At 42.6% G+C, this 129,673-nt stretch overlaps 1 protein-coding gene and 1 non-coding gene across 2 annotated transcripts; one reads left to right on the forward strand and one right to left on the reverse strand.

Annotated features, from left to right (window-relative positions):
* The first annotated feature begins 63,000 nt into the window (after positions 1-63,000).
* LOC149281669 (lysocardiolipin acyltransferase 1-like) lies at positions 63,001-100,169 on the forward strand. The gene is made up of 5 exons (XM_089499101.1): positions 63,001-63,165; positions 63,800-63,998; positions 69,658-69,804; positions 81,932-82,048; positions 99,664-100,169. Exons 1-5 carry the CDS (start codon positions 63,001-63,003, stop codon positions 100,167-100,169), a joined length of 1,134 nt encoding a protein of 377 aa, XP_089355227.1.
* Positions 98,381-98,562, reverse strand: LOC149281670 (U2 spliceosomal RNA). The gene has a single exon (XR_016278032.1). It is a non-coding gene; the product is annotated as a U2 spliceosomal RNA (small nuclear RNA).
* Positions 100,170-129,673: the final 29,504 nt, after the last annotated feature.

Genomic DNA, 129,673 nt, shown 5'->3' on the forward strand with positions numbered 1-129,673 from the left:
GGTTCATAATCCCCACTGCCTGCAAAAAGAAGAACAGTTGGGCAGCTAAGCGGGATAACAGGGCAGCTCCTGAAAACCGGCACAGTGAAGACCGGGACTGTTGGGAGGTATGCCAGTGTAATCCACTAACATCCACCTGATTTGGTTTGCTGGTCGTTGTATTCACATCCTCCGTCATCCCTAAATGATTAATTGTCTGCTGTCTCTGGAATCCAATTGAAGATCTATAAATAATATGTTAAATTCATGGAGCCAAGCGCAAAAAAAGTTACATTACTGGCCATTCCTTGCTAGATAATAAAGCCGGCGGTACCGCCGACACAGCGGACTGGGTGATAAATCTAGCATATCAAAAATCTCTTTGTATGCAACATTTGGGGTATAAACAGTTTTATTTGGGGGTACCGAGCGACTTCCTTTTCCAGCTGTAGCTCTAGAAAAACATACAATTGCCCCGGACTAAATACATTCTGTGAATTGCTTTCTTTTTAACATGAAAGTTAAATCTTTATCTGACCGGCTAAATCGACATGGTATCCGTGCTTCTGCAAAGAGCAATGTCGCCGGCCACAGGTTCTGTACCATTTAGATTAGACTTGTGCATTCGTATTTTTTCGCGTTTTTGTTGTTGAAACCGAATAAACAAATATGGCGGCGGATAAATATACACGAAGATGCGCAAGACCAAGAATCTTTCTTTCTTCGTGTTTATCTTTATAAATATCTCCTAGCTAATCTCCCCCCCCCCTGTCCAATTCACTCTCTAGCCCACCTTAAGTCTTCCTATGACAGGGGTAGCCTCGACTCTCGGGCTATGTCATCCTAGATACCCACCCCCCAATAAAACACAGACACCAAATGTGGGATGAATAAAGGCCACAGCCAATTTATTAACGTCATTGCCACGCAACCTGTAAACATAAAAAGGTGCATTAACACGGCGATGACCCAAATACCATAAAACACCCGTAAGCTTGCCAGGACCAACCGGGGCCGAACCGTAAGCATAACCTTATGGGAGGGCATACCATGATGCCCCTCCCCCACCTGAGGTTCCAGCAACCGCCCAGCCAGGAACCTCCAACCGACACTTGAACACCAGTGGCAATAACCACATAACACCCCCCCCCGGCAACCTGGCAAGCTACCGCCCCCCGGCTGTGACAAAAACCTGAAACAAAACAAAGAAAATTAGTAACAAGGTCACATAACCACAGGACACATCATAAAATAAAGGGGGGGGGAGGGGGGGACAAACACACCGGGTATGCTGGCACAACAAAAAGCCCCGAACCCCCTTATGCCCCATCCTTATATACCCCCTTCACTTCCTCCCCCTCCCCACTGAACTTTCTATGACCCCCTGACCTAGCCCTGCTCTGCATCCCTGTCAAGGACCCTTTCCGTTCCATTCTGACTACACGGGCATCAATATAGCAGAGGTTAACATGAATTTGTAGGATCACGCCAGGATTTAAAGGCCTGTAAGAGCAAATCCATTGGTCGCCGGCAGGGGTTCCTTCAATGGTTGATACCAAAGTAGCCCCCTGCTGACAACCAATAGAGTTGCTTGTACTGACCTTCGAAATCCTGGTGCCAAAGCCAAGCCAAGGTGCCAAGTGTCCCCAGGCAAAGCTGCTCTGAGGTTTACTTTGCCTTGCCCTTTGCCCAGGCCAAGTTTCTCAGAGCGATTGTCTCAGACTCAAACTATCACTCCCATCACTCCTGTGTTCCAATGGCCTTTTATCACTCCCATCACTCCTGTGCTCCAATGGTCCTTTATCACTCCCATCACTCCCGTGTTCCAATGGTACGCTGAGTTGCGCTGATCCAAGTTTAAGGTTAAAAGGCTAACTGATGGTTAGAAAACCCTTTTGCAATTATATTACAGATAGAAATTTCCTTTTTTCCCCCCCTGAAAACAGCCGAGTGGCCCTAAACTTTTGAATGGTAGTAAAAAGAAAGACCTTCTTTCAAATCCAATTAAAATGAAATTCAAATTAAAAAAATTATCTTTCTTTTAAATGTTTCCCCTGTACATAGATTGCTATCAATAGTCCACTGAAGCAAAACGTATAAAAACGGACTCGAAGGACATCAGTAATGAAGCCATTGGAGCAAGCGCAGCTTAGCGGAGGAGGCCCTGACAGTGCTAGGAGGTGGGCCTTAGGGGTTTTGTTTTAATTTTATTGGTCAGTTAAGGTTAGGGGCTGGGTTATATAAATAGGTAGAATCCATTTTGTTTTTCACAATTTTAATCTGCTTGTCCCTCCCTCCCTCCCTATTTATGGTTTTGGGGGGGGGTCCGTTTTGTCACAGCGGCGGGGTGGAGAGGCAAGTTTGGAGAGTTTTGAATGGGGGTTTTCGTGGAAAAAAGTTAATGGAAGGTTGTTGGTTGTTGTTTTTTGTAGGTTTCGAGCTGGTCTGTGGCTCAGAACCTGGGGGTGTAGGGGTATCTGGGTATACCCCTATTTAGGAGTTGGAAATGTAAATTATTGGCACTTTATTATGTTTTTGGTCACTGTTAATTTATTGTTTGGGTCATTGTCATGGTGTGGGTGGTGTCGGGCTATTTGTATTTTATTGTTTTTGTATGACAATGATTTTTGTTCGATGTTTTCATGCTGTGGACTTATAAATAATTTTCCACTACATTTCTGGTGTCTGTGTTTTATTTGGGGATGGGTATTATGGTGGGGTTTTTACAGGGGACCCACATTTCGACTATGCGCCTGTCATAACGGTTGATTGCGTTGATTGAGTAGCGGGTGTTATTTCAAAATCCATCATTTTCTTATTATGGAAAAATAGAAACCTTTAGAAATTATAGGGTATACTATCACATGAATGAAGTTACATTGGGGCCACATAAAGTAGATTACTTAAAATCCATTTTTTGGGACATTTCTGTCTCCATTAATTACAATACACAATCTGTGTGTATAGCCATGTAGAGCGATCTGTGAACAATGGTACCTGTAGTTATACAACATGAAGGAAACAATAACAAAAAAAATTTAGGTGTTTCTCAAATTTATTCTGATTTTATGATGTTAATTGGAAACCACCGATCTTGATGCACTTGGCCAGGGCTCCGTCCATCCTTCAGACCATCCAGTCTGGGGTGACAAAGGAAAAGCCAGAGAGACTCTGGCTGCCCGATGAAGAGGACGTGCAAGATGCAGAGGACATGTCGCATGAAGAGGACATGTAAGATGAAGAGTCCTCTGTGGTGTCCAAAACTAATGGAATCTCCTGGAATGTCTGCAAGTGGAGATTTGGTGTTGGTGGCTGGTACGGTGGAGTTGAACGGCGGCTCTCTATATCCTCCCACCCAATGTTCTGGAAGAATAGATGCCGCCTAATACATCCTGCGATCCAGAGCCGATCCTGAGGATCTTTCCTCAAAAGATGCTTCAAGATGTCACCAGCTTCTTCAGAGAGCTGATTGACATACCGAGGTCTTTCATGTAGAATGGAATAGATTATAAAGAATGGTAAAGACCCGTTAAGCATCTGGAATAGAATTACCCCAAAGGACCACCAGTCCACAGCAACACCGTATGCTTTGTTCTCATGTATTTCCGGGGCCATGTACAGGAATGTTCCACATTCTCCTTCTGCTGTTCCAAAAATACCTTCTGCAACAAGGCCGAAATCGCAGATCTTCGCATGGCCCTCTCCGTCAAGCAAGATGTTGTCCGGCTTCAGGTCTCGATGTATAACGCCCCGATCGTGGAGGAACTGGATGCCACAGATGATTTCAGCTGAATAAAATGCAGCTGTGGCCTCGGCGAGGCAGCCCACCCTCTTCAAATATGACTGGAGGCTTCCACCAGCCATATACTCCATCACAAATGATACGCAGGTCTCGGTTTGGAAGGCTGCATATCCGTGACACAGGAACGGGCTGTCTCGAGCCATCTCCAGGATCCTCCCCTCTTTAAGTAAGTCTTGGGGGTTTATGGCTTTCTTGCGGATGGCTTTGACCGCTACCATGGAATCTCTTCTAGGTACAGAAGCCAGCATGACCTTCCCAAACGCTCCTTCTCCCAGCACTGAATGGAAGGTGAAGCCGGAGAGCGTCATGGGGAGAAGGCTCCGAAATCTTTTCGCAGTAAGACTGCGTTCCTCCATACTCCTGCGTCTTTTCATGGGAACCTTTCCCCTCCTGCGCTCCTCCAGATGTTCCTCTGCTCTTTCTTTCTCCTGCTGCCTCAGATTCTGGCTGCTTTTCTCGCTGTATCTACGCCGCTTCTTCTCATGTTCGGAGCTGCCTGTGCTGGTTCTGGGGCGTTTTGTTGTGTCCTTTGCCCTCACACACAGGCTGCTCTCCTCCCTCTCTTTAGGAGTACGTTTGGTCCTCTTCCTCGCTCTCCCTCTTTCTTCCTGAGTATTGCTACTCTCCTTCTTTTTGAGGACAGGGACTCTACTGGCCAAGTGCTCCTTGTTCTGATCCGTACTCCTTTTTGCGGTGTTTGTTAGTAAAAGCTGTTTTCAGTCTTTTGAAAAACTTCCTCAGTTTTCTGGGGCAGCATCTCCCTACAATCCACCTCAGTCCATGGAGTAGACAGCAGTCCTCCATAGCTCTCCTTTTAAAAGGTTCTCCTTTTAAATCTCAACAATCTCTGATGTTGTTGGTAACAACACTTCAAGTTTGCTACAAATAGCTGGTTACAAGTGTCGGGCGCCCAACTACACTGAGGAAGCAGGTGAACGTTCTCCAACTTTACAGTGATGATTGATGTCACAATTCACTGCTCACATAGTGAGGTCACAATGATGACTCTTCCGCTTTACTGCTTTATGGATGTATTGACGGGGCACTTTTGTATCATATGAAACTATAGGGTTTTAATGTTTTTGGAAATCCCATTCGTCTGTCCAGGTTGCCATGGAAATGAGAAATAAACACGTAGAAGTGGAAAGTTAAAGGACAACTGTAGTGGGGGAAATAAACGTTTCTTTAAATCCTTGAAACTCTAATAACATCCGAGCTGCTGTAAAGCTCATCTGCTCAGCTATTCACATGTAACAAAGTAATTTTAACAGAATTACCATAAAGCAGCAGCACCCGGGGAATATGCATGTGTGTATAACATGTTTAACAGAGAAATATTCCTGCACATATGTATAATATTACATTAATAAAACAAGTACTTTAGGTGCAGGTGCAATTTATGGAGATGCAAAGTGGGTGGATTGTTGGCGCTATATAAATAAAAGATAATAATAATAAATAATAAGCAGACTTGTGTATTCGTATTCGGGCAAACATGGAAACGAACATGAATGGTTTTCTTCATGTTGTCTTCGTTAATATCTCCTAACTAATCTCCCCGGTCCCTTCCCTCTCTAGCCTACCTTGTCTACACAGCATCGCAGGGGTTAACGGGAGCGGGATCCGTAGGATCACTCACTGAGTTAAAGGTCCGTGCGAGCGACTCTATTGGTCGCCCGCTGGGGCCTCCTCTGGCATCAACCAACTGACGAATTTCTGAAGCTGAAACTTGGCCTGGGAAGGGAACAGACGTTAGAGGTCCATAAGGGCGACTCTATTGGTCGCTGCCAGGGGCCTCCTCCAGCATCAACCTGCTGGCGACCAATAGAGTCGCTCGCACGGACCTTTAACTCCTTGAGCTCCCGTTAACCCCTGTGATGCTGTGTAGAAAAGGTAGGCTAGAGACTTGTATGGGGGGGGGACCAGGTAGATAGGAGGTAGGAGATATTAACGAAGACGAACATGAAGATTCTTCGTGTTGTGTGTCTTCGTGTTCATTTCTTCGGTATTCGGGCTGGACAACGAAAACGCACCTTTCCTGTTTCTTTTTTATGTTCGCCGAATACGAATGCACAAGTTTACTAAAACCTGAACTTGAACGCATATAATACACAAGGCATTCCAGCAATGGGATTCACCACGGGGCCCCTAGAACATTAGCTTCCCTATATGGAGGGGGCGAGCGGCGCGGCAAGTTCCTAGGTATGCTTAAACTGGAATAATAATAACAAAAAGACAATATTTGTAATATTAACACAGTATTGTCATTTATATATCAAGTTGGTAATTTGATGTAACTCATGTTATCTCTCCTGCTGTATACATTATTAACCCCAGTGCTGTTTACAGCAATAACCCCCCAGCGCTGTATACAGTAATAACCCCCAGCACTGTATACAATAATATAACCCCCAGCACTGTATACAGTAACCCCCCAGTGCTGTATACAGTAATATAACCCCCCGGCGCTGTATACAGTAATATAACCCCCAGCGCTGTATACAGTAATATAACCCCCAGCGCTGTATACAGTAATATACCCCCAGCACTGTATACAGTAACCCCCCAGCGCTGTATACAGTAATATAACCCCCAGCGCTGTATACAGTAATATAACCCCCAGCACTGTATACAATAATATAACCCCCAGCATTGTATACAGTAATAACCCCCCAGCGCTGTATACAGTAATATAACCCCCAGCGCTGTATACAATAATATAACCCCCAGCATTGTATACAGTAATAACCCCCCAGCGCTGTATACAGTAATATAACCCCCAGCGCTGTATACAGTAATATAACCCCCAGCACTGTATACAGTAATATAACCCCCAGCACTGTATACAGTAATAACCCCCCAGGACTGTATACAGTAATATAACCCCCCAGCACTGTATACAGTATTAAGACTGAGCCGTTCTATTGTTCCCCACAGGCAGTATGATAAGGAGTCGCGGTGTTTAGTAGATCGGGGATCAGATAACAGAGCGAGAATCATACAGATGGCTAATATGCAGCGGCCTGAAAACCAGAGCAATGTTTTTGAAAACGTATTTTAATCCATCACTAGTAAAAAAAAATGTTGGGAGATCTCCTTTAAAGAGGATCTGACACTTTTTCTGAGTATCACAGTTCAACGTTCTAAATAAACGTTATAACGGTGTTTATAGATTGAAATAGGCAAAAATGGTAAAAAGCATCTTCTTTATTATGAAACTTCGGTCCGTGCATCATTATACAGTTGTGCAGAGTATACGTGCCCTCAGGGTTATAACAATCCCATGATCCTTTAAAAAAATAACCTATATAAAAACAAAAAGCGATGTACTAATAAAGTAAGAAAGAGTAGGCTTGGTCGGGTCTTGGCATCTACCGACTTTTTTTTTTTTACTTGTGCTAGATTATTCTAGATTACACAATAAACATCTTTTTCTTGGCAAAGTATAAAAATCCACTTGAGGCGTTTCCAGGGAAAGCTATTGCTGAAAATAAAGATGCTGAAAGTATTTTCTATCATAATATTTTGGTTTATATTTAGAGGTTTTTTTTTAAAAAAAAAACACGGGAATTGAGAATATTAGAAGGTTCTCCGTTCTCAGCTATTAAATTATTGCTATTTATAGTAAAGTATACAATCTGCTATAATTAGGAAGTCAGTAAAATGTTTTTTTTTTGTTGTTTTTTTTCCTAATAAGTCTGAGTCTTAACGGAAAATCCGACATACCCCGCTAATAAAATATATGGTATTTTTGGAAGAAATCGGTGAGATTTATAGAACGGGGTGATTATAATTTAATGTGCGAAGACATTAAGGTTAGGGGGGGGGAATAAGAGCGCAGATAAGAACCAGTTGGGCCACACACTTCGGTTCCTTAGACAGAATAACAACCTACAAATAGTCTGCTGTATAAAATAATAATAAAAAAAATGATTTAGTGCCTCTGTCTGTAGTTAGAGTGGAAAATGAATCAGTCGCGGTTTAGCGGTAATTGTTTTGGCTCCCTTATTGTGAGATCTGGAACGCGGAATATTCCGACGGAGAAGTCAAGAGGAAAAGGTGTTATTCGTTTCCTAAGGGGTGCCGCCATGAAACATAGAATTTGACGTCACTCGTCCCATCTAGTCTGCCTATTATTTTTCCTTCCCGTGAAAGAAAAAGGTTGGGTATGCCACAGGTCGCCAGCTCTTCAATGACATGAGTGTTCCAAACAGGTCTATTCACTAAAGGGAGAGTTGGCTGGAGAGGTTCCTGGAGAGTTGTGGTTTCAGCTCTCTCACACTACTATTCTTTGTGAAGGGCCAACACTACCAAGTTTCTACAGCACGAAGGGTTGAGCTGGCCCTGTATAATGCACAACATGATAGCCAGGGGCGGACTGGGCCGGGGGGCAGGGGGGCAATTGCCCCCCAGGCCGCCCTAAATCCGGGCCGGTGGGCCGGACGGACGAGCATTCAATGCGGCTGCGGCCGCAAAGTTAAAAACTAAGCGGCCGCGAGCAGGATTGAATGCGGCCGTCATGCGTACCTGGCGTGGGGGGGAGGGGGGCGGTCCGCCCCGGCTGCCGCTCATCTGAGGGGTGCCACCAGGCCGGCACGCCTTCAGAAACGATGCGCGCGGCACAACATTGAAGCCACGCCCACCGTCTTCCGCGCTCAGTGCACCGGAAGGACAGGAAGAAGAAGAAGAGGAGGAGGAGGAAAAGTGAGAGTGAAAGAAGAAAAGGTAGGAAAGAGTGGATTAGTAAGTGTGTGAGAGTGATGGGTGTTATGCTGAATGTAAGTGTGTGAGAGTGATGGGTGTTATGCTGAATGTAAGTGTGTGAGAGTGATGGGTGTTATGCTGAATGTAAGTGTGTGAGAGTGATGGGTGTTATGCTGAATGTAAGTGTGTGAGAGTGATGGGTGTTATGCTGAATGTAAGTGTGTGAGAGTGATGGGTGTTATGCTGAATGTAAGTGTGTGAGAGTTATGGGTGTTATGCTGAATGTAAGTGTGTGAGAGTGATGGGTGTTATGCTGAATGTAAGTGTGTGAGAGTGATGGGTGTTATGCTGAATGTAAGTGTGTGAGAGTGATGGGTGTTATGCTGAATGTTTGTGAATGAGGGTTTCAGATAGCATGGATGTGTAAGTGTTGGGGGATAGCTTGGCATAGAGTCCGTAATCACATTCCTTTCATGCCCAGATTCCAGCATGTAGTGGCTGCCTAGGCATGATAGGAGTGTGATTGCTGTTATAAATTATTTTTTGGTCCAACTTCGGTGTGTTAACACTTTTATTGGACAGAATAATTCAATGACAGTATTAATATATATATATATATATATATATAATTGCAAACAGCAATCACACTCCTATCATGCTAAGTCAGCCAGCACATGCTAGAACCTGGGCATGATAGGATTGTGATTGTTGTTATATATGTGTGTTTGTGTGTATATATATGTTAATATTGTTGTTGATTTTTTTGTCTAATTTTGGTGTTACTTTTAATAAAGTATTTTAAAGGTTTTTTTTGTTTTTTTTTTCAGTTTTGGCCAAGTGAATGCTGAATTTTTAGTTTCAGTCCAGAATTTTCATTTCGGTGCATCCCTACTATATACTATGCCAGTCACTAAAGTGGTAAGCCTACACCACATCAATGTTTGGCTTAGTATATAGTGATAGGGGTTGTCAGTGTCTGGCTCAATGTATAGGCACACATTGACGGTGGTACCGCATAATCCCTAAGCATATAATGATAACAAATATGCTGTACCCCTGTCAATGTTTGCCTAACCATAGAAACTATGCAGTTTTAAAGTGTGTGTGGGGGGGGGTGCCACATACAGGGTCTGCCACAGGTGCCAAATACTCTCGGTACCCCCCTGCATCATGCGGCTGTCAGACCCAATGGCCATGCCTCAGCTCCTCTTCCCACGTCTTAAAAGGGGTGAGATGAAGAGCAGAGGCATGCGGTGCGTGCACGCCGGCCACTTTAATTTCATTAGGCGCTGGTGGAGTGACTGCCGCACGACGGCTGCTTTCAATGTCGCTCGCAGCCGCTTTGATGGTGCAACGGGCCAGTTGACTAGACTTGCCCCCCAGGCCTTAGGCTGCCAGCCCTCCCCTGATGATAGCCGAGGAGACTACTCACTGATCCAGCGCCAGCCAAGCTCTTCCAGCAGCAGATGCTCACTGGAGAAGTATAGAGAAGCTCAACTCTCCTCAGCTCTCCCCTTAGTGAGTAGACCCAATAGACGTGGTTACTCCTCCCATGCTTAGGAGTACGATCAATACTCACATTGTCTGGGTTGGTAAGAGTATCAAGCATCACTTTTGGACCCTTTATTCACTTTTTTTTTGTATCTCTCACTGCTCTAGTCTATGGATTGTGATCGAAACTTTCAAGAACCATCCATGGGCTGCGGCCTGGGGTGGCGCTAGTGTTTTTTTAGCATGTTTTTCATTGCTTTTTTGTGCACACACGATATGGGTTGGACTGGAAATGCCGCAACGGAGCAGGGTCCCAAAGACCCATTTTTTGGTATGAGGGTGAGCTGCGCCCTTTGGCCACCAGGACCTCTAGAAGACCTCAGTGGGTTCCGCTCTTGGTGGGGGGACGACCTAGACTATCCAGTCATTCCTTAGGCTACGTCCAGGCTGGAAAGGAAGGCATTTCCTGATGTTGCAAGTTCAGCCCAAGAAGAGAAAGCTTCTACTGTGGCAACCAGGTGTTTGGTGACACATCAGATGTCCTCCATCCCAAGACGTTCATTGAAAAGGAAATCCTCACATTAACAGCTAAACATGAAGCCTTTCTCTGGGGAGAACAGAATGGAGCAGACCGGTCACAGACCAAATCACAACGTTTCTAAGAATGAAAAAAAGGAACCATTAAAGATTTTTAGATAAACGGTTACTTTTGGTAATTAAAAAAAACCCAAAAGGTTCTCAAGCAACTGGGTGGGGGGGAACCTCGCTTGAATACACCAATAATCAAATCAGCTTAAAGGATCAGGGAGAAGGAGTCTCTTCCAGCCATAAACGTATTCCATTCAAGGTTCATCAAACGTTATTCGTCTATCAGCATTAGGTACGACGTTGGTCAGGAAGCCAAAAACACTACGGCCAACGTGCTTCATGCCACCAAGGCTTTGGAAACGTAGACGTGGTCCACACGGCTGGTTCTCGGCCAAGTGCTTTTCGTGCTTAAAATGATCTCTACAGCACAGTGTGACTCTAACACAACATACAAAAAATGAAATACCGAATACCGTATTCTGTTATCCTGAACCCCCCCCCTTTAAAGCTTTTTATTATATATGGTCTCCGGCGCACGTCTTCTTTAAACCTCTCTGCCTTTTTTATTTCCCTCTCAATTTTGTTCCATTTACCACTTCAGTAGACTTCGTTGATGGATGTACTCTGAGCCTCCATTTGCGGATTCAGGATAAAAGGTGAAAAACGTTTCTTTATTATTATTGCTGGTTCTCAGGCTATTTGTGGCTGTTGCAATCATGCGATAGGAACGGTCAGGTTTGATAGCCAAGTGTTTTTCCTTTCCATGGTGGAGGACAGCGTATAAAGTTGATGCTTGGCTTTCATCCAAGGCTGGAGAAATATTTTAACACATTAAAAAAAGTTGCTAATTTAACGAGGGATCTATCACCAATAATCATACCTGCAAACTGTCAGGGTTTGAGCCCCGGTCTCAGGGGTTTTTGCGCCAATCTCAGGGTGAAGGGGCAGATTCTCGGGGTCACGCAGTGTGGAGCTGATTCTTTCCTATTTTGCCCCCGCTGTGATCATTTATAAGCATACCTGGCAACAGTTCGGATACCCGAGCCCCCCTTGCGGGACAGGACTACCTCGCTAATATCAGTGGGCGTTCCCGCTGACACCAGTGGGTGTTCCTGCAGGCGTTCCCCCCACATTTAAGGAGAAAATGGGCGGGGAGCGGGGCGTGTCAGGAGTCCGCTTCCGCGACCCGCAGGATTCAAGTTTCGACCCAGATAAACGGCGCTTCTCACAGGCGAAACCTGGAGAGTTCCCAGGCTTGTGTGTAAGAGTCCCAGTTGGTGCTTTTGCTACCAGTATGTTATGGCTGATATCCCTGCTTGAATGCAGGTGACTCAATTAAAGGTATCCATAAATAATGGATATTAGAGCCATTTGGGTAACACATTTTTAGAGTCCCGGGGGCCGCTCATTTAGAAGGTTCCCAGGTATGCGCATCCCGTGCATCAAACACATCGAACCATCATAGGTATCAATCAATAGACCTTCTTCTAAGCCCAAGGAGATATTCGGCAGCTATTTCGGTCCTTCTCTGAGACCCGACCTCCGCCCCGCGCACGCATTATTTTTCCTGTTCTCCGAGGCTCTAAAGAGACATCTTTGATAGATAGAAGTTGCAAACGGAGCTGAAATGTAAACACACCGTCCGGCTGAGACGTTCGCGCCATGGGAAGTACTCTTTGTTTTATTTTCAACTGGAGTTGAACTTTCTCTCATCCTATGTTTGGTTCTCACGGATTTATTTTTAACTCCGCTATTCGGACTTTATCCCCCCCCTTAAAAAAAATGTTAATTTTATAAAATGTTCACACTGGGTTTTCTTGGTATGTTTCACGCTTCGTTCACATGTTTACTGTGACACTTCATTGGTTTTGTCAGGAAAGTCATACGCCTTATGAGTGTTTAGCGAAAAGAGCTAAAAATATGTTTGATGACATCATATGACTATAGAATGTTTATTATTTAAAGGGATAGTAACAGTGGGATATAAATTAGCCAAAAAGACATATTTAACTAATTATTATTATTATTATTATTATTATTATTATTTTGTAATTATTGTTAGGGACATCCTCTAGATTGCAAGCTCACTAGCTGGGTGCTCTTTACCTGATGTAAAGAAGTGCTGTGGATATTGCTGCCATCATATAAATAAAATATTAATAATAATACTACTACTACTAATAATAATTATAATAGTTAATTAAAAAAACATGAAAAGTGCTGTAATCACCATGACAGGGTCATTCCATTAGAATCCACAAGATCTTTACATTAAGATTGACATGATTTATTATTTTTTCTATTGCTTTATATAGCGTCATCATATAATTATTATTATGTATTGATTTACATAGCATCATATTATAATTCTTACTTAATTATTATTATTATTATTCATGATAATAATAATAATAATAGATTTGTATCAGGTTATATAATTATTTATTGATTTATAAAGTGACATAATAATAATAATAATAAATATTATTATTGATTTATATAGTGTCATATTATAATTCTTTATTCTTTATTCTATTTTTAGTATTATTTATTTTTTATCATGTTATATAGTTATTTATTAATTTATAGAGTGTCATTAATAATAATAATAAATATTATTATTATTGATTTATATAGCTTCATATTATTCTTATTATGTTATTATTATTATTTGATTTTTATAATGTGTTTATAGTTATTTATTAATTTATATAGTATCACCTATAATAATAATTGATTTATATTATATATATATATAATAATTGATTTATATTATATATATATCATAATTGATTTATATTATATATATATAATAATTATTTTATATTATATATATATATATATATAATATATGATATATATAGTGTTGTTATATAATTTGTATTCTTTATCGATATTCATTGATTATATTCTGCAGAATCCCCCTTATGTATTTGCCCCACTCCCAGCTGCCCCGTTCGTTGCCACGCAGAAGATGTGTTTGGCTGAACTCATCTCCCCACCTTCAGTCAAGTCCAGTGCAGGCTCGGCAGGTGGGCTACCGAGAACCCCATGTGCATGACACCACCACCTGAAAGCGCATACCTGCATTAACTACGCCTTTACCACAAAACATTCCAGATATTGAAAGTACTTACAAAGTACCTTAATATGCATCAAGGTGCTGGTGGGGCCGTACGGGACGTTAGACTGATCCTTTAAATCCGTAGATTGTAACATTTACATGAAATTTATTAATTTCACTTAATATTTTTCTACCTTCTCACAGTTTCAAATTTGTTAAATCCGGGGGGGAAAAATAATGAAATTACATTTAACGCTCCAAATAAACAAAAACAACATTTTATTAGACTGAGCATGCGCCACACTAATTAGAAATGGAAAAGCGATGAAGAGATCGGGAATGCTTAGATTTTTATGGAACGTGTCTGGATTTTTTTTATTGGTCGACAAGTTATTATTTCTGAGATAATGGAATCGAGGCTTAAAATGTTCATAAAGCTAAAAAAATAAGTCCAATGAGTTCTTCTGTTGTAGTTCATATCTATGTAAAGCATCAGATGCAGTATTATGGTCTGGCTCAATACAGGGTTACTTAGAACTCAAAGTAAAAACACCTATTTTCTTGCATTTAGAACATTTGATTTCTAAAGATGCTTGTTTTATCGGCAGGAGTTTCCACAGGATACAAAGCGACAAAAAGCCAGCATTCTCACATACACAAGATCTAAACAAAGGAAAGAAATCTTCTTTGTCTATTATCTTGGCCCCTGAAAGCCTCTGCTGGCAGTCGGCGGACCCTCGTCCAGTGTAATAAATGTCACTTTATCAGAGTGTCTGTCTGTTCCAAGAGATAACAGCCTAAAAAAAACCAATCCAATAGAGACTGATTATTGCCGGTCGAAATCTCAGCTATTTCCGAACCCGGGTTTATTCTTCATGTAACACGTATGTGCTGAATGAACATATCTGTCTATAAGCAGGCATCAAACATGAGCCTCAAACTAGCATTCGAGAGATAACTGTTATTAAAAATGCATGCTGCAGGGCTGCATTAAAAATATGGTGCTTCTGGTAAATACATTCTTTACTTTGCTGACAGTGTGGTAGATAAGTGGAACAGCCTCCCAGTAGAGGTGGTGGAGGGTAATACAGTGAGGGGATTTAAACACCCATAGGATAGACATACGGCTCCTGAATAAGACGAGACCAACGACTGATTAAGGTCTGAGTCTTTACAGTCATCACGTGAGTGATGCGGAGCTCTAATCTATGACATCATACCCGAGTGTTTCACAGACAGCACAGCACGACTTGCGCTCGTCCCTTTTTAAAATAAAGGGCCCTGCAAACCCTGGGGGGCCAACCCTGTACCCTGGGGGGCCAAACCCAGACGGCATGTCAGACCTGGAACATATTCAAAAACATTAAAATTAAACATTAAAAGAGAAATAATGATAGATATTTGTATTTTTTCGGGGGGGGGGGCTGTGACAATAAGACAATACAAAATTATTAATCTTAATATTTCATATATTTATATATATATAAGATTCTGTTATTAAATAAATGATGAATTATATATATATATATACATTTGAATCTAATGCGGAATAAATAATAATAAAATAATAGTAATAATAATAATATATCATTATTTTAAATTTCTGTCGGCGGCGGACGGACGGACGGAAGGTTTGGGCATCCTGCGAGGATAACAGCTCGGTCCGTCAGCAATAAAGAGAACGGTTTGTTCCGAAAGACATGTTGAGTGCAGAAAGCGGAGTTATCCGCGTAATCCCGAGCATCTATACGGCCAGATTGGAGCCGACTGTGGAAAAAATTCCTGTCTATTTTCGGTAACAGATAAAAGCGTTGAGATTACACGTTGTGAGTCTTAGACTGAAACTGATGGAAAAATCCATTCAGCGGTCACTGACCCCCCCCCCCAGCCTTTCCTTCTAATGAAATTCGGAGCCCCGGCCTCCTCCGTCTCACCCTCCCTTGGACCTTTTCTTCTTCTTTTTTTTTTTTTTTTTTTTTCTCCCCAACGCTTCACGTATCTGGTTGTTTTAATAACATCTGTAAAATGTAACCGTCCTTTCAAAAATGTTTATACAAGAAGGAAGGCTGGGGCTTTTTTTTGGTATTTTGAAGCTCTGAAAAAGAGCAAAGTTTTGGAAAATATTAAATCATCCAGTAAAAAGTGTTTACCCCCCCTTCGTTGTACTTTACAGAGAGGCTGGTACATAAGTGGAATGGCCTTCCAGCAGAAGTGGTAGAGGGTAATACAGTGAGGGGATTAAACATGCATGGGATAGGCATACGGCTCCTGGATCTAAGACGAGACCAACAAATAATTAGGGTACTTAAATATTTATATTCTTCATTCATTTCTTTTAAAAGCTGTTTTTTTCAGGAATTTCTCACTTTTCTCAATTTTATATTTTTATATAATTGATAAGTGATTTCTTAAAAAAAATACCCCATATAATATGTGATTTCTTTTCAGTGGAACACAGGAGTGATGGGAGTGATAAAGGGCCATTGGAACACAGGAGTGATGGGAGTGATAAATGGCCATTGGAGCACAGGAGTGATAGGAGTGATAAAGCGCCATTGGAACACAGGAGTGATGGGAGTGATAAAGGGCCTCTGTACACCTATGAAGAGATTCCATTAAGATTCCAGCTACAATAGTCATTTACAACATTAAACCCATCTGCGCTGGATTTCAGATCCATTTCATGTTATTTTAATGGAAAAGATTTGTTTTTGCTTCAAAAAACAAGGACATTTCTAAGTGACCCCAAACTTTTGAATGGTGGTGTATTAGTTATCTATCTATATATATATATATATATATATATATATATATATAATATTTTTTTATATTTAGACTGAATATCTAATGTGACTTTAACAAAATGTCCATTATCTGAGGACATAACCCAAATTTACCTTGTAAACGAAATGTCCTTATATGGACTTGTCTATAACCTCTAATGAGTCACCTCCTCGGCCGTAAACAACAGGAAGGAGGCTCAACATCCTCATAGCTGCAAACGGTCAACATCTATTACTTAATTTCCCTTCACTGAGGTCACTGGAGATTCCAAACAAACATTAAATATTTGCAGGATCTCCAGATGGGGCAAAAGGAATCGTCTCTACGGGAACGCCGTTAGCTCCGTCCACACTGATATTGTTACCTACCGCCTGGCAATCAATTGGCTGAACACACCATCTAAGTCATTTTACATCAACACCTCGCGTCCTTAAAAGAGAGGGCTATGATGTCATATGGCAGCATGGAGGGGGGGCTGGTGGCATCATGACATCATAGCCCTCTGTTTTAAGGGCGAGCGGCCATGTTGATGTAAAATTATTCTTTTCATCGCTTGTACAAGTCACATCTTACATCTTTTGGCCAATGAAAATTTAGATCCCACCTGTTGGACCAAAATCATTAAGACAAAGGAATTCTCTAACCGTAACAAAACTTGTTTTAAAAATGTTTACAATTTTGGCATATGTGCCAATATATTGTTTTCTTTGTATCCACCCTGTGAATGTTCCCTAATGTTAAAAACGTGGGCAAATACGCAAAGGAAATCCGACCCCCCCCCCAAAAAAAAAACAATTCGTATGACTTATGAAAACTGGGTGAACTAAAGCGGCAGATTTTTCATCTGAATCCCCACAGTCAACACGCAGAATACATTTAAAGTCGCGTACATTCTGACAGCGTGTTGCTCATGAATATTGGATTCAAAAGTAATCTGCCGTTAGGAAAGGTCATGGAAAAAAATGGAGGAGACCCTTATGTGCGATGAGAGACGGCAGGACAGATCGACTAAAAAAAAAAAAAAACGACAGACGGAGGTGACAAACATGCCAAAAAAATGCTAATCGAAATCTGAAAGTAAAATTGCGTCCCTGACGCTCAGCAGGGGCTCAGTCGGTAACTTTCACAGTTGGACGGAATCCACTTAACATCAAGGAAATTTGGTTACGCTCGGGTTGTCCAATTACCAGCGGGTGACAGCAAAACATGAAGTCCATGCCACAGATCGATGTGTTTGTACAGTATTTTCCAAGCAGTATGAAGACCACTTGTCTAATTGTCACGTTCCATGTTCCTTTGAGGTTTGCAGTTAAAGGACATCATTGTTTTCCTCTTCAGCAAGGCGCTCTTCAGCATGGCGCTCCTCAGCATGGCGCTCCTCAGAATGGCGCTCTTCAGCATGGTGCTCCTAAGCATGGCGCTCCTCAGAATGGCGCTCTTCAGCATGGTGCTCCTAAGCATGGCGCTCCTCAACATGGCACTCCTCAACATGGCCCTCCTCAGCATGGCCCATCTCAGCATGGCGCTCCTCAGCATGGCGCTCCTCAGCATCGCGCTGCTCATCATGGAGCTCCTCAGCATGCATCAGACCTTAGAGTACATGGGACATTGGTGAGCATGTGGTCAACCCGTGCCTAAGATTACAGGTGCAACACAAGATATTGGCCCTCCTGCAGTCTGTGTTGGGCTTCTGTCCTCATATCTATCCTATTGTGGATCCAAATTAGAATGTACGTGCCGTCACATTATGGAGTTAATAAAACAAACACCCTGTGCCTGCCTGGTAATAAATCCTTACAAAGTGCATTACAAAAAGATCTCATTAGTGCCAGCATCAACTAATACACTTTGGTATCAAAAAACCTTTCGCGTCCCCAAGGACTTAGATCTCCCACAACACAGCGGTCTATGTGGTGCCTCTGTCTAAGAAAAGCCCAAAATATAATGACTTGTGACATATTACTTCAGCGAGAGGGTAAGAAGCCAGATCTGGGGTCATTTACTCTATATAGCCTGAGACATTATTCAGCCCCTCCATGGAGCGTCACAGAGTCTTGAAGTAACTCCTTCATATTCTACTCTAAATAAATGATACCCGAGCATCCTGATTGGTGCTTTATCACAGCTGGAATCCCTACTTGAATACAGGTGACTTCATTGAGCCAAGGTTTTCATAAGGATCGTTATTAGAGTTATTATTGAGTATGTTAAATGGTTACTGTTTAAAGGGTCTCAGGGTCAGCTCACTTATGTTTGACTTGATAATATAAATCCTAGACATTACACATGGTGTAAAAAAATAAATTGTGTGCATTGAGTATCGGAGGCGCCTGGAGAAACATTCTAAACGTTGAAAATTCTATATTTAGAATCCAGAAATAAGCTCAATTATCTTGGGCCCTCTTAGGTAGACAAGGAGCATAAACTGTCGCTGATTGATGCAGATAAAAGCATTGCATACGAAGAGGGGGTTATTGATAGTATTTAGTATTTTGGGTGGAAATTTGTTGTTTTGTAAAATAAACTTATCTCCATAACCAGCAATGGTATGGTCCAACCAGCAGCAATATCCTATTTGTTACTATAGACAAAAGACTTTTTATCATTGACCCCGATTTATACAGGAAAATACCAAGCTAATCCGTCGGGTGTCAGCGAAAGAAGACCGATAACGTTGTCATTTAAGTAGATCCTTGGCAAGCGTTTTGTGCTTCCCAGACACCTCAGGCACAAAAGGTACCGGCTCCCCGAAGAATGCTCTGAAAATAAATGAAAAAGGCTTTTGTGTGTAGCTGAAAATAGGAATGGGCGCGAGCAAAAAGTCCCCGTAAGAGAAGGAAAGTAGGTGTGAATAGGTAGAAGCAGATCGTTCTATGTGCAGAAGGTTACGTGACGTTACCGAGACCTCAAGAACTTGCTTGATGGCTGTGCTGATATTGGTGATTCTACTACCGGCAACTCACTGGCCTGCCAAAAAGTTACCATTGGCTGTACCTCTTGGTGTGTTGGGGGTAATGTCATGAATTGACCCATGGGAGTTGGGCAAGGTACCCCTTGACTTCCATTCCATTCCATACTATCAGTAGCTAGGGTGCGGATAGACCTGGCTGGGGAGTGAACAGAACCAATCAGTAATCGGTTGTTCTAGCAGGAGGCTTTGGGGCGCAAGCGGTACGACTCACAGACATAGCCGTACAAGATCATATCAAATTCTACTGACCTGTTTCACATCATAATGCGGAATATTTTAGATAGAGGACCCAACTTTTCTCCAGGCCCGTCATAAGTTCCCTGGGGTATTACAACGAAAGAATGTTACTCAAAATGTAAAACGATGTCTAAAATGAACCTCTCGGGAACTCGGGGGGGAAAAAAAAAATAACAAAAAACAATCACATTAATTGAATAGTTTTATATACTTTAGATTCAGAAACAGAATCTTTGGGTTAGGTCAGGGGTGTCCAAGTTTATTCTGCAGTGGGCCACTTCATCAGAATTGTATAAATTTTTCACTGAGAGAAAATATGGCCTTTAATAAAATATGCAGATTAAAATAAGGTAAATGACACAAAACCTTTACTTTTCCTCTCACTGATTTCTGGGATTTCTGGGTCTACAAATTCAGGATTCTGGATAAGTAAAAATAAAATAGTTCTATTTATTTTAGCGATGCACTAAAATGACCAAAACCGAAAATTCAGGGTTCACTTAGCCGAAACTGAAAGTGACCCCCCACACACTTTTAATAAAAGTAAGTTACACACCAAAATTGTACAAAAAAATTATATATTATGATTGTTAACAGCAATCTCAGGCATACCCAGATTCCAGCATGTACTGGTTGGCTGGGCATTGTATTTTTTGTCCAATTTTAGTGTGTAACCAGGGCCGGCCCTATAATGGGGCAGACTGGGGCAATTGCCCCAGGCGGCACTTTAGAAGGGGCGGCACTTTGCCGCCCCAAACGCTTTTTTTTTTTTTTTGAAGCGGAGGAGAGAGAGAGGGGCACCGAGTGGTTTTCGCTTACCCGCTCGGCGCCCCTCTCTCTCTCTCCTCTGCGGCAAGTCTCCCTGTTCGGTCCCGGTGCCGGCTTGTAATGCAGAGCGCCGGAAGTGACGTCAATTTCCGGCGCTCAGCATTACAAGCCGGCACCGTGGCAGAGCAGGGAGACTCGCCGCAGGACTGTTTAAAGGTAAGTACCGGGGGGGGGGATCGTAGATTATGGCGTCGGCGAAGTTTAAAATGCCGCCCCCCCCGACGTCGGCGGGGGGGGGGGCGGCGTTTTAAACTTCGCCCCAGGCGGCGTTAAGTCTTCGGCCGGCCCTGTGTGTAACCACACTTTTATTAAAAGTAACACCACAATTGGACAAAAAAAATCAACACTATGACTTGGCATGATAGGAGTGTGATTGCTAACAGCATACACACTCTTTTTATACCCAAGCAACCAGTAAATGCTGGAGCCTAGGCATGATGGGACTGTGATTGCTGTTAGCAATCACACTCCTATCATCCCAAGTCAGCCAATACGTGCTGGTGCAGGGTGGCTGTAAGTGCAGACCCCATACTGCTGGCAGCATCAATACACAAGGGGGGCAGCTAGCCAGCTTTCAGCATGTACTGGCTGACTTGGCATGATAGGAGTGTGATTGCTAACAGCAATCACAGTCCCATCATGCCTAGGTTCCAGCACTTACACATCCATGCTATCACACACAAATGCATTCATTCACAGATTCATTCCCTCAATCAGGCATACTCATTCACACAACCTTCCCCACCCCCTTACCTACTACAGCTCTCGATGCCGCTCACAGACTTCAGCAGGGGGCGCGGCCTCCCTCGTTCTCCCCACAGAGGAGGCGGGACTGGAGCAGAGAATAGACCCTCCCACAAGTAAGCAGCAGGACTCTTGTGATCCTGGCTGCCGATCTCACGCGGGCCGCACGTCGAGGCTCAATGTCTGACATGTATGAAACATTTTAAGAAGTACAGACTGAGTTCTGTCCATCTTCCCTCTGGTTTGTTACAGATCCCGAATGGGGGGGGGGAGAGAAAGATTAAATAGAACACTTCTCCGTTGTGATAATTTATTCATTCGACACCATTGTGCACATCTGCGTTTGTTTATCGATATTCATCACAATATCCATTTTTTGTAACAGTAACCAGATCACAATGAACTCAGGAACCATTGGAGGAACTGAGAGAACCAATTGGTTTCTCACTCACTTGGGCCTGGAAGGGTTAAGTGTTTCCACTGATCTTCAGAGGTGGCAAAGGTTCCTGTCTACCCCTACTTGGGGCAGCTGAGCACAAGTGACATCACTTGGACATATCATGATGTCATGGTGTGTTTCTCCATCAGACATAGACATGGAGCCTTCAGGGGTCAACCCTACAACTGGAACTTCTATGGGATGGCTGAGACATTTGACTGGGTGTTGAGACTGTCCCAGTAAATCTCGGACTGTTGGCAGGAATAAGAATGGCATTCTGAGCTGATCGTTACCCTGGAAGTTCGAAGACACTAAAATCAAACCAAATATAAAACGGGTCACCCTACAGCAGCCAAATCACTATAGTAACCATTCCAATCCAATATTGGACAATTCCACTGGTTGCTATGGTAATAAGATCACATATTAGGGTAATATGAGAATATATTTATAAATTAAGTGAAAATTGTTTACATTCTGTTTATGGAACCCTGTCCTCTTCCTTTAAGATAGCACAGTCTGGTACATTTTCAATATAAAGGCATTTGATGATGTCATAAATGATGAAGTATAAATGTTTTAGCTAATTTAATACGTTCTTCTTATTTATACATTTACTTGCAATTCTATTTGCACAATCCAGATTTTTGTTGTCCCCCCCCCCCTTTACATTCCGGCTATAAATACAGTTTAGGTAACAATGCCCTTTTGCGCGTTATGCCTCATTTGCACCCATCCCAGTGTGTTAGTCCGAAGCACAGGTGCACAAACAAAACCAAATATGAAAAGCTTTCAGCCTGGAAACGGCCCGTCCTTTGCTTATTGTTCTGCTGTATAAATTAGGAACCCATCTGGAAACTTGGCACCACGTCCCCTGATAATCCTTGTCCAAAGGTTTTAAATGCTAAATTCTTTCCTGCGGTTATCCAAAATATCCTCTCCTAATTAGAAGTGTCCTCTCCGCTGTCACTCCATGCTTCCTGTTCTTTGCCACCAAAAGGACAGTCTACAAAATGTGCTTTTTATTCCCGAACACGTCCTAATTTTACTTAAAAAATGAAATTTTAAGATCCTATTGTCTTGCCGGCCATCAACTATTTAGTTCTTCGACTTTTGACTCGCTACATTTAAGTCGTTTCCCAAACACATCCATTGGTTTCGCCCCAAATAAATGTTTCTCGTTGAAGTCATACCCCGGCACTCGGCATTACGAGCCACGGCGTGGATGGGCGCTGGGTTAGGGTTTGTAGGGGTTCAGTGGGCTACGTTCCCAGGAAGCAGGATAGGCAGGAGATGGCTGAGAGACAAACCCAAACTGAAGAAAGCCGTAGAGAAAAACTTAGCCGGGTCTCAACCACAAGATCTTGTTCGCTGTGCCAAATCGGAAAACAAGAGCAAGGTCATGGAGAGCCGGGTCAAAAACTAGAAACCAAAACTAAGCAGAGTCACACCAACCAAGAGGAACTGCAGTTTGAAAGTCCCAGGTAAATATAGTCCTCGAGGACTGGAAATGAGGCAAATTCAGTCCAGGGGTCTAATGAATAGAGCATACCCAAGAGGATGGGCACCCATGGGATCATGACCTACCAGCCGGCTAGATGGCAGCTCAAGGCAGCAGGACCACTATGCTGGAACCTGCTGTCTCAGAAGACCCAGCAAGAACATCGTTGGGCCACCTCAGATGATGCCACAGGAACGGGCTGGCGACCAAGGAGACCCCGAAGAGCCTTGGAGTGGAGGTAAGTCTTGAAAGGGTTAGGGCAATGCTGAAGATACATACAACAAAGGCTATGAAAGGAGCTTCTCCATGCAGAGGGTCTCAAAACAATCGTTGACAGCCTTGGAATGGGGTTAGAGGCCAAGCGATCACAGAACATCTCATCATTGCCTCATGGAACCTTAATGAAAATAGACAGAGATAAAGAGAGAGAGAGAGGTCTCTGGGTGGTAATAGGCACTCGAGCGTCTGTCTTTCCGTACGAAGACCCTTGAAATTGTTTACATTCCTGGACCGATTTAAAATTACAGTCTTGTCTATGAAATAATGCAAAGCTGTCTGCGCCGAGACAAACACATTAACCAGATCCGCGGCCCCGTTACTCGGATTCCGTTACATGCGATGTGTTCCATGCAGCCTGGCAGGAAAAACATTTTAAGATCTGGAGTTCTTTTTTTTCTGTTGTTTAAGGCGAATAACTTGTTTTATAAAATGTTATTAACTCTAGAATGTGTGCACCTTTTTGGGTATCTCGTCAAGGCTTCCTGAGCTTTGGGGGTAACACTTACAGTCCTCTATAGTCCTCATTTGATACTGAATTCATTTTCACTGATTCCATTTTAGACCCAATCTCAAGTTACATCGTGGCAAACTCAGACATACATCATACTACATATAAACATGGAATCTGACAGCAGATCGGCCCCATTCGGCCCCATTCGGTCACCCGCTTTTCTTGCTTTAAAGACTCAAACCTTAATCAGTCCTTGGCCTCATCATATGCCTATCCCATGCATGTTTAAATCCCCACACTGTAGTAGCCTCTACCACTTCTGCTGGGAGGCTGTTCAACTTACCTATCACGCTCTAAAAACAAAGAGTCATTTTCCTTATTTGCCAGTCAATCAGGAATATCAAAGCTTAAAGAAAATACAACATTTTGAAGAGGAGAGATTTACCAGGTAAAACTCATCACAATTATTGCAATGAAAATATTCCTCTGATTTTTCTCTTATTTTCTCACTATTTCGGATAAATCGGTGTGATTTTTGTCACCAGCCTTGTCTGGCGGTCTTGCTGCAAAGTAACCAACAATCCTCCCATCAGGGGTTGCACAAATAGCTATATTTACCGAAATGAAGTTTCAAGAAATATCCCCTTTTATTTTGCCCGCCACGGAAGAGACATAAAAGAGAGTCACGCGGCGAAAGGCCGCTTGACCGAGACCGTTTGACGCATTTCTCGGTGACTCATGTTTAGTCTCACGGCCCTACATTATTAGCGAACACCCCCTCGTTTACAAACCCTCTATTATAATATAACTATCATTCGCAGCAGCCAAATCCCGGGACTGTTTGTGAAACGGATCAAGAAAAAGGAAAATGGTCCGTTCCATGAAGTCGCGTCGGATCTTCCCTGGCCTGCGGAGCGGTTTTAGGTCATTCTGCAGGATGCCTAGGGTCCCACCTCTTTTGCGGTAACAGCGCGTTAATAGCCTTGAATTAAGGTTGGCCTTGAATTTAGTTGGGGGATCCGGCATGGGCTTGAGTCATGGACAAGAAAAATGCTGGCGGAGACGGTGCAATAGAGTGCAAGCCTCAAACACCCCCTCTTCCTATTGGTTGATCAGGCTCCCAGGGTTTCTCTATTCAACAGGCTAGTATTGGAGATCAAAGCTCTCCTTTGTAGACATGTCCAAATGGGCTAAAAACGACTCGGTTGGTTTTTGGCCCATTTTTGGACAACAAATTCGGTTCTCTGACAGTTCATTTTGTATGGAAATCGGGGGCCTTTTTAAATTTGAAACAAATGCCCACAAACTGTCTCATGCTCACGCACACTCTCTCTCATTCACTCACTCTCACACTCTCTGAATGCTTCCCTTCTCCATTGACCGTTTCTCGTGTCTCGCAGCTCCGCTTCTTCTCTAGACATCCTCTTTATCTTCTTCTCTCTCTCCGGGCAAAATGTCGGAACTTCGGGGCAAATCTTCCCCCTTGATCCTCCAATCGGTTTGTAGATTATAATGGAAGCTTCAGCATTAAAAAAGATAACATTAAACGGGGCAGAATTCTAACACTAAAGAGCATGTTTTCCTTTGAAGCTCCGTGCCCCTGACTATGTCAGAAAGGATATTTCTATATACGTTAAAATAAACACCGATCTTTATGCTTCTCGGAACATACCTCGTGCGGAGCGGTCATTTAAGGTTGCAGATCTCAGAGTCCTTTCACATCATTCTGTAGGACATTTTCCCTTTTCTGCATTAAAAACAAAAAAATAACAAAGCCGTGGTGGCCGGATCTCACGCAGCGGACGCTGCCGGGCAGAGCTGATCTTGCCCGCAGTCAACAATGTCTGTGAAACTAATTTGGGTTGGAATGATTCCGCTTCTGGATTTTTGCACCTCGGTTTGACAAATAGACGTTTCCACGGGTCTGAAAACGCTGCTATTCACTTATTTAACCCTATACCCACTGATCAATAATAGGAGATAAAGACATTTATATCGTAGTTGTGAACAATGTATAGGTGTGTAGCTGGGAACTCTCCGGGTTTCGTAGCGACGCTTCTCCGGGTCATTATGGAAAACTGCAGGTCACTCCCCATTGAAAATAGCGCCCCCCCCCAACTTCAGCAGTGGCACCTCCAACCCGCGAGGGGGGCTCACGGGAGCCGGAGGCAGAAAGTTCCCGGGCATGAGGAGCGGACTAGGGATGATTTGGTTGGCCATTTGAGTGGACGGGGATTTCACCGGTGCGCCAGACGGCCAGGCCTAGGCGAGTCAACAAGGTGAGTTTAGGAAACCTCCTTACACCAAGAAAACTTCATACATGGCCAGCTGCAGAAGGAGCTCTCCGGGGTTGGGCCTTTAGGAAATGTTTACCCGTAAAGTCTCAGTTTAGTAAACATGGCCCCAAACATTTTTGCGGTTGAAACAAGGCGCTATCAGTGACATGATATGATGATCTATAAAGCATAACGTTGGAGGTGAGTTTACCGAAACCCAACACGACAGGTTTTCCGTGGCCATTGTTACCAATTCTATAGGAAATCACCCAATACACAGAATCCATTTTTAGAACGCCAAGGCAGACAGAAATGTAAAAACGACAAAAGTGAACAAAGAAAATGTTTCATCTCTACATTAGAGCTCCTTACATACCATTACAGAATCAGGACCACGAAATGCGTCGTCACGAGACCCAGAGCTAGTAATGCGGCAGTCGGCAAGCAGGAGTGGAGAATGGTGCCTGACAGGTTGCATGAAACTATGAAGAGTCCCTTAAAATCCATATGCCTAGGGGCCCCTGGGGGTCCAACAATGCTCTCAAGTGTCTCAGTTTAAGGGAAGTCCCTCTTTGGATCCAAAACATTGATGCCCCTCTTTTCTAAATGTTTGCTGGGTATGAGGGGATCGCAGGGTTCTACAGCCCTACAAGCCCCGATAATGTGTATAGAAACAGCAGCAAAAGTCTTCAAAAACAATAGGGCACAAAGTCACATAAAAATATATTCAAAGTAATTTGGAATGTTGGGAGGTATATTACCGTTCAAAAGTTTCTGGCTGTAACATAATTGCAAAAAGGATTTCTAATCATCAATTAGCCTTTTAAACTTAAACTTGGATCAGCGAACACAATGTGCCGTTGGAACACAGGAGTGATGGGAGTGATAAAGGCCCATTGGAACACAGGAGTGATGGGAGTGATAAAGAGCCATTGGGACACAGGAGTGATGGGAGTGATAAAGGCCCATTGGGACACAGGAGTGATGGGGGTGATAAAGGGCCATTGGGACACAGAAGTGATGGGAGTGATAAAGAGCCATTGGGACACAGGAGTGATGGGAGTGATAAAGGCCCATTGGGACACAGGAGTGATGGGGGTGATAAAGAGCCATTGGGACACAGGAGTGATGGGAGTGATAAAGGCCCATTGGGACACAGGAGTGATGGGGGTGATAAAGGGCCATTGGGACACAGGAGTGATGGGAGTGATAAAGAGCCATTGGGACACAGGAGTGATGGGAGTGATAAAGGCCCATTGGGACACAGGAGTGATGGGGGTGATAAAGGGCCATTGGAACACAGGAGTGATGGGAGTGGTAAAGGGCCATTGGAACACAGGAGTGATGGGAGTGATAAAGAGCCATTGGGACACAGGAGTGATGGGAGTGATAAAGGGCCTCTGTACACCCTTTGAAGAGTTTCCATTAAAAATCAGACGTTTCCGGCTACAATAGTCAATTACAACATTAACCCCGTCTGTGCTGGATTTCCGATATATTTCATGTTATTTTAAAGGACAAAATGTGCTTTTCTTTCTAAAAGAAGTACATTTCTAAGTGACCCCAAACTTTTAAACGGTAGCGTGTGTGCATTTATATGCTATTTATATCACATTTTCAGTCATCTAGGTTGCGTTTTGGGTAATCTGACCTTTTTCACGTATTCAGATATGACAGACTCGGCAGCTCTTCCTCTCCTTTGTCCTACGATGACTCTCCTTTTTATGATTGTTCCCAGGATTTCAGAGAGACATTTAATTATTTCCACGCTCCGCGGCATTTTACTCTTAACGTTTCTCAGCATGAACTCGGCAAAGGAGAAAAAAAAAGATTATTATAAAGAAGCAAATGTTTTGATTCGTATCCCACCCGCCGACAGCTCTAATCACAGGTTGAGCAAAACCTTCTGGTCTGGCTCTTTGATGGCTTCCAAGCTTCATGTAATTTGCCTTTTTGTGCCGCTAATCATGGCTGCCCAACAGCGTCCGTCCTCGCCAGTTACCCTGATGAACGGCTCCGTGCAAAATGTTACTATTGTCTAACTTTTTGAAACATGGCTTTAAAACCCTGAGGGGTTTTTGGATATGACTTTAACAAACTGATATATTCAGCAATAACAGGGACATATAGCATAGGGAGAGTGAAAAAATATTTCCTGAAATGAATCAAAATTAACAAGAATTCTATGTAGAACATAGGAAGGCAAACAGGTGCCCCCCCCATCTCAGCCTAGGGTGGCAGGTCCTGTGGAGGGCAGCCCCTCTGCCGCCAATCATGGAGTAAGTTGCCCTTTTTGGGCAATTAGCGCCCTATAGTGTCGCTGGTCAATGGGCCGGTTAAAAGGAAGGGCACTGATCTTCCAGACGGACACATTTACGTTATGGAGGACTGTATCAAGCCGACGCAGCCTCCCTATTTCTCTTCCACTTGGCGCCACCTGTCCTTAAAAGAGGAAACGCGAATGTATGATGTCACATCTCAACATTCAGAAGAAGCATGTCGCGTGGCAACGTATTATTTTTTTTTAAAAGTATTTATCCTTAAAGAAGATGCTCTGGTGGCTGCATTCTGATATCACAGAAGCTTTGGAAACATTTGGAAACTAACCGTAAACACATTGAGCGCCCCCCCCCCCCGATAGAGAAATAACAAGACGTTATTACAGGGGGATGATACCCGGGTGCTGCAGATGGGTGTGGCTACACTACAAACCCCACCCATTCCCAGAAACTCTCACCCGCTTCCGGCCTATGCTCCTCCCCTTTCCCTTGCCCCACCTTACCTATTATAAGAAAAAATGTTCAACTAAGTAAGAAAGAAAAGTTGAGAGAGTTCGGGAGGGGGATATAGAATATCTATGAATGTGTTCTACTGTATATATACTATATTCCTCATAGTTCATGCACTTTTTGTTTTTTCTCCTATTTTTTTTTTTTTTTTAACTCTCTTCCCTCTTTCCCCCGGGGTTTATAACCCATTCCCTCTTCCATTTAGCTTTCAATTCTCCATCTTTCTTAAGCTTTTCAGTGAGTTCCCTATTGTCCGTAATTAGTTAAAATGAAACATGTCTGATAGAGAAATGTATGTATAGTATATATATATACACACAGAGTAAACAAGTGCCTCCTCTTTAAAACCTCTGCCGCTACCAACTTAGTATTTCTTTCCATCTATTGAATTTTCCAACGTGAACGTTTTTTGCGGGGGTCAAACCGCGTCTGACATGCAAGGGATGCCCTCTTAGAGTTTCCTGTTATTGTAAAAATTATTCCTCATCGCGTTTCACACTTACAGGAACCTAGAGAAATTGGCAATTCAAGTGGTAACTGGAAAAAGAGTGTGTGCGTGTGGGTAAAATATATATATATATGACATAAATCCAAAAATGCCCTGTACAAATGTTTTTCTATTTGATGTACTGAATATCTATTTATCTATCATATATATATATATAATCAGACCCTAAGTCCACCAGGATGTATAAGTTATAAGAGTAAGTCAGGCCCATTTTCCCCAGGGGTTGAGCCCTTGGGTGCTGTGGAGCAGCCAGGACTTGTAAGCGTTAGGAGTTGACTACCTCTTCATCTCGAGGCTGCGCCCCTGGGTACTCTGTGGCACCGGAACGTAAAGGCTAAGGCACAGTAACTCACCAAAACTCACGAACTGGAAACAAGCCGTCGGGCGGGCAGCGCTCACCCAGTAGTCGCGATGAAGGCAAAAGGTCCGGTACATAGGAAGCAACGTTAGAGTGCACTCAAACTCAGACAACCGGCTCATCGATTGGGCAACAACCAACTGAAAGGAAGAGGAATCAATACCCTGAATAGCATAGGAATTAACTCGCAGAGCGTTGCTGTGTAAAAAGAAGAAAGTATGCTGAGCCAAAAGGAGGAAAAAGATGCAAGACCAAAGGTTATGTCATTGACAATGTGTGACCCAGGGCATGTGTTTCTGTAGTAAGTAGCGCTTGTCTCCAGGGGTTGTTGCCCAAAGCTTGTCATGGCAATTGGAACCTTTAACTTTGCTCTAAAGTCTGGTTTCTAAAATAAGATGCAAAATAATTTGTAACGGACTTCCGTTTGTACCGGGTTCTGCAGATGGCTGAATGGGAACCGTCATGGAACTCAGTGGGGTTCCAGATTCCGAAGGGTTTGTCCAGGATCACTGAGCTGGAACGCAAGTTCATTTCATTTTGGGCTAAAGTGATAATTCTTGGGTTCCCTGAAAATCGATATCACCAGAAAACATTACCTCTTAATAAGCAGGGAGAAAAGCAGAGCTGGGAGCGTCACGTCCGCAGTAACAAAGACACAAGCAGACATCACAGCATTCTCCCGCGGAAACATGATTTCTTCCGGGAGCTTCCGCAGGCTGGAAAGTGATACTTTTTAATCAACTTTCAACTGTATCAGTCTTATTTTGTGGAGTGTTAATAGTTAAATTGTATCCTTAGACAATACTAGATGGGATGCAGATCATTAAAATGAATTTCAGCTGGGGGAAGAACATCGTCTCATAAAAAATATCGAAACGTACCAACATATTTCAGCTTCATCGACACATCATAAAATTTCATGAGTATGTAAAAAATAATGTCTGAGAAACTTGAAAACAGCAAATGATCTTAATTAAATTTTTATTTGGCTTTAGATGCTTTGGGGGGAAAAAATGAATATTGGCTGAAATTGCCTTTTTAAATTTACTTTGCCGAGGATTAATTGCAGGAGTTAAAGAGGGACTTTCACTATTTTTTTTAAAAGAAATTAGGACTAAATAAAAAATATACATTTCGTGAAATGCTAACTTTATATACCATAGTGTTTTCCTTTGCCGCGCATGTTGAAGCTCCCATTATAAATACTGATTTCTCTGAAAAAAATATTAATAACTTAATAATAGTTCCCACCCAGGGCTGCATGGAGACAAAATATGACATTTCCTTTCCCAACCGTCTCCTCGTCCGGTACAAAACATAGGACCAGTCTTATTATACACATAATATGAGATGGGAGAATTATGGGAGGAAATCACATTCTGCCTGTTCGTCCAAAATAATGTATTATGGAAACTTGCGTTTCCTAAGTCAAAAAATGTGTTTAAGGTGAGCAGTTGAAACGAAAGTTGATTTTCCATCAACCACAAGCAGATTTAGGCAAACAAAGTCTCGCTGTGAATGTTATCCAGTCAAATCCGGATACGGACTTAAAATTGTCCATTTATAAAAATTGTGAAGTTTGATAAATATTCGGTTTGCGGAAAAGTATTTACCAACTGCATAGTTTGGAAATATAACCAAACATTTAAATATCTAAATCTCGAAAAACATGAAATCCGTACGAAAGCTACAGAAATCAGGTTTATTCTTTAGTAACACAATACGGAGCCCTGCAGAATGAAGCCCATGGAGCAGCGCAGCTTAGGCGGAGTGGGCCTTGACAGAGCTAGGTGGTGTGCAAAAAGGAATGATTTAATTTAATTGGTTCAGAGTTGTTATGGGTGGGGTTATTAGTAAGGTATATAAGTGGCAACCATTTTGTAAACGGTCACTTAACTGCTTTTCTAAATCCTGGTTGTCCCACCCTCCCTCCCTTTAAGGTGGGTTGTGGGGGGTGACTGCCCCGTTTTGTCACAGCGGCGGGGATAGTTGGGGATTATTGCCTAATACGGTGTTTTGTTATGTTTTTGGTTAATAATTTGACTTGGTTCAAGTTACTGGTGTAGGTTTCGAGCTGGCCTGTGGCTCAGAACCTGGGGTGGTGTAGGGGTGTCTCGGTATGCCCCTGCATTGGTGTTTGGTTAAATTGGTGGTGTAGGGGTGTCTCGGTATGCCCCTGCATTGGTGTTTGATAAATTGGTGGTGTAGGGGTGTCTCGGTATGCCCCTGCATTGGTGTTTGATAAATTGGTGGTGTAGGGGTGTCTCGGTATGCCCCTGCATTGGTGTTTGATAAATTGGTGGTGTAGGGGTGTCTCGGTATGCCCCTGCATTGGTGTTTGATAAATTGGTGGTGTAGGGGTGTCTCGGTATGCCCCTGCATTGGTGTTTGATAAATTGGTGGTGTAGGGGTGTCTCGGTATGCCCCTGCATTGGTGTTTGATAAATTGGTGGTGTAGGGGTGTCTTGGTATGCCCCTGCATTGGTGTTTGATAAATTGGTGGTGTAGGGGTGTCTCGGTATGCCCCTGCATTGGTGTTTGATAAATTGGTGGTGTAGGGGTGTCTCGGTATGCCCCTGCATTGGTGTTTGGTTAAATTGGTGGTGTAGGGGTGTCTCGATATGCCCCTACATAGTTATAATTTGGTTAAACGGTCTGGTAGGGGTGTCTCGGTACATCCCTATTGTGGTCAATATGTTAATATATTAATGTGGAGGCACCTGGTATGTGTTGGTGCCATTGTTATATGGTTAATTTATTGGTTATGTGAGGTCATTGCCAGTGTTAATAAGATGTAAACTGTTAATTATGTTAACCAGGGTGGCTGGGTTGACAATGACCTCTAAATATTGTATATATGTTAATAAAGCTGTGGACAAAATATTTTGCACCCAAATAAAGTGTCTGAGTCATTATTTGGGTATGGGGTACGGTCTTCCTGGGCACAAACTCAACTATGCGCTTGTCACGTCGGGTATCTCCGTATGACGTCTCTGTGCAGCTCGGAGGTGGGATGCTGCAGTAAGCAGTGCAAGAGGTAAGCGGTGCAAGGCAAGCAGTTTCTTGTGCTGTCGGGAGGCGTGGATAGGGAACGGAATGGTCCATCTTAGTAAGTCTGTCCACAAGGACGAGGATGGTGTTGTGTCCCTCAGAAACAGGTAGGTCAACAATAAAGTCCATGGCCGCCAAGGACCAGGGTGTCTGGGGAATTGGTAAGGGTTGTAGGAGGCCACAGGTACAGTGATGTGGTACTTTGGTGCAGGCAAAAGTATGAAAAGAGGAGACATACTCTCCTATCGTAGACGCAAGCCAGGGCCAACAGGATTCTGGTTCCTGAAATCCCAGGGTGTCCTGCGAGAGGGGCGTTGTGATCCATACAAAGGACTTCCAATTGGCAGTGCGGTGGAATCATCAAACGACCGTTTGTATAACATAGACCATCCCGTACGTCTGCATTTTGTCACTCTGGGCGGTGTGCCGGATCAAGGTAGTGTTCCCGTAGAAAATCCTTTTGTGTAACTAGAAAATGGTGCAGGGTCAAATGTTATTATTGAAAAGTCCATAACGGGTTCTGAAAGTTGTCTTCCATTCATGCCCCTCCTTGACCCAAACCAAGTTTAGATCTAGTTTTGTGAAGATGGTTGGAAATAATTTGTGCATCAAAGGCAAAGGGTACCAGTTCTTTATAGTTATTGCACCTAGTCCATGTTTATCCACGCAAGGGGAAAGGCTTCCATCCTTCTTCCAAGGACTGCCAATGAGTATTGGTGCACTACAGGGTAGTGGGTTCGCCGTCCATAAGCAAGATAATTGATCGTATCTTAACAGCATCGTATTTTCACGGAGAACATGAGTTCACGGTTATTCATAAACCTCTTGTAAATTTAGCCAGTAGCAGCACCTGAGGTTCCAGCATCGTATGGACATCTAGAGTCGGGACAACAGGAGCTGGAGAAACGTGCCTTAAAATCTGTGACTTCGTTGTGCCATATTGCATCTCCACCATCACCTGAGCTAATTTCTCAATCTGCTGTGACGGAGACAGAGAGTTCGGAGTCGGGTCGCAATCGCTGGAGGTCGGGGACAGACAGATTATTTCAGAATCAGGTCCACATGTGGCGGCCTTGCCCCCCAACCAATCAATACCATCTTAGCGGAGGGGAGCCGTGCCTCATTCACAACCGGCGTCAGGTCCGCAGACCGAAGCCGCGCCGCCAAGTATATGATTGGTATGACAGCATTAGAGATTACTTATTAGAGGCAAATTTTATCTCACTTGAGCCCTTTAAGAATAAACAATATCCATCGATATTCCACTAAACCCGCCAATAACCGCTCGTTTCGGTCTTCGCGGGCCTCGGTATGGTTGGTATTTCTACGCATGGTAAAGAAAGATGCCAATGTCTGGACTACCCGCTAGATCAATGGCGAGCTCCACTAACCGAGCAAAAAAAAAACTTGAGGGTTTTAGGCAGAAAAAAATACCTTTAGATCTAATTGTCAGTGTCCACGTGTCAATTCTTTTAACTCATTCCCAACCTTATTGTTTGTCAAAACGGAGTTCATCAACTATCAAAAAGATTTCACATATCAGATGTCCCTGGTCCATCCTATACGGCGTTATTGCACTCCCTTCAGAACAAACTCCATAACCTTTAGAGATCTTCAAGTAGGTTGTACTGTCAGTAAGAAAAGAATACACAGAATACGGACTCATTTTCCCCTGTCCCACCATTCAACCGCTATGAATTGTTAGGAAAATCAGACTTTGTAAAGGGGAATGCCCAGCAAAAACACACAAAAACATTACGAGTGAAAATACATTTCCAAAAACTATTGCACTGATTTCTTTTCTTTTAAACTAGTTACAGTTATTGTCCCATAATATATGTATATTCAGGCAGCTGCACTCTGGTATCTGAGCCCCAATCTACTAGACAAACACCCCGACTCCTTATCATACTGCCTGTGGAAAACAATAGAATGGCTCAGTCTTAATCACCCAGTGAGACCCTCTGGGACTCCATTAGCATTGCCATAAAGCAGCTCAGTGCGGTGTTTGAGCAGGAAAGTCACCCAAAATATCACATGACTGACAGCAATGCCTCCACGTCTGCAGATAAAGGAAGTTTATTGGGACAAATTTTGATAAAGCCAGGTTTTTGTCAACACATAAATCGGGGTTATTACTGTATACAGCTTTAGGGGTTATTACTGTATACAGCGCTGGGGAGTTGTTACTGTAGTGGGGGTTATTACTGCATACAGCACTGGGGGGGTTATTACAGCGCTGGGGGGGTTATTACTGAATACAGTGCTGGGGGGTTATATTACTGTATACAGCGCTGGGGGTTATATTACTGTATACAGTGCTGGGGGTTATATTACTGTATACAGTGCTGGGGGGTATATTATTGTATACAGCGCTGGGGGGGTTATATTACTGTATACAGCGCTGGGGGTATATTACTGTATACAGCGCTGGGGGTTATATTACTGTATACAGCGCTGGGGGGTTATATTACTGTATACAGCGCTGGGGGGTTATATTACTGTATACAGCGCTGGGGGGTTATATTACTGTATACAGCGCTGGGGTTTATGTTACAAGGAGAGTAATATTTCTCCATGGAACATACTCTTTAAGGGCCCTAAGGGTTAGGGGACACTAGGCAGCTGCCCTGTTTATAGTGTAGGAAAAGGCACCCTATCATATCGTATTCACTACTGCTAACTGAGTTTGGGATAACGAGATTATGGTTAGATTCAGCTTATGTTAGAAAAAATACTGGCGATATACTACCGAAAATAAATCAAGTCAACCACAGAATAAAGATTGTAGGCGAAGAAAAAAAGAAACAGAAACTCTGCAGCGAAAAAAACCACAAATTAAAAATGAAAGGGGTATCCACGAAAGGAGAGTGGAAACTATATGAGTGTATATAAAAGCACAATGATCGTATAGATTTACAATAAAGTCGTTGTGGAACAGAAACTTAATGGAAAACACCCTGACATGTTGTGGAAAAACATTTCAAATTCAAAGGAGAAAGTTAACATGTTTTTTGGAAATTAAAAGTGAAAAAAAGATGTTTCGTGGGTAAAAAAGTGAGCTTTTTCCATATGTGCAAAAATGAAACAGTTCAGCATTTTTTTTTTAAACAAAATAACCAACTTTATGAAGTACATCATTGAACAAAAAACAAAAAGGGACATGTGTTGCTGAGAGTAGAAATAATACTTATTTGAAAATATTTTTTATTTTATTTATTTATTTTTAATTTTTTTAATCAAAGATTAAACTGCTATAGGTCTAATGAAATGTGTGAAATATAAAATTAATTTTTTGAATTTTTTAACAAAAATATTAAAATTCTGAAAACATTCAAACATGTTTTTTTTCAGTAGCCCTGGTTATTTTTTGGAACCCGTAGAAAATATATACGACACTGCAAAACTGCAATAAATATTTCGCAATCAGCATAAACAAATAAAAAATATATTGTTAAATAAAACTAAAAATTAAAAATAGAGATATCTGAAAAAAAAAATTAAAATTATGCGATTGCTGCTGATAACAAAAACCTATGGCTGATTATAACTAAATTAAACAGAAATATTTAAAAAATTAAATATTTTTTTAACATCTTTTCCACATTTAGGGCTTTTGCGTATAATTAAGCCATAGCTGATTGGGTGATTTGGGGTTTGTTTGACGCTGTTGAAAGAGCTCCATCTATTGGTACAAAGAAATATTTTTTACTTTAGATGTTTTTTTTTGTTTTTATCACATATGGCTGTATGAACTTATTTTTAAGCTTCAAGAGTTTGGGGTTTATTATTATTTATTTATTTATTTTGGATAGTCTTGGATTTTCTTAAATGTGGATTCAACATGGCGACTTTCAAGTCGATGGACAATGCACTCACAGCTGATGAAGATCTCCAGCCCAATTGTCCTCCATTGTGCTCCAATAATTGAACATAGTAACCCAGAAGGTCCATTTGACTCTGCCACCAAACACCCTGAGGTTTAAGGGTTCCCCAAAAAACACAGATAAAATAATGTAAGCTAGGATCAAAAAGGCCATTGTACAAGGACAGCTACCCCATTTGCCGCAAGGTGAGGGGTGTGAAGTTGAGCTACCTGGTGGCAATGCCCCTGTACCCTTGCTTGCTTCAAGGAAGTGGTCTCAACATAGGGCATAATGCCCCCAACCCCAGACACCAAAAGCCCTAGATAGGACTCCTAGATCTCTCAGCGTCCCCATTAGACAAAGCAGTCCATGTCTGTTCTTCAGAAGGAATATATTGGCAGTAACTCCAAAGATGCTCCCTTTATGTTCCTTTTCAAGAAGTGTGAGAAACGTGCATCTGGATGACTACGAAACGATCCAACTCATCACTGTCAGAAGATCTAATTATACGGAAATATTGTCTCCGTTCATATATCAACCGCTACATTTTCTCATGATCTTCTCATTCATGCCGGGTGACGCTTCAGCTGTTGACTTCGTCATGCAGAAGAGATTAATGTGTTCCCTACAGACAACAGGTGTCACTATAATATATTTGGTGCTTCTTGTGTATTTCTTGGCAACATGTATTTTCTTGTGTTCTCATTCATTCTTTTACCACCTTTTTTTTTTTTTTTTTTTTTAACTCAGTATAATAAAAAAGAATGTTGGTTTTGGATAGCTGTTAAATTAGCCATAAAATAAGAGAATGTCACCTGACCGCTTTCCTCTGCCAGGTCACGGCTTTTAATTTCACAAATTGTACCGCCGTATGGGAGTCTTTTATTTCATTATGCTGATTAGCGATCTTCTCCCACTAATCCCTTTAACATTCTAGAATCCTTAAGAAGCATTGCGAACCACGTGAGGCTGGTTCAGTCCGTGAGAGAACAGGCGGAAGGTGATTGGAGGTGATATTTGGTTCATTTCACAAGAATTCCGTTCGTAATTTTAACATCAATGTTCTAAATATAGTTATTTCGGATTATTAGCATGCCTTTTTGGTTTCTGATAAAGAATGATGTTTTGGGTTCCTTGTGCAATACGCAGAAATATAGAACGTTTTGGACTTGTCTAGACCATTAGTAATGTCCATGGCATGTGGGCATTTCTTACTAGTAACATGAGATCATGGAGCAAAGCACTTGGGGGAATTACGAGCATGTATTTGCCCATTTTGAGTTTTGTCAGCTGAGTTGCATTAATCCCAACCAGTGTATGCATCATCACATCGACAAATTCCTCTAGAATCCTTGTTTTCAATAGATGTGTGTTTAGATTCAAATAAGGGTCAATAGTGCAACATTGGAGGACCATTGGCTGTATGGGTAGCCAAGCACTACAGGAGTAGCCAATACCAGTATAGGAAATGCTGCCGGTAGACAGATGGCACACGATCCCAGGTCAGGTATGCAGAGCAGGTAGTTAGCCAAAGCCAGGTTCGGGACACAAAATGAGTACTCAGGACAGCCAGGTACGGCACACAGATCAGCAAGGGACAAAATGGTAAGGTAGAGAGTAGTCAGACAAGCCAGAAATCAAAATTAAAACCGGACGTGATAGAGCAATCGCAGATAGCGGGACCACACTAGGACCACAAAGCAGTTCCAGATTCTTAAATCGAGCGCCGAGCCTGACCCGCCACTTGTGCGTCACAGGGCTACTGCCTTCCCAACGGGACCCTACAGCAGACCGCCATCGGGTAAGTAGATGCTGCATAGATACCGCGCACTGCGGGTCTTAGCGGCGTGATAGATCCTTAAGGAAGACCAATTTAACAAGTATACGTAAGCGATCAGCAGTGACATTCCAAATGGTTTCCATGGCGATTGCTCCACATTTGTCCCTGAATACGTTGATGTGCTGAGTAACGATAGCGTCTGTCATCCTGGAAACAGCATGCAATACCACTAATACCGCAGGAGGATGAGGCATGGCCGCCATGATAAGCGGTGTAGACCCGTAATTGTTACGGCGCATGGTGATGATGATGTACATATGTCACTAAGTGGCTTTTTGGCACATTTCCTATTTTAACCCTGCTAAGGACTTCCACATCGATCAGTTCTTTGGGGTTTCTCCTGATCACTTGGTGATTATTGTAGATTAACATCTCTGGTTCTCAACCTCTGCCTGATTGTGACTTTGCCTGTTTGCCGCCTGCCCTGACGAGATCTTAATATTCCATAATAACTACAAAACTACAGGGCCCTGGTGCAAAAATTGCCCCTCCCCGACTTCATTAAGCAACATGTTCCACAGTGCTAGCTTTGCCACCAGTTTCTCAGTGCCAACTTTGCCCCCCAAACAGCTTCTCTGTGCCATTTTAGCCCCAAGCAGCTTGTCTGTGCCATCGTAGCCCCCAAACAGCCTATCTGCACCATCGTTGTCCCCAAACCGATTGCCTGTGTCTCTCTCCCCCCGTGCAGACTCATCCAGCATGCGGGAAATGGATGTGATGTCACCTTCTGCATCAGAAACCATGCAGGGAGAGTGTGAGTGATCATCCTTTTTGAGAAGGCTGGAGTATCATGTCATCGTTCTGCACATTCATGAAAATCTACACATACTAATTCTGTAACCGGAGAACACCCGGTCCTTACAGAGTCCCTTTTATAAACCGGCACATTCTTTAAATCTGGACTGAATTTGCTTCATGTAACGTTTAACTTGTGTCCTGTTTTGGATTTCTTTTGATTGCGATTTTAAAATATGACCTTGATTAAGACTGAAGCCCTAAACTTTGCACAAGTTTACCTTTGTATGCTATGTTATTGGAAACATCTGGATGACGATAATTTCTCCAGGCAACCGGGTCACAGTCCATTCCAGCCTCGGAAGAGGATTGGGGGCCAAAAATTAGACAGTATTGGGAAAATGTTACTGAATTTTCATAGTATGAGCATAGTGAAGATAAAAATATATAGGGGTGTAAATTGATTTACGGCTATGCACAAAAGATGGGGGGGGGGGGGCAAATTGCATGGTGTGCCAGACAACCAGTCTGGGTCCGTGTACAGAACAAGATAAAGGCGACCGCAACTCATGTTCAAACATATGCCAATACGTGTTTTCAAAAGAGTAGAGATATTAGGATTAGAGGTTATAATCTAAAATAAATGGTCAGAGGATTAGATGGAAAGTACGTTTTACTTTACTGAGAGGTTGGTAGACAAGTGGAACAGTCTCCCAGCAGAAGTGGTAGAGGGTAATACAGTGAGGGGATTAAACACGCATGAGATAGACATACGGCTCCTGAATCCAAGACGAGACCAACGACTGATTAAGGTTTGAGTCTTTACAGCAGGAGGAACGGGTAAACTAGACGGGGGCCGAATGGGGCCGATCTGCTGGCAAATTGTGTGTTTCTATGTAATATAATGTAAGTCTACCATTGTAGACTGTTCCTTTCCGATACCCAAATTCCAGTCAGTCCTTCCCATTATCTGTCTAAGATGCCCTCCACCTGTGGTATACAGCACACCAAATAATAAAATATGATCGCATGGAGAGATGTCGATGAAATGCAGACGCACATAAATCATGTCGAAGCTGAGCTGGGTAAAAGTCCTGACGTGATGGATTATGGAACTGAAAGAAAATTACAATCAAGTAGCTCGTTTTGGGTTATTGTAAGCTGAAGGTGAAACATTTATTATTATATAAATCATCACCCTGCTCTAAAAGGGACAGGCTGCTGGGAAGGGGAGGATGGTAATTAACTGATAATTAACTAAGATGTTATATGTTTCCAGGTCAGCTAAATCCTTTGTAAAATACACCTCTTTGCTACTTGTGTCAAGGAATTAAGAAAGGTGATTGGAATTAAAAAATACAATATTTGTAAAGTTAAGTATAATAGGTCTGTCGGGGGGGGGGGGGGGCAGGGTAACATAGTCATCTCCCATCTGCTACTCCAAGGGTTAAAATCTAGAAAATGTTCATAGAAAAGAAAAGAAAAAATCAACAATAGAAATACTAATTCTAGCTACCATATTATCAAATGTGGGGTTTACACTGTGGGCACGGTTTTTACCGTTTGCCCACCATAAAAAGCCAAAACTCTATATTTTACGTTATGCGTGCTCCGTATCGGACGTTGGGCTGTTTCATCTAATTAGGCCATTTAACTTATCTTTCGATTAAAACAATAGAAGAGGAACATGAAGAAATATTACTTTTCAAACTGAAAATTAAATGTTGAATTACCATTGACCCTAATGCGCAATTTAGATCATATCACGGACTATCATTGCTATGTAGATATCACAATACCTGGGAAGATTTAGGATTTGCCCCAGGTGGCAGTAGATCACCAGCACCCTATGATGTCTGGGGTCTGCCACCACCTAGTTCTACCCACTCTCATCCAATTTAACTCTACATTAGGACCAACATGAGGTCCCAACGCTGCTGTCTCCATCCTCTGCTGTCCTGGCTTCATCTCCTGCTTAACGATGGATGGAGACAGCCTTACGTGGATGCCGGGGAGGCACTTAAGACAGATACTCACCACTGGTCCCCCCATATCCATCTAATTAATCTTTTGCGTTTGGTTTCTGCCAACTCGCCAACATTAATATCTTAATGTGAAAGATATTAAGCTTCTTATTAAACCTGATTTATTTTAGAATTAGCAGGTAATACATTTTCTTCCTAATCAATGGTAGCTCCAGGTTTATAAGATACATAAGTTAAAATGAATGAATAATTTTATGTCTTATGGTATATGTCCTTACCCTCCAGCCTTAGATGGTGGACATGTAGATCCATGGAACGCATGATTTGTTTACATGGACACCACACGCTCATAAGAATGTATTTTGTTACTTTTGGTCTCCAACAACACCTCTTCTGCTTCATATTGCCCTTAATTCAAGGGTTCCTTTCATGCAGGAACCACCAACCATAGTATGAGAACCTGGTAAGAGGTAGCCTCGAAGTCTTGATATCATTAATGGAGATTTTTTTAGTGTGTTACATTGTGTTTTTGTGTTACCAGGACCGAGTTATAGTCTATCCTCCTTTAGACCTTATAGCGCATGGGGTACCAATTAGAAAAGAAGGAAGCAAATCATCCGCAACTCTAAATTTTGGCCCAAAATCGGTGATCTGGTTCCGAAAATTAGCCCCTGGTTTTCGTCCTCTCCATCTTCTGCCGACAGTAGAGTAAACAAAGCCCTTAGAACACACAGAAAGTGTATCGCGTTTCTGCCTTTCTGGAATAATTACCGCAACAACGATGTTTTAGCAGTACCTGGCTCGAAAACAATACTTTCAAATTTAAACCATTAAGCACAAACGGGGAATTGGTACGGATCACAAAGGAAAACATCTGGAATGGATTAGACGGAAAGTCATGCTGCTTAAGGTAAAAAAAAAAAAAAAAATTTAAGGGAAAAGATTGTTTAGTGAAGTAATTCAGTTCTTCCAGAAGTGCAACCGTTTTGGAATCTCATTTCTGTCCCGAGATAGCAAGGAATGTTTAAAATTAACCAAAACTTCAAAAATGTATCATATTTTAGGACTTGATGTTTTTAGTTACCTGGAAACAGAAAGTATGTTGTTTCCCTGCTATGGTAACACAGAGCAAGGAACTTAATATATGACCCAATAACTTGGAATTTAGCCACATAACCGATGAGAAAAATGTTTTGCTTCGGAGCCAGTTAATACTGTTACTGAATTATATTTTACCCCTGGGAACTCTGGATTGACCCTGAAGGTCCAGTTTGACTAGCCTAAAGAGTCATCTTTTTTGTCCAACAAGCATGGACCGGCCATCCGGCACACCAGGCCAATGCCCAGTGGGCCACTAGCTGATAATGCCCCACACTCACACGAGGCTGGATTTGCCTGGATGCCCACTACATGAGCTCAAAAACGCTGCGTGTGGCTGCGGGTATCCACCTGTGGGCAGTGCTCACATCATCAGGTGGCCGTTGCCCTTAAAGTGCCAGGGCTGCCTTATTATCTCCAGTCCGGCACTCACTTCACCCACTCACTTTACCTCCTGGCCAAACTTATCCACACTTTACTTATTCTCCCCCAATTCTTACCTTTATACCATTTCCTGGTGGTCTGGAGCATTCAGGTGTGTTAACACAATGCCGAGGTGGAAAGACATCAGCAATGATCTTAGATCATTGTTGCTGCCCATCAATCGAGGAAGAGTTATAAGGTCATTTCCAAACAATTTTCCCTCGAGTGAACATCCCAGCCAATTCACCCCAAGGTCAGACTGTGCAATGCTCAGAGAAATTGCAAAAAAACCCCCAAGAGTTACATCTCAGACTCCAAAGGCCTCATTTAGTATGTTAAACGTTCATGACAGTCCAGTTAGAAAAAGACTAATATGGTCAGTATGAAAGGGTTGCCAGGAAAAACGCCTCTTCTCTCTAAAAAGAACATGGCAGCACGGCTTAGATCTGCAAAGTTGCATCTGAACAAACCACACGACTTCTGGAACAATGTCCTTTGGACAGAGGAGAGAAAGGTGGAGATGTTTGGCCATAATGCACACCGCAGACCAAACACAGCCTATCGGAACAAACACCTCATACGGAGTGTCAAGCACGGTGGTGGTGGTGGTGGAGTGATGATTTGGGCTTGTTTTGCAGCCACAAGACCTGGGAACCTTGCAGTCATTGAGTCGACCATGAACTCCTCCGTATACCAAAGTATTCTATAGTAAAATGTGAGGTCATCTGTCCGACAGCTAAAGCTTGGCTGATTAGGTCATGCAACAGGACAATTACACCGGCAAATCTACAACAGAACGACTGAAAAAGAAAATCATTAATGTGTTGCAACAGCCCGGTCAAAGTCCAGACCTTAACCCGATTGAAATGCTGCGGGACCTTAAGAGAGCTTTGCATTAACAAATGATTGCAAACCTCAATAAACTGAAGCAACGATTTCCTCCCCAACAACGTGAGAAACTAATAGTCATACAGAAAATGATTACTTCAAGCTAATGCTGCAAAAAGTGGTTCTACAAGCTAGTGAATCATAAGGTGTACTTGGTTTTTCACACACAGCTTCTCCATTTTGGCTTTATTTTTCTTGAATAAATCCTGGACACAGTGTAATGTGTCATGTATTATTGTCCATCTGAGGTTGTATTTACTTAAGTTTTAGACCTGCTAAGGAACAGATTATTGTTATTATGTCCTGATATGTAAAAGCATAGAATTCAAAGACGGTGTACTTTCTTTTTCACAGAACAGTGTCTATCCCATGCATGTTTAAATCCCCTCACTGTATTAGCCTCTCCCACTTCTGCTGGGAGGCTGTTCCAATTTCTTCCACCCTCTCAGCTAAAACATCCTTACATTCCATCTAAGCCTCTGACCCTCTAGTTTTAGATTACGTGGGAATAGCAGAATTAATAAAGGTATCAAATGTTTCGATTAAAAAGATTTTCTTTGTATTCTTTCATAGTGTTAACGGTATAATTATGTTTAAATTATGGATTATGGTTATTAATCTGTCCCAGGATTCTGTTCTGAGTTTTATCCTCCTCAAGAATGTTTTTTTTTTCCGTTCCAGAAAACATAGAAAATAAGCCAAATTTGAAAACAAAATCCCAACATTCTCTCCAAGTCGACAACATGGATTTTATGTGAAATGTTATCCAGTGCTGAAAACAGTTTTTAAAAATAAATAAATAATATCACAAGTCCTGTGTTTTTCCTTTGGAACCCAATTATCAAACCCCGAGACTTTCTGTGCAATAATCGGATAATATTTTCCATGGCAGGGTTTGCCACTTCTTAAAGCGACACTTCAGCCACCATATGTACTTTAATACGTTTGATAGCTGCGAGGTCCCTTTAAATGTTTATGGCGTTATTTTTGCATAATAAAACAAATAATAATAATAATAAAAAAATTCCTCCCATATCCATTTGCCTCTTTCCTCCCCGCACCCCGGTGGCTGAACACATCTCTAAACATTAAATACTTACCCCCAGTCAGCTCTAGCACCGGCTCGTCATACGCTGTGGGGCGTAAGTATCTCACGCTGACCAGCTGTAAGGTTATCACGAGCACACAGATGTGTTAGATCGAACTATCTCATAAATGTATTGAGACCCCCATGCGCATTCACAGAAAGTGAGCCTTCCTGCCACTGATTGGCTGCTTGAAGCATATTGTCCCTTTAAAAAATGTTGGTTCCCGGATAGTTACCATCAACCCCCAGTCACCCGGTGAAACCCACATCAAAAATATTATGAGTTTGGCCATCCACCTAATAACTATTTAACTGTTCCGCATTGAAACATGTTATTTAATGAAATCCTATCACGGAAGCTTCTGTTATATATTTATGTATATTATCAATTCGTTTCCGTTAACAGATGTATTTGCGCTTTACAGTATAATAAAGAGAAGGCGCTATAAGTGCAGTCATATAAGAAGTATTAGTAGTCATACAGATTTTAGGATAGGGGTACGGTATATTTGCATTCATTATCAATGGGGGTCGCTGTCCCATGGAGTTTATAATCCACTTAACATTATCAGGTATGGGTCTGTCCGAGTATTCAATGACTTATATTCATAGAGTGGGACTTCGATCTGAAGGAAAGGTCCAACGAGATAGATATATAGATAGATAGATAGATAATGGATAGACATCTAGAGACAGATAGATAGATGGATACATAGTTACATACATAGACGGATAGATAAATAGATATAGATGTAAGAATGATGGTTTCTACCAAGAGGTAATTTTAAGGCCGTATTAAATAGTTTTGGGGTTATGACCAAAAAACTATCCACATGCTTTATTATGTTTAACCTATTATATAAAAAAATTAGAATTCACTCTTCATTTATCATAAGGCATTCTCAGAGCGAAAGAATGTAATAAAATCTAAAAACTCGTGCCAACAAAAACCACAGGAACTAAAAAAAACATTAACATCCACCCACAAAGGTCTCGAGGAAAAAAGAATCAGCACAGAAAAATACTGATTAAGGTTTGAGTCTTTACAGCAGGAGAAACGGGCGACCAGACGGGGGCCGATCTACTCTATCTAAATTCCAGACGGGGGCCGATCTACTCTATCTAAATTCCAAAACCAATTCACCTTATAAAGGATAGGCAACAACAGCAGACTCGTGATGAATAAATGGTCAAGAGACAGCTTAGCAATGATTATTGGGACTAAAAAGGGATAAATGTAACGAACTAATTTAAAATGACGTTTGTAGGAAAAAAAATCCCACAAAATTCCAGTCTAGCTGAAAAACAAACAGCGGAGAACACACATCAAAAGGCGCAGTAAAAGAAAATATATTTCATGTGTTCATCTTTATGATTTACTTTTATTACCCCGATTGTGAATTGGCTACGACCCAGGGAAAAACTAACGAAAACATTTAAAAATTAAAGAACGAAATTATGGAATAGGCAGGAACAGGAAAACTACATAACCACGTCTTTAACCTGTTCGACTCTTCATAAAATATCCAACCAATGGCGCATACCTGCGCGAGGGAACTCGAGGCAGAGGGCAGGTGCCGTTACTGAGCCCCCTCGCGTCGGACATCCTGCGCGATTACATGTAGACACAAGACCCCAGTACAGTACGGAGGTCTAATGCTTATATTATATATATGTGAGGCTTCTGCACTTACAGGAAATCTGATCCGGTGACATTTATAAAATAATACATTTTACAAACGTCCCCAAATCAGAAAAAATGCATAAAGGCAGCAACTGGTACATGGGGTAGGCAGCCTAATACGGCTGGTTGCTATCATGCCATTAATGGCAAAACCCCCTCAAACTGTTAATTGTTACACTTCCATTAACTGGCCAGTCCTAGGATGCTAATCTTTGGGCCGTGGGAGCAGGAATCTGGGGACTAAATACCAGCAGCTATCAGTCGCCACCACAACTTTTTTTTCACGGGGGCTGCATTTATGCGTTTTTTGGGGGGTGACTGATATTTTAATCTTCCTGTGATGCTAGGACGGCAGTTTCAGGGAGACGGCAGTCCGCCGCTGCGTAACCGGGGGGGGCAGATCTCTCTATTTGGGACCAGGCTTCTCAGGGAGCCATAGCGCTCAGATCTTCCCTGTAAGCGGGCAATTTATACCACGAATTTACCCCACTTCTTTGGACCACTCGTCCTTAAAGCGCAGCACTAGGATATGATATCGTACCCCAGTATATGGGGCAGCCACGCATGTAAGTGGTAAAGGGGCAGCAGGGGCACAACTTTGTGTCGGGTCAAAATACACCACTGCTTCCGTGGGCAAAACACGCCAACATATTGGAGGTGATGTGTAAAAAGTGATTCTGGTGCATAGTTGCTATGACGATAAGACCCCCTAAAACCTTTGCATGTTTTATATATATTAATTGCAACCCCACTACGTCCGTGATATTCTGCATTTTTTATTTTTTATTGTAAAAACAAGTCAGTTAATAAATTACAAAACTGTATTAATAATCGGCCGGGCAGAAAGTGGATTTTTGTATCAATTGGTAATAAAACCATTATTTATGGTGTACATGGGTTTTTGAGACAAACATAATTCACAATTTTATAATATATTTTTTTTCTTTTGCTTACTGTCCCACGGTCACATTTTGCCAATTAATCATAAAAGACGAGTTATATATAGATATATATATATATATATATAGGTTAATACTTTTCACTGTAACCAATTGGGCTGTTTTTTTCTAATATTCTGTTCACTCTTTGAACGGACGCTATTACAGAATAAAATAAAATAAATCTCATTTTCTTACCCTTTTTCCATAGTGTGCTTTTTCTTTATTATTTTGTCAAACATCAGAATACCTACATAATTCCTTGTAGGATTATTCACTCTGGACTCAGCAACATCGTATTCTGTATAACTAATGCAGACTGTGGCAGACCATATCCTCCAATCAGGACATAATTGCATGGTAGAACAGCCTCCCAGAAGAAATGGTAGTTAATACAGTGAGGGTATTAAACATGCATGGGATAGACATACGGCTCCTGAATCTAAGACGAGACCAACGACTGATTAAGGTTTGAGTCTTTACAGCAGGAGAAACGGGTGAATAGACGGGGGCCGGATGGGGGCCGATCGGCTGGCAAAGTCTATGTTTCTCCACTTTGGCGATAAATCCTGAAAGGGATCGGAAACCTTCCGCAGGTGTAAGACTCCTGTTCTCACAATTGGTCAATAGACAGCTCCCCACTGATCAATGGGATCAAAAAGGGTTAAATGTAATGAATTTACCGTATTGGCTCGATTATAGGCCATACCCTAAAAGTTTGGTGCTATATTAAAGAAAAAATACACATTAGTGGAATGGTAAAACAGTATTATACATTTTTAGTCGGATAAAACTTAATAGCCCATATTTATAAAAAAGCTTTCTGATGCTACTCTAAATGCAGCGCAATTAGCAAAATCATTGTATCGGTTACCATGGTGATAGTGCCATATTTAGAACTCCAGATACTCATTTCATGAAATTAGCAATCATTATTGGATTGTAAGCTCACTAGCCGGGCTCTCTTCGCCTAACGTATCGGGTGGTCTCAGTCCGTCAGTTCTGGTCCTGTCGGACCCTTTGAACGTATGGACCGTAAGAAGCACCGCAGAAAGTGTTGGTGCCATATAAATATAAGATAATAACTATTGGCTGTTTCTGAGTGGATTACTGTACAGGATCCCCCCCCTTATGTGTTTGCCTCTATCGCTGCCCCCCCCCCCCCGGGTATTTGCAGCACGGGAGGAGCGTTGGGCCGAACACATCCCCTGCATGTCATATACACATCTGGGTGCGTTCTAAGCGAGCGGACCCCGAGACTCTGGAAATATTAACCCTTCAATCGCCAATACTGAAGATCCTATGCGTTGACTCGCCAAACGTGTTCCCCAAATGTAAACCTAGACTTGACATCATTTACAGATACGCTTAATTGAGTCACCTACATTCAAGCAGGGATATCAACCATACGGGTAGGAAAAGAACAAATTGGGAGTCTTATATATGATCACAGTGGGGGGGTATAGGAAGGAGCAAGATCCAGACTGCGTGACCCCAAGAATCTGCCCCTTCACCCTGAGATGGGGCGTAAATCCCTAAGAGTGAGCAGGTCGGGAAATTAAGCAGTGAGCCTCATCAAAATACCGCAAGTAACGCTCCCCAATACCGGAGATTGGGGCAAAAACCCGGAGGTTTGGGGGTATTGGGTGTTTTCACACCCACCAACATTTGAAACGACTAAAGCAACATTTTCGTACTTGGGGCGTGGCTGTGACCCATTTAGTTATGTAAAAAAGACATATACAAAACAAATAATGGATTTCATGTACTGTTTAATTTATTAACCCGTTCCCTGCTGTTCCTATACACATTATCGGGGCTTTTAGGGCTATAGAACCCTGCGATACCGTCATACCCAGCAAACACTCCAAGCTCCTAGAAAAGAGGGACTGCTCCTCGCATACACGGACACTTGGGAGTATATATGTCTCGGTAACACGCAGCGAAGGCCTCCCCGCCCTGTCTATGCACAGCCCCCGTGTGTCAGCAGCGCGACCTCCCTCCACTCCTCACGAGAAGCTCCCGCCGTCTTGGCCACGCCCGCTCCGTGACGCAACAACCCCTGCGACGCGCGACGTCACCAGAACGCTGAGAAACCGCTGTCAGCTAGGCTGAGGCGCAGAAAGGTGAGCGGCTGCCCTTTAACCCCTTCCTCCCTGGCCACCGGCATTCTATGGGGACACGAGACGGTCTGGGCGCCTGAGAGACAGCGGCAGCGACGAGTCCTGCGAGCAGGTGATTATCGGCAGGGACCACACTCGTACCCCGACACGTGGGTCAGTGGCCCTTGGACATTCTTTAGTCACTAAACCTCGGGGTGGCGGGGTATCTCACCGCTAGAGCCTTCCACAAGGGCACCGACCTGAGACAAACCCGGGCCAGTTGACTTTAATCCCTTCACAGCTACTCAGACTGTGAATGGTTTTCACACCACCTGGGTGGCCTGCTTATCAAGGGTTAAATTGCTTTATTTATATTTATATATATATATATATATATATATATGTGTGTGTGTGTGTATATATATATATAACAAATAAAACCAATTTCCTAAGGTTTAACCAGTGAATGGCTAGTTTGGCCATATTACCGTATTTGCTCGATTATAAGACGACCCTGATTATAAGACGACCCCCCAAAATCTGAATATTAACTTAGGAAAAAAAGAAAAAGCCTGAATATAAGACGACCCTAAAGGAAAAAAGTTTTACCAGTAAATGTTAATTCATGTAAACTATTTTTTTAAATAAAAGCTATGATTGAGAAAAATATTTTTTTTGTTTTTATTTCCTTGTATTTTCCAACCTGTCCCCCAGTTACGCACATCTGCCCCCAGGCTTGCCACACCAATATGGCACTGTGGCCCATGATATGCCTTTTAACCCTCTATATGCCACTGTGCCCCATGGTATGCCTTTTGACCCCCTATGTGCCGCTCTGCCTCCAGAAATGCCTTATACCCCTAAATCCCATTCTGGCATTTAGGGGGTTAAAATGCATATTATGGGGCAGAGTGGCATATAGGGAGGTATAAGGCATTCCAGGAGGCAGTGGCATTAAGGGAGTTAAAAGGCATTGTATAGAGCACTCTATAAGGCATTTCAGGAGGCAGAGTGCTCTATTAAATGCCCCCTTAACGCCACTCTGCTTCCTGAAATGCCTTATAACTCCCTATATGCCACTCTGCCCCATAATATGCCTTTTAACCCCCTAAGTGCCAGAGTGGCATATAGGGGTATAAGGCATTCCAGAAATGCCCTATGTCCCCCATTTAACACACACACGCACACACACTTACCGGTGCTTCCAAATTCCTGCTGTATTGCCGGGGCAGCGGGTTGACGTCTCCTTCCGCTGCAGCCGGAAGGAGGTGGAGTTGGCAGCGGGGGGTTGTCTGCGTCCGTCGCGGATACCTTTCCCGGCTGTCAGAGATCAGAGTTCCGGCACCTGTGCGGGGAACTCTGATTTCTGACAGTCGGGGAAGGTATCCGCGACGGACGCAGACAACCCCCGCTGCTAGCCACACCTCCTTCCGGCTGCAGCGGACGTTGTCTACGCGGATCGCGTAGACGTCAACCCGCTGCCCCGGCAATACAGCAGGAAGCACCGGTAAGTGTGTGTGGGGGGGGGGGACAGGAGGATCCAGGTCCCCTGCAGCGGTGCGGGGGATCTGGATCTTAGTCTCCTAATCAGACTCTATTTGAGGTCTGATTAGAAGACGACCCCGATTAGAAGACGAGGGGTATTTTTCAGAGCATTTGCTCTGAAAAAAACCTCGTCTTATAATCGAGCAAATACGGTATATGATGCATAGCTAAGTTGTTTTTTTTTTTATGTTATGACTATTCTATATATTTTTGTACCTTCTGGGTGTCTGTGCTCTAAAGGGTTAAGTTCCCTGCGGTTTTATTAGCAGAGAGACAATTTGCATTAACCAGCGAATGGCCGCTGGGGATCCTGCGCGGTTTTGATAACTTTAATTATGAGCGATGTCTGCCGGCGGATTCTGCTGCCCGGGGGAAAGCTGACATTTGGTGTTCGGTTGCGGTGTTACAACTCCCATCGCGCTCAGCACCTATCCTAAAAAGAACCTTTTTGGGGTTTTTCTTTATGTCATGGGAGTTGTACTTCTACCTGGGCTGAAGAGCTCCCTCTCTATCAGGAAAAATGATAGAGCCACGTTGGTCCGAGAGGATAAGTATTTTATTTAGAAAAAAATGTAGTTTCGTATGCTTTCAGGACCTCTGTGGTCTCCTCATCATTTCATCTGACGAAGAGACCTCTGAGGTGCCTGTACATTGTGACTATTAATCTTTTTTTTATTTGAGCCTCCATGTATGACTGTGTGACGTGAATGTGTGTCGTTTGTGAACAAGGAGTTAATGAGGCTCCTAAAGGTGCTTAAACTTCTCATGGAGTGCTTTTAACCCTTTCTTGGACCCAGTGAAGCCAAAGCACGTTTCATTGGGTCTGAATATATTAAGGACGGGATGCCGTCTGGCCCGTGGGGTTCCACCCGCTCATTGTTTCCTTTAACACTTTTGTAACTAAATTAGAATCCTCACTCCAAGCCTTTCCTATAAATCTTTAATCTAGTAAAATGCGTCCTTTTTATCATTTTTGCTGGGAACCTGTAATTCCCATGTGACACAACCACCCGCGTGATTGGCTTGTCTTCTCATGTGATTTTATCTCCAGAGGGAAGATTCAAGCGATAAACGCGCTTCATATACTTGAGTTCGATGAATGTTTTGTCTAAGTGGAACAGCAGCTTTAAGGTCCACTTAAGAACACAACATATCGAGCATTTATGTCTGCGAGGAGGTTGGAGAACCCTTTATGGGAACGTTTCTGGTCGTACCTGTTTTTGTGACCTTGGGGGGTCTCTTCCTCAAAGGAAAAACACTTGAATAAGTGACTTCTGAGGCTCTGAACACTTGTGCCGCGCTGCATCGTTGTCCCTTTTGGAGGCTCCTCTGGCCCTCTTGGTTCAAAGCGAATTCTCCGTTGTGTTTGTCGCCCTTTGATGTTGAGATCTCGCTTATTGCCGGTACTTTGCGGTTCTCCGTGATCTGTTGTTACGGTTAATCTGTACGGATTATCGTATAAAAACCGCCGTCGGCAGTGGCGTGAGCGGCGTGCAGTTCTTCATGCGTGTAGCGTGTCCTCACCCGCAGCCAACCCTCTGCTTGTGGTGTTGCTTTTGTCGTATGTTAGATGATTCCTTAAATTAGTGTTAGTTAATAATGTTATTTCCCGGCAGCATGTTGACACCTGTTCTGTGAAATCTTTCAGCATGATATTTTAGGTGAGGTCCCATTCTTTTTCCGTTTGCTACCAGTAGCATTCACCACGGGGTCCGTGGTCCTGATGAGGGGCTCTGGCACACTGAGTGTTAAACATCATTTAATGCACTCATCTATAGTATTTAAATAATCACTTTGGAGTTTGCTCTCGCCAGAAATGATTTAGATTTGAGTGAGGGTTTGTGCTGTTCTTTGAGGTGTCGCAGGTGGTGGTGGGGCTGCTGGATGATGTTTTGGACATGCCAGGATTTAGCACAGGGTGTGCCTTTGGGTGCTGAACGGGTACGTGGTTTGGGTTCCAAATGGATGTGTAATGTGCTAATTAGTATGTATTGCTATTTATACCTTGCACTGCAATTATTACCCTACATACATGTTTGATTACGCATGTCAGCAGGCTCCCCAGTTTGGAAATAAATCGCGTTTCTTGCGTTTAGCCCAAACTCAAAGGCGTTTGTATCTCCATTTAATATTGGGGCAAGGCTGTAGATTTGTCTCTAAAGCTTCCCTTCCGGTAAATACAGAATTGTGTCCTCAGCCGCGTACAAACGATCTCATAACTTCCCCCTCCGGTTCCGCATTCTAAACGGGCCGACCCAACAACCCATTTAGGTTCTAGAGCAGGGTTGTCCAACCTGCATCCCTCCAGCTGCTGCATGACTACATCTCCCATAATGCTCTTTCAGCTAAGGGGCAGCAGCTGATGGACTTTTGGAGAAAATAAAGAAAATAAAGCCAAATTGTCGGTTGTCCGGTGATTCTCCTCTCACTGCACATAGTCGAGTGACACTCGGTAATCATCCAACTTTGGGTACACATGTAGCAAATGTAACAATTCAGACCAACGTAACTGAACAGAAAAGCCAAACTAGCTGTGAAAAATGTGTCCAGATACCCTTGACACAAACCAACTGAAAAATAACCATAAGATATATTTAAAACCCTACACATCGGCTTCGTATGTGCAATACAACTTTTCCATTCCTATCTGAGTTATAATAAAATCTCCGCTATACAATTTAGTAATTATGACATAATTATAGTAATTAATGCATTTATAATTACCTGCATTTAAGTGAAATTGTGCCGCGTTCTGTCAATCTTTATCACCGAGAGCGTTCTTGTGATTCACAGAGATACGTTTGTAGCAAAGCGTGCTTTGAGAGGTTTATAGAAATATATCTATAGTAGGAATGACAAATTATGAGAAAAAATTTAATGTTGTGGAGTGGACGCGCTTGGAGAGGATTCCCTGGTGGTGTTTCATGGAGAGACGAGGGAAAGGAAATAGTTTAGGTAGAGGAGCGGAGTTTGAAAGGGAGACATTTTTTTGACAGAGAATGCCATAGAGAAGACTGTGTTGGACGGATGTGTTTGACCAGAATGGATGGAAGGAAAAGAAAGATTTGGTAAGGACAACATAGGTGAGAGAGAGAAGGAAGATAAGAGGAATGGAGGATGAAAGCAGAGGCAAGAGAAACCTCGAAGAAAGTTGAGGACTTGATCTGTGTTATGTTCCCATCGTGTAACGAGGGTCCAAATGTTTTATTTAATTAAAATATTAGGAAATTAAAATGGCATGAAACAAATTGCAAATTGAGCATTTTCTTCAATTCCTCAGGAATATACACACAACCTTGTAAGAGATTGTTTGTTGTTTTATATAGCGCCATCAAGTTCCGTAGCGCTGTACAAGGGTTTAGACAGTCCGTGGGGGGTCCACTCGTGTGCAGAGTGACTAACCGTCTCTTTAGTATTCCACATCACACAAAGCGATGTCACTTTTCCTAAATATATTACAATTGTTTAAATATTATGCCCAATACAAGATGGTCCTGGCCCTTTAAGGCCAGCGGCCACCTAATAAAGTAAGTGTGGCTGAGGGCTGGATATGTGCGACTATTTTATGCTTGCGTATCGTGCGCACTGCAGCACTCGAAAATTAGCTTTTTTTTTTTCTTCAAAAACAAGGGCATTTCTAAGCGACCCCCAAACTTTGGATGGTAGTGGGTGGGTGGGTGTATGGGGGGGGGGGTATATATATAACAATGTTTGCCGGGTCACTTAGCAGCCTGCGATGTCCTGCCTGTTCATACTCCCCACGACGATTTGCCATCTCAAATGAAAGTTAATGATTGTTGTTCTGTTCTCTGCTGAAAGTCCAGGTTCATGGAGATCCAGGTCGTGATTACAGCAACAAATTGCATAATAGAAGAGTTTGAACCAAAAAACTGTGTGGAATGACATTTCCATATTCTGACAATTCTATAAATCCTGGTGATCGGAAAGCCGCGGCTGCTGCCGTCTTCTTGCTGGCGCTTGCTTCTCTTTGTACTTTTATGGCTTCGTAAAAAGAATTTAATAAGAATAAGGCCTATTTGTAACATTTTCTACATAACCCATAAACTCTCTGCACCCTTGCTGTGCATTTATATATAATAACTTTTAAAGTAGAGTTATAATATGACTATATTTTACAGGTGATATCTAGCTTAAAACATACCATTAATTTCAAATAAGTAAGCAATTATACCTTAGCAGATCTGTCTTTTTATTTATTTATTTTTTAATCGTGTAACTGAAGCATAGAACCTGCCGGCAGATCGGCCCCCATTTGGCCCCCATCTAGTCTGCCCATTTCTCCTGGTGTAAAGACTCAAACCTTCATCAGTTGCTGGTCTCGTCTTAGATTCAGGAGCCGTATGCCTATCCCATGCATGTTTAATACCCTCACTGTATTACCCTCTACCACTTCTGCTGGGAGGCTGTTCCACTTGTCTGCCACCCTCTCAGTAAAGGGTTTAAGTCTCTATGGCTACAACCTTTTTAGCACCTGCTTATGTCACATGGCAAGTATTCCTTGCAAAATCAAATAATTATTTCTGGGACTGGATGGACTTATTTGTTACATTTTTTTTTTATTTAATTTTAATAAAAAATGCTTTTCAAAAACCTGTTTTTCATATATAGTCGTGTGAAAGAGAAACTACACGCTCTTCTATGGTTTTACATATCAGAACATAACAATCATCTGTTCCTTAGCAAGTCTAAAAATTAAGTAAATACAACCTCAGATGAACACCACATGACATATTACACCATGTCATGATTTAGTCAACAAAAATAAAGCCAAAATGGAGAAGCCGTGTGTTAATGAAGTACACCTTATGATTCAATAGCTTGTAGAACCACCTTTTAGCAGCGATAACTTGAACATCGTTGTGGAGGAGGGGGGGGGGGGTTGTCAAGTAGATTGGAGAGAGAACAAATAGCTAATATGTAGCTTCCTGAAACTATATTATGGGGCAATATGGTTTTTAATGCTATTTTTAATACAATAATTGTAATAAGAACATTTTGCGGGAGATGCCCTTTAAATGTTTTAGCTTGCGTTGCACAGGGCTGTAATAAGAATTGTGTGGCACGGTGGTCTTCTCACTAGTCGTGTCTTATGGACCCCCCTTCTTGGTCGGGTTTCGGATGTGGCTTCTGTTACTTAAAAAAACGTTTTTGGATATTCCGGTTTTGATCTTCAGATGAGGATACAGAGAAATCGATGTCTGGAGTTGTGCAGCCCTGAGCTAAAGTAAGCAGCTAATTAAAGAGACAGTCCAGCCTTTAAAGATCTGTTTTTTTTTAAATTTGTGCTGTCTATGCATGTTCTGGGGGTAATTCTAGAGTTTTTGGCACTGTCTGTATGCCCCTAGTCCCATTTACCGGCTGTTCCTCCTGTTCTGCTTGTTGTGTAAGATAACGGCCGACGGGCTGCCAGCTTTACTGCGCTGTGGTTATTGTGAAACCTAAACGATCCTGCGCAACTATGCGCTCTGTAGCTATTTTAACCCTTCCCGCACCAGTAGAGTGCATGCTAACATGGGCACTTTATATTACAATTGCAATATAGCTCTTTCTGGTGACATATTGCTCTGCCATTTGCTTGGGATGCACTGTGGTTATAGCCACATGCGGCTTCTCAAACATTAGGTCTCTCACTTTAAATACGGAGTTCTGCTTTCGCCGTGATGGTTGGTTGGACTTTATTTGGTATGGAAGGGAGTCGTGCTGGAGCTATTGGCTAAGGCTATTGAGCAGGACCGTGGTGCAGACGGGCCACGGCTGGGTTTATTCTTGAAAGCGCCTTTAAATGGCTTTATTTCTGACAGAGAGTCATTGAAGTCCGTTGGTGATGCAGAGAGCTTCTGCGTTAAAAGCTCTGCGGAGCTGCTCTGCCTCCCGTCTTTCCCTTCGCCGGGTAATGTATGGATGTCTCCGATGGATTCAGAAAGAGGACAATGGGGAATATGTATGGGGAAAAATACATTTATGCCAACTAAATGAATTGTCCAATCACTGGATGCTATAGCAATAAGACCGCTTTTCAACCATTGCAGCAGGATTCCTTTTTTTGTACTTTAAATCCCAGGGTATTGGGGTCATATGAAGAATACATGTGCCTGTTGCCTGTGTCGGCGTGCACCTTCAGTGATCCAGTGCATGCCAGCGGGCAGCTTCATGAATACCTTGGGGTGAAAAAAAACAAATGTCCCAAATAAATGTGACCTTTGAGTTATCAACCAGGGTCAGTAAACTTGATTCTATAATTAAAATTCCGTGTCCTGTTTAGAGGCTCCAAGGGAGAAATTTGGCTTTTAGTGTGAGGGGATTGCCCTAAATTGCCCCAAATGCGCTGGTATAAAACCAAAGCAAGGATACCAAAGTCTGTTATTAAGACTAATAATTACATTGTTATATATACCGTATTGGCTCGATTATAGGCCACCCTTTTCCCCGTGCTTTAAGTCTTTAAAGTGGGGGTGCAGCCTATATTCGGGGTCTAGCGCCGACGGAGTCCCGGGCGCCGGGCAGGGTTAGGATACAGATCCCCCAGAGCGGTGCAGGGGACCTGCATCCTACTCCCCGATACGCTCAGACAGCCTCCCCTGCCAGCACTTCCCACGGGGGGGGGCGCGGCATGGGAGGTTGTCTAAGCGCATCGTGCGGACTGTCACCGGCTGCGGAGGTTGTTTACCCGCGTCGCCGCAGCCGGTGACCATGCGCAGCTGATGTGCCGGCACCGGAAGTTGTATACGCGTATTGCGTAGATGTCCCCCGCCGGCCCCGCAAGACACCCGGGAGTCTCCTCTGGTAAGTCGGGGGGGGGCAGAGTGGCAGCATATCTCGGGGGGGGGCAGTGGCAGCATATCTCGGGGGGGGGGGAGACAGAGTGGTAGCATGTTTTTTTGGTGCTTTTTTAAAGAAAAAAACTTTCTTTAAAAAAGCACCAAACTTTTAGGGTGCGGCCTATATACGGGCAAATACGGTATATATATGTATAATTTTTTTTTTGTTTTTTTTTACCTTGGAAAATGTGTTTAAACTTTAACATTGGTTTAAAGTAATTTGGTTATTCGCTGGTGATATTCTACCCCAATACTGGAACTTAAATTACATTTACATTATTATTTACATTATTTTTATAGTGCCAGCAGATTCCGTAGCGCTGTTATAATGGGGGGGGGGGATATGTTAACAAGGATCATTTTAAAATGACAATAAGATTAACTCTCATAAGACTGGTAGAGAAGGAGAAGAGGGCCCTGCTCTTGTGAGCTTACGCTCTTTTGGCTAGAACATAAAGTATTGAGTATAATAGTTATAGGAAAAAAAGGTTTTTGGGGTTTTTTTTGAAATTGAGTGCATACTAAACACACGTATGAAATAAGAGGCACTTTAATTGCACACGGGTTATATGTGTGTGTTACGCGGGAGATTTTATCGCATTGCTCTATTCCGCGGCTCCTTTTAAAAATACTTTACAGATATCCCCGGCCGATGCCGCGTTCAAAGCGGCCGATCCTGATAAAACTTCTATCGATTTTCTCTTAGAAAAAGCTTTTTTTTTTTAATCTGTTTGAAATGGTTTCTGTGTAAGTTCGGCTCGCGCTGCCGGGGATATACAGAGCGGCAAAGCGCTGACCTCAAAATGACCACTTTCATATCTGGGACATTTTAAAAAACCCTTTGCAAAACTCTTATGTTAACCCCTTCTTTACTCTAAAGATGCTTTAACAGCAGCGGGGACATCTACCTGCCACTGCCCGGACTCCCCCTAACAGAGAAGCCTCGCCAGCGCTGGTACGCTGTTAAGTAAGTAATGCCCGTTTGAGCCTTCCAGGAGTCGTCTCTCCTCACGTGTACTTGAAGGTGACTGGAGGACGTGGGAGGCTCAACAGAGCCTATAGAGCCCTGCTTGCTGATCACACTGTGATTAGTACAAACAGATCAAGAGATTGTTCCCAAAAAAAAAGAGAAGGTGTGTGTGTGTATGTATGTATATATATATATATATATATATATATAATATAGATTGTAAGCTTGCGAGCAGGGCTCTCTCCACCAAATGTATCGGTTTGTCTTAGTCTGTCAATTCTTGTCTTGTCATATCCCTTGAATTTATGTATTGTATTAAGCGCTGCGTAAACTGTTGGCGCTATATAAATAAAAGATAATAATAATAATAATAATAATATATATATTTTTTTATTTATTTAATTATTTTTCTCCCCATTGTCCCAGCCAGACTTGACCAAACGGGGTTATTTAAACATCTTGGCCTAATTGGCCCCCTATAAGGCCTACTTGTAGTGTTACAGTTGGAATTACAGGATTTCAGCCCAAAATAATAAAAATATAATAACTAATAAAAACAATTTTCTTTTTAAACAAGTGGAACTAAGAAATGTCTCAACACGGAGACGTTTTCGCTTTCGGATTTCTGTTTCAGGCTGTATAATACGCTGGGGAAGAATAATAGGATGCAGCTTGAGCTCCATATGTAATGCTAATGATATATAATGGATGTAATTATTGTTTCTGTGTAACTGTTTGCTGTAAGGATCAGACATTACTCCGGGGTATTTTCGCATAATCCTTTGTGCCGTTATCAAATTGCAAAACTCCTATATATCCCAGAGATTTCCATAAAACTATTATTTCTCCTTAATTAGATAAAATAAAAAAAAACGTAATTTGCATAGAGTATAAGAAATGTAATTCATATGCAAATATCGATCGGGCGAAATCCAGCTTGGATTGATTATTTTTTTTTACGTTTATTTTTATTGCACAATTCCAGTGCTTAACAAAAATATATAAAAAAATAAAAATAAAAGATAATATATAAATATATAGGATTTCACTGGATCCCGCGGTGTCTGCGGGTCATAAAATTGCCTAATTGATAAAATAAGGCGTGGGTTATCTGTTTATCACAGCTTATCTTTGTCAGTGAATATTTAGATGTGTTTGGGTACCTGCTTGTATATCGGGGGGCTTTCGGGGTGCAGAACCCTGAATGGAACGTTAGAATGAGAGGCCGTACATCTAAAACTAGAGGGTTGGAGGCTAAGATGGAATGGAGGGACGTTTTTTGCTTTATTGAGAGGGTGGTGGATAAGTGGAACAGCCTTCCAGCAGAAGTCGTTGAGGGGCGATTCATTATTTGACATTACTAAGTAACCCCGATGCAGACGCGGATAGGGAAGGGAACGAAGCTAGTTGCCCAAAAACAAACTGAAAAATGAGTTTGAATTATTTTTGTCCTATTTGTCTGAATATCTAGATGCGTTTTTATTCTTCTTCCCGATTTCCCGTCCTGCTGTATGAATTCGGAGCGCGACCTCTTGTTCCCGGCTCTTGTGTTTTGTTAAATGTCACGCGCGATCCGCTGGGCACTCGGCTCTGAGATCATACAGGCTGCTGGCGCAGCGAGACGCCAATCACATCGGGGGGGGGGCAATAAAATAGAAATATAAAAGAGTGACTTCTCCTTATAGAAGCTCCTTGGTCCTGCCGGGCGCGATAAGGAGCCGGGGAAGACAGGAGGTGAAATAAGCTGTCGGCGTAACTCGCTTCAGAGCAAATAAATTGAAAAGGAGAATAAGCATTGAATTGACTCCGTGTCTGAAGCACGCGCAGAATGCAGATGCTGCGAGGGAATGAACGCCGGGAATGTATTTTTTAATGCATTTTTCCAGGCAGGAAAAGAGTATAGACATCGCTGCATCACATACTTACAAATGTCCCTGTTTATAGTAGGCAAGTCCCTCTTTGTGACCCCCCCCCCCGTCCTTTGTTGCCCCTTTTTTTTTGTCTGCTGGATAGGCGTGTATCACAGTGTTCTGCAACTTTAAAAGTCTGTAGCTACCAACAGTCTTTTACAGGACGGTCCTCGTTTTTGGACGCTGTCTCTCTGTCCTGTGATTCTTATTATTAAACAGTGAATTAATGAATGCAGGAAGCAGGGCTTTCATAGGAATAAAGGAAGTTTCACATTTACGGAGTAGTTTGGTTGCCTTGTTTTGGGGTCTCGTCATTGAAGGCTGAGTTTCTGCTCCCAAAAGGGGGGGGGGGGGTCCGAGTCCTCACGGATCTTCTGTGAATTGCTTCTATCACGCGGAATAACCTGCTTTTATGTCGGTTACATCACCAACTCTTAAGAAACCATATTTTTGAAAATGTATTTTTAGTCAGATCTTAGTATTAAACATGATGGGAGTTACATTGATGAAGGGCAAACCCTAATTATACCTGAGGTCTGTTCAGCTGCCAATTCCATATCTGCAACTACTACCCCCGGTCCCAGACATTAAAAAATCTGTCCAGCAGGATTGCGGTCCTGAATCCCACCGTCCCACTTCGCCCTCTCTGTCCCAAAAAGTTGGACAGGGGTTGAGCGCGGCAGGACCACTTTTGGCACTCCCGAAAGAGTGTGGGGGGGTTCTAAATGTGTTGCAAAAACATATAGATCACAAATCTACCAAATTTTGCCGGTTTGTGTGAATCGTAGGTTCATGAGGCTGTGATTAAATGATTAAATGGGAAATTATGTATGCCCCCCCCACTCACATATAAATATTTTACATTATATGTGGTTTGCACCGTGGCATTGAAGAAAAGCGGGAGCATCCTGAAAGTCGCCATTGTCATCAGTCATGTGATATTTAAGTGACGGCACCTGCACAAATACCACACTACATCCATGGGCTTCATTTACGCAGAGGGTCACACTGGGTGATTAAGACTGAGCCTATCTGTAGTTCAGGGCTTGACAAATTTGTTGTGAATCTAGGCGCCAGGTAAAAAAGTTAGGAGCCAGGATTTTTTTCAACTAACAGTTGGTTAGGAGGGATCTGATCATCATCAGCCCACTTACTAAACTCACAGCGTTTGACCTGGAAGCACCCTGGACTTTCGGGTCAGTGCTGTTTTTTTTTTTATTATTAATAATTATTTTTTTTTTAAACTCTTTTGATGCTGATGTTCCATTGGAGCACAGCATTGACTGATATTTAGTCCCCACAAGCTTGTGGGGAAAAATGTTAACCCCTGCAATGCCACGAATGTGTCATACACAAGTGTGGCATTGAAGGGGTTAACGCTGCACTGTCGCTCTCATGGAGCGATCAGGCAGCAGGGGGGTGTTGGTGTCCACACTCGTGGAGACCAAAGAACCTTCTCCCCTGTCCCTGAAGCTGCCTCTGGCAGCTGGGACTCAATTGCTGGTCTATAGAGCAGCCATTGCAGGGAGCGGAGTCTTTGATGACTGCTGTAGGCTTCCATGCCTACAGGAATCATCAAAGGGCTTGTGGGGGCTCGTTTTTGCTGTTGCTGGTCTGCCTGGGCTTCCAGGCAGACCACCAGCAGCAGAGCCCCTACAAAACGGGAATTAACCCCTATATGCCGTGATCGCGGCATTGAAGGGGTTAACGCTGCACTGTCGCTCTCATGGAGCGATCAGGCAGCAGGGGGGTGTTGGGTCAGGTCCCCACACTTGCGTGGGGAACCAATCAACACACAACCCCCTTCCCTGAAGCTGCCTGTGGCAGCTGATAACACGATTGCTGGTTTTGCAGCAACCGCGGTTTCAGCCTACAGGATCACTCCGTGGGAGGGATCTCAGGCTCGGGGGCGGGCTCTGAGTGGCTGTGCTGTCTGCCCAGACTCCTGGGCAGACAGCAGCAGCGCCCCCGTGTGGTTACTCAGCCTCTTACATCCACATTTTTTTCTGGATGTAAGAGGCTGACAAAACCTAGGCGCCAGGACAAAATTCTCTGTCGACCTGGCGCCTGGGATTTGTCGAGCCCTGCTGAAGTTTACCACAACTTGGATGTTTGCCTAGTGGTTGGCCCTCCGATAAAATGGGGAAAGAAGATGTTTCTTTGTGTTATTTTATATAGTAAGCCGTGGTGTAGAAGACAACGTTCGTTTTACCTTAATTTTTTTTTTTTTTTTGTCTTTCAGAGCCATGGTGTCATGGAGGGGGATTTACTTTGTATGCGCCTTATTCCTGGGAAGTTTCTTCGGCAGCATCTTCATGCTCAGCCCGTTTCTCCCTCTGATGTTCGTGTCTCCCAGTTGGTATCGCTGGATAACCGACCGCGTCGTAGCCACCTGGCTGACGCTACCAGTGGTAAGACGTTCATAATTCTATGTATCCCTTATATGTTGCGCTTATTTATGGGTGTATTTAAGGGGGAAAAAAAGGGGGGCTGTCACCATAGCAACCAGTGAGATGGTCCAGTCTCTAAGAACATTTAATTGGCTACTGCAGTGATAAAACCAGATTCCCAGATTCCCTCCATTGGAAACCCTACTCAGAGCGGCCATGTTTCCCACTTCTCATGTGTTACTCCTTCCGTTTGGTGGAGGCTGATTGGTTGAAGCAGCACAAAGAGGAGGATAAAAGAGAGTCCGTGACATTTTTTACTAGCTAGACAAAGGGAGAGTGCTTCAGGACAAGAAATTGATTGGATAATGCAGGACCTGCCACAGACTGCCACCCGTCTCCATCTAAATGCCTCCAAAACACTTATTGGCAAACAAAAAAGCACAAAATATATGTATATTTGTATGAAATTACAAATGTTTCTCTCTTTTCTGCTGTTACGACTTTTCCATGTATTTTTTTAATTTTTTAAAATTTTTAACACATCGCTCGCTCAAGCTCTGTCGTCGTGTCCTGTAACATATTAAACGGCGGTCCTGTTTGTTTCTCTGTATGGAAGGCTCTAACTAAACAAAAATAAATGTTTTATGTTTAATAGGCTTTGCTGGAGCTGGTGTTCGGCGCCAAGGTGGTTATCACCGGCGACGGGTTTATTCCCGGAGAGCGCAGCGTGATTATCATGAATCACCGCACCAGGCTGGACTGGATGTTTCTGTGGAACTGCTTGCTGCGGTACAGCTACCTCCGGCTGGAGAAAATTTGTCTGAAGTCTAGTCTTAAATCTGTCCCCGGATTCGGTAGGTTTCTCTTATTCTATGACTTTTGTTTCCGTTTAATTAGTTTTTTTTTGGATTGTTCTGTTTTCTCAGCCTAAAAAAATGTACTTCTCCCTCTCACCTTTTCATATTGTTTACAAAAATAAAGAATAAAATAAGGCATACATGTTCTACTTCAGAAGCCCATTACTCTCAGCCGGTATTCCAGCAAGCATTAAACTGTCCCTTTAGATAATAAGTGTGTGTGTGTGTGTGTGTGTGTGTGTATATATATATATATATATATATATATATATATGTGTATATATATATATGTGTATATATATATATATAATATACACCGTATTTGCTCGATTATAAGACAACCCTGATTATAAGACGACCCCCCAATATCTAAATATGAATTTAGGAAAAAAACAAAGCCTTGAATATAAGACTACCCTATAGGAAAAAAAGTTTTACTAGTAAATATTAATTCATGTAAACAATTTTTTCCTATTTAATAAAAGCTATGATTGAAAAAAATATATATTTTTTTATTTCCTTTTATTTGCCAACCTGCCCCCCCCAGGGTTGCCACTCTGCCCCTAGAAATGCCTTTTAACCCCCTATATGCCACTCTGCCCCATGATATGCCTTTTAACCCTCTATATGCCACTGCCCCATGATATGCCTTTTAACCCCCTATATGCCACTCTGCCCCATGATGTGCCTTTTAACCCTCTATATGCCAGAGTGGCATATAGGGGGTTAAAAGGCATATCATGGGGCAGAGTGGCATATAGGGGGTTAAAAGGCATTTCTGGAGGTGTGTGTGTGTGTGTGTGTGTGTATATATATATATATATATATATATATCTGCTAACAGCAATCACACTCCTATCAAGCCAAGGCAGCCAGTACATGCTGGAACCTGGGGATGATAGGAGTATGAGTACAGCCTCCCTATGCCATGCTACCACCACCCACACCCACCTTACACATCCATGCTATCACACACACACTCTCATTCACAAACATTTAAATACTCATTCATTCTATTAATCACACATACTTGCTCAAAAACCCTCCCCACCCCCTTACCTGAACTGCAGATCTCTCTCAAAGACTTCTGCAGGGGCCCGGCTGTGCGAGCAACTTCTCTGGCCCCGCCCCCAGAGGAAGGAGGGGGGAGGCAGAGTTATGTGACTCTCTGCTAGCTTCCTGTTCTCCTGCTTCTAGCGGAAGAGACGCTGCTCGCGACCAAAGCACCGGTAAGCAGCCTGGCCCCAGCGGACATTTTTTTGGGGGTCTGATTAGAAGACGACCTTGATTATAAGACCTCGTCTTATAATCGAGCAAATACGGTATGTATGTATATGTGTGTGTGTATATATATATATATATATATATATATATATATATATATATATATATATATATATATAGTGGAAATGAGTTTCAAACAAAAAAAACAAACAGACATTTTACTTTTAGCTGGATACAGTATCTAATCGGTAGCTTACATCGTTTGGTTTCCTTTTACTTAAAATTATATATATACCGTATTTGCTCGATTATAAGACGAGGTTTTTTCCAGAGTAAATGCTCTGAAAAATACCCCTCGTCTTATAATCGAGGTTGTCTTCTAATCAGACCTCTTTCTGCTGGGGCCAGGCTGCTTACCGGTGCTTTGGTCGCGAGCAGCATCGCTCCTACTAGCTGCAGGAGAACAGGAAGCTAGCAAAGTCCTCACATAACTCTGCCTCCGCCCTCCTTCCTGTGGGGGCGGGGCCAGAGAAGTTGCTCGCACAGGTGGGCCCCTGCAGAAGTCTGCGAGTGGGAGATCTGCAGTTCAGGTAAGGGGGTGGGGGAGGGTTTTTGGGTAAGTATGTGTGATTAATGGAATGAATGAGTATTGAAATGTTTGTGAATGAGTATTGAAATGTTTGTGAATGAGTGTGTGTGTGATAGCATGGATGTGTAAGGGGGTGGTGGTGGTAGCATGGCATAGGGAGGCTGTAATCACACTACTATCATCCCCAGGTTCCAGCATGTACTGGTTGCCTTGGCTTGATAGGAGTGTGATTGCTGTTAGCAGTTATATACCTCCAGAAATGCATTATAACCCCCTATATGCCACTCAGCCCCATGATATGCATTTTAACCCCCTATATGCCACTCTGGCATATAGGGGGTTAAAATGCATATCATGGGGCTGAGTGGCATATAGGGGGTTAAAAGGCATATCATGGGGCACAGTGGCATATAGGAGGGTAGAAGACATTTCTGGAGGCAGAGTGGCATATAGAGGGTTAAAAGGCACATCAAGGGGCAGAGTGGCAAATGGGGTATAAGGCATTTCTGGGGGCAGAGTGGCAAGCCTGGGGGCAAATGGGCATAACTGGGGGGGGCAGGTTGGCAAATAAAAGGAAATTAAAAAAAATATATATATATTTTTCTCAATCATAGCTTTTATTAAATATGAAAAAATAGTTTACATTAATATTTACTAGTAAAACGTTTTTCCTATAGGGTAGTCTTATATTCAGGCTTTTTGTTTTTTTCCTAAATTCATATTTAGATATTGGGGGGTCGTCTTATAATCAGGGTCGTCTTATAATCGAGCAAATACGGTATATATAATATATTTTTTTTTTCTTATTTTTTATTTTTTTTCTTGAATTTTCAGAGTTTTGTCAGGTTATCCCGTGTCTTATGTCTGTACCGCAGTCTTGTAAGGTCAAAGCTGTTATTACCTTTAATGGTGAAATTGCCTTTTTGAGTAAATATCACAAAAAAATCTTATGCAAAGACTATAAAAGGCAGAATGCGGTTGTCTGAAGCGATGTGTTCCTGGCAGGGTACGTCGTATACCGAGATGATGAACTCGCTGCCCCTCCATGTTCTCCCGCTTTGTCCTCTGAGTCTTATTGTCACTTATACCCTGTGTTCCTAATCCAAAGAGGTGCTTAAAGCGTCCGTGTTTACCATTCAAGCTTTGAGATTAGAGTTTGTGTTAAATCTGCTTAGTTTGCATTCTTGTTCTGTGCGTCACGAATTTCTGTGCCTATTCCCTATATCTTAACTTAAATTAACCCAATGTTGGTGTTTCTACGTTACAAAGTAACATTTTCTCCACCAGTCCTGATCCTCAATATGTGTCTGAAGATTATCAGCTGTTACTAGACTGTATTCACTTGGCTCTAGGGCTTTGTTATCCGGCATCACTCCCCATTTTTGTATTACTGGTATCGGATTAAAAGTAAACATTGAAAATATTGTGCTGGTTTCACTTCTAAAGAAAAATAAAGTTTTTGCCCCATAATATAATTTTTTCGGGCAGCTGCATATCAGCCGTTTGGGCACAACTAACAGCGAGAATCATACAATCTACTAAACCCCCCGACTCCTTATCATACTATATGTGGGGAACAATAGAATGGCTGAGTCTTAATGTCCATCCGTACACTTTGCTTAATAAAAGTCTATAAAGAAACGGACTTCATTAGCATTGCCATAAAGCATCAGCTCAATGTGGTGTTTGAGCCGGGAAAGTCACCCAAAATATCACATGACTGACAGCAACGGTGGCCCCAGGTCTGCAGATAAAGAGAGGGGAACAAAATGAGATAAAACCAGGTTTTTGTCACCAACCGACATAACTTTATACAGCGCTGGGGGTTGTGGGCAAGGAAAACTTTATTTTTTCCCCTCCCCATGTGTCTTTCTCCTAAACAACTTGGTTTGACAAAACGTAAGACTACTGTTTATTGGCAAACTAACTTGATAATTAAGTCTCGGAACTTCGCTAAGCTCACCATTATCAGCTTGGCACGGCATGTTAAACAATGTGATGTAGCGTTTTGACGGGGTAAGTCTTGATTTGTACATTTGTACACTAGCTCATCTGTAACTGCCAACATTTCTGCATCTGAATGGACAGTCCCAACGCCCAGGTTTCCAGCAGTTGGCCTCCCTGTCAATGCCGAATTTGCAGAGCCTGCCAGCAGCTTAACATGTACAGCACCAGAACGAGTCCTGTGCCGACAAATGGAAGACATTTAAACCCTGACCACATAACCCCCCCCCCCCCCGGTGTGGGAAGCTGAAAAGCTTTTGGTGTGGCTCCCTCCAAAGGGTGTGTTAGGGATAGTTTCCAAATCCTCCGTCTCCACTCTCGCCCATATTGAAGCGCTTTCCAATCATCATGTGATGCGCTACCGGTTATGCCCCCTTTACCCTTTGTACAGCGCTGCAGAATGAGGGCGCTATACGAATGATGAGATCACCTTCCAGTTGTCTGAGACCCGATGAATTAGTTACTATGTACTTAAAGTAGGGATTACACGGCTAATTCTGCCCCTGAATGGGGTAGATCACCCACGATTTTAACCTCTAATCTCTAGCTCTCCCGTCTATTATCGCTATAGCTCTAATAAACCCCGTAACATCCCCGTTTTTTTTTATTTACTAACGTTCTTTAATTCCGCTAACCTTTACCTAGACATGCCTTCTGCCGTGTTTAATCTCCCCATGTCACCAGATAATGCGGCGTTATCCCGCCCCGGTGCTTATCTGTCAGCATCAAATTACCCATTAAAACATTTACAAGGCGAAAGGAATCTGAGGCCGCTTGCATCTCGCTAAAAGGTTTTTAAAAGCATCAACAGATACGTCTCCACGCCGGTGTCATCACTTTGTATACATTGGGTTTTCTCGTTCTTTTACAAGCGGAAAAATTACTAAATCAAGAATTCCTTACATCTGCATTCCTGAAAATAATAACTAAAATTCCTCTAAGTCTCGGTCTCGTTGTGTGTATAAAATCAACTCAACGGAAAGCAGAGAATTTTTTTTATTTTTTTTCTTTCATTTGTTTGGTGTGGTTTTTTATTTTTTATTTTTTTTTTTTTGTTTTTTTTTTGTATGTTTGGTACCGTTATGGCTGTGTTTAGCTTTTACCTTCCGCATCCTTTATTTAGATGTGAGGATGTTATCAAAGCTTTAGGGTTTTGAAGTTCAGTATGTATTACGGGCCGCTCTAAGGCTCCCGTTGTCATGCGCTTTAATGCAGATGATGGCTGAGAGGTCCCTTTAAATTTTCGTGGACGAGAGATTGAAGCGCAAGAAAGAAAGAAGTAATAGTCAGTAGCAAGCCATATTTGCCCCACGGGCCCCTCGGTTGGACAGCGCTATGGTTATATAGAGCGTTACAAGTCACGTTTTCCGGTATGATACCTTGACCACCGATCTTCTCCTTCGTCCTTTTCCATACAGGCATCAGCCAAACTCCAGCTAGGACTGCGGGTTCCCCGGTTTCTCCGTAGCTTTTTCTCATTGTTTGAGCTTGGAATGATGCATATGAAGCTTTCTAGGTGTGGATCCTCGCAGGCTCCTCACTATGTTAGAGCTTTACTGAGTTCAGGGTTGTCTACTGAGGGCCTGCAGGGTCTTGGAGCTGTTTGGGTTTGCTGATAATGTCCTTGTGTCTAACCGAGGCTCGCTCGGGAATCGACTCGGTAGACATGTCTGAGGGTCAGCTAAGAGGAGCCTAGCTGAGCCTGCGCTACCAGTTCCAGTAGTTAGATGGCCAAGCCAATATGGGTAAATGCTAATGAAGTGTTATGAATGGTCCGCTCGTTTGTGGTCACCCCAGTGACTTTATTCTTCTGATTGAATATCTTGAAACCTGTTCCAGGTTGGGCCATGCAGGTCGCTGCCTTCATCTTTATCCGAAGGAAATGGGAAGAGGACAAGAGTCACTTTGAAGCCATGCTGGACTACTTTTGTGATATCAAGGAGCCGCTCCAACTCCTCGTCTTCCCGGAAGGAACAGACCTGACAGGTAAGTGGATATCACAAAACGGCAACATGCGCAGAGCCAGATAACTTCATGTTTTCTTCTGACCAAACCTAGTGGATTATTAAACAAACAAGTGATTCTTTTTAGGAGAGTTGCAGTTTCTACACACACTTCATTTATACATTATGGAGGGCCAACCCCAGTGAGCTTCTCCTGCAAGAAGAGCTTGATAGGCCCCTTTATGGTGTGAGTACCTGTTGTATTGTGTGCGGCTGTGAGTGCTGGGAGTCATCTGAATGTCAGAGCGTGACAATAAAAAAAAAAACAAAACAATGAATGAATAATGAAAATACGTCATTTTGTCACAAAGGTTGCCACTTCATTTCTTGTGCCCCCTTTTATTAAGATTTTTTTTCCACAAAAGAAAAAAAAAATCGCAGCTCGGGGTATGTCGGAGAATTCCAATTCCGGGCACGCAGACAAAGCCGGCGTTAAACGTGCCAGCTTTATCCTCCGCAGAGCTGCCACCATTTGCGTAAGTGACAACTAATCTATAATGCCATTCATTGAAAGAGAAAGAAGTGGGTAACAGAATGTCGTCTCGGACAAGGAGATTATCTCGCCGGCTTTGCATAGCATCCTGGGATTAAATTTCCACCCGACTGTTTCAGGCAGCGGACGGCCAGGACGTCAGAGAGACGTAACGCGGGAATATTAATAGCATCATTATCTGCTTCATTGCCTGTCCCCGCCATGCATGTTGATTAGTGTTTTAATAATAAATTCGTACTGTACACAGATTGTAGGCTTGCATCATGGCTGCCAGCAAGCCCCACGGGTCACGTGCAATGGAAAAAATCAAATAGGCTTAAAGCCGTAAATGCAATTCGGGTTCAATTATTGTTAGGAAAATGTTTTGGGTTCTACAGGGGAAAAAAAGTGGGGAAAGCGCTTGCATGCACACAAGCAATATCGTATGCTTATCCAAGGTGTAGGAGTTAAAAAAAAAAAAAAAAAAAAAAAAAAATCCTGTGTATACCGTGTAATGAGGTCTGCACATTTACTTAAAGCTTATGTTCCACCTACTCTGCTGAGTTGTAACAGTTCTTGTAATGAAATGCAGCATTGGATAAACTATCTGGTTACTAATAAATGTTCAAAACCCATCCCATAATTTTATGGTTTATTTAAAATTTTGCTTCCTTTGACTTTTTTTGTTGTTGCAAGGAACACTTAATTGTCATATGACGCATAATAGGTTGACGGTAAACTTTTCAGAAAAAAAAAATAAAAATAGCAGCTGCAGGAATCCGGGAGTGTTTACACAGATAGCTGGAAAATGACGGGAAATGCCTTAAATTCTCTCCAACCCTATAAAGAAAGAGAAGAAAATGGTCTGTCGTGCAGAAAGCAAGTTGGGATGGAGTGAAATAGACATAGAAAGACACAGAATGCAGACAGGGAGCGAGTGTGACGTGCTTGCGAACGTAGGCCCTGCGAATAGTAAACATACCGTCAGCTCCATATTTACATAGTAAAAAGACAAAATCAAAAAGTGCAATTTTTTTTAAAGGACTAACACTTTCTCAATTACCGTCATTCTCCAAAATAACCCAGGTAACATGTGTATATAATTCACACATAAACGAGGGACCCCCCCCACACACACACACACAACAAACAAAAATGAAGGAAAGAGCTCAATTTTCATTTACATTTCATCTGTCCTTTCATTCTCTCACCTAGTCTCATTCATTCCCCCTCAATCTCTCTCGGAATTTCTCTCCTTGCCACGCAGCTCCACTTCTCATCTTGCATCTTCGTGTCCTTTTGCCTTCGCTCTTCCGCTGCTCCAAAACGTCTTCGTTCTTTGTCCGCTTCTCCGTGGACAACAGGACAGGAATGTGACCTGGTGAACTTCGGAGGAAAAATGGCGTAGCTACAGAATGTGCCCGGAAAGTGCGTGTGCGCTCGTGTCTCGCAATAGAAAGTCTTTTTCTTACACAAAGTGTGAAAGGAGGAGCTTCGATATTTTTTATATAAATACTTAGATACATGACAATAAATTAATTGGGACAGTTCCACGACAACAAAATTTAGTGGGAGATACAGATGTCCCCTTTTGGTTCGTATCTCGCACTCAGATGTTTTATTGTTTTTATTTTTGTTCTTGTAGCCTAGAGGCTCGTGCGTATGGCTGAAAATTTTAAAAGACGTCCAGTTGGACCACTCCACATACGCACGTGACGCCTTCTCCTGTTCCATCTTTGCGCTCTTCCGTGCCATTGCCTGATCATAGAAGGGACAGGGGCCGGGAGGCTCATTAGAGTCTTGGGAGAACTTCAATGTTTTAATAGAAAGGAAACAAACGTAGTGCTAAAAAAAAACAAAAAAAAAAACAAACTGCGAGGTTTCCTTTAAATAGAAGAGAGGTAATTAGCAACTTCTGTGGCTTGTAGGGACATTTAAGGAACCGTCACGGAAGGGTGAATTACACTCTTCTGAGGTTCACTTTTTATCTTCTACTTCAAAAGAAGGAACATTTATTTTAGGGTTTTCAGACCGCATTTGTATCTTTTTACAGCTTTAATGCTGATCCAAGTAAAACTCCGAGATGAAATGTGTGTCTGTTTTAGAGCAACTACCGAGACTCCTCTCGTTCCAACGGGAGCTCCAAGACTCGTACGTCCACAACTCGATTCAAGATCTTTTGGGAAAACGACTAGAAGACCTCTAACCGTCGTACGCCAGCTGGCACGCGACGGCCGGGAAACAAAACTCTCATTGTACAACGTGTTCCGTGAAATAAAGAAGATCCAGCTAAGAAAGGAAAAAAAAAAAAGATGACAGACAAAACGAGGAAGAGAAACATATTGAAGATTAAGTGTGACCAAGGTACAGTAGAATGGTCTTGGCAGCGACCGAGAAAACATGGCCGGAAATCACTAGGAACATCTGAAGTTTAAATACAGATGACAAGCTATTAATAGGGCTTGGCTCCATGCGGACTTTGGACTGGACATCCTTTTTTTTTTTTATATAAAGGTTTAATGGTTTCAGCTGCGTAGTCGGCTTCTCCAAATGGAAGCCAGGGATTTGGCCAAGATCTTCTCTTCCTTATTGCTCTCCATCTTTATACCCTGAATTTCTTCTCGTGGATTCAAATGAGAAGTCTTATGAGCGGCGGCTGTCCTTATGAATATTAAGGTGTAGTGTTTGTGGGTTGGTTTTTTTTGGTTAATTAAACGTTATTGGTTGATCTGGAGACGACAGCCAACCAGGAAATAAGGACTATCGTGTGATACTGAGTTAAGTAAATCCTCTCTAGTTTCCCTAGAAATGCTCCCTCGCCCCGTGCTTCTCCATCCGGTATTTGCACTACGCCATTGAACTGGAAACTTTGGCAAAGAAAGAAGGGTCGGGAAATAAGGTTAATCCTTGGAACAGTTTTATTTCACCAGTGGTGGACACCAACAAGCATGGAGAACACGTCATTCAGATCTACTCACCCTTACTTATAAACCCTCTGAGTTTGGTTTCTTGGCTTGAGGTGTAAATATATTGGATTTGGGCTAATAGAGGGGCAGAATTTTAGTGTCTCAGAGCCACAAGGCCCATCTAGTCTGCCCATTGCTGTAGTTGCTGTTGGGCCACAAACCCTGTTTGGTCTTGCGCTTTGTCCTATATTCAGAATAGCCTTAAATGCTTATCGGGGAACATATTACTGATTTGCTTCCAAACTCCACGATCTTGATCCAAGGAGGAATCTGATTGCCTTTTGGAGTCTAGAAGTAATTTTTCTCTCTGATGGCAGAATTCGAAGTAGCTTCATTAGGGGTTGTTGCCTTCTTTCGTATTAAGAGTAGGAAGGCTAGGTAGAAGGGTTGAACTTGATGAACTTGGGTCTTTTTTTAACCTTGCGTGTCCTTCAAGTGCAAAAGAGTTGGATAAGGCTGGCGTATAACTCTTCATAGGGCAGTTTGCGCTACAATGTTTTTCGCTTCTCCGTTTTTAAAGTTTAAAAATAATAAATAAATGGTGCGAGTTCCCCTTTAAGCACAGTCTGTAGCTAACCCAATTATATAGATAATACAAAATGGAAATTTCCAGCCCCAGACAATGCGAATGTATGAGTTTGGAATGGTGATCGCTTTCCGCAATTACATTTTCAAATTGTGTTAGGTTGGTTTGTAGCCCAAGGCAGGGTCACCGTGCGTGCGCCCATTTCTGTTTTTCATTCATTTTATTTAGATAATAAATTGCTTGCAGTCACATTTGAGCCGTGCGCAGTCTTTCCCCGCAGATATTAGAAAAAAAAAACACCATAATTTGCTGTCAAGTTGCCAGGAACTATTTGTTAATCAGTCTTTTTTTTTAATCTCTAAAAGCTACATCCTTATATTTTAACAAAAAGCATCTCTTGGCTCCCAAATCCCTCTTTCCTATTTCCCCCGCATCCTGAATGTTTGGTATATACGGGCATATTGATTTTTTTTTATTTTTTTTTGTTTGTTTTTTCATCTCCCATCAGATTCCAGGTATAGACGATGTAAATAGAGTCCTATTTTTTTGCGTAGAACCAAATAATCATGAATTATGTTCCTGGACAAATGGCGTGAGAATCCTATTTCTTTAGGAGCCGTCCTGTTTTCTTTTTTTTTCTTTTCTCTTTTTCAAATTATCCTTTCCGCCGGTTTCCTTCCCCATCGTTCTTTGGGTCAAAAACTCCCGTCATGCTTTGGACCCTACGAACATGTTTTAAGGGTAACTGGAAAGCCAGGGCCACTGGATTACTAATCTTTGAAGCCTCCCTTTTAGTGTTTTAAATATACCGTTATCTATACTACAGTGTATAGCGTGCATGACATCATACATTTCTTTTACCGATGTCCTTGCATTATGATCTCTTGCGCCCTCTAGAGGCTGTTCCTGAAGTAGCGCCTTGTCCAAAACACGCTTCTGGTGACCGGTTCACTTTAAATCACGTCTATTATGAAAAGGAATTGATTTTGCTTCTGTCTAATTGTCTTAAGTTTCTCTTACTCGTTATCTCCCGAGTACCTGTACCAGTCATACAATAGTGGGTTTTTTTTTTCCCCGGTGTCACAAACAAAACCTCTTCCTGGAAACGCGAGCTCCAAGACCATTTAAACATAACTAAATCTTTAAATGCTTAGATACATAGCTATTCAAAAGCAAGTTATTCTAAGCCGAATAGATTTGGAACGTCAAAGAAGAACAGCGTGTTCCACTCCAAATTGTTCCTTTCACAAAAAAAAAAAAAGAAAAGCTACTTAACAGAGACTGAATTCCGGTTACTCCAGACATGTTAAGCGCTGCCGAGCTTGTCTGAAAATGTCAGATATGAAGTGGCTGGCATCGTGGTTTGCCCAAAATATTATATTAGAAATTCTTTTATTTTTTATTATAAATCCAGGTGAAAAGTTGGAAATATGCTCCCACGGGAAGGGCACTTTTACTCCGGTTGCCATGCAAAGTTTCCCTAAATGCTAAACTAATATATATATATTTTTTTTGCCCGTTTTTCAAACAATTTTTCGGCCTCCTCTAATTCTGATTTTTTTTTTTTTTTTTTTTTTTAAATGAAGTCAGAATCCTATAGCTTTGTTTCTAGAAAAACAAATATATTGCGAGACGAAATAGCAAGAAATACAGCAATCCTACTTTATTTTAACCCTTTGCAAGCTAGCAAGACTTTTCAAAGGGGGGGGGGGTTTAAATGCTTCATTGATCTGTAATCCGTTCAGAGACTCGTTTTTAATCTCCGACTCGTTCTTTCCTACTCATTAGTCTTAGAATCCCGATCGATCGCGCTGTTAAGTGTTTTGAACACAATGTGCCACTTCTGTTAATGCCGTGTCCTTGGTTAATTGGTTAAACTTGACGCTCGTGTTTGTTTTTTTTGTTTTTCTTAAGTATTTGCCAAATATTAATGTGCAAAACTTTTTTTTAAAGGTCTCCCGGCACCTAAACAAGCTTAGCGACGAGTATATTGAGAGCTGCCATGGAAAGCTGAAACCAGTCAGGCACTCAACGCGAGTCCGTGCTCATTGAGTAGACCCGGTCTAGTTTGTCGACAATCCATGAAGTCACGGCTCCTAGCCTAAATATAGGAAGTTAGTGAACTTCACACTAGTTTAACTATACATCGTACAGGGCCAGATCAGCCCTTCCTGCACAGGGTCAGCTCCTCACAATACAGAGTGACCTAATGAATATATGCCTCTATAGATGGAGCGATAGAGGTTTAAGGGATCCAGTGTTGTCTTCATGCGCTGTCAGAGCCTTGGACAGAGAATCCTTTATACATATTGGTAAACTATTTGCTCTCCTCCGAGAGAGCGTCTCGCGACTCTTAGCGGTGGATCACTCGGCTCGTGCGTCGATGAAGAACGCAGCTAGCTGCGAGAATTACCCCCGTGCCCTCATCTACAAGGTGCAATATTATATGGCGTACTTATTATTATATGGCATACTTATTATTATATGGAGTAGATGGTCGCCAGCAATCCAGTAAGAGATCAGATGCCGTTTGGGGGGCTGGAAATAATTTTTTCCCATTTTATTTTGAGGCACAAATGGAAATTTCTTCAATGTTGAGTTTTTGCACTTGCCTTAGGTAGAAGCTGCAGCTGCCCTCTTCCTTTATGGTTGTGCCATTCTTGCCACTGATTGGCTGCTTTATGGATTTAGTAGTTATATTTTCTATTGGTTATAGATCAGAAGACTTTAAGAAATGGCCTCTAAAGTGGCTATAAATGTTCTAAAATGGAACGATCTGTCCTTTTTATGTAAATTGTATTGTTTTAAAGCTGATTAAACTTGGAGACTGACAAGTTAATTTACCAGGGGGCTTATTACTGCAATGCGATCATTAACTTTCACTTGTTCTGGGTTAATTATAAGGAGGATATATCTACCGGGTCATAGTTTTTTTTTTTTCTTCGAGGAAAGAAGCTACCCGGTGTCTTCCAATCATCCAATCTCATTTAACGTTCTACTAATGACGGTTTGATTTTTTTGGGAATCTTTTAGTTTGTAACGATCCATACCTGACACTTCTACAGGCAGCACGTTCTTTACAGAATGTCTGGATGCAGACATTGCATATATAAAAATATATAAAAGGACGTTATCGTCGGTTATATATCTTTAAAGCTCGTAGTTAAGACATACGGGAGGAGAGAGTCAAAACTTCATTGGGGGGTTATGTAGAACAAAATATTTACGGTGTCTGAAGAGTGGTCTTGTTGCCGTTGAAACCAGTAGAATGGTCCAGTCAACGGAATAATTATCTTGGGAGACATACCCACCAAAGGAAATGAATGATGGGACATCGGTATAAATAGATACATTAATGATCGGCGACCCTCATAACTTTTTCCTAGAAGAAGAGCTGAGCTGGCCCTGTATAATGCATAGTTCAATCCGTAAAGTAACTCATGGCTCATCCGACATTAGATTATACATTATACAGGCCTAGCTCAGCCCTTCGTGGGGAGTCAGCCCTTCGCAATGCACGCAAACCTATGGGAGTGGAAAAACTCTGCTCTCCTGCAAACAGTTAACAAAAGCTACCAGCTTCCAGCAGAAGGGCTGTAGCTGCAGAGGAGGTAGCTTTTTAATAAATACTCTTGGAAATTGCCAGAACAAGATAAAAAAAATCCACTACAGCCCTATTTTCATGTTATTGAAGCCCATTTTTCATGGACTTCAATGCATTTTATTGTGATCATATCGGTGCAGGCATTCTTCAGTTATTAGAGTTAGAAAATGAGCCTTTTGCGTCACTTAACTCCTCCCCCAGCTGCTTGTACGGAAAGTAGGAAGCATACCTGTGTACACTTCCTGCACGTGTCCAATAACACTCCCCTTCCAAATGCAGAATCCGAATCCCCTTTATGCGTTTGGTGCCAAACAGTACTAACAAAGCATCCATTCTTTGTTTGGTGAGACTGTATACAATATTATATTATATATATATATATATTATGTATAGTGAACTATAAACAGATCAGCTTCAAGGCTCATATATATATAGTAATCATTATAAATTAAGATTTTTTTTTTCCATCCCTTTATTTTCAGAATTGTAATTATTATTTTAATAAAGTCCCCATTTACTGCTGCGGCTGTTAAATCTTAGGAGGCGCACAATAAATGTACCGAGGCTTAATGCATAACGCATGCTGTATTGTCACGTGTTGGGAGCGATTAATTAGATTCATTTGTGGATTCTGTTTGTGCGGCTGCTACCAGCGCAGGAAGCATTGATTTATTAAATGGAAACGCATTTACAGGACACCTGAATTCCAATCACGCGGCTCCTTCCCGTCACATTCACAGCCGAGGCGAGAACGGAGCCAAATGATCAAATTATGTTTTGCTTGAATAAAAAATTGGAGCACAAAGTAATATTTGATGTTCTACAAAGTCCAATAGAACAATGGGATTTTTTTTTTTTATTTATAAAGAGGAAGTTACAGAATGGTTGTATTGATGACATCACAGCAACTGCTGGAAACCAACACACGGAATTGTTAAGCAACTGGAAATGTACCAAGTTCCGTTTCTCCTCTCTCCCTCTCTTTAGAGAGATGTAGCAAGAAGCTGTACAAGCGCAAGAGGCAGAAACAAGGGCCCACTTATAGACAAATTGGTAAATCAGTGGAACTGCCTCCCAGCAGAAGCGTTAGAGGCTATTCCAGTGAGGGAAAATAAACATACATGGGGTGGGCATATGGCTCCTGGATCTAAGATGAGACCAACGACCAGATGGGGGCGAATGGGGCCGATCTGCCAGCAGGAGAGCGGGGTAAAGCCAATAAGGTATACGTTCGTAGGTTAACATTTTTCCGTCTTGCCCTCGCGACCGCCCCGCTAATGGTGGATATACGTTGTCTCATCTATATGGGGATATTTTCAATAACAAAATAGCTCCAGCGATAGTTCCAGGGGGTCTGAGACCCCCATTGTGAAAGGTTCTCCTGGTTTTGGTTGCTTCAAAAATGACACCACAGAGTGGTGTTTTTTTTTTTAAATGTATTATTTATTATTATAAACTATAATATATATATATATATATATATATATATATATATATATATATATATATATACACGCACGCGCGCACACACACACACACACACACACACACACGTACGTTATATGTCCTTTTAAAATTGCATTCTTCATTGGAGGGGAGCTGTATGGGACAATAGGGCCTTTGAGGTGGGTATTGGGAAGGGCTCTCCGTGGCGTATCCGTCCTCCCTCGCTGTATGGATAGAGCCGGCACGCTTTGTTGTAAGTAGAACGTTCCCGGCTGTGATTTTATTCTAGAACCTACGTCGTGTTAATACTCGTAATATCTGCCGAGTGACGTTTGCAGCCAGGAATTCCTCCTCTGCGATCCTGCGTTCTATCAAACCCCGCAGAATAACCATAAACCTGGCAAAAAAACCCCAAAAAAACTGGTCGATACGACCGGAGCGCCAGGTAAATCGAGCTCGCGGCTCTGTGAATATTTGTGGCTGAGGCCCCGCGGTGACCCCGTTTCTGTAGGAAGCTGGAGAGATACTCGCTCTGTAAATCCCTTTATCGATCTACGTGGAGGGGTTTCAGGTGGCGTAACAATTATCTGACCTGGGAAGAAAGTTGTGTCTGTAAACCCGACCGCTTATCTATTTCTGGAGGGTCAAAGACTTTGGATGTAATGTAAGGAAGTTTTACTTACCGACAGGGCCTCCCAGCAGAAGTGGTAGGGGCTAATACAGTGAACATGATGGGGCTATGGCTGCTGCGGCTGGGACTTCACCAAGACCACTTATGACTGTCATCTGTTGGTGAAGATGGTACTTGTGGAGCAGTAACCATGGAGACATTTGCGTTACACATTTAGAACTTTGCGTCGTCGCCTTTGCTTCCTGTCAACGCTTAGAACGGGTGATTAAGAGTTAAATCTGATAGCAGCGGAAAATTATTATTTTATTATTTTTTAACTTGGCGTTACTTCTCCTGATGGTTAATAATCTTTGCATCCTAATTACTCGCCCGCTTCCCCTCCACGCCCCATTTCCCCTTTTATGATTCCCTAGAACACTACATTTAACTCCGTACGCTGGAAGCTTATCTGTTATCTGCGCAACGTAACCCCAAACAACGAACGTTTGCGAGATAAGGAGCGTTTTCCGTTGACTCCGGGCCGCGTGAATAATAAATAAGCCATTTGTACTTTCTGTGCCGAGCTAAATCCATATTGCTTCATTTATAATGAAATTAACTTTTTTTTTTTCTGCAAAATGGTATTTGCTTTAACATGTGCCGGTGACCAATAAAAAACATGAATGGTCATACAATAAGTAAAGTACAATATTGTAACTATACGATGTTCAAGCCTATTTGTCAGGAAAGGTATTGATAGTCCTAAAAACATTAATCTCATTAGAAGCTTCGAATTTGATGGCACATCTGACCCATTCGACCCCATCTAGTCTGCTGTAAAAACTCAAACATTAATCTCTACCACTTCTGCTGGGAGGCTATTCTATTTATCTACCACCGACTCGTAAATCCAGCCAGCGGCTGCTTTTTTTTTTTTTTGGTCAGTAAATGGAATCGCATCACAGACACAAACAAACGGCTAATATGCGGCTGCCTGAAAACATTATTATTATTATTATTATTATTATTATTATTATGGGGCAAAAAAAAACCCATGAAAAACTCTTTGAAAACTTGTTTTTAATCGGATACTCGTAAACAAATTAAAGTGAGTTCTTATTTTAGATACAATATACAGGGCCAGCTCAGCTCTTCTAACAGAAGCTCCATGGGGCTAATTCAGTGGAATCTTTGGGGTATATTTTTGAGTTTGTTCCCTTTGGTGTGAAATGAGAATTAACTCCGGTGAACCTCTTGCTGTGGGGTTTGTCTACTTTTACTAATGAAGAAGCTCCAAGTTGGTCCTTCAAACCTCCAATGAAGATATTCTTGGGGTATTCTCCAGCCATCACTGCCGTGGGTTCTTGTGCTACGTTTTCCATATTGCAGGAAATTGGCTTTCGGGGCCCTCTTCTTAAATGTCCTCGCTGCCAGCCGAAGCATGTACTTGTCATCTGGCATTACGTGGATCACAAGCACGTGACAAATGCCTAATTATTTGAGGCAGGGCTCGAGCAATCCCAACCCTAACACCGCTCATCACCATGTTCCCCTGGGCCAGCCACATCGCGCTCCCTCAGTCCCAGCACGCGGAGTCTGAGGGCAGAGAGGTGACCCTGTGAGGGAGTAGAGCCAGCAGAGGTAGAGTTAAAAGGGAAAACAAATGCTGTGTAGTTGTGTTAGCGCGTGTGTGTGAATGTGACAGTTACAGAATGAGTCTGTGTGTGTGAACGTGACTGTTACAGAATGAGTCTGTATGTGTGACTTATTAGTGGCTCCTACATTTGGGAGGTTCCTAGATCCCAACCAAATTGGGATTTTTATTGCGCGGCTGAATTTCTGATCACAAAACAAACGTTCCCTTAAAAAGGATCAGAACATATAAAATATCATGATTCATAATGTTACAGAACACGACTCTCGCTGCTACAAGTTCAGCTTCGTGTTCGAGAAAGCAGATAATAAATGTAGCCATCGCAAGCCCCTCCCCCAAACAAAAACCTGTTTTCTGATTGGCTCGTCTTCATTTTGTTGACAGTTTTAATTGAAAAAAACAAAAAAAAAACCTTGGTCGTTGCATGAAGTCATTTGAATAAATATAATCAAATTGATATTAAAACAGTGATGTCTCTTTAATTTTAATTTAATGCCAGATGCTAAACTGCTAATTAATATTTTAATTTGCTTAAATTGGGGATTAAGATTATTTACTCGTTTACGGGCAGGTGTGCGAAGGAACTTCCGAGAATCTGCGAGTTCATGGAAAGACCAAGCTGAGACCGTTGTGTTATCGGCCCCATAACTAGTGTTTGTAAAAAATGTTGGTTTCTGATTTTTTATCTTTTTATGACACCAAAAATGTATTATTTTGTCAGCACGTTTTTTTTTTTTATCGGGGTAACAACAAAAACCCAAACAAATATTTTGTTACAATTTCAGGACTCATGTGGCATGTATTAAATGTTTTTTTGGTGTCTGTGTTTTAGAGAATACCAAGGCCCGTAGCGACGATTTTGCTGTAAAGAACGATTTGCAGAAATACGAATATGTCCTGCACCCAAGGACCACGGGTTTTACGTTTATCGTCGATCGCCTGAGGGAAGGTAAGCGGTTTTCTGACAGTAATACAAAAAGACAGCTTCTGCAAATATATATATATATATATATAATGTGTGTGTTTTTATGGCTATCCTTAAATCGTCATTGCATATTACTTAATAGATGAGCAGCCAATCGGGGAATAGCTCGGGTTAAAAACAAATCTTCAAAGGCTGGGGGGGGGGGTAGTTTTGTACCTAGGGGGCATCTGGGGTGTCATTAAACTGACTTAATGGTCAGTAATATATATTTTTCATGGCATTTGTATCAAAAAGAGTAATAATAATGGAATGATAATTACCGTATTGGCTCGAATATAGGCCGCACTTTTTCCCCCCACTTTAAGTCTTTAAGGTGGGGGTGCGGCCTATATTCGGGGTCTAGCTCCCGACGCCCCGGAGATGCAGTCCCGGGCAGGCAGCGGGGTTAGCATACAGATCCCCCGCAGCGGTGCAGGGGACCCGCATCCTACTCCCCGATACGCTCAGACAGCCTCCCCTGCCAGCACTTCCCACGGGGGGGGTGCCGGCACGGGAGGTTGTCTAAGCGCATCGTGTGGACCGATGCGTTTTACCTCTGCCCCCCGCGACTTACCGGAGCAGACTCCCGGGTGTCTTGCCGGGACCGGAAGTTGTATACGCATATTGCGTAGATGTCCCCCGCCGGCCCCGCAAGACACCTGGGAGTCTGCTCAGGTAAGTCGGGGGGGGCGGGAGGACAGTGGCAGCATATCTCGGGGGGGGGGACAGTGGTAGCATATCTCGGGGGGGGACAGTGGTAGCATATCTCGAGGGCGGGGGGGGACGACGACAGTGGTAGCATATCTCGGGGGGGCGGGGGATGGACAGTGGTAGCATATCTCGGGGAGGGAGGACAGTGGCAGCATATCTCGGGGGGGGGACAGTGGTAGCATATCTCGGGGGGGGGACAGTGGTAGCATATCTCGGGGGGGGGACAGAGTGGTAGCATGTTTTTTTGGTGCTTTTTTAAAGAAAAAAACTTTCTTTAAAAAAGCACCAAACTTTTAGGGGGCGGCCTATATGCGAGCCAATACGGTATATATACGAAAACAGGGAATTAAAATGAAACGCCAGAAAATGTGTATCATTTAGAAAAAGTACTGTTTTTGGTGCCTATATGTATGAGACATGCACGTGTTTTCTGCCTGTCTCGTAATTTTAACCCCCATCGTCGAAAGCTTCACCCAGTTTTTCCTCCCCGTATTAGAAAGCTGTGTATTGTACGGGGCCGTCGACACACTATACCACGTGTATATTATTCAGCACATCCTTTGCATCGACAGCAGCGCTGATCCCCGGTGGCTTTCGTGTGAATTAATTTTAGTTCTTGGCAGGCTGCGTTCCTTGGGGAGAAAAACCAGCACAGGAATCACAAGAACACGACTTTCCTCTAAAAATAGGACTGGAGATATAGTCCGGGGAATCGGCTCTGCTTTCTAAGTCTGTGAAATGAGCCGTGACTGGTCCCATTACACAGACCGGTATAAATGAATTACCCCACGTTCTACACTGAATGTAATCTCCTCACTGTATCAGACTCTACCACTTCTGCTGGGAGGCTGTTCCACTTATCTACCACCCACTCAGTAACGTAAAACTGCCTTCCATTCCATCTCAGCCTCCGACCCTCTAGTGTTAAGGTTCTGGTCTCTTGTTCTAACATTTCACAATAAACGATATGCTCTGTGTTAATGAGTGTAAGAGTCCCGAGACTCCAGTAAGCACGGTGCTGTACGTTCCTCGTGCCTGCGCGGGCAGAGCTGTGAACGTATATGCGGAGAGGCGGCGGTTCTTCGTCCTCTTCTCGTGTGGCACGGCGGGGATTCAGTGCGGACCTCCTCACAGTTGGACGTTTAATGATCACGGATGATTTTCAATCTAAGTCACATGCTCATGTTTATGATAACAATTATTGCATCCTGTCGTGAAACAAAATCATCGCGGTATTTTGTGACATCATACCTGCCAAGTGTCTTTAGAATCCAGACCTCTGATACCCCACTTCCCCTCCCATGTCTTATTTTTTTTTTTTTTTTGTTCTGTTGGAGCCGCTCTCCCAGCTTAGGAGTCCCAGCCCCGAGAGCTTCTATGAGCACGGGGACCACTTTTGCCTTCGCTCTCCACATCTTGTCTAGTTCTTCTGGTACTTCTCCTCCAGCTTCTCGTACTCTTTCTTCCTGATGTTGCTGTCACCGCTACATCTATCACCACCGCTGTCCTCTGGTCCTCGTCTACCACCACGATGTTGGGTTGATTGGCCGTTACCTGTGCGTCTTACACCCGGCCGCCGTGTGTTAGACTGTCTCAGAAGCCTCTCCTCATGGTCTGCGCTTTGGGCCCTGTCTCGTGCGGTAGATGCCGGCCTCTATGGATCTGGTGCTTTCTGCCTGCTGTTGTGGACAAGACAAGAGAGCCTGGAGATTAAGAACCTTTTTAGGTCCTGCATCGCTTTATGAGCATGTCGGTCTTCCCAGGAACATAAAGATCCCGAATGAACTTGCTTGTCGTGTTTGAGGGTTTCTAATTGTTTTTTTTTGTTTTTTTTTAATTTTCACTTAAGCCTACAGTGCCCCCTAGTGGGGTAAATTTTACTGGGTTCCCAAAGGCCGTTTGAATCGGTGAATAGAAGGTTTCAGACATTGCGGAGCACAATTTAGATTAGTATTATGAGGAGTTAGAGCCTTGTAGCTTATGACACCTTTAGCAGCCAATCCAGGACCAAAACTAAGACTTAATTAAGACTCCTTAAACTCATTAAAAATGTACATGTACAGGCTTTGTCATGAAGGAGTTAAATGTCAACAATTTGTACAGCCTTAAAAAATATACCAGTGTGTGTGTATATATATATATATATATATTGCACAATAAGAAGAGCATCTGGCATCCAAACAATTTGTTTAATGAAATGACATGTCAGGCACGTCATAGGTCATTAAGTGACCCCTTTTTCGTGACATGTCTGACCCGTCAATGGACGTTAAGGGGTTAAATAAATGCTGGGGAAGGCCACGTTACCCCACTTTTTGCATTTTGAATTTCATGTTATTGGGGCATTATGGAAGCCCCATTCGGCCGTTTGCCCAATTACCATGAAATATTCCACAATTGGTGACGCAAACTTTTATAAAACAATAAATACTAATAATTTCCGCTCGGCCGCACGCCTCGTCGTAACTCGTGGTTACCCCCTTTTTTCTTTTTGGACGCCCGGCGTGGCTCAAATTTAAAATCAAGAATATAATTTCATTGAGCCAAAAGTTTCCACCGTCACCGCCCCCCCCCTTATTTTTTTTTATATATTCTGTTTTGTTCTTTTATTCTGTTTGAAATTCTTCTCCTGGTCTGTATCTCCAGATGAAGGATGATTATTGTTTCCAGCCGTGTTTTTATTTGCAATCATGCAAATCGCTCTGTGCGTCTGCGATTTCTGCCTTGTCCGTAACGACGAATGCTCTGTAATCGGTGTAATCAAAAACCTGATTTATGAAATGCTGAAAAATGCAGCGCTTTTACTCTACGGACCCCACGCGTTTTCAGCTCGCAGAGAAAACCTTCTTTTCTTGTTTGCTCTCAACATAAATGTATCGGGGATCGCGGTAAATGCTCGAGATATTCGAAGCGCCCGCAGTCTTCCCAGCGACTCCAAATGCCGGTCCTTCTATCCTTTAGTTGGCGCGTTTCACAGGTGAAGGTAACCACGTATGGAGCCGTTTAAGGGTTAATCCAGGTGAAAACGATGAAAATACCAAATTTAAGTATTGGAGGCCAATACAGTGAGGGGTATTAAACATGCATGGGGTAGACATGCGTCTCCTGAATCTAAGAAGAGACCAACTTATTAAGGTTTGAGTCGTTACACCTGGAGAAACAGGCGACTAGACGGGGGCCGATCTGCCGGGATATGTTTCTATGACCAACTGGTTAATTAAGGGGCAGTTCACTAGTTCCTGGTACCCTGGGTGATCTGTCACAGATGTCCTTTTCGTCCATGCGCCTGCTTCCTAATAAAGAAGAAGGGGTCCTCCATGAGGTCCTGTTCTACCAATGTGGTTGATTATTCCTCCCCATTAACAAATCACTTAGGCAAAGTCTTATATATATATATATATATATATATATATATATATATATATATATAAATTTATATTACATATACTATTCTGCCATGTTACTAAGATAGTTTAAGGCTCTAGTTTCCAGTATAATACATCGGATAAAAGGAGAGGCTTGCGTCTCAGTCTCGCTCGTCTCCCGGTCCGTGTCCCCCGGCCGCGCATGCACCATTAAAAGAAAATATATATATATCTCTGCTCCATTCAGTGTGCATCTCTTTCACGCGCTGATTTGAAGGGATTTATTCTTATTTACTCTCGGCGAGGCAGCAGCTGGTCGGTTTGACAGCCGTCACCAATCATACCGGCTACCCGCGGCACTCTCCGTGAGCGGAGTTACTAATTATAGAAGCGAGCGCTGCCCCCCCATCCGCACCGGCTTCGGTCTGGTGATCTTTCGCGCGCCGACTCGTTTCTTTTGATGTTGGGTTTTGGTGACCGTCGAGGAATCGCCGGGGTCCGATTTAAAAAGCCCCCGATTTTATGAAGCTTTTCTGTTAAAAATGTCAATTAAAATAAACTGGTGATCTCCGGATAATTCCCATACTGTCTGGGTCATGGCAGGATGTGCTTATGGGGGGGGGGATGGGCCTCTGAAGATGCCTTTTCCTGATTCGTTGGGTTGTTTGGGGCTTTCGTAGAGGTCGTTTTAGATGGCGAGGGAGCTTAACCATTGGGGGGGTAATCAAAGTGTCTCGTTCCTAAGCAAGACCGATGGTCTTGATAAAAAAAAAAAAAAAATGTAAAAAAAAAATACACCCTAAAATATAATTTGCACACTCAGATTCCGGGGCGCTGCTGAAGAGACCCAACATGTAAATACTCGGCAAATACTCTGTAAAAGCCCCCGACTAGGGCATAAGTATTGGGGATCCCGTCACTCTACGGCCATATTTTTCCTCGTTCCCTCTGGTTGCCACTGGCTGCCGTTTCTCCCGAGGTCATTCTCTGATCTGGAAGTCCCATACAAGAAGCCTTCGCGCAGGGGGCGTCTGACTTTATCAGCCTCCGTGCTTAGGCGATAATGTTGCGCGTTTCCTTTTGTGCGAGGTCATCACAGCAGTCTTCAGAGCTCCAGGAGGAGACCGAAGAGTTCCAGGGGGTCATCGGTAGGCGAGTGTTCGCGTTAAACAGAAAGTCAAGTCATAGAAACGTTGAGAAAAGACATAAGTCCATCAAGTTCAACCCATCTACTGATCCAAAAGAAGGCAAAAAAACCCCAAACTATTAAGCTATTCCTTCTTGGCTCCAAAAGACGATCAGATTTCTCCTCGGATCAAGAAGCTCTAAAATATTAATATTCAGTCGTTTTTACCCCTGTATGTTCTGCTTTTACCCCTTTCGGAGGCATCCGGTGTATCTGATAGAACCTCCTCTCTCGGCGGTGGATTCCATACCTTTACTGCTCTCACTGTAAAGAATCCCTTCCTTTGTTTTGAGTGAAATCTCCGCTCTTTGCCCGTTTCTGTTAACGATCGGGTCGCCGGGGAGCTCTTTATATCGGGCCCCGTACATATTTATTCACCTCTCCCAACACCCTTGTTAGTTTTGTAGTCTAAGTACATTTCGCTTACATTGGTGTTTTATTAAATACTTTGGGGAGGGCGTCGGGGGGGCTCAGTGTGAAATATTCTCGTCGTGTTCTGCGTTAGTCCACCGATTCTGACGTCTTAAAGGTAAAAATGAATCCGGTGAATAATTAAAGGACCGAGCTGCGCATGCAGGGTTTGTTTTGCCGTCGAATGGAAACTTGTCTTTAAATACGATCTTCTTACATTTAAGTGTTCGGAAAGCTAATTAGCCAGCAGTGGGTAGCAACATGGAAATCTATTAAAAATACATCACGGACGGAGCATGAATAGTTAATGCGAGCAAAGGACCCCTTCGTTACGGAATAAGGTTCCAGAGACTCTTTAATACACGGGGTATAAGCACGGCCGCGTGTTGGACTCCACCGAGAGAAGAACGCGTGATGGCTTTATTTACGGGAAGTAGGTAAAATATTTTGGTCTCGGAAGGCGGACGCTTGCTAAACGCAGCAAAGTTTGGGGAGTTACGTCTGGGTCGGGAGTGCTCCGGATGCACCGCGTGCGTATATAACCGTCCCTATAACATTATTACCATCTACCGAAACTACCAGGAGTGACGATCCTGTCCGGGGGGCAGAATAGTGAATATTTACGTGAATAAACAGGCAGTATATGGGAGTGGGGTTTTTTTTTTTTTTTTTTTTACGTGCTCCGCCCCTTTCAGGTTTAGGGCACGTCGGCTTATTTTTGGTAAAGGAGGGTTTACTCTTGAAAGCTGCTTCTAGAGGGGGAGGTTCAAAGCCCATACCTCCCACCTGTCCCGGGTTTGTGCAGATATTCAGGCTCGACTGCTCCGCGTTTAGGGTTCAGGAGATCGGAGGATCTGTAGGAATGTTCCAAGCGCTCTGTTTTGATAGGCCAGGAGGTGGATGAGAGCACCAATCTCCTCCCTCGTCTCTTCTCTAGCCACGCCTCCACTTCTCGATTTGTTGTAAATGCCTGGAAAGAAGGGGTTATTAGTGGCCATTTAAATGGCGATCTGTCACTTCTTTTAATTCACTAACTCTTCCCGAGACTTGTGTGTTTTTTGCTTGTCAATCAGTATAATAATTTTGGAGAGGTTTAGTTTGAAAGTTAAGGTAGTAGATGCTGAGATCTGTGTCTCGGAGTAGACAGGACTTCACTGTGTCATCGGTTTCCGGTCCTAAACTTCTCTTCTTCCTTCCCCTTAAATCACGCTTAAAAAAAGCTGCTGAACCAATTAACAAGCAATCGGCAAAGTTTTCTGCCGCAACGAGTGACTCCGGACCGAGGTTACCACGATTTTAATATAAATCATAAAAAAAATGTAATTCTTGGTTACGTCCCTGAATGATTAAAAATCTCACATCGTATTAACTTTCGTTATTCGATATTTAAAGCCAGAACTCCACATTCCGACTAGAAAGAGTCGCTCCGAGGTCACGGGGCGCATTATACCTTCAGCCGGAACAAACAAGCTGCAGAACATTCTTAATGAACTTTCCAAACAATCCATTTTTAAATGAATTGGCAGCGGATTTAAAAAAAAATAATCGACTAATCACGTTAGATCGGCGGAATAATCAAGAGCGGATTAAAAGCGCACATTGCTGCGCGAAATTCCAGAGTCCCGTCACGTAGAATTCCCGGGCGTGATGTGGCCGAGCTCCGCTCTGAAAAGGCCTTCTTCGTCCAAGTCTGATGGAGGGCGGCCAAGTACAGCCTTGGCCGGGGAACAAATTCCGTTCGCGCTCCTCCGTCGCTGAAACCGGACCCTCGAAACACAGAACTTCTTAGAGAGAGAGAAAAAAAATAAAAAAAAACGCAAGAAGTGGCATTTAAAATTGTAAAAGCCCAAAATCCAAGTATTTCTAATGACTTCGTTCAGTGTTCTTTTTATTGCCCGCTGTGATCTTCCATTCTTGGTGGCTTTATATTAATTCTCGTCGTGAGGATGCCGGTCGCTTCCTTCGGGACAGGATGACCTCTATTCTAACTTCGATGTCCCGAAGTAAATCGGTCAATAGCGCGAGCAAGTACGTCAAAGCCACGTTAGGTGCCTTAGAGCGATCCCTTACACACCGATCCGTTATACAGCGGCCCGTTCTTCCTGTAAGCCACGTCCCCGTTATTCTTTGTAGAAAGCCGATAAAAAAGTAGAGATCTGCACCAAATCCAAGTATCCCGCGCATGCTGGGAAAAAAAAAAAAAGTCCTTTTAGTTCCATACAAAAACAATGAGACATTATAGAAGTGTTTCGCCCAAAAATATCTTCATCAGGATTTAATTTTTTTTAAAATTGTTCTTGTGTTGCGTACGCTTGGTGTCATTTTTTAAATAAATATATATATATATATATATATATATATATACACACACCGTATTTGCTTGATTATAAGACGACCCCCCAAAATCTGAATATTAATTTATGGAAAAAAAAGCCCGAATATAAGACGACCCTATAGGAAAAAAAAGTTTTACCAGTAAATGTTAATTCATGTAAACTATGTGTACAATTGTTTGTTAATAAAAGCTACGATTGAGAAAAATATTTTGTTTTTATTTCCTTTTTTTCAACCTGCCCCCCCAGTTATGGACATCTGCCCCCAGGCTTGCCACTCTGCCCCAGAAATGCCTTATACCCTCGTTATGCCACTGTGCCCCATGATACGCCTTTTAACCCTCTATATGCCACTGTGCCCCATGATATGCCTTTTGACCCCCTATGTGCCACTCTGCCTCCAGAATTGCCTTATACCCCTATATGCCACTCTGGCATTTAGGGGGTTAAAAGGCATATTATGGGGCAGAGTGGCATATAGGGAGGTATAAGGCATTTCTGGAGGCAGAGTGGCATTAAGGGGATTAAAAGGCATTTCACAGAGCACTCTGCCTCCAGAAATGCCTTATGCCCCCATTTAACACTCCCTCCCCCAAACTTACCGGTGCTTCTGAGTCGCCGGTGCTTAGTCCGGGCAGCGTATAGAGCTCTACACGCTTGAGCGCAAGTTGTCTACGTGAATAACATAACACAGGAGGATCCAGGTCCCCTGCATCACTGCGGGGGATCTGGATCTTAGTCTCATAGTCAGACCTATTTGAGGTCTGATTATAAGACGACCCTGATTATAAGACGAGGGGTATTTTTCAGAGCATTTGCTCAGGAAAAAACCTTGTCTTATAATCGGACCAATACAGTATATAATTTTATTATTTAAAAAAAAAAAAATATATATATATATAATATATAAGTGTGTGTGTAAAGGGAGAATGGGAATTATTTGGCCTTGGAGAGAATATGGTACATATTATCTAAATGGTGTCTTTCCTTCCAGGGTAGGGGGACATGATTTGTCATTTCGTCCCCCCCCCAAAAAAAATGAATACAAAGGTGCAGCGAAATGCATGTCGATATAAGTTTTTAGTATCCGGAGCATTTGCAGCGGGTGTACTTAAGTATGCTTTTTTTCAATAGAGGTGGTCAGGGGGCGGAGCCAGTGTAGAGATCTTTCCTAACGATTCAAAGAATGCATTAAAAAAATAATAATAATAATTTGGGGGATTAGGCCGACCCTTTAAAGAAACTCCTTTCTCACTTTAGAAAATAACATTCTGTATAAAGTAACGTTTTCCCATCACCTCGGCTGGAGGCTCCGGGGGGGCCGACCTTGGACGAGCTCCCGTGGCGGGTTTCTTTTTATTGTGGGCGCAGAGCGTTTTTTGCTAATGTTTCTTTCATTATTTTTCTTTCTTTCTTTCTTGGTAACATTTAACAATAGCTCGGCCCAGGACTCTTTAGCGCAGTAAGCTGCTTACTAACCACTCATGAAATACACTCCGGCTTCTCGGCCACCAGGAATGACATCACGCGTCATCATAAAGATTTTTTTTTTTTTGCTTATTCTACAATAATTTCAAAAAGAGGCTCGGTGCTGGAGGCCAATAAACCGTAACTATTCCCCTGAGTCGTCCTGTATTAGCCCAGCTCGTTGCAGCGTTGGAAAATACATTTTCCCAGGCGGTTCATCCAGCAGAACGAACAAAACCACGTTGCGCATGTTTCAGGGACGGAGCGTGAAGGGACTGTCTCTCACTTCTATGTGACCCAATCTATTCACTAATGGCAGAGTTGTGGATTTACCTCCTTCGCTATTCCTTATGGCTGGCAGGGTTCTTCAGCAAGAAGGGCTGAGCTGGCCCTGGATAATGTATAATTCAATGTGTAAGGAGACTGAAGAAACCTCACTGATTTAGCTATACATTATACAGGGCCAGCCAAGTGCTTCCTGCAGCAGACGCTCGCTGGGGTTGCAGCTTCATAATGTATAGTAAAGTCAAGGAGATGGAACGTACCATTTAGTGAATAGAGCCCACTGGTGCCCGGGTAGGAACTTGTCGGTTTCTGTGACCCCCGTGGTGACTTTGTGAGATTAGGTGATGTTGAAAAATAAATCTATTTCCTGCTATTTAATAGCACCGAGCTGTGCGTCTCAACGAGCTCATTAGTGTTAAAGAACGCGGCTCTTCATATATCAGCCTTGCTTACGTTTCTGCCTGGTACACAGCCATTCAAAAGTTTGGGGTCACTCAGCTGTTTTCATTGAAAAGGACATTTCTGGCTGTAACATAATTACAAAAGGGGTTCTAACCATCAATTAGCCTTTTAAACTTAAACTTGGATCAGCGAACACAACGTGCCATTGGAACCCAGGAGTGATGGGAGTGATAAAGGGCCATTGGAACCCAGGAGTGATGGGAGTGATAAAGGGCCATTGGAACCCAGGAGTGATGGGAGTGATAAAGGGCCATTGCAATGCAGGAGTGATAAAGGGCCATTGGAACACAGGAGTGATGGGAGTGAAAAAGGGCCATTGGAACATAGGAGTGATGGGAGTGATAAAGGGCCATTGGAACACAGGAGTGATGGGAGTGATAAAGGGCCTCTGTACGCCTATGGAGAGATTCCATTAAAAATCAGCCGTTTCCAGCTACATTTACAGCATTAACCCCATCTGTGCTGGATTTCTGATCTGTTTCATGCTATTTTAATGGACAAAATGTTTTTCTTTAAAAAAAACAAGGAAATGTCTGTGACCCCAAACTTTTGAATGGTGCGGTATATTTGTCCCATATGTAATCCTGGTAACTCCGAAACCGTTAATCTATGGGGTTCTGCGATAATAGATGGTTTATAGCGTCGTACATTTATCGCCGAGCGAAAACTATTCTGATAAATAACTAATGGAAGGGGGGGGGTGGAGACTGAATCCCACAGAAGCCAACTAATGGGGGGGGGGGGGATTTTGCATTGAAATCTTAATGAATTCTGTTTCCAAGATGGTCAGTAAAAGGGATTTATTCACGAAACTGTAACATGGCACATTTAACATACATCTCTCACTGTTCGTTATGAAAAGTAATTTCCAATTAGCGTGTCATGCTAGAAGAGCCATTAGGTCCGAACGGCCCAATTTGGCCAGTCCCTCGCCTGATGCCCCCTCTTTCCTCACCTGATGCACCCTCTTTCCTCTGAGGTCAGAATGTTTGAGGATATCGCAGGGTTCTACAGCCCTAAAAGCCCCGATAATGTGTATAATATGTCTTAGATCTCTCTACCTAGGCCATGGTCTCAAATATCAGTACTGCTGCATGAAAAGTGGTAGGGTTAGTATGGTAAATACCCTACTCCGTTACATAAGTAGAATAAAGTATCATTAGGTCACAAAGTGACATAAAAGGTTTGGTGAAGCCCCAACATGTGACCTTCTCTCCAGAACCTTCCGCATGCGCAGCTTCCCGTAGCAGGCGGCATTCAGAAGGGAATTTAAAAGCCATAAAATGACCATTTAACGAGGTGGGGAGACGGCCGACGTCAGAGCCGCTCGCTCAGCGCTGATTCCAGACGGCCTTAATGAAATGGAAATACGGTTTATACCCTGGGCGAGCTTAAGCCGCGCTCGCTCTCTGGCCGCGATTGAATGTTAAGGAGGAGACTGCTGTGCGCAAACATGCCTGGGCTAGTAACTCGATTGTTTCAAATGGAGACGCCGCGCATTTTGGATGTGACAGCCGGGCAGCGAGCCGCGCATGTACATCTCATTCAGCCTGGAAATAGAAATGGATGTGTTTATTATATAAACCTATTTATAGCCCCCGGTCCCTGAAATAACAGCAGCGGCGAAAAAAGTGAGGCGCGCAACCTAAAAAGCATAAAAGATTCCCATTCCTGGGTTGGCGCTATAATAATGACCAATAAATACACGACGCGAGAATCCAGCGCATGCCCAGCGAGTAAACATCCAGAGACGGCTTTAAATTCCATGAGAGACTCGGTGGGGACTGCGTTTTTAACCCATTCAGCTCCTTGGCAAACAATATCGCCAGGAAAAAAATTAAGAGGGGAATCTAACCGGGGGGTACTTTGACGTACCGGCTAGTGAAGCGATATATACGGCCGAAAGGAGCCTCTGAGCTTTCGTGCGTATTAAAGTGCGGCTGGTAGGAAATGAACCTAAATTAACGTTCAAGCAAAAACGGACATGGGTTTGTTATAAAATTAAACCAAAAATAGACTTGGGGTTATCTGTAGTGGGAAAAAAAAAATCTACTCTGTGTTTAAAAAAAAAAACAAAAAAAAAAATTATTCACACCATGAAGATGCTTCTAAGATATTGGTGTTACAGATGTATTTGTTGTGTCCTTCCGTAGCAGCGCGATATGATGCATCTGCACTTTTTAAATATTACGCGCTGCGGTTCACGTAGATTTTTTAATTTTTTTTCAACGAAAAGCAGATTTCCTTGAAATGGATAAGAAATCCAGCGCAGACGGGGTTAATGTTGTAAATGACTATTGTAGCTGGAAACGGCTGATTTTTAATGGAATCTCTTCATAAGTGTACAGAGGCCCTTTATCACTCCCATCACTCCTTTATCACTCCCATCACTCCTGTGTTCCAATGGCCCTTTATCACTCCCATCACTCCTTTATCACTCCCATCACTCCTGTGTTCCAATGGCCCTTTATCACTCCCATCACTCCTGTGTTCCAATGGCCCTTTATCACTCCCATCACTCCTGTGTTCCAATGGCACGTTGTGTTTGCTTATCCAAAGTTAAAAGGCTAATTGATCGTTAGAAACCCTTTTGCGATTATGTTACAAGAAATCCCCCCCCAATAAAAAAAAAGCTGAGTGACACCAAACTTTTGAACAGTAGTAGTGTGTATCAGCAAGTTAACCAACTCGCTCATAAAGTGACTCGTATTTGACCAGTCTATCATGTGACGTGAGATTAATTAAAGGCTAATAGAGAGATTTCATTACATTGCTCGGTATTAAATGTAGCAAATCCCAGCTCAACGTCATTCCACGATCGCCATGGGAACTTCCTGACCGCTTCTGCTATTGTTCTTTGTACTTAAAGAAACTGAAATGTTGTTTTTTCTGGGGCTTTTTTTTCTATTAGGCCCTTAGCCTCTTGGTGACAAAACCCTAAACCTGCTCATGATGTCATACATAGAAACATAGAATTTTCTGGCATATCGGCCTCATTCAGGCCCATCTAGTCGCCTTAATCAGTCGTTGGTCTCGTCTTAGATTCAGGAGCCATATGTCTATCCCATGCATGTTTAATCCCCTCACTGCATTACCTTCTACCACTTCTGCTGGGAGGCTGTTCCAAGACTTGTCTCCAAATGTTGAGTGCACAATTGCAGCCTCTTAAGTCCTGTATACGTCACTTCTTAGCTTGGACCTTAACTGGTCCTGTGGGTCGCTTTGTCTTATAGGCAGTGGCGTATTCTCTCCATGGGCAGCAGCTTTGGGGGCCGTCGGCCCCTATGCCGCATTCAGACGCTCCCTGGCGTGCAACTTCTCCTAGGGCTGGTCAGGGAAGAGATCTCCCTTGTAACCAGTCTAAAAACACTATGGAGCACTCCTGGCCAGCGCAGCCTCCATAGTGACCTTCCTCCGATTCAGGATATGACATCATACCGCGGCCGATGAGGTAACAGCCTGCTGGGGCCCTGCGCTGTGTCAAGATCCGTCTCTGCCCATAGGCTTACCCTTTTATAATATAGGAAATCTCCATTGTTACGGGGGAGCGCGCACCTAAGATTGAAAGCGAGATGCCCTAAAATCAGGCACGCAACGCGCGCCATCAAATACTTCCCGCTCGTCAACTTAAACCCGCCATCGGGCAGCCATTAATCAAGGTGTTCATCTCGACGTAAGTCATCTCCTGCCTATGTGAGCGGGTTTCTGAGCGGGCTTTTCAGATGTGCCCCCCCCGCGTTTTGGGGAGGGGGAGATGGCGGCTAATGGAATTTCTGTTAAACAGCAATAATAAAAAGCTGAGCAAATTGCTGAAGCCGGGGACCTCTCGGCCTCGCCGCGCCGGAGAAAATTACAGGCGAATCTTCAAAGCGACAGCTCAGCGGATCTGAAAAGAAATTGGGCTTTAAGTCTTCTGACCGGAGACGTTAATGGAACGGAGAACTGGAAGTGAAGAGGGGGGATTGACGGGAAAGCGGTTCGTATCGATGAAGAATGGGCTCTGTTGTGTTACTTTTGGCAAGACTGGCCACGGATCTCCGTAATCCTCACACGCCGGCGTTATCCGGTTGAGGGGCCGCCCAAAGGAGCTTTGTAACTTTCTTAAAATATCTATTATATTACACCCTGAAGACATAGAAACCGATGACAGATCGGCCCCCGTCTAGTCGATCAGTCGCTGGTCTCGTCTTAGATTCAGGAGCCGTAGGTGAGAGAAATAGATTACCTGCCATAGACCTATTTTCAGACTTACAGTGCCTAAAGGCGGACATGCTTTTGAGCAGAACTATGTCAGCACTTATGTTTATTGACTTGTACTACTCCATCATGTTCTTTGATTGTTGACTAATGTCCCTCTGAGACTCATTAAAGAAAAAAATTTCATTGTTAAGTACCCTGTAAGTAACGCCAACACAAATCAAAAGTGCTTACCTGAGTTGGAAGCTGCAGCTCTCCTGCTGAAGATGCCATCCTCCTTCTTCAATGGGAGCACATCGGGACAGCACCAGAGCTGACTACAGGCGAGTTCAGCCGGCGGGGGGGGGGGGGCGTTAGCGGGAGCCAGATCTTTGTAAGCAGGCGGTGCCGGTCATCATTAGAAAACAGCTTGTAACTTCTAAAGTACCCGCCACTTTCTCAGGATTTTAATATTTTCTGTCACTGTAATGAGGCAAAATTGTCTTAAAGCAACTTTGTAGTGTAATTCAGTTAGAAAAGAAAAAAAAATTCATTTTCAGTTTTGTTTTTGTTCTTTTTTTTTTATTTTTCTTTACATTTGCCATTGTCAAGCTGAGATGAATAGTTGATTTTTGTTTGTTAGCTTGTGTTACATTTAGACTGTATTTTACATTTTTTTTTTGTTTTTTTTTTTGTTTTTTTTTTGTTTTATCGGTACCATAATGTAAGTTTTTGGGAAATTCAGAGGAGCAACAAAAATTCATAACGGGATAAATGAATGGCCCACCAACAAATGAGGCTCCTGGACCCGATACATTTGGAGAAAGATTTTATTCTTTGACCACCACTTTTGTTTGTTTTGGGATTTTTTTGAGAATGCTTAAGAATAATAAAAAAAAAAAAGAAAAAATAAATGTGAAAATTCATCGGCGGGTAGCTGAGAGCGATAGTCAAACTCATTCCCGGTAATACCTATTTATTCAGAATTATTCATTGGATTAGCCGGCCGTAACCTGGGCGTTCAGTAGCCTGCAAAAGGGGGGGGGTGATTGAATTTAATTCCCAGGCTGCACTTTGTCCTTCGTATACTGGGGCTTTATGTGGCTTCTCCCCCTCCACTGAGGTCGATAAATTAGCCAATCTAATTTTGGTGAAAACACCGTTCAGAGGCTGTCCTTGTAAACCGTCAGAATGTGTATTACGATTACCCGGCACTAGACGCAGAGCTAGCACTCTTTAGGGCACTAAAGCTCGACAACCAGACCAACGTTAGAAAGTCCGCTCCGTTTAATCACTAACACTATAGAAACTCGTGGGGGCTTTAGAAGCCGATCTACCCTTTTTTGTAAAAGGATATTGGCGCTTTTGCTATAATGCAATATTTTTATTACATTGTTTTGAAGCCACACATTTTTTTTTTTTTGGAAGCCCGAGGTGCGTGCTCCTTTGGGTGCCGCATTCTGTGCACAAGGCAGCAGAAGCCAGACTACGAATTCCGAGTTCCCTCACGGAGAACTCGGACTGATTCCAACCCCCCCCCATGGGAGGGTCGGATTTGAGTCTCACTCCGAAGAGTGAGACTCCTTGCTGAATTTGTAGAGAGAGGAAGGGGCCAGAAGGCTCCCAATCCTCCTCCAGCAAAGTCCAGACTTCACTGCCTCTTAAAGGAAAACAGTGTCCAAAAACGTGGGATCAAAGTCGTGTGCCAAAGAATAGTGGGGGCCAAGCCGTGAAGTTTGGTAGCCGTGAATTCAAAAATTGGGGCAAATTAATAGGCACTCGTGATAAGTGAATTAAATAAATTAAGGAAAAATAATTTAAGGGCAGACCATTTCTGGCCTGCCAGATTCAAAAATATCACTTAACCCCAGGACCAGAAGGTACCTGGGGAAAAGGTAGTGCTGACGGGCCGCCAGTGGAACGTGCGCTCACCGTGTGCAGTGGCGTGCAATACCACACACGGTGACTCCAGCATTTCTGCCAGGGCAATTTCACCTCGGGCTCCATTAGCTATCCCGAACCCTAAGGCCAGAGGATTAGCATAGTCCCCACTTCCCCAAAGAGGAACTACACTTGATCTTAGCCAAAAGGCCGAGAAGCGAAGCCACACATTTTAACCCCTTCATGAAAAAGCCCATACATGTACGGGCTCACAATGCATTGTTTTCAATGGGTTTAAGGACAACCCATGGTCCTTAAGGGGGTTAAAGTTCATCGAAACATTTCAATACATAAAGTACAGGAGGGGAGTTTATTAAGGAGAAGAAATGTTGGAACGAGAGACCATCATCTAAAACTAGAGGGTCAAAGGCTGAGATGGAAGGAAGTTTTACTTTACAGAGAGGGTGGTGGATAAGTGGAAGAGCCTCCTAGCAGAAGTGGTAGAGGGTAATACAGTGAGGGTATTAAACATGCATGGGATAGACATACGGCTCCTGAATCTAAGACGAGACCAACGACTGATTACGGTTTGAGTCTTTACAGCAGGAGAAACGGGTGACTAAACGGGGGCCAGATGGGGGCCGATCTGCCGGCAGGTTCTGTGTTTCTGTTCTGTGAGTCTCTCGTCGCTGTTTCACAATCAGATGCTTGATTCGGATGATTTGCCATCTGGCTGAGGCTTGTACCTCACAAGATTATTCTGCGAGAAGTGATTATAGAAACAGGCGGCGCGTCTCGTTCCGGAAAACCTTTATCTTTTGTGCGGAATACGCAGGGGGGGGGCTGGGGAGGGATTAGCGTTCTGACGGCTAAAGAGACCAAATCATCCGATCGTTAAAATCTCGGCCGACGAGGACAACGTTTACTTTATGATTTATGTTTTAGATTCTCTGTCTGCAAAAGCAGAGGAGGCTAAACCGTTACGTTTCTTAGCGCAGTTGGTTTGCCCGACGTTCGGAAATGTTAGCGCCTCTAGCAGGGGCGGGGCTAGCCCCAGATGGTTATTCGTGGGAGGGAACTGGGTGGGGACTGGGTGCGGCCACACACTTCTCCCCTACCCGGAGACCCAGGGATGCCGGGCGTCCCCTGGAGACTGCTGGTCAAACCTGGAAAGTTTCTATAAATATCAAGATGGGACGTTGTTTGAAAACGCTGCCTGTAGCTGTTCTGCGTCGTGTTTTAAAACCATAAATTATTTTATTTTGGAATGTTTTTATTTTAAGCTTTTTTTTTATTTACGTCTCATTTTTGTTTCCTCTTCAGGTAACAACCTCGATGCCATCCATGATATAACTGTCGCCTACCCTCACAATATTCCTCAAACAGAGAAGCACATCCTAAACGGCAACTTCCCCAAAGAGATCCACTTCCACGTCCGCAGGTACCCCGTCAGCTGTCTGCCGGCCTCCAAGGAAGCCCTGCAGGTCTGGTGCCAGGATCGGTGGAAAGAGAAGGAAGAGCGGCTCCGAGCCTTTTACGAAGGAGAGAGATACTTCGACGCCTCGAGGCGAAGCAGAATCCCACCCTGCAAGTCCGAGCTCAGGGTCCACCTGATAAAGTTTGGCTCTCTCCTTTACTGGACATCGTTCACCGTCGCGATGTGTGTCCTGATGTACATGTACAGCTGCGTGCGGTGGTATTTCCTCGCCGCGGTCGTCGTCTTCACCCTCCAGGAAAAGTTCTGCGGCGGGTTGGAGCTCATCGAGCTCGCCTGCCACCGATATTACACCAGTAAGCATCGCCAGTCCCTGTCTGCGAAGGGAGACTAACGCCGGGCTTCATCCACAAGCTACCTTTTTGTAAACTGTGACAATTTCTGCATGTAAACCATCTTTCCAAAAACCTTCATTACTGTTTTTTGTTTTTTTTAAAGGAATATTTTGCACTTTTTTTGTTTTTAAAAAAAAGCAAAAAAAAAAAAAAAAGTACGTTAAGTAGATCATTCTATATATTGAATTATAAACCATGAGTGAATGCGATCTTATTATACGGTAACAAGTCAAAGGGCGGTTAGAAGTGCGACATTTGGTAATTATTTACCAGGAATCAATTTATGAATTTAAGGGATTGCCTGTGTCTGTCTCATATATATATATATATATATATATCCCCGATTTACTCAGAGACCCTGTGTTATGATATAGCGGACCTTGCGTTACCGGTTTGTTCCGTGAATTGCGTAGATATTTTGGAACTTTTTTACCTACGTCTGGCTCTATGTATGTCGGAGCTATGTATGTCGGGGTCCTTCTTTATTTATATAAGTACGTATATGTGTGTGTATATGTATATATATGTATATATATATATATATGTATATGTATATATATATATATATATAATCTTTTTAAATGATGATCCTCAGTTATAGGATAAGATAGGAAATTCAGGGCTCCGTCCGCAGCCGTTCCCTGTTTAGACAATCGTGAGTTTCTCTTTTCGTATCATAATACTGTAAGTCGGAGGATGCACGAGGCACGTTAATAAGAACCTTCATTCTTGCCGGATCTTCCGTATGATTCCGTCCGTGTAAATCCCAAGGTGCTTTGGACATAAGCGAAGGAATGAAATATCCCGCATTACCGCAATGTCGTTTTATGCCTTCTGTTTACATGAAATACAGTGTGGGGGGCACTTGATGGAGACGAAGGTGGAGCTGAGGTGGGTTTTTGGTTACGTGATGCAGATACGTGTGGAAGAGGCAGAAAGTAACGTCGATGTCGTGGCACGTGTGCCTTTGTGCTCCACGTCTCACCCGGCTGTGTGTGCCAGCGATTCCGGGGGCAAATTGTACCTTTTCTCTCTCTTTAGAGATTTTAAAAACAGAGCTTAGGGGTCCAATCGATTTGAAGGCACTCATGGAAGCGCTGCGGTTCTTTCTGCCCTGACACGCACCGTGTTTTTACATAGGATCTCTGATTTATGTTCTTATTATAATTTGTATGTTTTTCACACTGGCTTTATATTGAACGGCGTCACCGCACTGGTCATCTATCCAAAAGAGTAACAGACGAACCGCCATCGTACTGGCCTTTTAGGATTTACTTATGGGGAGAGTTATTTTTAAGCTCCTTGACTTTGTTATGAAGAGCCGACCTCCGTGAGCGTCTACTGCAGGAAGAGCTTGGCTGGCCCTGTATTATGTATGGTTAAATCAGTGAAGGTTTTTTTCAGTCGTCTTTTACACATTATATGGGGCCAGCTCAGCCCTTTTTCCTGGGGGGGGGCCTAGTTTACTATATTATGCTTAAATGCACATTCACACACACGCACTCATTCTAGTGTATACGCCGCTGGCACGTGTTGGCCTACCAGACTGGACAGTAAACCTTTTAATGATAATGGTGAGAGCTCCCAGCTACTCTCATATAGAAAGAGTGCCGGCCTGATTTCATTCCTTTTTCGGAGGGGTGAGAGTAAAAATTGTAACGCACATTTTAAAGAGGTTTATGTACATCGCTGTAATGTCATGATGTGTATGCTGTGCTCGGTATATGTAAATCGTTCTATTCTCGATGCTGGAGCCCACTGGGGGCTATTCTTCACTCTCACAGAATAGACCCCCTATCGTCACGCTGGGGCAACTGTCTCTGGAAGCTGACCTCAAACACCCCACCCCGTCCCAATAAGTTCCTTCCTTTATTGTGATTTTATATATATTTTAAAGTCATTGATATTGTGAATATTTATTATGCTTTTTCCCCATAAATAACTGTACACGGGCAGAATTGTATATGAACACGGACCTTACATTTTGTAGCGTTTAACTTTGCAGGAAACGCGTAGATCTGGTTAACCCCGTTATTGCCAGAGATGCCCTGCTTAACCCCTTGCTCCCAGGAGCGTAGGAAAACCAAATAGATTACCCTGTGTCTCGTACAGGCGTTGTGTATAAAAGGCTATTCTGGTTTAAAATGCTGTCTTATCGCCGCGGTAACTATGGAATAGTCCTTAGTTGTGATCTCGATGTATTCTTTCTGTATTGGTTCACCGGTCTGGATTCTGGCAGTGAAACGGTTAAATATATGGGGGGGGGGTCCTGAACAATGGCTACCGGTTTCTATTGTTCTGGGGTTTATAGGGGCAGTTCTGTGTTAATCTCGTTCAGCTGTCATGTTAACAAAATAAAAGGTTTTTAATGAGATCTATTTTAACTCTTTGAATGCCAGTGGGGCATCTCCACTCGTACGTTCAAAAGGGTTACATGCAAACCGCAATGAATCGCTCCCGCTGTTCTCAGTTGGTTAACACAGGTATAAAATCCGATAGATGCTCATTCTTTTAAGATCGAATGTTCCTTCTGAGCTTCTCAATGGGGAGGAATTAGCGATGGAGCGTTTAGGGGATAAAAGGATACTATAGTAAAAGATACTGGACAGACTCGATGGGCCAAATCGCCTCTACATGCTGGATGCTTTGAGATCAGGAACTTGCTGCGGTCGTCCATCTTTAACGCTCCATTTAGTAAATACGCCAACTGCATTTTTATTAACATTTTAAATATTTAAATGTATTTAAATATTCTAATAAAATATTGCGTTTCCATCACGTTCGTCTTCAAAGTTGTTTTTTTGTTTTGTTTATTGAAATCAACAGATTTTGGTGGGACGCCAGCAGAGTTCTTCAAGTTAAAGCAAAAGTTCCTTTAAAGAAGGGCCGCGGTGGCCGTAAGAAATACATTCGCCTTTGATGTGCTCGGAAAACTTTTACCTTCGCGTTTCGCATAAGGCCATCTCGGTTCTTCTTACTTTAAATTAACTACAACTCCTGGTTCCATCAATACCGTAAATTTATAGCACAGATCAAACGCTGTTATATTGTGGGATCCAAGCTGATGGCTGCCTGGGAGTAATGGGATTATACATAGAAAAGCCCTGCCGGGATGTTGTACGCCTGTATTTATACTTCCGTTCTCTTTTTAGATCCGGATAGGTTTTTATCTTTGATACGCGCCTCTCCTTAGTGCCTTCGTTACGTGAAGCTTTCCTCTGATGTTCTTTAGTCAATCACATTTTGTAATATGTTCCCCTCCCCCCTTCCGAGGGATGAAACGCGTTGGAAGTCTTTGTTTCCCTGCGTTAATAAAAAGTCCACTCTGTTGATCAAGCGACTGTTTGGAATTAAAGCTACAGGATCGGAGGTTTAGATGGAATGGAACAAAGTTTTACTTTACTGAGGGTGATAGATAAATGGAACAGCCTCCCAGCAGAAGTGGTAGAGGGTAATACAGTAAAGGGATTAAACATGCATGGGATAGGCATACGGCTCCTAAATCTAAGGCGAGACCAACAACTGATTACGGTTTGAGTCTTTACAGCAGGAGAAACGGGCGACTAGAAGGGGGCCGAATGGGGCAGGCGGATTCTCTTTGCCCCGCGTTCATAGCTGTTCTGGAGGATGGGAAGTTAAAATGACTGCTTACTTTGCATCAGGTGGGTTTGTAATGCGTGCGGATTGATTATTTCATTCTGGAAACTCCATTAAACAGGCTTGTTAAGTGAATCCAGTTTTATCACCTAAAAATAACATAAAGCAGAAAAATCCATAAATATACCCCAAATACCCCCAGCCCGGTCTCGGTAATTTGGAAGTATTTGATTTCAAGATTTAATTGATGCAAATTTCCATATGGAAACAATTTATTTGTTTCTAAAATCTTTTCTTCCCTCTTCTAGAGTTATGGTTAATATTTATTGGTTTTGGGGGGTGGGGGGGTTTGCACCCCCCCCCAAGAAAAAAAATAATATAAAATGCATACATTGAAACCAGATGTTTGTTCTTTGGATACAGCGTATGAAACGTTCTCTACGGGGGGGGGGGGTCCACGTTCCATTCCTTAGCGGGGGGGTATAAAAGGTCAACCTGTGGATGAAAATGTTTTTTTAGGAAATATTTCCACTGAAATAGAATATTTGTAACATTTTGGGACTGTCGGATTAAAAAAAATCCCCAACATATATGTCTTATATCTGCATCCTGCTGTTCCAACCTCTGTAAGTAATGAGAGTTGCTGTTCTGGGGCTGGTTTGGCGTGATGAGATGATGTCATGGGGCAAGATATAGCCATGAAATCCCAAGCCGAGAAGTTGCCCCCCCCAAGTGTTTAGCCCCCCCCCCCCCCCCATTGATGGCATTCTGGGTAGCCGAAAAGGAGCCTGTGCTTTTTCATGGCTCTTCCCATCACGTTCTGGGGCTCTGTCCCCAAATTGGGAGAAATACAGTGAAAAAGGTGCAGGCGCTGTGGATAAGCAACCTGGTCGTGTTTCCCCGTGAAGTCCCGCTCAGTTAGAACCCAGACCGTTACAGTGAAGCCGATGCCGTTTATGTGGTTACTCCTCGGAAAAAAAATGGATGTAAATGTCCTTTTAGCCAACGCCGGGACCTCTTCCCCGTGACACGTACCGCACTTATCAACCTTTTACAAAAGTCTATCTCCAAGTCATCAACTAAGATCAAGTAACGATCCTAACAGATAGCGCAAGATTTTTAGATACAGAATGATATTTTTTTATACATTTTTAGAAATAATACATTTTACACGGCCCTGCTCTAGCTCATCACCCGGATTTACCATTAGACGAGGTTTATGCAAACCGATTACCCAGAATTAGATTTTTTTTTTACACTGAATTTGCGCTTGTGTCCGCTCCGCTCGTCCCCAATCCCCTAAATACAGTTCTCTAGAAAAGCTGCGACTGGCGCAGTAAACACTCATTTTTCTGTGGCCGCGTGCTGAGCAAACGCATGATCGCAACGTCCGCGTCCAGTGATGGGCTCTCGTGTCTGAGGGCTGCGGTTAATTAACTCGTCGAAACGGGGAGATAATGGGGAAAAATAGCACAAGGACTCTCCATTTTTACGGACGGCTCCACGTAAGAGGTTTAATGCTGAAAATACTATTCAGAATAGACACCGCAATTCAGTATGAGCTGAGCTGAAAACTAGGTAGGGGAAATGGATGTGGCTAAAAGCCGGCCCCTGCTGGGAGAAGCAGGAAAATGGCCAGGAGACCCAGGGATGCAGTCCTTCGCCTGGGAAAATAGGGACTGTTGGCCGGTATGGCCTAACATGAGTCCATAATAAATGAAATTTCTGAAAGCGAGGGTCCTGCCGTTTCTTGACATTATTGTCCCTTTAATTATATATCCTGGTGAAGAGGACATTGTCTAAAACTTGAGGGTCAGAGGCTTAGATGTCCTCAAAGAAAGTACAGCATTCCTACAAGTAGAAGGTGGTGGAGACCAACCTTCCAGCGGAAGTGGTAGATGTTAATACAGAGGGGGATTTTAAATTACCAAGGCATAGGCATATGGCTCCTCTGAACATAAGAGAAGACCAAGGACCATGTAAGGTTTGGGGTAGGTTAGCTGGAAATGGGCTGTTTCGACCACAAAATTCTGATATGCTTTTGCTGCTTAACCTGTTGATGGCGCACTACTTGAACTTAATGGGTTAAAAAAAGGGCTACATTTACAGAAACTGTATTTCAGCAGTTACGGCATTTGTCGCTGTTGGAGTTTCCAGATCAAATGCGGGCAGATTTTTTTTTTTTTCTTCGCATGAAAATAATCCCTTACTGATGACTAATAAAGAATGTTAATAAAACAGATAATCTGTTTAATTTAATCCAATGGAATTTGGGCGCTTTTTTTTTTTTACCATAACTGACAGCTGGCCGCGCCTCTAATTAATAGCTTGGTTGAGGCGCGATCCATTAGATGACTTCTCTGGCACTTCACCGAGATGATAGAAATAGTGAAAACAAGACTCGTACAAAGGGCTCTTTGTTTGAGATCTCAATTGCCTCTCTGGCTAATCCATTTTAGAATATACATTTGGGGAAATAAAATGCCTTGCTTTCTCAAATGCTTCCATTCAAGATTCAGTGGTCGTCTAAGGAAGGACGATCTTTTTTTTCCATTGTCGGAGAGACGGAGAGGTCACGCTTATTAGAACTGTTGCATAAGACCATGAACTGTCCCAATTGCAATAGTGTTTTCAGAGATTACCACAAAGTGACATTAATGCTGAATTATCCAACCATAGAGAATGGCCAGAAGAGGAGGCCACCATCAAACACCACGCATCTTCTGATATACTTTATTGATGGGGCCTGACCATGGCCAAGGCTGATCTGGGATCCACTGGGATCTACTGGGATATCGGCAAAACAAAAGCTAATCTGATAACATTCTAGAAGTCTAGTGTTCTGGACTGACCCCAGAGGTTTAACCTGCAGCTCTATACAGAATTATAGCTCAATTATTACCTCAAAATCACAACTGGTCTAACAGCCTTTAATTTTTAGGCAGGAAAAGAATTGTCTGCCCACTCACAGTTTGGGTCTAGCCACACACCTAGGTGTGGCAATACGATCCCCTTTAGCTTTCATCCTGCCCATGAGGAGCAGGAAAAAAGCAAGCTCCACATGGCACCTTAGGAAGTGCCCCGGTATTGTTATTATTTTGTTACCTTGTATTACCCTACACACAGGCCAGTGATCCCTCCCATGAGGAGCAGGAAAAAAACAAGCTCCACAGGGCACCTTGGCAAGTGCCCAGAAATTATTATTATTGTGGTTCCTTGTATTGCCCTACACACAGGCCTGTGATCCTGCCCATTAGGAGCTGGAAAAAAGCAAGCTCCACAGGGCACCTTAGGAAGTGCCCAGGTATTGTTATTATTTTGGTTCTTTTTATTACCCTACACACAGCTTGGCCTGAGGAGCAGATTGGATGTCCTTTCTAGAGAAGAAAGGTCCATAATAATGAACATACCCCACCACCATACTGTATCTCGATAAGTGGGTCACCATACACAATCCTTATCATTCATGTATTAAAATTGTAGAACGTGATCAGTATCCGTCTCCAGTTTTCAATAAGCTGCTCTGTACACATCGGCAACAATAATGTTAACGCGGAAACACGATGACGTTCATTTTTCAGCACTTCAAAAAGAATCAACCCAAATTACTAATATAAAGTGACGTTTAATAGGATAGACACTAGGAAAATAACTAATTTAGCATTTTTTCATACCCAAAACTGTTTTAATATGTTTTTTTTTTCTAGGTTAGAAGGAAAGAAAAAACACTAAAAGCTGTTTTAAGTGAACGTTCGGGGCCCCGAGGCTTTGATAGCATTATTTTCAGATATGCTTGATAGCCTTTGCTTTTTTTGTCAACAGAAATACTGAGTGATTTTACAAAATATAAAACAAATAATTTGAATAACATTGTTGTTCAAAGTCCCGACTGATGTATTTGTCCCGGAGAAACCAAAGTCATCTGAGTTTGTTATTTTTATTTTTTTTTCATGCATAAAATAACCAGGAGATGAAAAATCAAAGCAAGATAAAAGGAACACAATTATCCGTTATTGATGTATTTTTGTGCCCGTTACTCTGCGTCTATGAAATCTAAATCTCCAAACATATTACACAGCCGTTAAACGGACGGCCCAGGAAGAGAGGCTTTGTAATATTTTGAATCGCTTCTTTTGCATATTTTTTTTAATCTATTCCATTGGAAATATTTCATTTCTTTAGAAAATGCCCTTTTGGTCCATCCCAGCTGTCTCTAGAGATAATTGTCCATTGCTTCCTGCAGTGGCCCCGGCCTTCTAATGCCAAAGCCTCGCAAATTTGAGCCTTGGGAAAATTTTAAGCGGTTTTCTGTTTAATTAGCATTTTGGGACTTCGGGCTAAAAAAAAATGCTATTCTATACAAAAAATAAAATATAAGGAGATAACGTCGGCAGCTTTTGTTTCATAATAGCGTCATTCGTGCAATGACCAACATCAGGGTCTATAACTCAATCCCAGCAGATATGAAGGCTTCTACGAGGAGACTCTGTGTGTTACTGGCACACAGCCTTTACTGCCTCCTATGGAGGCTGTGCACATTCTTCTATAATGTAAATGGGCCAGTTGGGAAGATCAAGGAGGGTAACTTGCCCATATGACAGCCTGGGGACCCTGATCGCCCAAGTTCGCAGTCTGTCACCCTAGGCCTTGTTGGATTGATATAACGGGCAGATGTGAAGGTTGAGTGGAGATTTTCCAACAATTCTGGAATCCATGAAAGCTTTATAAGAATAGAATCCTTGCCAGACAATCCGGAATAAACACGTACCGGCTCTGCATACGGCCAATATCTGCAAACGAAGAGCCGCGCCGCGTGGGTTGTCCTTTATTTGTCTTTAGTTTATCAGCCTGCCCTGACACACACACTTATCATACTTACACCAATTTTCATAGTTTATCATTAGCTGCCAGGAAAACCATCCTTGGCGTTAACAGTAAAGAGAGATGCTTTCTCTGGTCCAAGGAACGTAATATGAATTATTTTTCCTTATAGAAGAGGAGAGGAAGCAGCTTCTCGCTTCTACTGACCAGATTCCCATAAAGCCAAGGAAAGAGCAAAGTATGCGAAATGAGCTGGTGGTACCAGTTGGTGATCTGGAGGGTATTCTGGAAAGTTCTGGCTCGTTCCCCGCTGAAAAGAGATGCTCGGCTCTATAATACGTTGAAGACGGTGGATATTGTCTTTGTGCTTACTACATTTTGAAGATCGCGCAATAGTGCATGAATGAATTGTGAAATTTGGGCTGCTGTTTTCATGATTTCCATAGAAAACCATAAGTCTATAACCTTAATTAACTGCTAATTACGATGGGTGTAAGTGATTACTGATATTCTATTCAGGCTGTGTAATAGATTCCACAACCATTATTCATCATTTCTATAATTAACGTATAAACCCTGTCATCTAAGGATGTTTACTTAACTGAGAGGGTGGTGGATAAGTGGAGCAGCTTTCCAACATAAGTGGTAGAGGGTAATACAGTGAGGGTATTAAACATGCATGGGATAGGCATACGGCTCCTGAATCTAAGACGAGACCAACGACTGATTAAGGTTTGAGTCTTTACAGCAGGAGAAACAGGCGACTAGACGGGGGGCCGAATGAGTCTCTACGTAGCAACATTATTTTCAATAAATGAAACACAAAAGTACACTAAATATTAATAAAAAAAACATGAATGAAAGAGATTTTACAGGAATGGAAATTTGAATTTTACATACTCTTTACATACTGGATACTTGATGGAGTCTGACTGGCTGTAATTAGAATAATATACCTGGGGTAATGTCATATGAAATAATTATCTCTCGGCGTGCGTCGCTACATACATCAGAGGACGGAAAGCACTATTTTTGGATGACCCATCTCTGCCGGGGGGGGGGGAAGAAAAATAAACCACAATGGAATATGAAGCTTTAAAGTAATGAAAATGTTGTTTTGTTTTTGAAGAGCAAAATTTATTTGCAGTGAAATTGAAATAAATTAGACGACTCAACCGATCCTGAATCTTTAGCTTCAGTATAGAGTTGAAACATTTATAGTTTTAAATGAAATAAAAGAAAAAACAAAACAACTTGTCATTATAAGATGTTATGAAAAAGAATTATGTGACGGATGGGAAAAAATTTTTTTTTAATATTTGGGGACAAAAAAGTAAGAAAAACAAGCACCAGTTTTGACCGTGCCAATATAGGAATGGTTTTCCAATAACAATTTTGGCAAAAAGTAGGGGCTCGCCGTGTCCTCATAATGTAATGTCCCGGTACTCTGCCCCGCTTTGGAAGTACAGCGCAGGGTACAAGCGGTATGGAGGCTGACCGGGTAGGGCAAATGGCTCGGGTACAAGGCACTGCCCAAGTTGAGGAGATCATTGGAGCTATGGTCTTTTGTAGATGGGGGATGGCCATGGCTCCAGCCCCACCCACTTTTGACATTACCACACCCCCCAACACAGGTGCCCTGATTTAGACGCCTGTAATGTTTGGCAGTATGACATGGAGCAGGGTATTGATATACATCACCCAAAATTGTAGACATCACACTCCCCATACCCTTGCATGCCTTCACAAAAAGGACCCCCCCCCTCTTTAGGGAATGCTGTATACTCAGGATAGTATAAGAATATTTCTCACATGGAGCAGACAGTATATAATCAGTTCACAAGTATGACCTTTATAGAAGAGATGGGAAAGGAACCAAAATTCTTCTCCTTTCTTCAAGTGGCCTCCTTTCTTCAAAGAAGATGATAACATCTTTCACTGTAAAAGATAAACTGATACACAATAGGTTTTAGGATCAACGTTTTTGAGGAAGCCTTAAGCTTGGGTTGTTTTTTTTTGTCTTAAAATTATTTTTTAGATTCCTTTCAATCTAGTTGGTTTGTTAAGGGGCTGTTTTACTTTACCAAAGGTAGCCTCGCGGAAGCTAAGAATTATGGAGAAAGGTGACAAAACTAGTTTGGAGTATCGAGGGAGAGGGCTTCGACATTTTTGACAAGGTTATCTTAAGACAAAATGGGGGAGCTTCTGAAGTTTCCCACGGATGGGAATAAAGTGTTAAATCATGTAAAAGGAATCCCTGCACGGACAAGGAAAATAATAGCAATAATAATTTTAAAAAAATCTATAGTTATCAAAAATATTTAATTGTTTTTACTATATATATATATATAAATGTCTTCCAAGTCCTAATTGTTACGTGATGCATTGTACAGCGCAGCGGAATATGAAGGCACCATATAAGTCAATAAATAACACTATTCATAGCTTTGTTGCATAATATTTTTGGTGCAGAACTGAAAGAAAAAGAATTGGAACTATTTGCAGGAGGTTTTATTGGGATGGACTATTTATTCATAGTGTGTAGTCATGGAGTTGGAATGTTTACTGTCTCTGTAAATGACCAGTTTAGTAATTACACCCCAAAAACTCGGATACGCTGTTAATATGATAAAAAAAACCAAAAAAAAAACATTAAAATAATTTTTCGGGACACGTATAAATTTCACATGTTACTGACCTGCAGGTATAAAGTGCTGCCCCCTGCAGTATGGGATGTGTAACTGACTGTGAGTTTATACCTCCCACACACTGAAGGGGTAAGCACTTTACATACTCTGGTCGGCGACATGTAAAATGTATATGTGTCCCGGAAAAAATGGCTAGTGGGGCCAACCAACATCTGAAGAACAAATATGAGCTAAAAATAGTATATTTTTTTAAAAAATAATTATTATAAAATTATTATAAAAAAATGAATACAAAAATCAGGATATAAATATTTTAGTTGCAAAGATACTTAGGAAATATTTTTTTAACATTTTTTTAATTTAAAGTTTTAAATAATCAAACCAAAGCATGAAAGAAATATAGCAAATATTTATTTTTTTAAAACAAACCCAATAACCCTCCATTCCCCAGCGGTTCACCGCTGCCCGTTTGATGTTTTTCATTTGAACGGAATCTGAAGTTCTTCATCTGGAAGGAAGAAATTGGATGTTAGAGATACCAATTTGTGTGCAGCGAAGCGTCGCAGCCCCAGCCGATGGCTTTTACATCTTATAATGAGTGAACATCTGGCGGTTTAGAGCTTGCGAGGTACCCATATGCAAAGAATATATTTTATTTTGTTGGCTCGGACACCCCTGCTTTGCCACCAAATACAAATGTTATGTGTAGTATACGAAAGTTCATTTTATAATCAGAAAGAGAACACTTATTATATGGATTAAAATCCAGCAGAAGAGATCCTTTGTTAGTGATTATTGCTTAGAACGGAACTGAGTCCTAATTCTGCTTCAGAACATGCGATCCAACTGCTGAAAAGAGAGACTTTGGGACCCCAATAACATAGAGACCCCAATAACATAGAGACCCCAAAAAAGGCAGATCCCTGGCTAAAAGGATTCACGTTCTACACCCTCACATCTGGGGATATCCTGTATATATAGAAGGCTGGAACCCAGGCCTAAGTGGGCGGGGAGAAGGAGGGGAAGTGGGGCATAGGCCTGGCTAAACAACACTCCCCTGGTTGAAGAAAGTGACCCGGAGACCCCGGGGACGCATTACTTCACCCAGAGACTCCAAGTCAACCTCAGAGAGCTTCCAGGTATCCTCGGGTAATGCGGCCTTGCTGTTCTACAGTAAATCTGTAACATTTTCTTCTTTGTACAGCGCTGTGGAATCTGTCGGCGCTTTATAAATAAAGTATAATAATAATAATAATATGTAAATACTATATATATATATATATATATATATATATATATATATGCTGTTCCCTTGCTGGAGTTTGAAAAGTAGAACATTTCAGCCATCCCTTTGGGGTTTTTAGTTAAGTTTAATATTGACAATGGAGGTTCTAAGCTGTAGATGGTTGAGCAGCTGGGAATCCTGTTTCCCGATGTTATATAATGTATAGCTAATGAAAAAATGGTGAAATAAGAAAAAAACAAACTTACTAGCACCCTTATCTAGAGGGCATATTGCGGTGATTTAATAAAATTTTATATTTTTTTAAATTTTTTGGTTTATTTGATTTTTTTTTTAAACATTTGACTGTATAAAATTATAATTTAAACGTAATTTTGAAAGCGCGAGAACCTCCACCTCCTGCGTTATTTTCTCCATTTTATTTTGAGTGCTCCTTGAATTAGATTTGATTGAATTTTTTTATGGAGAATAATAGTTGAAATTGGAAGCACGCCAGCAACCAATCTTCATTAACGAAATGTAACGATATTGTGAGTAGTTCTGCGTGAAAATGACAAGGACATATTTCAAAATTAGACTTTCTTCAAGTTAATGTTTAGCGTTCTAAGTAAAAAAAAAAAGTGTTATGAAATACCGTGCAATATGTTCGAGAGGGTTCCTATTTTCTGTCCTCTGTTACTTTTCGCCCGCCGATCTCCTTCATCCTCGAGAAAATGTATTCCGTTTTTTCATCTGACTGTCTAGCAATTAAAGCTGATAAGAAGCTCTCTGTGAGTCTTTTATTAAGAAGGGTCAGAACCTTTTTTCGGAATCTGCCAGTTCTACTAAATATCGCAGAAAACCTAATAAAATATGTGCCTTGATAGATAATCATGTCTCGCAGGATTGGACGATTGAAGCTGACGGAGCAACGTGTCGTAAGGCTGTTCTGGTGTTTCAGGAGAAGACTTTAATGTCCATTCCTTCTCATTTAACTGCAACAGCCTTTTAACTCCTTAAGGACAATGGCCGGTCCCTAAACCCATTGAAAACAATGCATTTTGAGGCCGTACATGTATGGGCTTTGTCATTAAGGGGTTAAAATGATAACCAAAGTCAAGCTCAATGATTGTATCCATGTGTTCAATCCCGAAAGATAGGTGTGAGGAGAACTTGGTTCTACAATTCTCAGGAGGTGGTGACTTTATGCATGGGGGGGGGGGTGATTCTTAGAATGTAGTCCAAATACTGTTTCAAAAAGAGGCTGCTAAGGAGGCCAGACGCCTAACCGGTATCTTCAGAAGAACTACTACTGGGCAGTGGTTGAGGAGGCAAGGATGTGTTGTGAGCGTTGCAATGGTCCTTAGACATTTTGAAGTAGAAGCAAACTGCTGTGGCTCCGGGGGCTTGGGTTGTAGTAGTGGACTCTTTTCTATTAGCGGATGGTTAGAGGGTATTATTAGTGTTTGGTGAGGCTTGTTGGTAATGACTGTTATGCTTTCTGAAGGGTCCTAGTAGAGAAAGTATTTAAGGTGGGAACGCATGGAGCTGCCATTAATTTATTACACACACACAAATAATTTCTATTACAAAATGCATAACCTTATATTTATGAATGTGAAACTACAGCCGATATTTCCTACAATTAAATCTAAACCTCTCTAGTAACAATAAACTTTACTTTATCACGTAATGTATTTTAGAACTTTACAACCCAGAGCTTTACCTTCTTATATTCGTCTACATTTCCTGAACAAACCTTCAAAACGCTTTACTTTTACTATTTTATTTTTTTTTGCAAATGTATCGTTTTGGTTGCCCTTATACAGCACGACAGGCATTACGGGAACAATTTTTAGAGCCTAAAGCTAAGACATTTTCTTTTAATAAATATTGGGACCAATAAGTGATCGGCGGGAGTCATCGCTCTTTGGACACAAGAAGTGAGCGGTCTATCGGCGATTTGTTAATGTGGATGAATTGCGGTGTTGTGATTTTATGGAAACCATCCGGACCTCACAGAGTCTGTTAATAATGTATAATTTATCATCCAGCTTTCATAATATTGTAGTCATTTCATGCTCCCTGCGAGCCATGCCACAAGTGATTCTGCAAAGTATGAATATTTTATAGAATGCAGAGCCCGGGGAAGAAAGAAAAGTTCATCCTCCCTGTGGGTGGGTTATATGGAGAAAGATAATGTAAGTACAGATAAGAATCTGTCTCAGACCCGCCGGCGCTGGCATTTACCCCTCGTGTGCTATTGACCTTTAAAAGAAATCCTCATTAGTATGATGCCATTTGTAACCCTTTGACTGACAGACTGGGTGGTAAGGCTCCAACCTCTATGGGTGAAATCGGGTGAAATGAAAATTTATTTTTTTTTGATATCTAAAATAGCGAGGGGATTAAACATGCATGGGATAGACATACGGCTCCTGAATCTAAAACGAGACCAACGACTGATTAAGGTTTGAGTCTTTACAGCAGGAGAAACGGGCGAATGGGGGCAAAGTCTATCTTTCTATGTTTAATTCCATGTTATGAAAACAACTGGGCTTTTTTCACTTATTTCTGTCTTTTTTATTAGATATATAAGAGGGATGCCACATTCTAAATGAGGATTGCTGAAAATATTTCTATGATGTTTCCCTGGATGACCTTAACTGTTCCTTTGGTATTCTCTAGGACCATTCTATGGAGAAACCATAATCAAATCCAGCATTGAGAACATCTGCCAAATATAACAATCAGAATGAAAGTTTCCGTGTTTAAGTTATTCATAGTTGTATTTTCCAGCTCTAAAATCCATCAAGGCTCTAGACAGATGACTCCTTGGAGGAGGACACATTGGAGTCTTGCTGTCAGCCCAAGCAGGAAGTTATGACCTCACTTCCTGGATCCTGGCACGCCCCACTCCCCGCCCATTTCCTCTTTAAATGGTGTTTCCCCCAATGTCAGCGGTTCCCGCGGGAACACCCCAGATGTCGGCAGGACGGCCCACCGATGTCAGCAGACCACCCACTAACGTCAGTGGGCTCCAGGTAGCCATATAAACATGTGATGTGGTAACAAGATGGCAGCTCCCATGTATAAAACAGCAGAAAATAACACAAGAATGTTTCATATTAACACTATTGTTGCCCCCCCCCAGGCTAAAGCAATCCACATGACCTCTTTGTTCTTTGGAGGACTGTCCTCAATGAGACAAATCCAGCCAATCAGAGCGCATCAGTTTCCTCAGGTGGAATAGGGTGGTTCAGAGCCGTTGGACCCTGCAAGAAATTAAGAAATTGATGAGATAATTTTAATTTGTTTTCCTTTTTTATCTGTGTGTGGCCCTGGGCCCTGGAGCCTAGTTAAGACACTGATCCTGTATATAGTTCCTTATTTAGGGTGGTGTGCAACTCAGGGCGGAAGAAACTGCAGCTTCCCTGTCAGCATCTGGTACCTCTGCCACAAAGTAAGGGCCCCACTAAGTAGCCCAACATTTGGGACTGGATTGAACAATCTGGGAGGGAACCGGACTGTGTTGGGTGGCATATTCTGGGTGCTGGGTTCTGCTTTATATGACTGTGTGGCAATTACAGTACGATGCTAGCGTCTCGAGGAGGCAAAGCGGGAACCGCAATGGAGGTCTGAGCTGCCGCAAAAGTGCGACAGTGGGACAGCAGACAGTACATAAAAATCGTGACTTTCCCTCAAAAATCTGGGACTACGAGGAAGTATGAGCCTATCATATCATATTCATATCCAAGACATTAGTCTACAAGCCATACCCATCATGCACGCTAACCCCGTAGTTGATAGGAAAGCTGAACAATTTCTCATGTGGAAGGGACCGCCCCGGTGATCTTCTCGGTCGTAACGGGGGGACATTTGTCGAAAGTCATTTCACCGATTTGGTTCCGTATTACAGCGGGGAGGAGAAAATCGCTAGAGCTTTCCCTTTCTAATGCACAGTGCTATTAGGGAATTGAAATTCTAACCCCATCAGCAAACTCCCACCTTAGCGAACGGACCCCTATTATTTTTTCTTCCTGCGCGGGGAATATGGGAGCTGAATTGACTCAATGTTTCCGTTGTATTGTAATCTGCGACGTGGTCCTCTGCAGGCTTTTTAACAGCTGCTTTTTTGTGCTGAAGATGTCGCTCGGTGACATTAATTAAATGGCCGCTTCTCCTATTCCACCGGCATCTGCTGCAGAGAAGGGATTTGCGGAGATAAGTGCAGCGGTCCCGCCGTATGTGTCCCCCCCCCCGTTGGCGCGAACTCGCGGGGTATAACAGATAACAATTACGCGTCGGCCTGACAGTTACATTGTATCAACTAGATTTACGGAATGTAGATATTAAAACACAAAACAATATATATATATATAAAAAAAACATTTATTTCACCGCAACAGGCTGTTTTATTATAATAATCATAAAAATGCTGAAAAAGCAAAATTCCCAATAGAAATTAGTAATAATAACAACAATAAGTAAAAAAAAACCCATCATGTTTTTAAGCATTTGTGTTGGACGGCTGAAAGGAACGGATGAGACGGAAAGGAGTTTACTGGTCCAGGTTTTTTTAGACGTGGGAAGACGCTACATACATGCCAAGTGTCCTGGTTTCCGACAGCTGCCCCGCCATCCGTGCTTTTGGTTTTGCATGGACTTTCATTGTAGCTTCCATTTTTTTTTTGAGCAAACAAGTTAAATGAAATTGTTCAGAAGCGAGCTATATTTTTGAGTGCTATTGGTTCTAAGATTTTTGCATACCTCCCAACACTCCCATTTGTTGTGGGACAGTCCCAATTTCCAATGTTGGTACACAAGACGAGCTTGTGTTTGGAAAAACTGCAAGGCGACAAACACAGTGGAAATGCATAGCAAAGGACAGAAGACATGCGCTGAGGTTTTACAAGACGTTCCTTGCACTACGGAAATAATAGTCTGACGATTTAGTGAGGAGGAACTCGAGTGGCCTTCACAGAGTTATGGAGATTGTAACATCCAACATCAGCGCCTGACCTCACAAATACTCTACTGGATAATTGTGCCAAAATTCCCACAGAAACTCCCCAAAAGCCCCAGACGAAGGGGCAACTCCATAGCGATGCCCATGGTTTTATAACGGGATTTCCAAGAAGCGCATATAGGTGTGATGGTTGGGCGTCCACATACTTTTGGTCATATAGTGCATTACCGACTATAGTATTGAAGTGTTTACAGACCACCCATTAACCAGGTATCCTTTTTCATTTCAAATTTTAGTTTTTCTTCCCCACCAAACCAGAGCAGTCTCTTAACCAAAGACGAGAAATAATGGGGAGGAATAATTCTGTGCACAGGTAGTTGAGATGCATGTCCTCTTTACCTAATGTATCGGTACTATGACTCTATGAAGAGCTGCGGAAATTATTTTCCCCGTATAAATAAAAGAAAATATTATTAGAAATAATAATAAAAAATTTATAATAAAAATAATTATATACACAATGTACACATGCAATTTTAATGTTTTCTGTAAACACCACCGCACGGGGTCTATTTGGTGTATAAAAGTGTAAAATGTAGGATTTTTGAAGAAGAGAGACCATGTTTAAACAAAAAACCCGAAAAGCATGTAATTTGACTATATTTTTTTTTTAAATTAGCTTTCTAGAGGTTAAAGTTCCTTCCACCATAAACTTCAGATCTCTTATTATTATTATTATTATTATAAAAGCACGGGAGGGACGTTTCAAACATTCTTCTTCAAACGCATCGATGTGACTTTGGGGATTTGGATGAGACGATCCGGGTGCTGTCGATATTCTTATCACACGGAATGCAGAATAAGGACAGAAGACAGGATTTGAGCATTCTAGCGGCGCTCGGGATGCCTCCAGCTACAGCAATTTGCCATCTCTGCAAGAAACAGAGCAAACATCAAAACCAGCAACATAATTATGGCGGGACGCAAAAATGCTGCCGGGGAGATGTCATTATCGTACACACGGACTATCTTTAGATACATATTGATGGAGTTGAATGGCTAACAGTTTAGATAACAGGATACATATTTATTTCTGGAGAGCAATCAAGCTCTACGTTTTAATCACGAATGTCCTTTCCATAATGGGGACGCCGCAGAGGATCGACGGATGCTATTTATGGAGCATTTTACCTATAATTTTATCAAATGTCGGCCGTTTTAAGTGTTTTATTTTTCACCGTGTTTGTTCCACAAAACAAAATGTGAAAAATGCATAAAGTTGTGGGTTTTTTTTTACGGAAAGCAGGTTAACCCTTTAGAGTGTTGGAAGCAAAGCAAACTCAACATTCTAATGGCTAAAAATGATAATATTAGTTGAATTTGTTCATTTTTATTATTTTTTATTATTATTTTTTACGTTCAACTACGGGATTCAGAAAAACGTTTCAGCAGTTCTGGGGGTTAAAACTATAATCTGAACTAATAAGAACATTTGGATATTAAAATGAAACATTAAAGAATATTTCTAAATTTTTATTCTCTCTTTCAAATTCTCCCATTTAATTAAACTCAACTAAACAAGGAGTTCCTCTCTGTTTAGACCCCAAACTCACTACTATGAGTGAGTTTTAGCAAAAACTATTACCTATTTTCATTAAAATTTAGGAAGGCAGGAGTAATGGGGAAAAAAGTTTGGCAAAATATTTTTTTACTAAATGACAGTAATATAATTATGAATATTTTAATTAATAAGAGAAATTAATATGAATAAATGATAATTATTTTAAAATAATATGAATATTTATTTGAGAATAAATGTTAAAAAATTATAATGAAACCTAAGGCCAGACGTGTTATGAAAATAAGGTTCTGTTTCATCTATTCTGCTGAATTTAATACTTTTATAACTAATTAGGAATATTATTCCAAGTCCCCAAACCCTTCCCTTAAATAATTCTTTAACCCATTAAAGTTTAGTCTCATCCATATTTTTTGCAGAAAATACTTGTCTTGAGACACAAAAGTAGAAACTAAAAAATCTTCTTGAAAATTTGTGTGGTTTTTTTTGTTTTTTTTTTTACTTGCGAGCTTTACTAATATTTTGAATAAGTGGGACAGCAGCATTAGTAGTTTGCTTCATTTCTGTACATTGTCTCCAAATGTTTTTGCTTTTTGTATACATTGTCTCCAAAGCCCGGGTTTTCCACTTATTTTCTTATCGCATGCGTATTAATGTAGCAGTATTGGAATGCGAATTTAATTTGCGGATTGGCTTTTGCTTTTGTAACTTGTAGAATAATCGTAATTACCGGTAAAGCCCTCGAAATACAAGCTGGCACGGCCTGGATCAGAGCGGGAGCAAATAAAAAAAAAAATGCAATAATACAGCATCTGAGACATTGCGATTGGAAGCTTTCTGTACCCGAGGATTAGAATAATTCTGCTTGTCCACAAATGCAATTATAAGAATGTTGTCTGACAATTGAAATTCTAACTCAGAGAGAGGATTAGATGGGAGATTTAGGTAAATTTAAGATAAATCAATTCCTCTCAATGTCTGGAGATTACAAAACAAAAAAAACAAACCATGGAGGTTTAACACAGAGAGAACTTATATTATAATGAATGAGTTTTATCCCCTCTAATGGTTCCATGATTGAGTAGCACATTATGTAACCGGTAAACATTGTTGAGTAAGAAGAAAAATGATTTCTAATTTTTTAAGCTACCATTTTTAAAGATTTCAAAATAAATGAAAACTTTATTTTATACTAAAATTTATTTTTGTATTAGTTAATATTTCTTAAGCCTTTTAAGAACTCTTTGGGTTTGACCTGGAGTCTCCTGGTGAGGCTCTCTGGGTTTGGCCTGGAATCTCCTGGTGAGGGTCTCTGGGTTTGACCTAAAGTCGCCTGGTGAGGATCTCTGGGCTTGACTAAGAGTCTCTTGGTGAGGCTGTCTGGATTTGACCTGGAGTCTCCCGGTGAGTCTCTGTAAGTTTTGACCTGGAGTCTCCTGGTGAGGCACTATGAGTTTGACCTGGAGTCTCCTGGTGAGGCACTATGAGTTTGACCTGGAGTCTCCTGGTGAGGCACTATGAGTTTGACCTGGAGTCTCCTGGAAAGGCACTATGAGTTTGACCTGGAGTCTCCTGGAAAGGCACTATGAGTTTGACCTGGAGTCTCCTGCTGAGGCGATGCTTCCTTGGGTCTGTGGGTCACTTTCTTCTTTCTCTGTCCAGGACAGCGATTTTGACCACACCTACTCCCCACCCACTTAAAGCTTTCTGGGGCTAACCCTACCCCATGCCCCAGCTAGCCCCACCCTACCCAAGGTTAGCTCTGCCCCCCCATAACACAAACCACTTCCCTAGAAAAGGGGAGAGCCCCAAGTTGCTCATAATGCAAAGTACCCAGGCCTTATTCCATTATTCATACCAGAGATGGCTTATCCAGCCAGGGTGGCACAAAACCAGCATGTTTGGAAGGACCTTGTCGAAAGAAAAGGAACACTGAAACCTTTTCCAGATGTGGCTCAGCTCCAGGTTTTAATCCTCTCCCTCGAGCTGCATCAAACCAGGCATGAGGATATACCCCCTACAGGAATTACCTGGGAGCCCCTAATAATTAGCAATTTTAATAAATTAATAAGCAAGCATCGCTTGTGGTTCCATTTACTGAACAGAAGGGAAAGTCTCCATGATATTGTAATTGTGTTTTTTACTAGTATTTTGCAAAGGCTGGAAAAGCCTTGTTAATGAGAAAGGTCAGAGGAGAGCTGGCTCGACTTGTTCAAGCTGACAGAAAGGCCACCGATAACTCAATAAACCCCTGTTTACAAACGGCAGAGCGAGGATCAGAATGACGTTCGTGCGGCTGTTTGCTGGATACACACGGACGCTTGGCCCTTTTAACATCTTTGTAGCTTGAGCCAAGTGGATACATATTAAAGGTCAGAGTCTGCCACACAAGCAGCAATCAAGGGATGTGGTAGGCGCCATTGGGCATCAACCCACGGACAGTCCAGCCTGCTATAAAGACGCAAACCTTAATCAGTCGTTGGTCTCGTTTTAGATTCAGGAGCCGTATGCCTATCCCATGCATGTTCAACTTTACTGTACTACTGTCTACCACTTCTGTTGAGACGTTGTTCCATGTATTTACCGCTGTCTACCCAAAGTATAAAAAACCAACATATTAATATATGTACCATTGGCTTTACATGGCCCCCGGTCAAAAAAGGCGCAAGTCTGTGCTCATCAAAGGTGGTGGTGACCCTACGTACGTCTACGTTCGCTTCTTCTGGTGCATTATCATCTGATATTTTTTTCTGGTTATTATACTATATACTCCTTAGTTTAAGGACCCCTGTGATTATATGCGGACGTCTTAAAGGTAGCAAGCAGTTTGATCTGGTCTAAATGTTTGATACACTGATGAGGAAACATCTGGGATCAATATACAAAAACTATGACAAGAGGTCCTGGGTTTACAAGCAGACGTTCAGAATTAAAGCAATTTCCCTAACGTTATCTCTAAACCTTTTCTTGAGTTACAAAAATACAAAACCACGTTGAGTTATCTACAAGGAATTCTTCCCTGGAGATGTCGGGTAAGCGTCCCACTGCGGCCAAAGTCCTGTCTCTGAGGTTCGGAACGGCAATTATTGCGTCTTGCGGAATTTTTTTGCCGCGCCAATGGAATTCTAAATCATCTCATTGGGTTCGGCAAATTGTGTATTGCGTTCATTTGGCCGTCGTACGAGTTGCCCCTCGACAACGCCACTGGGTGGGCTGTATAAATACATGACTTTTTCTGTTTTCTGCTCTCATCTGGTTTGTATGAGGCTGGGGAATCATTTCCATTGTTGAATAACATATTTCTTTTTTGTTCAAGAGCAGAGCTTTACATCCAGTAGGATCCATACCCAGAAGAAACGTTCTGAAAGGTCCTGTGTCCTCAGATATCTGTTTATATTCAGAGGTTAGTGGTGGTTGGTAAGAACATTGGTGGCTTTAGAAGAACTGGTTGAAAACAATGTAACAGAACGAGGAATTGATAAATTCACTCCCGTTACATGCAATTCCCTGTAATTATATGCCCCAGAGTCCGCCCTGGAAACAGAGTGACTAATAAATAATGGCATTCCTTTTTCAAGAAAAGGCTGGTAGATAAGTGGAGCAGACTCTCAGCATTAGTGGTAGAGGGTAATACAGTGAGGGGTATTAAACATGCATGGGATAGGCATACGGCTCCTGAATCTAAGATGAGACCAACGACTTATTAAGGTTTGAGTCTTTACAGCAGGAGAAACGGGCGACTTGACGGGGGCCGAATGGGGCCGATCTGCTGGAGGATTCTGTTTCTAATGTCAGCATTCCATCAACAACTGCAATCATGGAAGTCTCTGCAGCATGAGGTAGACTTTTTACCCAAGTGGAAATGAAGCCAAAGAGAGCAAAGGAGGAGGCTCTGCCGAAGCTTGTGACACTGTAGAAGAACCTTGGCCACAAGAGCCAATGAAGTGGCCTGTGACATATCCGGGGGGACAGGTCTCCCTGCTTGCCTTAGTCCCAACAGGTACTGGTTTTATTCTCTTGACAGCAGTCGTGGCGTCATATGTTGGGGTGAATGCGCGGATTCTCAAGATCACACAGTCTGGAGCCGAATCCTTTGTATTCTGCTCTGATTTAATCATTTAATGGTATCTGAGCATCCCAGCTGGTGGTTTCTCCCGGCTTTATCATAGCCAGAATCCTTGAATACAGGTGACTTAACCCCTTAATGACAAAGCCTGTACATGTACGGGCTCAAAATGCATTGTTTTCAATGGAATTAGGGACCGCCCATTGTCCTTAATGGGGTTAATTTAGAATATTTTCACCTACTGACAAGCAGGGGTAGGCACCAACATTGCTCATGGTGGACATCGAATGGGGTGTGTGGCGGACAATTTAATGACGTTCTATGGACCTTCACAACCCTTGCCACGGGCACTTTGCCAATCCCTGCTCCCTGCTTTCCGTACCAGCTATCGTTACTTGCTGCCTTTGCAAGAAACTACAATAGAATCTTTGAGAATATACATAAAATGATTGATGTTTGGAGAGTCCGGAGGTCAATTCATTCAGAATGTTTTAGCTTTTGTTGATTGGTTCGCTGTAATTGTAACGCTCCGTGGGATTGCGCAAATAGTTAGAAGTGTAAGCCCTTCAGTCAGATCATTAGTGAGCCAATCAGCTAATCTAAGACATGGGCTAATTAACATATTTATGAATTGAAAAATATTTACCAACTCTCTTTTTATAATTGTCAGATGTCTACTGTATGCTAACGACTTGATTAGATGAGACCAAAACATATTAGCTTATTCTAATCCAATTTGCAACTGTGATTATAATAAAAACATATTTCTTATACTAATTAAGATAATTATTTCTTAATAGTTTATTGTATAAAGTTATTGTCTTTCAAATAAATGTATGTTTACAGCTAAATGCTGCCACCTCCTGGTCACCTGAATGAATACACAATGGGGGCTATTTAACCCTTTCAAGTTTTTTTCAAATTTATGCCATATATTTATTCAACCAATATTTTTTTTTTTTACTTTTAGTGTATACACACAAATTATATATTGATTTGTAGAGCTTTGTTTTGATACCACTTGTATGTATATAGCAGCACATTTAGTAGGAATGATGTATTTAAAAATGTGGGTTTTTCTCTTAAATCAAACATTTTATACAATTTTCCTACGATAATTGTCATTAAACTAGTGACCTCCCATAGTACCAAAGCATCATGTCAGCCCCCTTTGCATACAGGGAAGGAAACTCCATTCTCTCCAAATGCTATTACAAGTATTCTTAGTAAGTAGAGCCAGGTGAATCAAACTAAAGGCCCCTCTCAAGCCAGATTCCAGATCCACGATGGACATTCCGCCCCAACGCGGTCTGTTTTCAAAGCCAGTCTCCGAAATTGATCCCACTGAAGAATCAGAAATTTCATTACTAACCCCTGGTACAAAAAAAAATTCCAAGAACCGCATGTTCTGTACTAGTCCCACAAATCTTTTTTTTTTTTTTTTTCTTTTTTCAAAATCCAAAGTTTATTGGGTTTTTCATATTTTTTATAATGTGGGAAGGGGGGGGGGTGGGATACAGAAGGCAAAAAGGGAAGGGGGTAAGGAACACAGTGAAAGGAATTGGTACAACGTTGCCAATATAACACGATCAATAAGGCACAGTGTACAAAATGAACGTACCTGATACATCTAGATACAAAGGTTACAGGCTAAAACAACCCTGAACATACATGGAGATTCGCCCACCCGAGCACGGACAAGGCGTACAGGCAAAGAGAAACGTACACCCCCATCAGGAAAACAACCAAGGCAATCACGGAGTGCGTCTACCCACAAAGGAGAGCCAGTGGAACCAGGTAGCGGTGTAAGCCTCCCTCTGTTTAAGAGAGGTGGCAGAGAGGTCCTCAATCACCCTAATGTCCTCCACTTTAGACATCCAGGCTTGCAGCGTTGGTGGATGAACAGACTTCCAGCTGAGAGGGATAAGGCACCTCACTGAGTCAAGCAAGTGACGAATGACAGGTTTCTTATATCGCGAAGTGTGGTGTAAAAGCATGGATAGTGCCTGGTAAGGCGGGGGTGAGTCAGTAAGCTCTACAATAACCTGGTAGACCTCCTTCCAGAAAACCTGTAGTGCGGGACAGGCCCACCAGATGTGAATCATGGTACCGACATCGCAACCGCACCTCCAACAGCAAGCGGAGACAGTCGGGAACATGACATGCAACTTTTCTGGTGTGCGGTACCAGAGGGACAGGATTTTATAATTAGTCTCTTGTATCTTAGTGGCCCTAGAACTCTGATGGGTGAGGGAAAATATCTTAGACCAGTCCGCGTCGGAGAGTCGTACGTCACAGAGAGATTCCCAGGTCAGGCAGAACGAGGGGGGTGATTCCGACAACCCAGACAGTAGCAATGAATATAGCATGAAGATGGCCCCCGCTGGTGAGCGCTTCTGAGTGCATAAGGTCTCGAAGGCCGTGAGGCCCCTATACAGGCTCTGCTGGTTAGGAAGGGAGGAAACGTAGTGCGTTATTTGGAGGTAAGAGAAGCGGTTCAGCCAGGACGGCGACCCATGTGCGTGGAAAGCCGCAAAGGGCAGTACACCCCGATCACCCAGAAGTGTGTGCAGGCGGAGGGACCCCCAAGAAAGCCAACCTCCCCTGGGCCCGTCCCGGCGCAAAGTCCGGGTTCCCACCGAGGGGCAACATGGGAGAGGGCGACGAGGAGAGCTGGGCCCGAGGGCCCACGCACCTTCACACCGCCAAAGTAGCGGAAATCAGAGGATGCTGCTCCACACCGCAACCGATCCTAGGACCCCATAAAGCATGAAGGACACGACCCCTGAGCACACCCAGCTCCAGTTCAACCCAGGGCTTAGCAGTCGGGCCAGCGATATTCCATTCTAGAATTCGCAGCAAGTGGGCAGCCCGATATTACGTTTGAAAATCGGGAAGAGCCAAGCCCCCCGGGATTTAGGGCGAGTGAGTTGCGAAAGTTTCTGTCGAGAGCTCTTATTGCCCCAGACAAACTTAGTGACAGACGAGCGGAGTGAAGTAAAGAAAACGCACGGCAGCCGGATCGGAAGGGTTTGAAATAAATATAGCGCTCTCGGGAGCAGGTTCATTTTAACCACATTGACCCTACCAATCCAAGAGAGGAAGAGGGGCGTCCTCCTGCGAAGGTCCTCGGCCAGCGTGGAAAGCAACGGTGCGAAATTAGCCCGGTAAAGGTGCGCAAGATCTGCAGTCAACCAAATCCCTAAATAGCGCATACGGTCCGAACACCACCTAAAGGAGAAACTAGACACGAGCGACGGGACCAGGCCAGGGGGGACGGAGATATTAAGAATCTCGGATTTGGCGTAGTTAATCTTGAGATTCGATAGGGAGCCATAAAGTTGAAACTCACTCATGATATTCGGAAGGGTAACGCTGGGGTTGGTAACAATAAAGAGGAGATCATCTGCATACGCCGCCACCTTGTGGTGTGCGTCCCCTGCGTGAAATCCCTGTATGTCGGTGTTAGCTCTAACCGCCTCCAAAAAGGGTTCGAGGGACAGTAGGAAAAGCATCGGGGACAAGGGGCACCCCTGTCTAGTGCCGTTCCTAATCATCACCGGGGTGACAAGGCACCGTTAATTCGAATGCAGGCGGTAGGTGTAGTGTATAAAGCCCCGATCCAGGACAACATAGCAGGGCCCAGGCCCTGATGCTTCAAGGTTGCCCGCAGGAATGTCCAGTCCACTCTTCAAATGCTTTTTTAGCGTCAGTGGACAGAAGCAGGACCCCGCGAGTAGTCCCACGAATCTTCCTCCCACGACAGCCTCCAGCCTCACAACTTCCAGACAGACCCCCACGAATCAGACAAAAACAAAGCAAAAACCTTAGAATCTTTGTGGGCCCACATTCACTCACACACTCTCACTCTCATTCACTCTTGTTCACACTCTCTCTCACTCTTTCTGTTTCCCAAGCTTCTCTGCCGACCACTTCTGCTTCTGCCAACCACTTCCACATTTTCTTCTACATCATCTTCTGTCTTCTATCTTCTCCCTTCTCTTCTCACTTCATCTGCTATCTTAAATCTTCAATCTACTATCTTCTTCCGCATTTCTGTCGACATAACCCAATGGGAATTTCCATCAAAGTGGCTACCCTTGTAGTGACGTCCTCTTCCCATCCTTCAAATAGGGGAAAGAACACCACTTTGCTCTCACTTGAACTCGGGGCAATATGGTGGCGCTTGCTGTGATGTCCTCTACCAGGGGCGTAACTAGAAACCATGGGGCCCTGGTGTGAAAATGGCCCAGGGGCCTCCAAATTCAAGGGCTAGTCTGTGTCATCATTGCCCCCACACAACTGGTCTGTGCCTTCTTTCTTGCCCCCCCCGCCAACATACAACATATGTAAAAACACTTACACAAACTACACATTGCTCATAATTACTAACTCACACTCCATCTCAGCCCACTTACACATCCATGCTCAAACACCCACAATTACACATCCATGCTCTCACACACATCCATACATACACATATACAAACACATATTCATATATATCGCTTCCACATCACCCAGAAATAACAGAAGATTTGCATATTAATACAACTGAAAAATAAATAGTATTAGGACATTTGCCCTTTTGTAAAAAAAAAAAAAATAAAAAAAAAAAAAGCAGCGGCATAACACACAAACAAATCAGTAGCAAACTACACGCCAAGCAGTCTGTTTGTTTCTGTGGAATAATAAAGCCGAATCTCCTGAGTTCCTGCGAGCTAAAAAAAGACTGAGATATATGGGGGGTGCGCGTTTGGTGTGATGGGTCGCGGGATAGATTGTGTTTGCTATAAATGAATCATCTGCCCGGCGTGTAACTCTCACACGGTAAAAAAAAATAATGATCATTCCGACGGACCTGGGCCATATAAACACGCCACCTTCCACTAGCGGCTTCTACGCTCGTAAAACGTTATAGATAACTGTGGCTACATGAATCCCAAACCCACCAAGATGCCAAGGAGACCCCCGCGTGGGAGGCAGACCCTCTGCCAGTAGATCAGAGTAATAAGGCTTTTTCATGGGTCTCTCTGCTTAATGGGCTGATTCCAAAGGAGAAAGCTGATCTCCCCAACCGGCCCATTTACAATATGGACTGTGCCAAGCGGCCACCATAGCTGCAGGAGGAGTGCTGGGTTATGACATCATACCCTTGCGATCAGGGAGGAACTTGACTTACTTTATGATCTTTAATAATCTAATAAATTGAATCCTTTATCCATATATATATATATATCCCGTATCTGCTCGATTAGATCTGAGGAATTCAGTAAAATTATCAAAATGTTCTGGGATTTTAAATTCTGTAGTAATTGGACCTTTACGAAACAGGCAAATTACAGTTTTATGCTATTTATTTAATTTATTACATTTTATTTAAATGCTAATTCTAAGCATGTAAGGTTACCACTTGTGAATGTAGGACAAAAAACATTTCATGAGTCACTTCAAACATATATTTAACTGCACAATTTCCCCATCTTATTCTATGACACGCTGTGGCCCATTTATCCTGAAATTCTATCTATCCACAGAAAAAAATAATCAAGACTGGCGATTTATGCAAAAAAAACTCACCACCGATGAAAAAAAAAAGTCATTTGCGCAAAAAAAAGGCTCGTAGAGGTATAATGGAGGTAGCCTCGCTTTAATTCCGAGTCTGTGATCAGTCATCTGCATTTCCCTGCTAAAAATAGGCATCTTTTTAATTGATGTTTAATTAGTCTATTCATCGTTTTCCTGGCATTCCGTCGCTAATCAGTCACAATTGTGACAGCCTGCGTTTGTAAGGAGATAAAATGATACCTTACAGAGCCCATGCCCTAAATCAATCATCCTTATTAAGCGATCGCTCGCTAATCTGTAATTTGGGTATTTTTCCTGTTGTTTTAAAGGTTGAGATGAAGGCTTCCCGCTATGAGAAGACTCGGGGGCTCGAAAGGAAAACAATCCGGTAACAAATGCAGAAGATTAGGGAAAAGTATTGCCAGCTTTCGCAATTTATTGGGACGTTCATTGGGGTCTTTTCACTATACTGTGACTGCCTGCAAGTCGGCAAAACAAGTCTAACGCCAGCCCCTGCTAATAGTGAATAGACCCGAATCTGTGAGGTATTCCAGAACTCTCTATGGCTTAAATACGTAATAACTAAATGATAGTCTCCAATACAGCTGGATTCCAATATGAATACTAAAGATACCCTGATCCCTTACTAAAGAGCATGGGGGCACCCTTTGGGCAGGGGGCAGGTAAAGCCAAGTTGCCCCGTCGGCTCCTTGTACTCGTATGGTAACTCACATACAGACTAGCAAACATATTTACACACACTCTCACACATTCACACTGACGCTAACACACATGGTTACGCTAACACACACTTACACACATAATGTTTCTACTCACACACACACTTGCACATTCATGCTCACACATACACATTTATATTCACACACTTACACATCTCAGTCTAACATACATGCTGCAAACTCACTCCCTGCTTTCACTCAGTTACTCATTCGCTTACGCTCTCTTTCACCCTGTTATCTTACTCACAGCTTTCTTTCTGGATGCTAGCAGCCTTGCTTTTACAATTGGATCG

Source organism: Sceloporus occidentalis, unplaced genomic scaffold, assembly GCF_023333645.1.
Source record: "Sceloporus occidentalis isolate IW3139 unplaced genomic scaffold, rSceOcc1.0.p SCAF_129, whole genome shotgun sequence".
Lineage (NCBI taxonomy): Eukaryota > Metazoa > Chordata > Lepidosauria > Squamata > Phrynosomatidae > Sceloporus > Sceloporus occidentalis.

Bases quoted from the DNA above. Each gene is read 5' to 3' on its own strand.
- LOC149281669 (XM_089499101.1), top strand. From the start codon at position 63,001: ATGGTGTCATGGAGGGGGATTTACTTTGTATGCGCCTTATTCCTGGGA. The intron at 63,166-63,799 runs GTAAGACGTTCA...TATGTTTAATAG, and splicing joins CCTGGCTGACGCTACCAGTG to GCTTTGCTGGAGCTGGTGTT. The intron at 63,999-69,657 runs GTAGGTTTCTCT...AACCTGTTCCAG, and splicing joins TAAATCTGTCCCCGGATTCG to GTTGGGCCATGCAGGTCGCT.